At 37.8% G+C, this 115,552-nt stretch overlaps 7 protein-coding genes and 1 long non-coding RNA gene across 10 annotated transcripts; 5 read left to right on the forward strand and 3 right to left on the reverse strand.

The window, feature by feature from the left end:
- The first annotated feature begins 15,044 nt into the window (after positions 1 to 15,044).
- LOC143880575 (uncharacterized) lies at positions 15,045 to 17,604 on the forward strand. Its single transcript, XM_077383566.1, has 5 exons — positions 15,045 to 15,572; positions 15,652 to 15,877; positions 15,961 to 16,396; positions 16,629 to 16,950; positions 17,035 to 17,604. The coding sequence occupies exons 1-5, from the start codon at positions 15,045 to 15,047 to the stop codon at positions 17,602 to 17,604; spliced, it is 2,082 nt and encodes a 693-aa protein (XP_077239681.1).
- A 1,464-nt stretch (positions 17,605 to 19,068) lies between these two features.
- On the reverse strand, positions 19,069 to 25,508 carry LOC143880977 (cytochrome b-c1 complex subunit 6-1, mitochondrial-like). 2 transcript variants are annotated; one of them, XM_077383951.1, is made up of 5 exons: positions 25,410 to 25,508; positions 24,753 to 24,807; positions 20,677 to 20,761; positions 19,393 to 19,500; positions 19,069 to 19,311 (listed from the first exon to the last, which is right to left on the reverse strand). In XM_077383951.1, coding segments are annotated over exons 2-5 (228 nt in total). In that variant the 5' UTR covers positions 24,755 to 24,807; positions 25,410 to 25,508; the 3' UTR covers positions 19,069 to 19,278. The 2 variants fall into 2 exon arrangements, with proteins under 2 accessions (XP_077240066.1, XP_077240067.1); XM_077383952.1 differs by having other exon boundaries at positions 19,393 to 19,482; positions 25,410 to 25,507.
- Positions 25,509 to 27,006: 1,498 nt separating this feature from the next.
- LOC143881907 (uncharacterized protein At2g39795, mitochondrial-like) lies at positions 27,007 to 31,975 on the reverse strand. The gene is made up of 3 exons (XM_077385247.1): positions 31,633 to 31,975; positions 28,091 to 28,440; positions 27,007 to 27,454 (listed from the first exon to the last, which is right to left on the reverse strand). Exons 1-3 carry the CDS (start codon positions 31,882 to 31,884, stop codon positions 27,295 to 27,297), a joined length of 762 nt encoding a protein of 253 aa, XP_077241362.1. The 5' UTR covers positions 31,885 to 31,975; the 3' UTR covers positions 27,007 to 27,294.
- A 337-nt stretch (positions 31,976 to 32,312) lies between these two features.
- Positions 32,313 to 37,469, forward strand: APPR6 (Tetratricopeptide repeat (TPR)-like superfamily protein). 2 transcript variants are annotated; one of them, XM_077383953.1, is made up of 4 exons: positions 32,313 to 33,962; positions 35,197 to 35,316; positions 36,473 to 37,120; positions 37,206 to 37,469. In XM_077383953.1, the coding sequence occupies exon 1, from the start codon at positions 32,404 to 32,406 to the stop codon at positions 33,841 to 33,843; it is 1,440 nt and encodes a 479-aa protein (XP_077240068.1). In that variant the 5' UTR covers positions 32,313 to 32,403; the 3' UTR covers positions 33,844 to 33,962; positions 35,197 to 35,316; positions 36,473 to 37,120; positions 37,206 to 37,469. The 2 variants fall into 2 exon arrangements, with proteins under 2 accessions (XP_077240068.1, XP_077240069.1); XM_077383954.1 differs by lacking the exon at positions 35,197 to 35,316.
- A 1,514-nt stretch (positions 37,470 to 38,983) lies between these two features.
- Positions 38,984 to 45,143, forward strand: LOC143881908 (fructose-1,6-bisphosphatase, cytosolic). Its single transcript, XM_077385248.1, has 12 exons — positions 38,984 to 39,454; positions 40,583 to 40,630; positions 41,010 to 41,084; positions 41,192 to 41,253; positions 41,350 to 41,416; positions 41,697 to 41,810; positions 42,057 to 42,143; positions 42,550 to 42,620; positions 42,695 to 42,760; positions 44,451 to 44,537; positions 44,673 to 44,748; positions 44,858 to 45,143. The coding sequence occupies exons 1-12, from the start codon at positions 39,296 to 39,298 to the stop codon at positions 44,966 to 44,968; spliced, it is 1,023 nt and encodes a 340-aa protein (XP_077241363.1). The 5' UTR covers positions 38,984 to 39,295; the 3' UTR covers positions 44,969 to 45,143.
- Positions 45,144 to 51,664: 6,521 nt separating this feature from the next.
- LOC143880979 (uncharacterized) lies at positions 51,665 to 52,741 on the reverse strand. Its single transcript, XR_013251825.1, has 2 exons — positions 52,583 to 52,741; positions 51,665 to 51,927 (listed from the first exon to the last, which is right to left on the reverse strand). It is a non-coding gene; the product is annotated as an uncharacterized LOC143880979 (long non-coding RNA).
- A 625-nt stretch (positions 52,742 to 53,366) lies between these two features.
- Positions 53,367 to 97,844, forward strand: LOC143881909 (exocyst complex component SEC5A-like). Its single transcript, XM_077385249.1, has 21 exons — positions 53,367 to 53,898; positions 58,166 to 58,317; positions 66,642 to 66,745; positions 72,137 to 72,331; positions 72,897 to 73,024; positions 73,133 to 73,291; positions 74,426 to 74,530; positions 76,210 to 76,284; positions 76,682 to 76,819; positions 79,358 to 79,549; positions 82,374 to 82,538; positions 85,085 to 85,211; positions 85,291 to 85,501; positions 88,824 to 88,936; positions 89,049 to 89,280; positions 92,872 to 92,965; positions 95,748 to 95,825; positions 95,979 to 96,035; positions 96,532 to 96,681; positions 96,874 to 97,089; positions 97,328 to 97,844. The coding sequence occupies exons 1-21, from the start codon at positions 53,473 to 53,475 to the stop codon at positions 97,535 to 97,537; spliced, it is 3,327 nt and encodes a 1,108-aa protein (XP_077241364.1). The 5' UTR covers positions 53,367 to 53,472; the 3' UTR covers positions 97,538 to 97,844.
- A 7,401-nt stretch (positions 97,845 to 105,245) lies between these two features.
- LOC143881910 (uncharacterized) lies at positions 105,246 to 107,527 on the forward strand. The gene has a single exon (XM_077385250.1). It carries the CDS (start codon positions 106,032 to 106,034, stop codon positions 107,268 to 107,270), a length of 1,239 nt encoding a protein of 412 aa, XP_077241365.1. The 5' UTR covers positions 105,246 to 106,031; the 3' UTR covers positions 107,271 to 107,527.
- Positions 107,528 to 115,552: the final 8,025 nt, after the last annotated feature.

Genomic DNA, 115,552 nt, shown 5'->3' on the forward strand with positions numbered 1-115,552 from the left:
TAGGAAATTATCCTAACGGTGGATGTGGCATGTGCATGATCAACGGTCTAGATCATTTTGTTAGTTGGTTTTGTGAAAAGACATTAAGTGAAAAGCCATAAAAAATGGGTGTAAATGTAAGAGACTTTTGGGGAGGGAACCAGCGTGATGAGGAGTTGTGTTTCTTTCCATAAATGTCTACTTATTCTCTCATCCGGTCCCTACTTGCACACAACAATTTCTACATCCTTCTCTTTGCAATCCACGGCAAAAAAGAGAGAGGAAGTCGGTCCCCATCACCGTCTGTTGTGGAGTGAGGAGAAATACCGGAATGGAATCCTTCCAGTGATAGCAAAACGATATTCGGCTTTCGTTATGTTCCCTTTATTGTTTCAATTTCAATCCATATGGTTAATTGTGATTTTCTCAAAGTTGGACCGCCAAAGATCCGTTGCCCGTGTTCCTTTTATGATGAACACTTACATGTGGTATCAGAGCCACGGTTCCGGCGAGAAAATCGCATTAAAAGTGATTGAAATAGGGTTTGTGAAAACTTGTATTTTGAGTGCCGCCATCAATTCTGGAGTCGGATCGATGATTAAATAGCACTGAAACGTTGCTTGTGTTCCCATGAATCCAACGCAACAAACGGTTCGTCGATTCGATGTCTGGATTACGTTTGGCGGCGATTTAAAGATGAAAATTTTAACTTTTGGGGAAGTTTTGGACCTCGCCGGAAAACAGTGTGCCACCGGTAACCGGCTTGTCCGACTTGAGATTTTTCGGCGTGGCTGTGAAGTTCGTCGAGAGACGAGTCCAATGGCGTATTGTGAGCCTCAATCGGACTTCAAAAGAAGGCGCAATAATAAATCGAACTTTGAGTGTTTTTTCGGATTTTGCTAGAATTTTCACTATTTTAATGAAGAAGATGATGAATAGTGTCAGGCTTGGCGGGCCGAACCGGGCCACGCGGGCCCATCAAGGATCCGCGACGACTTTTCAATTAAAAAGGGCCCAGTAGACCCTCTAAGCCCACCAGACCGCTTGGCCCAACCTGACCTGAACCGGCCCATAGGCCCAAACGGCCCAAATCTATGTTTGACTCGGTTTGGCCCATTTTTGTGAGCTTTTTGGCCAGATTATACCGGTTCTGGAGGTTTTGCACCCTTCTGAATCCTTTTTTGGGTCAGTTTTAGCATTTGGTATCTGTATCATATAGGCATAGTGTAAATTCAAAAACTTTTGATTTTTCAAGTTGGTTTTTGAGTCAAATATTTTAGGATTTTAGCCCAAGTAAAACTGCATCCAAACATTTTGCAACCCTTTGAAACCATTTTTGCTATCCATTTTGCCATTTGAGCACTGTATAATACACTTATAGTGTATTTTTAACACTTTTGACTTTATAAATTTGCTTTTGAGTTAAAAGTTTTGGAGTTTTGGGCTCGGATTAGATTGGTTCATAAGGTTACAGACCGTTCTGGACCTATTTTCGAGGTCATTTTTGGTATTTAAGCACTGTATGATATAGTTACAGTGTAAAATCAAGACTTTTGGTTTTGTAAGTTTGATTTTAAGTCAAATATTTTGGGGTTTTGGACTTGGGTTAGACCATTCCTATGGTTTTAGACCATTCTAAACTTGTTTCCAAGGTCTGTTTTGGTGTTCGGAGTCTGGATTTTAAAATTCCAGTGTAATTTTATAACTTTTGGGTTTTTTAAAGTGGGCCTTGAGTTTAATTTTGATTTCAAACTCTTAAAGAATTAACTAAATGCCATAGAGACCCAGTTATGTAAAGTTTTGATGTTGTTTAATGATTAAAACTCAGTCAATGAACACCTTTGGTTTCTAATTCTTAACTTAAGAACCCCTATATGTTGTTTATATGCTTTATGTTTTGCATATAACTTAAGGGTTAAAATGATTAGTTGAAATCATATACGGGACTAAACTTTTAACTTGAATGCACAATAGTTCATGCCAGATATGCTTAAAACCCAAGCTTATGGTTATAATAAACTGATAGTGTGTATTTTCAAAACCTAAAACATTGAATTATGTTTGATCATGGAACTTGAAAGTTAGTTTTGTACACAAGTTTATTACGTTGTTCATTATTTTTAGTTGAAATTGAACTATATCTTGTTATGATTGGTCACTAAATGAATGAACAAAGAACTGCGATTCCGACTGGGAAACGAAATCGCTTAACGTTAAGTGGTTAATTTTGAGAACCGTGTCGCATACAATGACACATTTATGGACTATGAACCAATTTCAATTGCGACTATTTGTCCAAGAGCAACACTTAGCCCAACAGATGACTGTTGATTTGCACAAATAGGCGGTGTGAGAGGGCTAGGCCTGGGTAACCTGGTTTGGGGTTATGCTTCTGCCCAACGGTGATGTGCGCCTCAAGTATAGGATTATCTGGCCCTGGTTGGTCTCATGGGAGAGCCAATTGTGTGCTGTGGCACGGCCCAACGGACGGCCCACGGTGACACGCCTGGTGTCTCGCCAGAATCACAATATTGTATTTTCCTGAATTGAAAATCGTTTGTGTGTTGTGGCACGGCCCAACGGACGACCCACAATGACACGTCTGATGTTTCGTCGGGGTCATATTTTTGTGTTTTTTTGTGATTCTGGACAATCTAACTAATTTTCCCTTAAGATAGATTGACTGAGTATTGTATGTGAGAACCAATTGTGTGCCGTGGCACGGCCCAACGGACGACCCACGGTGATACACCGGTGTCTCTTCATAATCATGGTATTGTGTTTTCTAAAGTAAAAACCAATTCTGCATCATGGCACAGCCTAACGGACGGCCCACGATGGCACATATGGTATCTAATTAGAAACACACTTATGTATCATCATGATTTTATACATTTTAGTCATTCTTTTCAGTTGGATTGATTAAAATCGTGGATTGAGTTAATTAAACTCCATTTGTGGACTGAATAGGTGTTATAAGAAGTGAGCATGTTTGGAACTGCAAGTATGTATCTGTGACATTGAAGTTGTTGGTATCTTAGTGTCTTTTCTAGATACCGATTATGTTGAGTACTTTAGTGGGTCAGAAACGTTAGCAAGTGATGGAATAGATCTGCATAATTTAAGACTACAAAATGCTAGACTATGTATCATTGAATGACAGGCTCACTAAACCCACATCTAAAAGATGCTTATGAATAGTGGGAGTTCAATGTTAGTATCACTCTAGTAGTAATGGTAGACCTCCATTTTTTATGCAATTCGAGATGTTTTTAAGACTCGAAAATGCAAAGGAGTTCTTGAATGTAGTTAGTGAATATTTTAGAGGATCATTGGAAGTACTTGCAAATACCCTTATGATGTGTTTTGATAACCTTAAAGTATATTCACCAAAGTTGTAGTTTTGAGCACACTTTGAAAGACTTTATATTCAGAACCTTGGTTGTGCTCACTTTCGACACACCTCTTGGTTATTTTAAATGGCAATATTAGAGTCCTGAAGATATAGACTAGTCTTAGCATTATCAATTAAAAAGAGTGAACTTGGTATCAAGTGGCATTATCTTGAATAATAAATGACACATAAAGTATGGATCCCTTAAGTTCGATATGGCCTGGAATTAATATCATATCTTTGTATATTATGATTTCTATTTCCTAAGTACTCCGGAAAAAGATTTGTGAATAGATTAAGGCATTACTATTCACATTTAGAATTCTATGTGAGGTCTTGGTGCGAGTTAGGTGCCTAGTAGAGGAGAGTATACCATTATATCGGGAAATAGAATAAAGGTGGCTCTTGAATCCATTATTACTCGCCACTCTTTTCTGAAATTTTGGTTTCATATGAACTAGAAACCTTATTCTAGAAAAACTTGATTCCTTTGGCTATGAATCAAGTTCTGAAAGTATAATGGATTCTCTCTAGTTTTTCATTTCCTATTTAGTGATTTTGGTTCTCTTCAGGGCAATCCTTATTGACTTGAATTGCACTTCTCTCAAGGTCAGACTTGGCCCACCTTGCATTAGAATGAGATAATCAGTATTGTTAGAAATAAATGAAATCGCGTGAACAAGAATTTATCCAATCAGTGGCTTAAGTTTTTTAACCACATATCTGAGGATAGTTGGGTAAAAGAAGAATTCAAGATTCACTTGATTTTACCAATTTAAACAATGATACAGGGTACATTGAAGGAGAAATATACAAAGATTAATCGGTTTAAGGTGTCACCAAGAGTATTGATCTACTAAAGGTCATTCACAATGACATCTTGGATCTTTGGACTCTGACAGTTGGTGGCGGAAGGTGTTACCCTTTTGGTTAAATTTTCTAGCCATATTTAAATGTGTCTCTCTAATCAGAAGTAGGAGACTCTATCTTTGTTTGTGATCTATAAGGTAAGAGTCGAGAATTAACTTGACATAAACGATCAAAACAATAAGGGTCATTTATGCAACTCTCTGTTGCCTAAGATTGTGGGTTAAAACTCTTAAAACACTCATGTATTTTGTGATCTAAGTAAGGCTGTGCCTAAGACCCTTTAAGATTTATGGGTCATAAGGAAGCTGAAATTGGGAAACATACAACTTTGGGTTGTTTACATGAGGCAAAAGTTTATAACCCACGAATATAGTGATTAAGCTCTATGACCATAAGTTGCAATTTCATAGATTATCTTAAAGTATTTAAGGGTTTTAGGTTCTGTTGATTGACTCATAGTACGTATATTGTCGGGATTAAATGTGCCAAGACTTCTAAAGGATGGTGACCTTAGTGGGAGTGTAGTGTCTTTAGTAAAATCACCTTTAAGGAGAATCATATTATAGTACCGGTACTGGTGATCCAAGAGAAGGTGGTACCAATGCTCATTGGAACATTAAAAGACACATATAAGCTAACAACCCACATTATAGATGTTTTGGTGGTGACGACTACTGAACAATCCTTGAGGCTAAGGAAAGAGGCACATAGTCTGTAGACTTAGAGATTCTGCTTAAGGTTTAGAGCAGACTTCCCGACAATTGTACATAAAGTTTCATCAAGTACTCTCTATGTTAAGTTTTAAGGAATTGTCACAGGATAATGGATATATCTTAAGGTCAGAGGAGTAATATGATTTTTCTCGTGTTATGTGTTGATGGTATACTACTTGCTAGTAGTACTTAGCCATGTTCAATGATATTCGTACAAAAGGTGAAGCATCCTACATAATAGGTGTTTAGATTCACCTAGTTGGGACTCGATGATTGCTGAGATTGCAGAAAGCCTATCTTGGTAAAGTCCTAAGTATTGAACATGGTTAAATTGCTCCATTTGTAGTGTTCCTATAGTTAAGGATGATATATTCAGTCAGTTCCAAGGTCCCAGGATCGATTCATTTTAGGAGAAGATAAAGAGGTTCTCTAATAGTTCCGCAATTGGGGTCTGTTGAATGTTTAAATCTGCACCTATCTGTGTATAACCTATATGGTGGGCAAATTTAGAAAGTACCAATGTTATTTATGTATGAATCATTGGAAATTTGCCAAAAGGTTATATATTGTCTGTAAGAGACTAAATGTTTAATGCTCACATAAAGTAAATGAGATAACCCTCGTGTGATTGGTTAATCTAATTCCGATTGTTGTCGGAACACCTAAAGTTCTGCTCTAGTATATTTTGCAGAAAGTCCTAAATCGTGGAAGAATGTCAAATTGACACTCAGTTGCTTCCACCTTGGGTACGGAGTTTATTGTGTACTTCAAGGCCTTATACTATGCCTTGAAATCGCGGAATTTTGTCTCAAGGTTTTATCTTGTTGATAGTCGACAAGTTACTGAGAATGTATTGTGATAATTCCGCTGCGGTTTTACAATTCCAAGAACGACAAATCAAGTAATGGGGTCAATGTATTGACATATTGTCGTGAGGAAGTTCAGAATCAGTGTGTATCTGAAGATTACATAAGCACCGCACTTATGTTGGCGGATCCTTTGACTGAGGGCTTGTCACCAAAGCTCTTCAGAGAGCATGTAGCGCGCATAAGGTTGGTTGACACTTTTGATAGCCTATGACAGTGGGAGTCTGCATTAGGTATTGAGATACACTGTTATGATCACATTTTATTTTATGATTCTGATATATATTATTTTCTACCGTTCCATTTTGTGCACATTACGTAAATGGATTGTGACTAAGAGGTAGAATGTCTGTAGACTATTTTGGACCATATTTACATCTTATGCATGTATGCGTTTACATTCATGTTAGTAAGTATTACTAATGATATAATCGTGGGGTAGGCTATTGGGTAGAGTTGGTGACCCAATGGTTACATGGTTTATTGTTAGTAATTTTTGCTGAACGGAATGTTGTGTTTATTATCTAACTAACTTAAAGATATGATCCTTATGTTTGGATCAAAGATCTTGCTGGCCAAGTGGGAGAATGTTAGGAAATTATCCTAACGGTGGATGTGGCATGTGCAAGATCAACGGCCTAGATCATTTTGTTAGTTGGTTTTGTGAAAAGGCATTAAGTGAAAAGCCATAAAAGAAGGGGTGTAAATGTAAGAGACTTTTTGGGAGGGAACCAGCGTGATGAGGAGTTGTGTTTCTTCCCATAAATGTCTATTTATTCTCTCATCCGGTCCCTATTTGCACACAACAATTTCTACATCCTTCTCTTTGCAATCCACGGCAAAAAAGAGAGAGGAAGTCGGTCCCCATCATCGTCTGTTGTGGAGTGAGGAGAAATAGTGGAATAGAATCCTTTCAGTGATAGCAAAACGATATTCGGCTTTCAGTATGTTCCTTTTACTGTTTCAATTTCAATCCATATGATTAATTGTGATTTTCTCAAAGTTGGACCGCCAAAGATGTTGCCCGTTTTCCTTTTATGATGAACACTTACACGTCACATTTAAGAAAATACAGTGGGGCCCACTGCATAGGACAATCCAAACGATTCATCTGTTGAGTCCCATTGTAAACAGGCCGAATATCATCTCCATACGATGGTGGAACACTTTAGAAAATTTTCTCTGCATACTGGAGGGCTAAGTTCATCCTATGGAGATGAATTCGGGACACAACCTATTTTCACTGGGCCCAATAAATAAATGGTTTGGACAAATTTTCATTGGGGCCTAATCTATGAGTAATTCATTTTATCTTGTTATTGTATCCTCTGTTCTACGTGATGATAAGTCTTACTTCCTAACTACACTCGGGCTTTGGACTTCGGAAGGGGTCTCATTGTCTTTTAAAAAGGATTTGCTAGGGACCGATGCAGAAGGGATTTTGCTCCTGGGCTGTTGCATAAGAGAGCAGCCACCTCAGATGAATTAAATGCATAAGACAAAACGTGAGCTTATGTGGCTGCTCTCTCATGCAACATGCCCGTCCATGAAATTCCTTCTGCGATGGTTCCTAGCAAATCCCTTATAACCAATATATATGTGCATTGATTTATGTATTCCACATGAGTGGAGAGAATTCCCTTATAGGAATTCCATAAATTTTGGTGCATAAGAATGGGTCATGGTCTTAGCACGGCTCAAAAGAACATGGCATACTGGCATGTTTGGGTTGGCGAGTCGTGCCTGTGTTGGCTGACTCAGTGAGTCATGATGGAAACTTCCTCAGTAAGGGCGTTCTATGTAAACCAACAAAATTGACTCAGAAAGGAAAATGATAATGATTCAATGCACACGTCATGCAATTTATATACGCTTTTGATCATAATCTGATGGACCATCCTAGGGTGACTTAAAAGGAAAAATACTTCTACACACGGAAAAAGATGAACTTGAATCACCCGCTATTCAATTTTTCTTTAAAGGGTTCTTCAATTAATGATAATATCCCTCTAAATTAACCATAATCATATTATTTCTCTGTAAATCCTACAGAATTGTTTTTCTTGTAAACCAGCCAAGGCTACAAAGTCTAGTTCCGATGCTGAATATAAAAATCTCATTCCCAATATTGAGGTGTGCGAGAATTTAAAAAAAAAGGGAAAATCCCCTTTACTTCTCCGCCCTTCCCCTTCTTGTGTCCTACCGTCCCTAAACAAACCTCCCCATCCTAAGCCGGGGCTTTTTGTTTGCGGTTGGGATAGTGGGTACATGAGGATTATTGGTGGTGATTTTTGGGTTCTTAGTTTGCTATGGGGTGGTTAGGCTTTGGCTCTGTCTTGTTGTGTCTTTTGTTCTTCTTTGTAGACTCTTTAGCCTCTGGTTTATCCTTTTGTTGGTTTCCCCTTGTCTGTTAGCCGTTGTTATTTGTTCTTATTGATGTATATTTCTGTTTATTAATATATCTGGTAGGGGTCCGCCTAACCCTAGCTTACCCATAAAAAAAAAGAGAATCAAAAGCTTAAAGGCATCTTCCTTGATCAAAGATCTAAGTATCACTGCGGGATCTAGGGCAATAGGAGGAAAAAGATGGTAGTCATAAAAGATATTTCTTACGTGAAATCAAGTTGATCTTGTAAAACATCACGAACGGACCCACATGGTCTTGTCCCATCCTGAACGTACATTATGTGCAAATTAATTTTAGAGGTATCCAAAGAGAATCTAAACCATCTTCCCCATCAATTTGGTTTGATGCACATCAAGCTGGATGATCTCCTTGATGGCATGATTTGGGTCAATTGGTTAATTTTTCTCGACCATTTGATCAACGTGATTGTCTAGACACGTTAGTTTAAGGGTAGTCTCTAACGGTGATTTTCCTTTATAGATTGTATGCCGGCCGCTTATTCGAGGAAGACATGAGTCTTTCTCAGTAGTGGAAAAGCCTTCATTTCTCTGGTATTGGAAAGGAAAAATGCTTCGAAGATGAATATGTTCCCATGCAATAGTCAGAAATTCTTGACGGTGAGGGAAGGGAACAGATGTGGGGACTGTTGGGTATATGATACAACCCATGTATGTTCGAATATAAGCCCAATAAGATAATGGACCGGTGTAGTGGGCTTACATGGGCTAGAGTCTATTAACCAGTCAATAACTCTAGTGTATCTCTATATATAGGGGTTGGAGGCAACAAACTTGGTATTCCAAACTAGATACCTTGGGTGTAATGCTTCAAACAAGAGCTAGCAGAAGAAGGTGCCAAAGGGATAAACAAAAGTTTTGATCAAGGGAATGATCCCCAATTTAGAAGAAAGCTATGCTTAGGAAAGGATAGCTTCCGAAAGGGGTCGCCATGTGTATAAGGGATTTGTTAGGCAATTTCACAGCAAGCCATTTTGCAGCTCACATTTTCAGCAGCGAACGGCCATCTCAGATGTATTAAATGAATAAGACAAAATCTGCTACATCTGAGACGGTTTTTTTTTTTTTTTTTTTTTTTTTTTTTTTTTGAGGAAGGGTGTATTCATCTTTCAAGGGGGGAATTTATCATTGCCCTTATTATTTTATCAAAGGTATAAGATCAAACTAATAAAAAAAAGTATGAGATCATTGGTGTAAAAGAGTGAGTGGCATAACAGGCAGGGCATTTTAGGAAGCTCCTTGACACGCATCTTCCTAGTAGATATCTAAGAAATAAATTCATTTTAACTAAACTGAGTTCGTGGGTGGTGAGTCAAACTCGATTAAACTGACCCCAAAGTGAATATATTTTAGATCTGTCGACAGATTGTTTTTTTGCGTTTGGAGATACCGCAGCTGCTCATCTTTGAGACATAAGTGTGAATATAGAAAGTGGAAAGAATATAGAAATGCGGGTTTGAGTGGAGGTTCCAAATGATTGAAAATTAATTAAAATCTCTTATTGGTTATTGTTATTGGGAAACGATATAACGATCTTGGGGCCTCATGAGTCGTGGCTGGGTTGATACAACCCGGCCATTTTGATAACCCTCACTTTCGATAGGGTCCAAATGGACTTGGGCACATGGCGGAATGCTAATAAGGCCCAAGGTTTTCAATTTCGGCTGAAATCCGATATTTTAGACTGAAATTTTGGACCAAAAGTATGGATTTCGGTGAGGACCGAAACCGAAATTGTTGAAATTTCGGCGAAATTCTTGATAAAATATTAATTTTTTGTTCCTTTACAAATCTTCAGCCGAAATTTCAGTAATTTCGGCCCAAGAAAACGATATTTTTGAGCTGGTCTACCGAATTTCGGCTGAATTTTTGGGATTTCAACTAAAATTTCAGGTTCGGTGAAGACTGAAATTACCCCTGAAACCGAAATTTAAAACCTTGATAAGGCCATGTTCGTTTGAGATTGTGGCTTTAATTTTGAGTCCAATAACCGGATTGGGGGCTCTCAATCGGTTGTCATAAGCATGGTTTGAAATTTCTGTTTTGGCATAAATTTCAGATCTAGCTGAAACTTAATTTCCGCCGAAATTCAGTACAGACGCACGAAATTTTGATTTTTGGGACCGAAATTTCAGCTGAAATTTGGTATAGGAATAAAAAATTAGGGATAAAAATTAATATTTTTTTTCAAAATTTCTCCGAAATTGCATAAATTTCGAAATTTGGTAAGTTTCTGTCATTTTGGTTTTGGTACGTTTCGCTGTCGGTCTCGACCGAAATCATAAATTTTAGATTTCGGTCGAAATTTAAAACCATGGTCGTAAGCAAGGTTTTAAATTTCAGCTTCGGAGGTAATTTCAGTCTTATCCGAAACCGAAATTTTAGCTGAAATCCCAAAATTTTCAATTGAAATTCAGTAACAGGCGCTCGAAATGTTGTTTTTTGAGCCTAAATTTTGGTAATTTCGGCTGAAATTCAATAAAGGAATAAAAAATATTATTTTATCTGAAATTTCGACAATTTCGGTTTCGGTCCTCACCGAAACCCGAAGAAATTAAAACCTTGGTCATAAGCCCCTGTTTGTTTAAGATTATGTCAGCCGATTGTGAGTGCCAAACCAATTTTGGACTCAAATATCTCAAAACTACATTTAAATTTGAGACCAATAATCGGTCTAGCACACACAATCGGTTTTCATAATTTTAAACGAACATGGCCTACTTAGTGAATCAAAGGGGAAAGGTTCATGGGATGGAGGTGGGCCCTATTTAGAAGCCCATTCTCTCCAAACGGTTACTAAAGCTTGAGCCAAAGCCAGTATTTGTATAGAGTGGTGTTTGTAGTGGCAAAACCACATTTAAATCAAAAGGCTAAAAGGGCCCTTTTCTCCTTTTCCCTGTATATATATATATATATATAGCACCCCCCTTCACAACTCTCTCTATCGAATTCCATTCCCTTCTAACCATGTCTCCTTCTTCTTATAATTGTTCTCTTCCTTTCTTTATCCATAACATCTGCTCACGAAGAATGTTACTACTCTCTCCCATTCACAACTCACCTAGCAATGACACCTTGGGGTCTCACACTGGCTTTGATGCCAATGCTATCACGGTCCTCGCGGTCCTCATATGCACCCTAATTTGTGCTCTCGTGCTGAATTATATCATAAGGTGTGTACTAAGGTGCTCGAGCCGAAGGAAGGCTCGGATAGCCAAAACTGAAGCCAAAAGAAAAGCCTTAAAGAGCTTCCCCACTCTAAGCTACTCGGAGAGCTTGAAGCTACGGGGCTCGGGCTCGGATTGTGCCATCTGCCTATCTGAGTTTGTTATCGGGGAGGGGATTAAGGTCTTGCCTAAATGCAACCATGGGTTCCACATCAGATGTATTGACAAGTGGCTCGTGGCCCACTTGTCGTGCCCCACATGCAGGCAATATCAACTGGACCAGTGCAAGATAATCATTCGGTGCAGTGAAGCGGGCCCGGCCGAGCAGGCAATCATAACACCACTAGACCCCGAAGGTTTGTTAATTAATCATAGGGGCATTTGCTAATTGTATTGAGAGTGTATACACTCTTCAATCAATCTCTCTCTCTCTCTCTCCCTGGCAATTGCTAATTGTATTGATAATGTCACTTGAGTTCATTTTACATTTGGGTCTCTCTCTCTCAATATAATATGTACCAATGCACCATATTCAATGACACTTGAGTTCATTTTACATTTGGGAAATGATATATTCATTCCCCTTTTCTTCCCTGGGCCACCCCCTTTTAGTGTAAAGAGTATAGTCATAAATAGACTAAGGGGGGTGGCCAGGGAAGAAAAGGGGGTGAATATACCACTTCCCTCTACATTTTGTAGTTAGCTGGTAAAAAGGTCTACAGGAGAGACAGCCAATGTTATTGAGTGGTAAAAAGGTGACATAAAAGAGAATGAAAGACTGGAAGAATTCTCAAATGTAAAGATTGGGTCTAAACTGAGAGACAAATGAGATTGCTTATTCAATAGAATTTTGAACAAGAGGGAGCTGACAGTGAAAGCACCTAAAAAGAAGGATTTCAATGATGAGAGATACTAATAAGAGGAAGCTGACAGTGAAAGCACCTACAAAGAATGATTTCATTGGAGAGAGAGAGAGAGAGACTTTTGTTGGAGGGCCCTTTCCTAGTCAGATCCCCTTAGAAGACCCTTTTAGAACCTCTTAAAAGACTCTTGCAGGAATTTTTTTGGAAAAGTTTGGAAAGGGAAAATATTTCTTAAAAGTTCTTACTATCTTTTTTAAACAGGGGAAAAAAATTGAGCCAACCCTATTCACTTTTTGCTCAGATGGGCAGTCAATTTATTATCTCTTTATATTAACCATAAGCATACCAATTCCCTCTAAATAGTGGAAAGAAAGAAAGAAAATCCCAAGGAAATTTTTTCCTTCATAAATGATTTTTTTTGCAATCCAAACAAGGGCCATAGTGCTTGGTAGGATATTTCATATTTTGTAGTGGGAGTGGAACAAGGAAAAACAACTTTGATATGTAGCCCACTTCCATTGTTGCAAGAGATGGTACTCATGGTATAAGAATTCTTTATCATATCAATGTGTCCCATAGCTTATACAAATAAAGCAAACCCCATTTCCAACCACATCATCAACCTACTCTTAGTTAGGCCCACTTTCGATTGTGAGAAAAAATATTTTTCTTAGAATATTTTCCCCTTTCCATAGTTTGGAAGGAAACGGTATAGTTATGGCTTATTTAGAGGGATTTCATAAAAAACTTAAACTGTGTCCCTTCAAATTATTATTTTTTATGTGTAATCAAACAAAGGAAAAACAGGATATCCTGGAAGAAGCTATCATCAAAGAAAATTCTCACAATCCAAACCGGAACTTCGAAGAAGCTATCATCAAAGAACATAAAATAATTAAAAAAGAACTCCATCGAAAAGCAATTTTAACTAGATTGTACAAGGAATTTGAATTCTCAAAGGCCAATATGATAAATTCACTATGACCAGAGATTGAGCCTCTAGCCCAATGGTAAAGGCTTTAAGTACTTAACCAATATTTCAAAAGCCCAAAGCTGATGGAACACGTTAGGCTAAGCCCTTTATACTTGTCCCATACCAGCATAGGTCCCGACTAGCCGTCTCACACCAGGTTAAGTCCCACCGAGTCCCGTACCTAGGAAGTCCCCACTCAGGAAATCTCCCGAGTGAGATCTTTTGGGGAGAGAGGGATAACAACAATTCAATAATATCACCACCCTAGAATAACTAGATTGATGATCATGATCTCTTGATTCTGTCATTGAATCAAGAGATCAACTATAATGGCAACCAAAATCATTTCCTAATGGTGGGAGCATGGCTCAATAGAGAAAAATAAAAAATAAATGCCAACGTTCTTTGTCTAGAGCAAAACTTTCCTCAAACCCTAGTTACTATTTTAGAATGTATTTCCTTTGGCAAATAACGTCTACCCTCTGTTGTTTCAATATTGGCACCCCTTTCCTTTATTTTACATTTTTCTTGTTATTTGTTGAAGGCGTTACAATTCTCTAAAAGCCATTGACAGCCAATTAAAAGGAGTGCAGATATTAGTTTTGGAATTCATTTCCTTTTATTTTTCATTCCTTTGCTCGACTCCAAATACTTGAGGATCTCTACCACATAGAGAACTTTCAATTCAAATCCCCCAAAACAAAGGATCATAATGCTGTGTTCTGTTGTTTCCTTTCCCGTTGGGTTTCAGGGGAAACCCCTGTATTTTTCCGCGGAAACTGATATTTGTGGTGTTCTTCTAGTTTCCTCGGAAACTATTTTATCAAACGTGGAAAATGAAATAAATTACGTGGAAAAGACTTTTCCGCGACTTTTCTCCCATCCCATTTCCGATACAAACTATCGGAAAGCCCTACTTTCTCTCAAGTTTCCCCGATCGTAGCTGTGTGTGGAGAAAAAAAAAAGACAAACAACTTTGTGGTCTCCATCCTCCCACTGTGGCGAAAAAGCCTCATCTCCGACCTCGCTCAAGGTACATCCTCTCACTCTCTCTTCTCTGTATCTGAAATAGGGTTTCTATAAACCTGATTTAGTAAATCTGAAATAGGATTTCTATAAATAGCTCTGTAAAATTGATTTGAGAAATAGGCATAAAAGGGATGTGTTGGTTTTTTTTTTAGATTTAGGGATTTTTTTTATTGGGGGTTTTGGTTGCTTATTTTTACTCTTTATGCTAAAAATAGGCATAAAAGGGGTTTGTTGGTATGTCTTTGCTTGGGGGTTTCTGTACAATGCATTTTGCTGGTGTTTATTTTTGTGATTTTGTTGTACTGAGCTTTGTGAGTTTAACCCTATTTCATTTCCTTGAAATAGGGTTTTTCAAAATCGAAAGGTATTGAGATTTTTTTTTCGATCTTGGTGGGGTATGTTTGATTCCTTTATTTTGATGGTGTTTTTGTATTATATAGATTTTGTGATTGATACCTCTGTTTTTTCTCTGTTATTTTATTCTATTTTTTTCCCTAGTTATTCAAAATAAATTTCTTCACATGCAACAAAAGTGAACAAATTTCTTTCACCCCTTGCGGTAGCTTGATTTACTTGCCCATCTTTGAGATCTTTGTTATATTTGGGATTTTAATGTCTATTGGGAAGCTCGGCCTTATTTTGCTCTTTTTGTTTACACTTTTTTGTTTACTTGGATTTGTCATTCTATGGTTGCATTATCATCTTTCTTAGTCATGTTTTTGGGGCTTCTTCCTCTTGTTGTTGAGCACTATCCGCTTGTTGTTAGATGGACGATAGGAGACTTAGAACCGAGGATGGTCGCCCCACAAAGCGAGCAAAGTTGATTGTGAGTGCTGTAGCGACAATAATGAGTGCAACAGCCACTGCACTCGTATTCTTCCAACAGTATTACGACGAATACCTACGAAGAGCTCTATACGAAAGCAACTACTTCACAGATCGGGAATTTGTTAGGCATGCCGTGAGGCTAGACGTACATTGCAAGCACTTACTTATGATGAACGTCAGGTGCTTCGAACGATTTGTTCGACTGCTTAGAAGCACCGGGGAACTTCAAGATACAATACATTGCAATGTTGACGAGCAGGTTGCAATGTTCTTACATATCGTATCTCACAATCAACGGAACAAGTCAATTAGAGCCTTCACACAACGATCAGGTTCCACGGTTTTTCGTTATTTCAACAAGGTCTTGAAAACTATTCTTAGCTTGAAATCTGAGTTTATAAAACCTCCGACGAGTGAGATACCAGAAGTCATTCGCATTAATCCAAGATTCTGGCCTTATTTCAAGGTAAAATAGTTCAAGTTATGTCATAGGAAACAACTATGTTCAAGATACTGACTGATATATTTTAACCTGTCTATGCTAGGATTGCATTGGTGCAATAGACGGAACTCATATTCCTGCTAAAGTGAGAGCCGAATATAAACCTCGGTTTATTAATCAAAAAGGTTATCCTTCTCAAAATGTACTGGCAGTCTGTGACTTCGATTTAAAATTCAATTACATTTTGGCTGGGTGGGAAGGATCGGCATCTGACTCAAGGATATTAGGAAATGCAACATCACGACCTAGTGGGCTTCCTTGCCTTCCATGTATCATTTACCTTTCCTTCTACTTATTATGTCGGTTATGAATTGACAATGGCGATACTGAGACAATGCTTTCTTCGTTGTAGGGAAGTTTTATCTCGGCGATGGTGGCTATCCTTTACTTCGTAGTTTTATAACACCGCACCGAGGCATAGCGTATCATTTAAATGAAATCAGGGGTCGAAGACCACGAACGCCAGAGGAACTCTTTAATCACGGACATTCATCACTCCGGAATGTAGTGGAACGTGCATTCGGCGCCCTCAAGAAGCGCTTTAGAATTTTAAACGAGGAACCGATGTACCCATATGAAAAACAGATTGATATTGTTCTAGCTTGTTGTTGTGTCCACAATTTCATTCGGAGGGAGATCGCAGATGATGATCTTCTTGATGGCGTAGATCTAGAGTTACAAGCAGTGGTCCCGCCTGAGGAAGAAGAGCATGTCCCATATATTCCACTTAGTAGGGCCGATGATGCACGAGAGGGGACTAGGATTAGAAAAGAATTGACCACGAATATGTGGAATGACTTTCAACGTTGATTTATGTTTAAGATGTTTGGTTTCGTTGGTTGTTTATGGCTTGAATTGACCACGAATAGAGGGGACTACTTGTTTGTAGCTTGTTTTTAAAAGACAATAAACTCGTATTGTATGGTCTCATGAGTTTTATGTATGGTCTCATGAGTTTCTCATTATTGTATGGTCTCATATTTTTAAATAATTGTATCTCATGTGTTTCAATTCATATAGGATAGCTGCAAGTCGCGTGGGTAGGAACCATTACTGGAATACTGAGATGGATAAGGTGTTGGTGGATGCGTTATTGGAACAAGTATCGGAAGGGCACAAGATACCCAGTGGCTTTAAAGATGTCGCATACACGGCGGCAAGCAGAGCAATGAATAGTCGATATGGGAAAGATATGACAAAAGAGCATATCAAAAATCGAGTCAAGACCCTAAAAAAGAAATTCGTGGCCGTCAACACTATAATAAACACAAGCGGATTTGGCTGGGATGACGTCAATAAGAAGATCGAAGTGACGGAAGATGTCTACAATGCTTGTGTCGCTGTGAGTACAAAGTGACATCTTTGTTTCATTTGTTAATTACTCGGGCTCGTAATATTTATAACTATTTTTCCGAATTTGTTGTAGGTTCACCCTGAACATAAGAAATATTTTGCAGAGAAACATGTGTTGATAGATGATTTTCGTCACATTTTTGGCGAAGACTATGCCACGGGTGGGTGGAGTAGGGATGACGTTGCCCCTAGTCAGGAGATGCAGAGTTCAGCTCCGCATATAGATGACTTGGGGATTGACGATACCCCTGAGACTGAAACAATTCAAGAGTCTCCTATGGTGGGTGAGAGCAGTAGGGGACCTGGGCCTAGAACGTCATCTCCGGTTAGAGATTTTGCAAGAAATGATGAAGGTCAGAAGGGGACGAAGCGTAGTGCAGCAAAATACATGAATTTGATGGAAGAATTTACTTCAACTTTGGAGAAGGTTGCAGATGCAATCAATGATCTATCGAAGGAACCTTTTGACAATGACGAGCTTCATGACGCCGTGTTTGGGTTACAAGGATTCGGGGAGGAAATCTTGGACAGGGCTTATGAGTACCTCAACCGTAACCCTACGGAGGTTCGTGCTTTTATAAAGCACACCGTAGAAAGGAGGGAGCGCTACATGTGGAGGAAGATGGAAAACCTTGCATTCTGAGTGATTGTGGATGTGGATGTACATAAACATGTGGTTGTTGAATGATTCTGGATGTGGACTTCATTTGGACATGATCTTTTTTTTTTGTTGGCTTGTCTGTTCTTTTTAGTGAACATGTTTATGTACTATTTTTGTTAGTTGGCTTGGACTTATAGATGTAGGATCTATTGGCATACATATGTAGTTTTATGTCAAGTCTATGATGGTTGCCTGATTTATATCTTGGCAATTCTATCTAAGCAACTCTATATTTGTGACAATTTGATTGGCATTGTTATTGTTCAACTCTATATTGGCAACTCTATATTTGTGATAATTTTATGTCAAGTCTATGCTGGTTGTCTGATTTATATCTTGGCAACTCTATATTTGTGATAATTTGATTGGCATTGTTATTGTTCAACTTCTTTTTGTCATGGTTTTCTTATTTTGATTGACTTCAGAGGGTTTGACCCACTTATTTTAGACTAGATTCTATGTTGGCATCATTCTGCATATCAGTTTCTATTTAACAGGTTTCTATTGAGTTTCCCTGCAGCGAAACGCATATTTCTGTAGTTTCCGTGAGGTTTCTGTGCAACAAAACGCTCATCTGACAGGTTTCTGTCAGGTTTCTTTTCCTTCACTTTCCTTTCTGCCACATCAGTTTACTTCCCTTCACTTCCCTTTCCTTTCCTTTCCCGACGAGAGAACAGAATTTAAAGGATCGATGTAAACCAACAAGGATGCGTAACATCAGAGGGCACAGGAACTGCTTTTAAATAGAAACTACGTTTTAATCAAATGCTGAATATTTCGTTGTGAAATTTCCTTTCTAAGGACTAAATAAAAGACAAGTGAAGAATCCAAGAAAAAGCACAAAATTTTTAATAAGAACGTTTGTTTGGAGGCCTCATTTGTAGTGTATTGCAAAACAGTGGTGGTCTGGTCCCACCATTACAGGAAATGTCAGACTAGGGAAGAAGTGTTCTTTCCAGTCCAGTTAGACAAGCACTCAAACAAGTTGCTCTGAAAAATGAATATCAGGTGAAAGTAGTGAAAAATCAGGACTACGCAATTCTTCTCTAGCAAAACGGCCTCTATAAGTTCAACTTCGAACCCTAGGAGCTAAGCCACAAATAACAGTTCTTCTCTTGAAAAAAGAGAAGATGTCAAAGGCCCATATTGTTTTTAGCTTAGATGTGATAAAACACAAAACCATGCATTTGAGAATGAAAAGAACGATTTTAAATTTTTGGTTATAAAACCCTAATCAAAGCAAAAGGTTTTATCCAAAATGTAACTTAGTAGGATGCTAGGGTCAGCCAAGACAATTCCAACCAAACCAGATGGGACCCCAGTTCATTTGTTCGAACCCGTTTGACCAGAGATCTTTTAACATTTATGATATTTCGGTTCAACTGAACAAGCTTAGTGAACAGACAGGTCGAAAGAGAGTGCAAGAATACCAGTAGTGGATTGAGATGCTCAAAACCCACTTTTTATTGGTTTAACCTTGGGGGTGTCCTGGAACAGAAATGTCTTTTTTCTGGCAAAAATGTGCTGACGAGGAACAGGACAATACAACGATAGCTACTTTGGAGCATGAGGCCAAGTGAATGTCCAGAAAATGTCACTGGATATTGATGAATAACAGAGAAGGATAATATTACTAACCTACGAAAGTCCCTTTATTCATTTCAGTTTTGCAAAGAGCCGCAGTGCAACCTGTATATAAAGAAGGCAGTTTCAGAAGATGATTTGAAACTCTGAATTAACAATCATTTAGCGATGAAACTGGGTACTTACTTCTTTGTCAATGCACGACCAGTAATCAAAATACTGCCCAGTACAGTGTTTGTGGCCAGTTTCATCATCTTTGATCCTTTTCACACATGCCTGTAGAAATTGATACACCTTCAGAACCATAAAGTGCAGTTATCTAGACATACTCCAAGAAAGCATAAAAAAGCATGCACATTTTCCCCCATAGAACAACTTGAGAACACTCGCTCAAGCTACACCAAGCTACGCCAAAAGTTCAAAAAAGGAAAAGAAATAATGATAATGATAATAATTAAATAAAGCCTTAATTTACTTTTTAGTTCTTTACTTATGTTTTATCGATTATAAGATAAGTTTGAGAGTACAGAAAAAGATACGCAAGAGACCTCATATAAAGAAGCACGTATTTCAATAAATTACTTAAAGACACGATTAAAATATAAAAACATGCGAATTGTGCTGCACATTCAGTGGATTTTTTCTATCTCTTCACTGATTTAAATAATAGTCACAAATATTTGTTTCGAAAATTTCTAGGGAAGGGTGTATCTCATGATATTTTATTTTTTTGTTATTTTTGGGTTTATATAATAAAAAACTTGAAAAATAATTTTTTTTCAAAGAATGAAAAACAAATTATTTAAAATACAAATGAATATAAAATTTAAGAAGAAAATGAGAGAATTCCATTTCAAATGAAATCGTTCAAAATACAGGGGTTGTATCTATCAAAAAATGGGCAAAAATACCAAGTCCTAATAATCATACTCCAGCAAAGGTGACTAAAATAAACAATATCAATACCAAGGTTTTTCCCTAATTATCATACACAGATGAGATCCGAATAAGGCAACCTTAGTAATGTTTGTAAGCCATGCACAAATAAAGAAATAAAAACAGCTGAACCCCTGTTTAAACAACCCCTTATATTTCTATGGACTTTTTATATCCACATCTTAATAGTAAATTCCTGATCATGGTGGCATCCTTTTGGATTTTTTGTGTTTCTTCTTTTTAGAAATGATACTGCTTCTGTGTTTCTCCTTTTTTTTCACTTAATTTAAAGGATTTGTATTTGTAAAAGATTCTAATACCAACCACTTCATATAAATAATTAGTGCAACTAAATTGCATCACAGAGAGGCCAAAATGACTAAGTACAAAAAAGCTTTAACCCAGTCATCATTCATAGCAACCCCAGACAATTGAAGTGTCATAGCATGTTACGCTACATATTGTGAAAATAAGAAAAAAAATTCAAGGTAGCACTGCTAGGAACGTTTGAAGATCCAATATGCCAGACATTACCTCATATTCAAGCCAGGTTCTCACACACTTTGGCTTGCTAGCCTGTTCAAGATATTTCTTCTGGTCAACAAGCTCTTCGTCCGACCTGGATTGAACAGAAACAGATAACTTACAAGTTCATACCCGAGACAATGAGGCTATGTGACTAAAATGGGGGTGGGGTGGGGGGGATACCAGCATAGATATACTCTCTTCATCATTGAAAAATCTAATATTAATAAACAACTAAGAATGAACATGATATAATGCAATTATCTGATCAAAGAGCACTCCGTAATTTTAATACAAAACAAAATGCAACAAACGCTATGAATATTAAATATCAGATTCTTCCTTATAAGAAAACCACTTACGTTCACATCGGTAGCATATAAGCAACAAAGTTAAAATTATGATATGTTATTTATCCATAAACAAACTGGAGCTCATTCCACTTTTTCTAGCTTCTACTGCCATTCCACTTTTTTTTTTTTTGTTTCTACCATCATGTAAGGACTAAAGTAACAATTAAAGACTCATCAAATACTCAAAATTTCTTGTCCTTCCAACCTTTTTTGCTTCTTACAGTAACTCTTAAAAATATGACGATCAAATTCTCTTCCAGTCTACTATGAGGTAGTTAAGTCCATCTAAAATAATGTTTATTTAAGATGTAGTTGTATTTTATTTATTAATGAAAACTATAGTTCATTCCATAAATGGACGGTTTTTGTAGCTCTTCTAACTTCAGGTGATCAACAATTATCTGATGAAGATAGGAAAGCAAGAGGGGCATCAAACCCAAGGTTTTACATATAAGAGAGAGAGAGAGAGGGGGGCACTTCCTTGGCTATTGTTTCTTTCCTATTGAGACCTAAGGATTACCCTATTTCCCTTCCTCTTCAACTCGATCTTCTTCTTGTTACAACCATTTGTTGTATTTCTTCTTTAATACTACTTTGCATTAGTTGTTGTAGTCAGTAACGTTCGCGTATTATGGAGGGAGGAGGAAATAATCAACCAACCCAAAAAGACTGCGAGACACGAGGAGTTTCAAGATTTGCAACTTTGCAAAAGATTAGAGCAAGTGCAATCGATGGAACTAATGACTCCAATGGAAACCATAGAACCTCTAGACCACCCGTTAATCCTCACTTCCACATTACGAGCAGCTTGATGATGGGAAGTATCGAGGTTTTGTAAATGGAAGAGCACAATTCCAATAACATTGGCATCATGGGGTGATCAAGATTCTCAAGTTAAAGTGGACATACCTATTTTTTTATAGAGAGGAAAACCCAGAGCAAGTACTCAATTGGTTAGTTAAAGTAGAAAGGATTTTTGAATGTTGGGATATGTTCGAAACCAAAAAGGTGAAACTTGTGGCTATCGAAATCGGGCTACACATCTACGCGATCGCAACAAATCCACCCAGCTAGAGTTCAAATGGGTGAGGACAAAATCGACTCATGGGAGAAGATGGTGAATTTGATCCCAATTTTTTCCAAATAAACAATATCAATAATTTTGGCAAGGAAATAGAATAGTAAGAGAATAAATCAATGACTTCTATTGTCACAACAGTATCAATAACTTCGGCAAGGAAATAGGATTGTTAGATAATACACCAATTACTTCTATCGTCTCAAGTGCCATGTTCAACTGTACAATATGAAAATGTAGATATTTAAAATATCAGAAAAAGGTTTCTGAGCTCGAGCTCAGAATCCACTACTCCCATAGTTGGTTGAGTCATCCAACCCATTTAGTTTATAGGTTATGCTTAGGGTTATGGTTATGGTTATGGTTAGGGTTATGATTTGTGGAGGTTTAGAATGGATGGCTAGAAATTATGGTCCTATAGATCGGATGGTTAGGATTATGGAATGGAGATGGTTTGTTAGGAACACCCTATCTATGTGAGGTAGTGTAAAATGAATAGGTTCGATGAGTCAAACTACTATGGGAGATAGTGTATTCTAAGCTCTAGCTCAGCCTGAGCTAGAGAGCTCAGAAACCACGCCCTCTTAACTCATACATCATGGGTTTGCACATTCCTAATCAAAATGTACATCAATGCTGGACTATTTCTTTAGTATTGGTTCTTGCCAACAAGGTTGATGCACAACAAGAGATGAAATGGACCCATTTGACTTAATTCCTTTACTTAAACCCATCAATTCGGTAAAAGCTTTAAGGAGGGATTCATACAGGCTAATGGACCCAACACCTACTCGGGGTAAGGCCCACTGGGCCGAGTCCAGATTAAGACCAGAGAGCCCATCACGATCAGGCAGATTCCGATAGTGCTTATTTGGATTTTGGCTTGCTTGTAACCTCTCCCCGCCTTGCAGGAGACATCCATAGATATAACTCTACCGATCTTTCGTCCGATTCTCCAGAAATTTTCCTCACACCATGCCTCAAAAGGAATGCCAGATATACTCCATCAATCTACTGAATCCAGGCTTAGAAATCTATACGACCAGGGAACTAAATCCACAAACGGCAAGTTTGTTGCTGAACACTTTCTCATTAGCCTAAAACCTCAAAACCCTAATTTTTTGCTAGTTTTAACCATCCCATCTCAGCCTAAACCTTGCACCCCTCTGCTTTGTCCCAAAGCTGATTTTAGACCTTCCAAACATCCTTCAACAACTTCCCGGTATCCTTCGAAAGCTTCATGGGATATGTCTGAACCACCCCGAACCTATTATAAACCCCGAAGAATTATTTCCCCAACCTATTACCTAATCACCTATTTTTGGAGTCAAATTCCTATTTTTCACCCTGCATCAGACTTGGTATAAGAGCGAAATATTTAGTTCATAGTATCAATCCAATCTTCCTTCAATCGTCCTGCATCATCTACATTGTCACTAACCAAGAAAATGGGCCTGCCTATCTAATATATAGTATTATTAGATACTGTGTATACATATAAAAACAGAAATAATAATAGAAATATATGTTGGTCTAATATTCTCTATCATAATATCACATGACTTGTAAGCACCCCTGGAAGTGATGGAAATTCAGATAAATATACCAAAATTTAATAAATATAATAATATTTAGATAACTAGTTAGATTAGCTCCCTACCTCCCTTCTCTCAACACCAAAGTCCAGAGATTTGAATGCACAAATCATAGGTTGGAAGTTTTCAATCCGAACCCACCCCTTCTACTCTTCACCTCGCATGGCCTCACCTCTTCGCTCCCTTGGTCACCCTTCATCACTTTGCCTTGTGACCAACCTATGGAGGCTTAAGAGCCATAGCCCCGTTACTTTCTAAGGTTTTTTTTTTTTTTTTTTTTTTTTTGAATGATTCCCCCTAAGGTATTGCAAAAATAGATTTCCATTCTGGCTTATCTATGAGACATAGAACTGGTAATGGTGTTGGGAAAGCACCTTCATCTCCTTCTATTAATGATATGTTGTGTGTTGATGATTCCATAAAATAGAGTGAACCAAAGAGAGAATTAAGGAAGTTGGTGGTAATGTCCAACTCAAGTATAACCCATATACATGAAGGTTTGTAAACTGTGCTTGCGCGAGGCTACTTGTGTTTGGGGTGTGTTTTTGTTTAAAATTTTTGACATATGAGTTTAACCAGGCGTACCCGGAGTAAACCAGTCCGAGCCTTTTTTTTTTAACCGTCCCAACCTCCACCCCAATTTGTCTTGCAATATATAATATTGGCCTTGTGTGAGAAAAAAAAAAAAAAAAATTGGCCTCAAATCATTAGAGATATATTTCCTTTTAGAGAAAGTCATTGTTCAGCAGATTAAACCAGTTATTAGTTTGGTACCATCAATGAAAGCTCAGAAAACATTGAATCTGACAGCCGCATAACATTATATATAACGAATGTCATAATAACCACACAGATCTGCCCACACCCGCATTACAAATAAACTGAGAAGCAGAACAGTTGAACTATCATTTATGGCCTAGAGCTATTAGCCTATTATCAACAAATAGAGGCATTGATAGTGTATTAATGTGCAGGATGATCTTCAAAACACAAGTAATTATTTGGATAAGGCTATTGTAAGCAGGAAGAAAGAGAGGCCAAAAAAAAAAAATCACTCACATGGCAATGGAAGTTGTTTATCAACGACCGAACGCAAGAGGATTATTGGTTTACCCTGCACAAAGGAAATCATTGTTATATACTAAAACAAACTAACACAGTAACACCCGCGCATATTGAGTGTGGATACAATGGAGTTTAAATGAGAAAAGTTATAAAATAAAATGTATCACTGAAAGAAGAAGCATTATTACTTGACCAGAACTACCCAATCATGTTTCTTGTTAACAATATTGTTAGCCACTTAAAAAACTGACTAATTTGCCCCCATTAGTCTATCTATAACAGAGTAACAGACACTAATCATCACTAAAAGCAGTTGTTGTAGGATGATCAGCATATTGATGTAAAAAAAAATGATAACCTACATCTGATCATTCTCTTTAATTATTTAATTTCCACCTTATATAAATTTCTTTCCCTAGATCTAGGGTTAGTGTAAATGATTAGAAGGGGCAATATAAGAAGAGAAAAAAGAAGGTCTCATATACTTCTATCAGAAAAGAATCGAGCAAGAACAGAAAAATTAAGAAGGACAAATTGCAAATCAGATCGAAGCCAAAAGATGTAGAAATGGGATGAGAGAAACGAAGATTATAAGAAATTGCGGAATTATTGGATTATGAGAAATTGCGTGTGGCGAATAGAATCGCTTACCTTTCGAATGGGAGAGTCTAGGGTTAGGTTTGGCAAAAAAAGAGAAAGAAAGGCTCTTTAACAAAATACCGAGAGGGGAGAAAATTGAGGAAATGCTAAGAATATTCGCCCTATACTGATATCTCAGTTGCTAACCCAATGGACCCTAATTCACATTTCATTTCAATTCAAGGGTTAGGATCACCGAATTGGGATTGACAATCGCACAATTGTTTTTTGTGGCCCACCGTACCAATGCCTAGATCTCGTCCCGCTTCATGCCCATTAATTGGTATGAAATTAGGCGTGCCTATGTTAGGGAAACTTGAAAGGATACGATCTATACACAACTTTTTTGTCCCCATGCTATGTTTGGTTGCCCATTTTGGGGGGAATGTAGGAGTTTCAAATGCTTGAGATTTTCCAAAGATCTCCCCAGAGCATGTTTGGTTGCCATTTAGCCCTCTGACCACTAGACAACTTCTGGACATCATTATTACTTTTTATCATACGTGGCGGAGATGTCCCACCCTAATCTTCTTTCATGGTGAAATTTGAGGAGAAGATCTCAAGAAGTTCTTGTCTTATTCTCTTTTCTCTCTCTTTCACCCTCCATTTTGATAATGGCACCCCTACATCTTCCGCTAATCTTCTCGCGGATTGTCGCTCAACCAAACACAACAGGTCAATCTTCTACTATTCTTCTCCCAATCTAATCTTCTTCTCCCCTCAAACTTCTTCTTCTCCTAATTCCCCACCCAACTTCCAGCAACCAAACAGAGCATAGTATGGAAATCCTTATAGCTTGGAGGATTGGGATCATGGAAATGATTTTTGAGACACTACCTATTTAAGTTGTGGCTCAATCTCAAATAGACAGTTATGGATCATCCTGTGGTGTGGTAGGTTTTGAAAAATATTGTACAATACGGGCCATACGGCCACAAGCCATATATAAATTCCATACTTGGGAATTTGCTTGGGACCATAGCAGAAGACATTCTACGGCTGGCTGTTGCATGTGAAAACAGCCAACTCAGATGAATTAAATGAATGAGACAAAATCTGAGCCCATATGTCTGCTCTCACATCATCCCACCGTGAAATGACCTCTCCGATGGTCCCTGGCTAATACCCCCACTAGCAAAGTCTTTTTATCTCCACTGGCCATTGTCCAAAAGATGATTTAATGTGCTGTTATGAGAAATGTTAGCTACCGTGGTACCAAGTGAAGTTAATTCAGCAAGAGTACCATTTGGAAGCCATGGTCGTTTCCAGAAGTGAATTCATTTCCCATCAGTACCACCAATGGAGTAACAGATAATGATTTTTTACTTTTATCCTAACCTGGAGGATGGTGCAAATTACAAATTTTAAACGCATTTTTTTATAAACTCAACCAAGAAATTGCCACAACCATGATGTGAATTCAAAGTTGCAGCTTTTGGTTGTTGTGGCAAAGAATCCACCCAATATTGAAACCTTTTCTAAGGAATCAAAAGCATTATCGTAGTAAAGTGTCACCTTTCATGAGAAGTGCAATCTTACTAAATCAGTTCCTTTCTCACAAATAAAACAATCACAATGATTTGGAAACACATATTTCCAACTGATTGGATAGTAGAATAAACTGCCTAACATAAATATCAAAACAGAAACAACTAGAGATATCTGAGCTTTCTAACCATATGGTAGATCATAATCTCAATCATCACTGTCCAATACCAATGAAAGATGATTAAGGCATAACAATTCAAAACTGACTGTAATCAAAATTTGTTGAGAAAGAAAATCTTTCTTTCAAGATGGAATTCCAGAAAGGAAAAAAAAACTGAAAAACATGCCTCGGGAAGCGATTTACCAAAAGTCTCTCCCAGTGAACATAAATAGAAAGTAGCCAGAGAACTCAGGTTTCAATGAATTTCTTCATGTTTTTCAGCCACCCCAAGTACTCTCTGCCATCCTTGTTCATCATGTAATCTTGCAAGAAATCCGTCAAAGAGCTATTGATACCTCTTACATCCAGGTACTTGTAAAAAGCTTTCTGTAATTGCTCATCCAAATCCCTGCAGCCAAAAGAAACAAAGTTACAGCTTCAACTCATACCCAAAAAGACGATTCTTTACTACGGCTAAGACTCTTAGCCAGACATTACAGTCAGAGGTACAAACTTTCTGTCATTTTTGACAGAAACATAAAAAAACCACTACCATATTTTAGATAGAGAAGTCCCCATGCCTTTTTCTAAATTTTATTGCACACCCAATTCCACTCTTCCTTCTGTCGTGATAACCCTTTTGCAGGTTTTACTGATACCCAACCCAAAGACCTGTGCTTTCCCTCTGCTCAACTGATACCCTATAACCCATATTTTAAGTGTTTGATAGGCAGTCAATAATTATATTTTTTTTACACTTACATCTTAAAATCCTTCATTGCTTAACTGACACCTAAAACACCAATTCTATAGTTTTATCAATACATTAATAAATAAAAATTAAATCGTGTAGATTGAATTCTTAATTAAACCCTCCCTTTTTCAGTTGATTGATGCCCAATTTTCTTCTGTAAAATAAAACCGCCTGCTCAACACCCTTTTTTTCGTTTGCCTTCGATTTCCAAAAACTGAAGTCCCCACTTCCAGTTTTTGGATACAAGTCAAGCAAATCAAACAATTGAAATAGAAACGAGGAAAAACTTACGAAAAATCAGGCCCTTCATAAGCAATCTGATCGGGTGAAACCTCAGGGCGCTTCATTTGCATGCTATCCACAGTGATATGTGTAGAACAAGCAGTGCAACAGAATTCCAAAGAAGTCCCTTCTCCTTTAGCGATTTTTACAATCAGAGAAATATTCAGCTGACTCGAACTCTCCTCGTCATCATCACCACTTTCATTGTCATCATCCTCTTCTTCTTCCTCCTCGGCAAGATCGGGCTTGTGAACCTCAACTTGGATACTCTCACCCTCAAAATCTCGCTTCAAGGTGATTGTCTGTTCACCGGGATTATCAATGATCTCGAACGGGAACCCCTTCGGGGTATCACTTTTCTGCCAAGAAAAATAGGAGGAATCACAAGAGAAGCTCAAATTTGGACAACTTGACTCAATTGTCTCGGTGAGTTGGATCTCTGTTAACTCTAAACTACAAAGAAATGAAGAGTTTGACAACACAGACACAGTATATGTAGACAGTCCAGAGAGTTAAGAGAAGTGATATTTGCGCTCCTTGTTTTTTTAAATGTATTTGCGCTCCTTGTTTTATTAATCAATATTGGCTATTGACACCTTTTTGGCAATTGCAGAAGCCCTTAACAGCTAATTCGTAAGTCTAAATGCATAAAATAAAGAGATGCAGTTGAAAAGACATTAAAGAGAAGTATTGGTTTGTATGTTTTTTTTTTTTGAATGGTAGTAATAGTTTGTATATTAGAATTAGGGATAGCTTACCTTTTTTCTGATTGATTAATTTATTTCTTTCTTATATATATATTATTTAATTCACTAGGCTAGCTGTCACGGGGTCAATTCGCTCCTACACAATGCAACCCGTGATGGCAACTAACTCTTGCCAACTTAGTCAGCCAAACCACACTCAATATGTAATTGAGGCTCTCTCAAGAAAAAGGGACAGCACACAAAGAACAAGCATACAAGAAAACCAAAAAGCATACACAAGGCACACCAAATTTTTAACGTGGTTCAGCCTAATCAATGCCTACTCCACGAGCAACTCCATTACAGATCTCAAACACTAGGCCAAAGCCTTTACAAGGAAGCTTTTCTCTCAAAACACACACAACTCCTCATTGCCCATGTGAATGGGGCGTTTTTGCCACATATATGGCAGTTTTGGCAACCAACTCAAGGCCATTGGCCATTTTACATAGTGCCTAAAGGCCATTGGCCAATGTAGAACACATTCAACTATCCATGGGCATTTGCACTTACAAATCATAGGCCAACACTTGGCAAAACCAACCAAAACCGTCCAGCCATGTTGTGCATTCAAAAGCCACAGGATTTGCCTCCAAAATGTGCATGTGCTGCACCACTTGGCCCAATGCCTCGCTGCCAAGTGTGCAAAACCGTGCAAAACTGCCCAAGTGCCCCCATTGTGCTGCCTTCCATGCTTTCAAACATAGACACCACGTCCAAGCATGCCATTGGCCCATTTTGAACCATTTGCAACCGTTTTCAGCATGTGCAAACATGGGCGCCACGCCCATGCGTTGGCCAATTGTCCCACATGCATTGGCCCATTGTGTGCCGCACCTAGCCCATCAGCCTAGCCCATTATGTACCGCGTCTGGCCTATCTGCCTGGACCATTGTCTGCCCAAAAGCACCAATGTCATTGCACATTGTGCATTGTCGCTCCCGTCAATGCACCAGCCCATCATGTGTTAGGTTCGCGCCAATGGTTGCCCGATCAATGTGCTGTTTGTACACCAATGCCCACTAGTCCCTTGGCCCTTGCGTGCATGCCTTGTGCGCTAATCCTCTTACCCATGATGGCCTTTGCTTGTGCTCTCCGTGCAGCCAAGGTCTTCGCCATACCTCTTTGCCAAGCCCATCTACACTTGGTCTTCTCATGCCACTTGACCATATGCCATGGTCTTTCTCCCACCTTGTTTCCTCTTGGCCTAACTCCCAAGGCCCACTTGGCTATTGGCAAGGGTACACGGTGCCATCACAAGCCAATGACTATGCCATTGGTTTTAGGGGTCTAACACTAGCCTTAATGGTATAGCCAAAGGGCTTCACATGTGAAGTCTTGTGTTAGGGATAGCTAACCTATGAACCATAATTTGAAAAGTACATCCAAATCAGTCATCGAAAAATATGAAATGGCCAAACACTAACAGTTTTAACTTTTTGAGAAACCTATCCAGAAACTCCCTAAATACTAATTCCAAAGTTTTGTTGAGGAAAGGCCCTTTAAGCAATTCTAAAATCATAACTTCGCCTAAATTTGTTTAGTTTAGCGTTCGTCATATTAAAATATATTGAGTATTTTAATAATATATAAAAAGCTTTTGGGTGTAGAAACATTGTTCTACTTGAGCTGCCCAGTGGTCATTTTTGTTAAAAGTAACTTTAATGTCAAGCACATGTTTCCAATAAAAAAAAGTCCAATACATGCTAGAATAAGTAGTATTTAGTGAATTACTTGATTTTTTTTTCAATTGTACTTTTTAGCCAAATCTATGTATTGAATAAACTCACAAATGAAGAATTTACAGATAGAAATCCCTTAGTAAACATACAACAAATGCGCCATTCAAAAAAAAAAAAAAAAACACATGCATCCAACACAAGTATTTAATATAAATATTTTTCTTGTTATATAATATACAGGTCTAAACTTTTCAAAAATTTCAACAAAACACTATGCTAGCTATCTTTATTAAAAAAAAAAAAGGTTTAGATATCACACCGTTGGAGCTATTTAGAAAGAGAATGATCCAATGTAATCCCTAGCTCTGAATTTTAACTATAAGTCATCGTAATGTTCAATGTTCTATTAGAAAGTTGTCACATGTGGGTACTGCCACCCAAAACCAATCAAGAGTGGGGGCTGCCAACCAAGGCATGTGGTGGTCACACTTCATATTTAGTCTACATATCATCACTCTACATATATAAATAATATTTTTTGTACTTCATAACCATGGTTTTAAATTTCAACCGACACCGACACCGAAACCACCAAAAACCGAAATGGTCATTTATTTCGGCCGGAATTTCGGTTTTTCCGAAATTTGACCTAAAAAATCTGTTTTTTTTTTAATTAATTTAATATTTCACCGAAATTTTGGTAATTTTGGCCGAAATATTGAATAAAATATTGGTTTCGATTTTTGTACCATATTTCGACCGAAATTTCAGGGTCCGAAACCGGTACCGAAACCGAAATTTTAAACCTTGTTCATAACAACACCGATTCATGATCCATACCGTAGATCATCTAGACTAAATCTTTCAATCTTTTTTGTGCAGAAGGAAAAAGTAGAAACACTAATGTTTTTGCTTAGCATAAACATTAGTGTTTATGCTATCTAAATAAGTATAGAAAAGGGATATTGATAACAAAATCATACACATGGTTATGCTTAGCATCAACTAAATACTGTTACATAATTCATTAGCAATAGCACCTTAATTTTGTAGCTTAAAAAAGTTTTCATGCAACTATTCAAAAATTTAAAAAAATCATGCATCTTCTATGCAATCATCTGACCTCATCGAGAACGCCCGACTCTTCTTCGTGTATGATTTCAGCTTCAAGAATACGTTTGAGGCGGTCTTCGGCTTTGACACTTTTAGCAGAGGAGGCAAAGCGAAAAGAGAGAAATAAAGAGGGTTTTGAGGGGGTTTGGAGGGTTTTTGTTATAAGAGTAGAAGAATTGATTAAGGAACAAAAATGGCGTTGTCTGGGTGAGACCGAAGAGAGGAAAGAGGAACGAAGGGCTTTGCGAAGGAGAGCAGACATTTTTATCTCCTTTTTTTTTTCAACACTGAGACACACAGGTTTTTAGGGTTTAAGGAATGAGAGAGGCGGTAGGGTTTTAGGGCACGAGAGAGGAAATGAATCTATCATCTATTTTGGTTAATGATATTGGCACTATTTATTTAATAATTACACCAACTGACCTTGTCTTTTATTTATTAACCACGCCACAATAAGCTTACAGTCCACGTGGCATATTCTCATTGTTCGTGGCATATTCTATTGGCATATTCCCCATATCATTTTCGTTGGACCGTATAAGCTTTGACAGCTGCTTAAATCATAAAAGACAAAACGAATCACTGCAATTATCAAAACATCGCAGTGCAAATATCAGTAGCTTAAATTTTAGACTAAGGGTATTTAGGTAAATTGGTAAAAAAACGAAAATCTAGGGTTTATCAGGATTTTCCTCCTTTCTCTGTTCTTACCTGAATTTACCCTTCTCTCTAATTCCCTGCGTGAAGCCAAGGCTGAAGAAGAATTTTTTGATTGGCAAGTATGCTTAGAGTTCATATCCATGACATTAGATCTTTAGGATTGAAGATATTGAATAGAATGGATAATTCTTATTGTACCTTGCAAGATATTTCAAACCCTTCAAAAAGGATTTGCAAAATCATGATATCTTGCCCTAAATTAGGGCTTGAGAGCGCCCTTGATGAGAGTGGGATCAAGGTTTCACCCGAATTAGCAGAAGAAATCCTCAAAAGGTTTGAGAATGCGGGTATGCATGCCTATCGATTCTTCGAATGGGCCGAGAAGCAGCGGAATTACTCACACAGTGTAAAATCTTACCACATCATGATAGGTTCTCTAGCCAAGATAAGGCAATATCAGATCATGTGGGATCTTGTCAAAAGCATGGGTAGTAAAGGGATTCTAAATATTGAGACATTTGGTGTGATTATGAGGAAATATGCTAGGGCACAGAAGGTGGAGGAAGCTGTTTACACTTTCAATGTGATGGATAAATTTGGAGTGACCCCAAATTTAGATGCATTCAATAGCTTGCTTAGCGCGTTGTGTAAATCCAAAAATGTGAGGAAGGCACAAGAGATTTTTGATTGTATGAAGGATCGGTTTATACCCAATTCAAAAACATATAGTATCTTGCTCGAGGGGTGGGGAAAAGATCCGAATTTACCCAAAGCGAGGGAGGTGTTTCGTGTCATGGTTGATAGTGGTTGTGATCCTGACATTGTTACATATGGAATCATGGTTGATCTTCTTTGCAAAGCGGGTAGAGTAGAGGAGGCAATTGGTGTTGTTAGGGACATGGATTCCATGGGTTGTAGACCAACGTCTTTTATTTATAGCGTCTTGGTTCATACTTATGGGTCTGAGAAGAGGATTAGGGATGCGATTAATACATTTTTAGAGATGGAGAGGAATGGAATTAAGGCTGATGTGGCTGTGTATAATGCACTGGTTAGTGCATTTTGTAGAGTGAACAAGTTTGAGGATGTTTTTAAGGTTTTGAAGGAGATGGACCATAAGGGCATTGTGGCTAATTCAAGAACCTACAATATCATTTTGAACAGTCTTATAAGCTTTGGGGAGAATGACGAGGCATTTAGGGTTTTCCGTCTGATGATCAAACGTTGTGACCCTGATTCGGATACTTATACAATGATGATAAAGATGCTATGTGAGAGTGATAAATTGGAGCTGGCTTTGAAAGTGTGGAAGTATATGGGAATCAAGCGGTTTGTTCCGGGCATGCACACTTTCTCTGTGCTTATAAATGGGCTGTGTGAGAAGAGTGAAGTTAGCAAGGCATGTATGCTTCTTGAAGAGATGATAGAGAAGGGGATCCGGCCGCCAGGTCCCACATTTGGAAAGTTAAAGCAGTTGCTTTTAAAGGAGGACAGAAAAGATGTGCTTAAATTTCTTGAGGAGAAAATGAAACTTATGATTAAGGAACCTTTATGTGATTGAGAGCCTACAATTTCATTTGCCCAATAGTTGATGGCTATGTCAATCTAGGAAATTGGGGCTGTTAAGTTGAAACACTGGCACTGCATACAATGGAAAAGGTCTAGACCCACCTGTTTCGGGTTAGTTTCTGACAATTGTTTCCTATTTTCTTCCCTTAACTACCTGCTATAATATTATTATTTATGTCAGTTTCTTTCATCCATTGTAGAATATGCGCGGTGCAAGTCATTGCTTTTAATAGCTTGTCTTGTATTTATTTTTCTGTGTTTGGAGTTTTTAGTGCTTTAGGAACAACTCATTCACTTTGTAGATGTATGTAGGCTTTCATTGCTCATGTTGTCACCCTTGCAAGATAGGCCCTATATTTGCAAGAATGTAGTGTCCCATGTGAGTGGCACGTTGTATTATGGTACTGGCAATATAGGTACTATTATGTTGCCGCTAAAATGACACCGTGTATAGAATTATAAATATATGACCAATACAACAATAGAATTAAATATAAGCCATTCAAACAAAAAAAAAACAATAGATGAATAGAATATAAACATGGCAGATTGTAGGAGGGTGTATAGGTTGCGGAGCTGTTACTAGTTTGGTAGGCTACATATGATTTGAATACGATCTAATTGCCAAAGATGTGCTACCCATACACAGGTGCAATGATACCAACATGGGTGGGATGATGCCACATTATTTTATTTTGTTTTTTGTTTTTTTGAATGATATGCCACAATATTTTGTTTATTTATGAATTTCAAAATAGCACATTATTTGTTCTTCCCCACGTCATTATTACTGAAAAACAAGAACGAGCATCAACATCCCATTTGAAACCATCCCAGCCATTTTCTAGAATGCATTACTGGAAGAGTCCTGTGTTTGCTGCTTTTCTTATAAGCTTGTAGATTACATATCCACATTTCCTCCGAAGCTTTCTCCTGAAAAATCACCGGAGTCCTTTAAATGTGGACAAGGTAAAACAGTTATTTACTGTTGATCCTATTTGTGGCTGCTACTTACCCTTATTTTGTTTTGGTCTTTTTTCCTCATCAAGAGTGTTAGGAAGTTCTCCATTGTTTTTTCAGGCAAATTGTGCCTGTTGTTTTCTCATGCTGGTTTTTCCAATGTGTACACATACTTCCTCCATCTCCAGTCTCAGCTGATAGGAAAAATAGAGCATCAGCATCCCATTTGAAACCATATTTGCCATTTTTCAGAACACACTACTGGAAGCCTTCTGTGTTTGCTGCTTTTCTTGTAAGCTTGGGATTGCATGTCCATGTTCTTCAGAAGCTTCTCCGGCAAAATCACTGAATTGTGTTTTGGTATTTTTCTCATCTTCCTTTTCAGGTAAATCATGCTAGTGTTTTCAGATATTGGTACTTTCAAAGTGCTAGAAGTACTTTCTCCATTTCCAAGTGTTTCCATGGAATCCGGTTGTACCACCGAAGTGTGATTCATATCAACCAGGTACGAGCCATAGCGATATTCATCTAACTAATAACAGTCTTCTGAGGAGTATTAAATTAGAATTATTGAAATTCCCAGTTGGTGGTCAGACAGCTTTTTACTGATAAATTTTGGAGTTGGTTAACCTTCTAGAGAAAGAGAAATGGAACAGATTGAAGAATTTGGTGTATAGGTATGTTAAGAGACATGGTAAGACATGATAAACACAAACATTATACATTCATAGAAGAGGACTAATAAACTTATATGCCGAAATAACTCTGAATCTTTTGAAAATGCAGAGATGCACCAGTTTCAGGTTCTAATACTAATAATTGACATGCAAGTCATGTTTGGAAATCTTCATTAGTTGTTTTTAAAGAATGGTTGATCTACAATTGCTTTTTATGTTATCATGTTTGAACTGCAATTGATGTCAAAACTTGCATTCAACATTTTTTTAATACTCGGTTCTTAACCCATGCTATCCACTCCATGAGCATGCCTTTGAAATGAACTTCTTCAAGCGCTGAGGACAAATGTTTGCATTGTTTGTCCGACTCTGCTATTGTTTGTAAGGAATCAGAGGAGCGCATTCAGACAAATTCTGTTTCTCTTCAAGATATTGTTGCAGCACCATTGAATATGTTAGAAAATACCCTGAAGTTAAAACCGTAAATGCCCTAGACAAGAAAACTCAACGGAGTGATGAAGCATTCTTCTGTTTTTAAGCTTGGGTTCTTTTGTCACGATTTAATGTGTCACCTAAAAAGGGCGGCCCAGTGCAGGAGGGTCCCGCCATTGCGGGGGTCTGGAGAGGGCTAGATGTACACAGCCCTACCCCTGCTTTGCACAGAGGCTGTTTCCGTGACTCGAACCCGTGACCACCAGGTCACAATGGAGCGACCTTACCGTTGCGCCAAGGCTCGCCCTCTCAGAAAAGGAAAAAAGGTGGTCAGAAAAAATTGTAGAGCTTTTTTGTGTATTTTCTTTTATGACACTCGATAGTTATAGTTAAGGATATTACATTCACTTTTTTAGTCCATGTTTTCTCGTGTTCTGTTTCTTTGACTTTCTACTTCTAGTTGGTACCTATCCCATGCCGTAGTACTACACATGCATGATTGGAAAAGAAAAATGGTTAAGAAAAAGGGCTGAAATTTTTATTCCTAAACAGGAGATCTTTAGCAATCAGAGATGCATTACCAGATAATCAAGGCGATCCGATCTCGGAAGAACAGGCATGGCTGGCTGTTGCTGATTTTCTTCTCTTTGCATGGCCAATATATGTTCATTTGATCTGATGGAAATCTGACCTTTTGCCTTCCCCTCCGCCTCAATTAGCACGTGATTTTAATGTTTTCAATAGGACCAGCACTGGTCTGTCTACATGGCCGGTATTTGGTTTTCGGCTTTTCCCACTACCTGGTTTATCATTCTGGGTGTTTGCAAAGAAGTGTAGGAAGTTGAGGAAGCTCAGAGTCATGTTAAAGACGTGATATGAGGTTCTCTATGAGGGTCTTGTATGAAGCTTTTGGTCCCTGCTCTAATTCGCTTAAGAACTCCGTAACAACTCTCCAATCCATGGGAGAAGGGACCCCTCTCGTCCCGGAGGTGAGTTGAGGGTGGAAGTACCAAGGGCAGTCATTTGTGTGCCTTCTGCAAAGGAGAAGAAAGAATTGGATTGGAGAGAAGGGAACCCTCTCGTCCCGGAGGTGAGTTGAGGGTGGAAGCACCAAGGGCAGTCATTTGTGTGCCTTCTGCGAAGGAGGAGAAGAAGGAATGATGATCGACACAGCGGGTGACCCTTTTTCCATGGCAAAAGGTATGCTGGACTTATTTCTTAATTTCGTGCTTTTTATGCATTACCTACGGCCAAGATCACTTACCCATGTTGTTCTCTGATGTAGTTAGTTCCAGACCTACATTTTCTGCAATTGAACTGGAGGCTTTTGGGCCAAGATCTGTCTTTAGCAACAGCAAATTGCGGAGGTAAAAAAACGGGATTCCAATGTTTGATGTTTGAACTGCCTGTTTCTGCAATGCAAGCTTTTGAACACTGATATCTGAGGAGAAACACCTTGATTTGCCGAGGAGAAGAAAACAGTAAGTCAGGGATTTAATAGGAGATAACACTTTTGGGTAATAAATGATCCCTAATCTCCATTTTTCTATCTTGTTTCCTCTTAATTTTATCTGCAACCATCTGATCACCTTGTCTATATAAGTATATAGTATATGTGAAAGTAATAATGGTGCTTTTTTTTCCTTTGGAGATTTTAGATTTGCACAGTATTCCATTGGGCCTCTTCTCCATGGTATGGATAGAAACCTTGGATAAGCTGTTCCTGTGATTGGCTAATCTGTTTTGATAACTTTATTTCAAATCATTGGGCCTAAAAAGTTTTAGTGTTAAAGTGATAAATTGTCCTAAAATTCAAAGAAAAAAGTTCTAAAAATGTGTATGGAATTGCCACCCATGGATTTACTCACTTCCACGCATGTTAGTTTGTCTCATCCATGTAGCACCTCATTGATTTCAAGTAGGAAGTGCATAAATTTAGTGGTGGTAATTACAGAGCCCCCCTCCACAGAGGAGTAAATGTGGTCATGAGAGAAACTTCTATTAGAAGGGAATTAGTAAAGTGGATTATTTCTATCTTCTACACTAATTAAGACAATTTCTATTGGGGTTGTTAGGCATGGGCATGGGAATAGCTATCCAGAAATGACCTTAAGGCTCTGTTTGGATTGCAGGAATTATCTCCAAAATTTTGGAAAGGAAAAACTTTTCAAAATGTCCTTTTTCCCATTTCTGGATTACACATAAAAAATGATTTGAACCAGCATGGTTTAACTTTTATTTAGAGGAACTTCCAAGTTGATATCCCACTAAATAAGCCATAAAAATATCATTTCCTTCTAAGTTGTGGAAAGCCTGATAGGTCCAGCAGTATAAGGAGGCCAAATCCTAAGTCTGTGAACTAGTGGGGCTTGCAAAACAAATGGGTAAATTTCATGGGAACATGTCCAGTTGTGGAGAAAGTGGTTGTACAAGTGTCAAAGTCATGTGGTAGTTTATTAATTGTGTTGTTGGGTGGTTTAGTGAGGTGTGATGTTACCAAGTCTTATGCCGGCCTAAAACCAGAGGGGTGTGGATATTAAAAGGGGATGTATATGTCGGCCTAAAACCAGTCCAGCCATTTTTTTTGTGCTCTTTTTCTTGCAAGTCTGAATTGCAACGGTAGCTTGCAATGGCATCCAAGATAATTATCCACGAATAAAACAAATCCCCTTCCCAACGCCTTCATTGGGGATAAGCATAGCCAGTCGAGTGCCCTGTTTGGATTGCCGGGATTTTCCTGGAAAAATTTGGGACAGAAAAATATTTTAAAATTTTCCCACTTTAAATAAAATAAAAACTCGATCCAAGGGCGTTCCAACTTTCCTGATCTTCTTTCTGACAGTGCCCGCATTTCAAGGAAAAGACTTTCGACTATCTTCCCGTTCCCCTTTTGACGTGATTTGACGTCAAAAAGCGTTAAACTCCAACAATTCACGTTAAAGGGGGTGCATTATCCTGCAGAGGGGGCGAAAAAATCATCTCCCAACAAGAAAATAATATTTTAGGAATCTTGTTCTTCTGTTTACCTTATACCTTACGCCTACGTAGTCTCATTTCGCGAAATTGCATAGACGCGCCTTTCTGTTGTTTATTCATGAAGTTCGTTGGCTATATGCTAAATAAGACAAACCGGTAGAGAGAGAGAAGCGTTATCTTCAGGGCAACCACGAGACCTCGTTCATGGCCGAACACACACGTGTCTATGGAAACTTCCATTGACACGAGATAGCCCTATCCCCTTTCTCTTCTTCCTCTCCTTTAATTTCCTAAGATTTTTTATTTTTCAGTACTAGGTCTTCTAAACCCTAATATCGATACACCTAGGGTCAAAAGATCTGATTCGAAACCCTAGCTTCGATTTGAGAATTTTAAGCCATGGATCACGAAGCAGAAGCTCATAGAACGGATTTAATGACGATTACTCGTTATGTTCTTAACGAGCAATCAAAGTATCCGGAATCTCGTGGGGATTTCAGTATTCTCCTCAGTCATATCGTTCTAGGCTGCAAATTCGTTTGTAGTGCCGTTAATAAGGTCTGTTATTTTTCCATATCTTTTTTGCCTTTCTGGCATGGAATCGGTTTTGATTGCTGTTTGGATACATGGATTTTATAATCCAGGATTGCTAAAACCTGGATTTTATAATCCTAAAAATGTTCAATCCATGTTTTAGCTTATAAAATCCAATTTCAGCTTGAAAAATCCTGGATTATAAAATCCTTGTTTCCAAACGGCCTTAGTGTAGTGGTTTTGATTTAGTTCGTATTTCTTTTTTGTTTTAGGATTGAGATTTAGGCGAATTAATTGGAAATTCTGATTAGGAGCCATTTAGGTTTTGACAAGTTAAAATCCCTGAGTGTAGTGGTTTTTATTTAATTCGTATTTCTTTTTGTTTGAGGATTGAGATTTCGGTGAATCAATTGGAGATTCTGATGAGTAGCCATCTAGGTTTTGAAAATGTAAATTTTACAAATTTTAAATTGGTTGGTTTTAGAATAAGAAGAATGTTACCTATTGGAAGTGAATACAGATCTGTTAATTTTTGTTTTTAGTTTTTAGTTTTTAAATTTCTTTACTGAGCTCTTTCTTTATCCATTCTACACGGCACCATGGCATCAAAATCTAGTATTGTGTTCTGCACTAAGATCTCATTCCTTCTTAGCCATAAGAAGAAAAAAATAACTGAAATTTGTTTGTCATCCAGCATCTATTCACAAAAAACCTCGAGATAGTACACTATTATCTCAGGCCAGTTTACCATTTGGAGATTATTTTAGGAATGGAAGTTGGGTGATTGGTTGTACGCCAAATTTTTTTTAGTTTATGCACATAATGGTTCCTCTTATGAAATTCATGCAACACCACCACATAATGCTCGACTTATTTCAACGGCTTTGAAAGGTGCTTCCAAAGCAGCCAATTAAAATTCGCAATGGGTGGTAAGACTACTGTTAGTTTGAAAAAGAAATCAAAATAGCAAAGTTTTGGAGAAACTTTGATTCCTGGTTGGGTGTATGTGTTGTCTTCAAACCCATTTTATGAGGCTTTGTGTCAAAATCTGCATTCTTTTGTTTTGCATTTTTTTTCTTTGTGCATCTGTTTTTTAATCTATCTGTTTTTCTCTGTGCTTTGGCTTATATTTGAAGTGTTTACTTTGAACAGGCAGGTCTGGCAAATCTCATCGGACTTGCTGGAGAGACTAATGTTCAGGCAAGTCTTCTATGGATTTTTAACAGGGGATTGTCTTTTACACTCATTACATCTATAATACTCTTTTTTGTCATATAGCCCACCTACTCATTTCTTATATCTCTAAACACTTTATTTTTCATTGCAGTGCCGGCCCAATACACATTATGAACTGAAAATCCTGAGAAAATTGTAGATTCATATTGAATGGGTCTTTTTAGGATACCTACTATTTCCAAATTATGCTTCATTTTTGCAATAACAAATCCTTTGGACAGTTTATGCATACTTCAGATTAGATTTTCTTCTTTTGTAATGAACACATTGTTGTATGAGATGAGGATCGTAATGTGTTTGATGTTATGTACTCACTGGGTGATGTCTCCCATGCCAAACGCAGGGTGAAGATCAAAAGAAACTGGATGTGCTTTCAAATGAAGTCTTTGTCAAGGCTCTGATAAGTAGCGGCCGGACAGTAAGTTCCATGCAATCTGTGAATTACATAACTAAAAAGTATGTCTTTTTTATGTGCGTTTGGTGAAGTATTCATTAAATGTTTAAGGTTATGAACCATTTATGCAGTGCATTCTAGTTTCTGAAGAGGATGAGGAGGCAACATTTGTGGAGCCATCCAAGCGAGGAAGGTGTCTGCTCTTATTTTCTGATTTTCAACAAGCCCTGTTAACCTTAAATCTGACACATACTAACAAATTGAGTTTGAACTCTTGGTAATTGTGCAGGTATTGCGTTGTTTTTGATCCATTGGATGGATCTTCTAACATTGATTGTGGTGTTTCCATTGGAACGGTATGACCTCTATCCCATTGTATTGCTTTGTTATGGACCTTATGGTGCATGCTTGATATTTTCATCTACTTCTTTAGTAAAAATCATCCTCTTTCAAATAGTTCTTCCTGCATTCACCAGTTTATAAGTATGAAAATGAGAAATCACTAGAAAATGATACTTGTCTAATACTGTTGTGGTGAATGCTTCTAACTGTAAAACTATCATTACAATGTTTCTCTTAAAAACCTTAATTTCGTTGGTGATGATTGATGAACAAATCTTCTTCTTTTGCCTCTAGATCTTTGGGATATATATGATGAAACATAGTGATGAACCAACTCTGGATGATGTGTTGCAACCTGGGAAAAATATGCTAGCGGCTGGCTACTGCATGTATGGAAGCTCGTGCACGGTACGTATTAAACACTAACCTCTCTTTTTTCCTCGTCCATCTTCATTTAGTAGTGTGTTTTCATGAAGGCATGAACCACAGAATACATTAACCATAAACGTTAATTTCCTAAATTTTAAAGTTGGTTCCGTAAACTGGGAGTAGTCATGTCTTAGCATGGACAACCCCAGTGTCTCTATGAAATCATTGTCATGCCTTGTGCTTCATTTTTTATGCAATCATCACTTGGGAAGTTCTATGTTCCAGCTTGTGCTGAGCACTGGCAGCGGCGTCAGTGGTTTCACTCTTGATCCATCTCTTGGGGAGTTCATACTCACTCATCCAGACATAAAGGTGCGTATGGTGGTGGGTTGTTGAAAGTTTTCACTCAAAACTGGTATCCATGCAGTTTTTTCTTCACCATTTTTCTGAGATATGTTCTGAAGGTCTACTCTTTCTTGCTAGTTTTCAGATAAACCATACGCAGAACAAGTTGGTTCTGAGCTTCTGAAATGATATGAGCCGTCTTTTAAACTTAGTTTATGTGTCAAGTCATACATGCGCTCTCTTCCTAGCTAGTTTTCAGATTAATCATACATACAACTTACTATCAAGTAGGGTCTAAGCTTTCAAAATGACATGGATTGCGTTCGAAATTAATTTTAGTGATATTTGATGTTGTATTGCAACTTTTTATAAGTGGGCCCCCTAGTGATCAAGTGCGTGTCATTAGTTATATGTTTATTTTCATACTATGTAGATTCCAAAGACAGGAAAAATTTATTCAGTGAACGAAGGCAATGCAAAGAACTGGGATGAACCGACAACAAAGTACATATAAATCAAGTTTGTTTACACTTTTGTTAGCTATCAGGGGTTCTTGCTTAACATTCGCTTTCTTGCAGGTATGTGGAAAAATGCAAGTTCCCTAAGGATGGTTCATCTGCAAAGTCTTTGAGATACATTGGAAGGTATTTGGACACACTATCCACCATATGTGTGAACTGGAATTCTTTCTTTTCTGGGATGGAGGGCATAGTGACTCCATTGATATGAATAAATTGTCCGTGTATGTGTCCACTAGGAAAAGGTGACATTGTTCATATTGTTGTGATTTGTTGAAAGTGTAGGGTTCACCTATTTTGACAATTTTACATGAGATGGACACGGGGTGACAATTTGGCTCACCACATCTCATTTTTATCGGCATATAGGAGACTCAAAACAAGCATGGAAAAGTGGAGTACCTTCCAAAAGCCTAGAGTTATGTAGAAGTTTTTGGAGAAGCTTCTAGAATCTTATATACATCTCTAGAATCATGTAGAAGATTCTAGAATGTCCTAGAATGTTCTAGGTATCTCTAGAATTATGTAGAGAACTCTAAAATCTTCTAGACTCTCTAGAATTATGTAGGTTATTCTAGAACCTTCTAGAATTTGTTAGAAGAGTAGAAGGCTCTAGAAGTAGAGGCATGTGAAAATTCTAGAAGAGGTTTAGATATTTTGTAAAGAATGTACTTTGAATATCCTTAGAATACTCTAGAAGAAGAAATGTGTGGAAAGGGGTCTAGAAAGTTCTCTTATGCCTATAAAAGGGGGAGGACCCCTCATTTGTGAATCACCTCAGAAAGTTGTATGCATCCTTCAACTAATAGAAGCTCTCTTTCTGAACTCCAAGTGTGTTATTTTACTCTTAGTGCTGCACTAGTTGGGTAGAAGGTTGACTTGTGCTAAGCATTGGGGTGCTAAGTGCAAGTGCCGCACGGTTTTAGCTAACGAAATTGCTAGGCCCGTGACACCTTGTGACTTGGTTCTGTTCCCAAATCTTTTTTTTCTTATAGGTGTTTCATATATGCCGAGGGCATTATTATTCTTTCTTGAAAGTTTCTGTTTTATATTATAAATTATCACTGAAAAGAAGAGAAAGTACAAAGGGGTAGCCAAGCTTATGAAAATTACCTCCGTACAATAACACCGCAGCATTCCCTTCAGCAGAATATGACAACCCATCCAAAAATTGGGCATTCAGTTCAGAGCAGAGTTTGCCTCGTCATTGTTTTAAAAAAATGAAGCCAATGATGAAAAGAGAGACTTTTCACATCCTGATGAATTTGTTAAACCTTTTAAGTCCCCTACTAGCATTGGTAGCAGATCCTAATATTCGAGAAGATGGCATATATAGCCTTCAGGGGAGGGGGGCAGTGTTACTTGCTATGCAAAGTAACTGCCGTTTAAAGGATCAGAATCCCTTCAATCCACAAAATTAGAACCATATCATGCATATAAGGTATCAGAAAATATTAAGGTCATGCCTCAAAACTTGCACTTATGTATGTTATATGCCGTGCCCATTGCATGTATGTGATGAATGTGATTCTGAAATCCAGATGTTCTGAAGTTCTGCTTGTAGAGTTTCTGTGACATGAGTATTCACGAATTCATTTATTATTTGACAGAAATTTGATTCTTTAAACTTAATACTAACTTGTTGTAGCTTTGGGTTAAATCATAATGTTGCGAGGATAATGCAATCTTCTCTTTTTTATAACCTGTGAACAGTCACCACAAACAACAAAGGCAGGAACAGGAAAAACCGTCTTGAAACCTTTCATTTTCTATGAAAATAGATTTTTTAGACTAATAATACTATTATTATCTGCAGCATGGTAGCTGATGTCCACCGCACATTGCTTTATGGGGGTATATTTTTGTATCCTGCAGATAAGAAGAGTCCGAATGGGAAGTTACGGTATGCTGCAAGATTTGAATTTTTTTTTGACTCGCCAACATATATTTATAGATATGATAAAGATGGTGACATTTCTTTGTATATTAAAACTATTCAGAATAATTAACTGAGGTTGATATGAATTTTATGTTGCAGTGTCCTTTATGAAGTGTTTCCAATGTCTTTCTTGATGGAACAAGCTGGTGGTCAAGCTTTCACAGGCAAACAAAGGGTATGGGAAAACATGTTCTCCTAAAACCTGTTAATATTTCAAGTTTTTTTGTAGATCTTATTTGACAAAGAACAAATAACGAACTAATGTTATCTTCCATTTTTTGTAGGCACTTGACTTGGTTCCTACAAAGATCCATGAGCGATCTCCCATATTCCTCGGCAGCTATGATGACATTGAAGAAATAAAAGCACTCTATGCTGCTGCTGAAAAGAAATAAGCGTAATTTGTAAACTTCATACCTCTCTCCATGCTGTTTATTATCTTTTAATGCATTGTTCATTCATCATAAGTACTCTTCCATTAATTTTAAAGCTCAAACTTCCATTTAGTCTCTGTGTAATGAGAAACTCTAATTTATGAGCTAATTAGATTTCCAAGTCTTTGTCACCAAATTCGGTCCTTATTTACAAATAAAATTAGTTTAGGCTTTATTTGGATTGCAGGAATTTTTTGGAAACAAAAAAACTTTTCCAAAATTTCTTGCCTTTCTATTGCTTGATTACAAATGAAAAACAGTAACTTGAAAGACCACAGCTCAAGTTTTATTTAGATAGACCTTCATGCTTCAATTTATAATAATATCCTCCTAAATAGGTCATAATCATGTCATTTCCCTCTGAATCATGGAAACCGAACAATTTCTGAAAAAAATATTTTCCAAGAGAAATGTTTTTCCTGCAATCTGAACAGGGCCTTAATCTCCCTTGCAAATGGGACAGGAAGACCTCTTTCGCATGTATTAACTAGAACATTTCTAAGATTATTATAACCTCTATTTGCGAAGGATCATATTAATATTGATGCAACTCAAGATTGATATTAACACCCAGGCATAAGGGGTATTCTTTATCAAATTAGCCTTTGTTAATATCAATATTGAGCTGCATCACATGTGAGATAACATGGTAATAAATTTTAGAGGTATCCAAAGAGGCTCATTTTCACAACTCAAATGTAACCACTTTTTCACAACTCAAAACATGTGAAGCCCATACCATTATGCTACCCCTAGAAGCGGCAACCTCAATAAAAAAATGAGTATTTGGGTCTTAGGTTTTCGATCGTGGGCCAGTAAAACTCACTAACAGTCTCCACTTTGATAGCGAAACTCATTAATTTTGCGCCCATCAGAAGTTACCTTTCTTCTTCTTTCTTGAAGCCTAGAAAACTTGAACTCTGTTCCAGCTTATCTACTCGAATGTCTTCATCCAGCATTCTCTACAGTGTGATCATTGATTACCACGTTAATGTTCTGTTTGTTTTGGATTTTGAGAAGCGACTGTGAGTCCAAAATTGCTCATTGCAGTCAAAATTAAACGTAAGATTGAGTCCAAGAATCACTTTTGGACTTACGCCCTTTTTGTTTTGGATTTTGAGAACTGATTGTAAGTCTAAAACTGATTATTGCACTTAAAACTGATAAGTGCAATAATCAGTTTTAGACTTACAATCAGTTCTCAAAATCCAAAACAAAAAGGGCCTTTGGGTTTTGAGAACCGATCAAGAGTCCAAAGCTGATTATTGGGCTCAAAAGTAAGACCCTGTTTGTGTCAGATTGTGACAACCGATGCCAATAATCAGCTGGGGCCCTCACCATCGGTTGTCACAATCTCCAATAATCGATTGGGGCCCTCACCATCAGTTGTCACAATCTGAAATGAACAAGGACTTGGACTTCTTTCATTTGAGACTGACAACCAATTGAGAGCCCAAACTGATTGCTGGACTAAAAATTTAATGTAATCTTGAGTCCAATAATCGGTTTGGGGCTCTCAATACGTTGCCACAATCTAAAACAAAAGGGATCTTAGCGTAAATTTGAGTACAATAATCAGTTTTGGCCTTTTGGACTCACGATGGGTTCTCAAAATCCAAAACAAACAAGGTCTAATTAATCTAAACATTGCCGATCTACTTGTCCAATGTAATTGTATCGAATTGAAGTCTATGAAGCAAATAAAAGATGAGAAACCAAGTTTTCTTCGCATGTGTTGAACTATAAGGCCACGTTTGGATACCCACAAGATTAAGATTTGGATTTAGTTCATATTTTGAACTGGATCAGATCCTTTAGATTTCCTAATCAGCTACGGCAGTGCAAAAAATTCCGATTTTGAAGTCTGTTCTATGAGACATTATTTGGAAATCAATATTTGTGGCAACTTCCTTCACCGTCGCTGTTCCTTGACGTTGCTCCGGCAGCAACGAGACATCCCTCCCTCACCTCCCTCTTAAAACATGATCATGAAGATGATTGATGTAGTTTGTATCCAAAACTCAAATCCAAATCAAAATACAAATGCATGAGGTATCCAAACGGGCCCCCTTGACGTTGCTCCGACAGCAACGAGACATCCCTCCCTCACCTCCCTCTTAAAACATGATCATGAAGATGATTTATGTAGTTTGTATCCAAAGCTTTTGGTGTACCGTTGTTTCAAATGGTATCCAAGCTATTGCCTCACGACAGGTCCAAGCTATCATGACATGTCCTGCTTCAAAACCCAACAACTCCTTGATACATAAAATCTACGCATACAGCCAACCTAAAAGAGAGGCCAAACGTGATGGGGAGTGTTGAAGTATGATTGGTTGTTTTAGGGTTCTCTGATGTCTTCCCTATTTCCAAAAGACCGAAGAATTCTATACCAATTTAACACTTGGGAAAACATTTCTAATGTAATTTTTTTTTCTTGGGTGATTTTTGTTTCCACAACTTAGAGGGAAATGATATGATTATGGTTAGAATATAGGGATACTATTGTATGCTGAAGGTCCCTCCAGGTAAAGATCGAGTACGGTTTGTTCAAATGATCTTTTTGCATATGTAACAATGTAGTAACTTTTAGAAATATTTTGTCTTTCCAAACTTTTCTAGAAAAATTTTGCAATCAGAACAGGGTCTTATGGTGCTAAAGTGTTTGCTTTCTTCTGGAGATGGAGCAATTGTTTTTACCAAGGTTAAAATATTAGTGGACTTGCCAATCCAAGAAAAAAAAAACACACTACTAACTATAAAGGAGCTCTTTGTATCTGAAAATAACTACAAAGAATAATTTTTGTAGATTTTCTACCCTTGTGTGTATACAGGCCATGGTGGGTATCCGTGAGTGAGTATCCATCGCAGAAAGCCAGTATTTGCTAGATTTAATTGAACCACCAGGGGAAGAAGAAGATGAGAGGAAGAATAAGAGGAAACCAAGACTATTCAGTGATTCTATGACTTAATTCTAAAAATTCAAACAAAGTTGTCACTAAAAGACTGCATGATGCATAGAATTTTAAAACTACACAGATCCTATTCTATTTTTTTAAGCAGAAGTTGAAATTCCGATAAATCTCTATGTTGAAAGCTCAAATCAACTAGCTATTGATTGTGTGCCTTATTTCCCAGGCGAGTGGTGGGAATGTAAAATAGAAACTTACGCTTTCTAAGTTGTGGAAGCCTAGATAAAGAAAGCCCAAAAACTCCTGCGTGAAGGTGTTACGGCATGAGGGTTTTTGGGCGTGGATTTCTTCTTGTGTGTCGGTTGCACATGAAGGGAGGCTGGAAAAAAAAAGAGGGCGAGAAAAAAAAGAGAGACAAGAGCAAGAAAGAGAGAGAGGGATAGGGAGATCACGGGAAAGAGGGTTTCTTCTTGGATTCCTCTTGGGGTTTCCACTCTGGGTTTTCTCTTGGGTTTTTCTCGGCTTATCTCTTGTGTATGATTTTGGTTGAGAGAAGCAAGGAAACGGTTGTGGTTTTGTGGGTTTTGAGTTTAATCCATTGTGATCGGATTTGCCAGGCGGATTATGTCAACATATTGAAATTTGAACTAAACTTAGCAGAAAATCACCAAATACAAGGCCACGTTTGGATACCAACAAGATTTAGATTTGGATTTAGTTGATATTTTGAACTGGATCAGATCCTTAGATTTCCAAATCAGTTACAACGGTGCAAAAAATTCTGATTTTCAAATCTGTTGTGCGAGACATTATTTGGAAATCAATATTTGTGGCAACTTCCTTCGCCGTCACTGCTCCTCGACGTTGCTCCGGCAGCAGCGAAGCATCTCTCTCTCTCTCTCTCTCTCTCTCTCTCTCTCTCTCTCTCTTAAAACATGATCATGAAGATGATTGATGTGTTTTTATCCAAAAGTCATATCCAAATCAAAATACAAATGCATGAGGTATCCAAACGGGTCCTTAATACTATCCAATATGCAACGTCTAAATCGGAAATTATAAAATTTCGAAGCTAATCTGAACTACACTGATAAAAATTATAGAAATTAAAAATATTACCTCAAAAGGGAAGGTGATGTGGGAGTAATAGCTCGGGTGGAAAATCAACAAAAAATAAGTTTTTTCCTTGAGAAAGATTCAAATTCAATTTGAAAATTTGGGGGAGCACAGTCGAGCCATACAATATTTGAAATGAACCATGGGATTCTAAGAATTGTCCTATGGGGGTGGCAATCCGATTCAACTGATTGGCAGTTCTCTCCGGTGTTTTGGGCATCTTAAAAAATTGTTTTGACAAGATATTTTAAATAATATTATACAATGATCTTGACTGAGGTTTTGCAAGGATGTTTTAGAATTTTCCTCTTGAAAAGTCTGTAAATATGGGCAATTTTGAAAAACTCATTTGAGCTTTTTAGAAAAGATAGGCCCCTGCTAGGACAAAATGATGTTTCTACGATGAGATTATGGATTAGTCCCATAAGATTGATGAAAAGATGAAGAAATAAGACAATGCATTGTTACTTCTTAGATTTTCTGCTTCATACAGCAATCTGAGGACAATGGTGTTGTTTTGGAATTATTCAATGGAATTAGAAGAAGTCACAAATGTTACGCATATCAAATAAGACTAGAAAAGAAGCCCTGAACCATAAGGGTTGAAATTCTAGCAAAAAAGTATTCAAGATGGCACTGAGATAACCTTAGGTGAAGATTGCTGGGACGTATCTTGTTTCTTTATTAGGATTCTCTCTAGTTTCCTTATAGGATTAGGGGAACAAGATATTATGACATGAAAATTTATAAAACCATGTAGAGGTTTAGGTTTTGGGTAGAACCTAACATCTATAAGTTATTGTAGAATCTACATGGAAAAAAGAAGAAAAATCTGTGATAGTTGAAGCAAGTGTTTTTTTCCTTCTCATGGTTGTGACTGGAGATAAGAAGCAAGTGTTTCTCTTGGCCTGAGAGTGTGATTTCTAATGTAAGGGAAAGACATGGTTGCAGGATAAGTATGGATTTCGATGGATCCCCACTTCGGATCTAGTCTTAGTCATGATCCATTGAAATCCCTCGCGGGGTAGATCCGTTTTAGAGTATTATTTTGATCCTACTTTCCGTGTCTCTGTCACGATCCATTTCATATTGTGTCCTGGTCCTACTTGCTTTTGGCTTTTTTTTTACTAGATTATCCCTAAATAAAGTTAGGAAAGGTTGGAAGGCATTTTCATAAAATAATATAATAAGACCGTCCCACTGCCACGGGCATTGTTATTGGAAATTATATATTCAACCCTTCTTTTTAGTTTTTACTTATGACAGCCCCCTCTAGTGTAAAAGAGTTGTCATAACTCACAAGCAGGTTTAAAATTTCGGTTTCGGTAACCGTTTCGGACCCCACCAAAAACTGAAATTTCGGTCCGAAATTTGGTAATTTGGTTCCAAATTCCGAAATTTCGGACCGACATTATGAAATTTTGGACCCAAATTCCGAAATTTTGTAACACTTTTTTTTAAAAATAAATAATGTCATTAAACCGAAATTTGGTAAAGGGCGAAAAATGGAATTTCGGAAAATTCCAGTTTCGGTCCCCACCGGTATCCGAAATTTCGGATTTCGGTCGAAATTTTAAACCATGCTCACAAGTATCCTAGCGGGGCAGTCCCAAGTAAAAGGACGGGTGGATATATCACTTCCCTTTCGCTAGCCATTCTGGAGAAATTATATAATGAACGGCCTTATGAATGCTTAAAGGTGGTACAATAAAGGTAACACCCTTAATATTTGATCCAACGGCAGCCTCACTTTTTGACTAGCTGCTGTTGTATTAAATATCAAGGATGGGATGATGATTAGTACCATGGTTTTAAATTTCAACCGAAATTTCAGATTTCGGTGAAGACCGACACCGAAATCAACAAAAACTAAAATGGTCATTTATTTCAGCCGAAATTTCGATTTTGCTCGAAATTTAAACCAAAAAAACCTTTTTCTATTATTATTTTAATATTTTACCAAAATTTCGACCGAAATTTTATATCGAATAAAATACCATTTTGTTTGTGGTACCGGATTTCGACTGAAAGTTCGGTTGAAATTTCGAAATTTCAGGGTCCGAAACCGAAATTTTAAACCATGATTAGTACATGTTCATAAGGCCCTTCATCATATAATTTCCCAGTTGTTTTGATCTGATTGAAAATAATTTTGGATCCTATGATCGAGGTCCTAAATTTCTCCCCAATGAAAAATTATACAGTGGCTCGTCGTGAATGCACTAGCACACCCAAAAAATAGTGGGTCTTACACTGTTCGGTGATCCTAATCATTTCAATAGATGGGCCTTGACAAAAACGGGCTGGGACCAAAATCTTATCTATTGCTCAGTTCTCTCGTTGGGAAAGGAAAGGAAAGGGAAGTGAAGGGAAGGAAACTGATGTGGCATAAAGGAAAGTGAAGGAAAAGAAACCTGACGGAAAACCTATCACATGAGCGTTTGTTGCACATAAACCTCATAGAAAGTAACATAAACTATAGAAATATGCGTTTCATTGCAGGGAAACTCAACAGAAACTACAGAAATATTCGTTTAAACAGAAATTGTGACAAACTAACATGCAGAATAATGCCAACATAGAACCTAGTCTAAAATAAATGGGTTCAACCCTCTAAAGTCAATCAAAATAAGAAAACCATGACAAACAGAAGCTGAACAATAACAATGCCAATCAAATTGTCATAAATATAGAGTTGCAAAGATAGAATTGCTAAGATATAAATCAGTCAACCAACATAGACTTGACATAAAAACTACATATGTATGCCAATAGATCCTACTGAACGGGCCCACTGCCCAATTGCATAATCATCCCCAAAAACAACCAGGGATTCATCGAACAAATCATGTCGCCCTGTCAAAATACCCATCACTTCAATAGGGTGATTACCTACAGAAGAAGAAAAAAACATGAATAACAAGAAAAAATTATATTTGTGGAATTCTAAATCCACCCAAAATCAAATTGATCAAGTGTTCAAATTGTTAAAACCAATTGAGTATCAAATGAACTGAATCAAGTATCAAAAAATCATGGAGAGATCAGTTTCGAACTTTCATTTAAAAAATCAGCGAAAATTACTTTCAAAATGAAGGCCACAAAAGTAACCAAAAAATAAATGTGTAGAGCTTTTTTGGAACAACAATTGTATTCATGAAGAAAAGATGTATTCTTTTTTTGGAACAACAAATGTATTCCTGCAAAATCCGTTTGGAACAACAAATGTATTCTTGCAAAGATCTAAAGCTCATATAGAGCTTTTTTGAAACAAAGATCTGTGGATCTACATAGGAGGAAAAAAAAATCTGAAACCCTAACCCAATAAGGGGACTATTGAAACCCTCAAAATCTGAAACGCTAAACCCTCAGATTTCTGATTTTGAAGAAGAAGGGCAAAACAGAAGAGGAGAAAGAAGAAGAAAAATAAAAATGGAGGTCTAGTTAGGGCAAAAAAGTTTAAAAAATAAGAAGAAAAGAAATGGTTGAAGAAGAAGAAAAAAAAGACACAAGAAGAAGAAGAAGAAGAAGAGGGGAAGGGACTTACCGGACGAGTGTAGGTGGTCGTGCCGGTGAGTCGCGGGGAGACTTCTCGAAGATGAGGGAGAGTTTTGGCCTTTTGGGTGGAAGAGCTAGGGCAGAGAATAGTCGAGAGAGTGAAAAAAAGTCAGGGGAAACAACCCCCTTTCGATGCAAAAGGTTAGAAACTTTTATCGCAAAAGGTCGGAAACTTTTCTCGCAAAAGTCGCAGAACCTTTTTTTCCACATGATTTTTTTGGATTTTCCACATCACTTAAAAAAGTTTACTCGGAAAACAACAAAACACCCAAAATCCAGTTTCCAGTGGAAATAAAAGGGGTTTCCCCGCAGAAAAGTAAAGGGAAAGAAAACATGAGAACACAACATATAGGATAATCCTAACCCTTCGAATTGTAGATATTTAAAATGGACGGCACAATATAGAAACCTCTACAAATGGGAGGGGGTTAGGAACATCCTATGGAGAAGATGTTGGGGGCATCTAATGAATGGTATGCATCACCCAAACAATATGGGCCCGATTGTATTTTGGTGCTGCCCGTGCCGGCCCCAATATAATTTCTCCCTCGAAATGTATCTACATCATTCGGATTCGGTCCGGCCTTCTAGGTTCATTGACCCACGTACCCGTAAAGCATTTGACACGACACGATACAAAGACACGCTTCTGCCGTGGTTGTCCCAAGTCTCCCAAAATCTCATAACAACTCCAAGGAAACCATGGTAAGTCTCGTTTTCTTAAGGCTAGTTTCGGAATAAAGAAATAAAAAATTGCCACGGCTACATACAGGCGGCCATTCCTCTCTCCTCAAATTCCCCAAAAGACGAACATATGACACAAATCCATCTCTCTCTCTCTCTCTCTCTCTCTCTCTCTGAAAATCCAGATCTGAAAAAATGTCGAGCGATAGCGACATAGACGAAGACGAGCTCCTTCAGATCGCACTACGTGAACAAGCAGAGCGAGACCTCAATTACAAGAGACCCGCACCTTCTTCAAAACCCTCAAAGTCCGTAGTCAATCTCATCCAACCCCCTCCTGTTCCCTCTTTCATGAAGAATCAGAAAAATCCCCCTCCTAACCCTAACCCTAAACAGAACCAGCCTCAGAAGTCTCGCCGAGCCGCCGAAGAAGAAGACGAGTCTGATGTGGAAATGCTTAGTATCTCCTCAGGAGATGAGGATTCTTCTAATCAACGCGGTCTCGCAGCTAAAAATCGCGTGGCAGGTTCTTTGAGGAAAGGCGGGAGAGAAGATCCGGCCGGCGATCGGGGTTGGGATGGTGGGGAACCTGATTGTTGGAAGCGAGTCGATGAGGCCGAGGTTTGATAATCTCTAATTCTATGGTTTGTTTGTAATTTACTGATCTGATTGAGGGAAAGTATTGGTTTCGTTTTTGTAGTGATAATCCCCTTTTTTATTTATTTTGGCTTCTTAGGGTCAGGGACTATTATTGGTTATGTTTTTTGCTCTGATCTTCGACTGTGTAGAGTGATTTCTGAAGTATATTTGAATTAATTTTTTAGTACATCACTATTTCATCCTACGATAAATGTCATTTCCCCATTCATTGTGGTTTTATTCCACAAAGATGATTTTTTTTTTCTCATTTGTTTGGGCTTTCGATAAAAAATCGATCCTACATAGAGAATTCATCATACAATGGAGGCTATTTGCCCATTCGTTGCTGCTTTTTGATTGAAGACATGCCTCACAACCCCACTCTCTCACCTCTCAACCCCATGAAGTAGACATGTCTCTTAAAGTCATCTATTCCAATAGGTTTTGTTAGTGGGTCGGCAATCATCTTCTTAGTAGGCATATATTCCACTGAAATCTCATTTTTCGCATATACATCATATAAATATATATAATAAAATTGATGTTCAATATGCCTTTCTCTAGTGCAAATCTCACCATTCTTTATGGTTGATATTACTACTTGATTATCACAATAAATGTGAACAAGATCGCTGAATTTTTTCATAGCTTACGATCCTCCAAGAAGCATCTTATCCATATAGATTCTGAAAAATATTGGACTTCATGCGCACACATCGTATAGTCCCTAGCCTCTCTAAATACTCCTCAACAACAACAACACTCTTATTCGTAGCAACACTAAACAATGATCGAAAATAAGGCTTCAAGTGGTTATCAGTTATCACCACCCCACAGCTCCTCCAAAAACTTCAAGAGGTTATCACCTCTCCACGTTCCTCCAAAAACCTAATCTTATCGCCCAGAATCGTACAACTCGCCTATTCCAGTTATGGTCCTCCAAGCCCTAGAATCCAAATTCCTAAACGGACCTTAATGTCCACCCCTTACTTGTTTTTACACATGTTTCCACAATAAGCCTTGTCATTTTCAATTGCCAATTTGCAAGCAATGCTTCATTGATTTCCCATAGAGTCCTAATCCCCACACCTTCCTCCTCCGTTTTGCACACCTCCTCCTAACTTACTAGTTGACACTTCTTATTATCTTATCTGTTATACTAAAGAAACTCTTTTTGTAGGCTTTCAATCCAGTCCATCATGCCTTTTGTCTTGTTGGGAATGAAATAAGGACATGCAAGAGATTTCTAAACTTTACTCTATTGCTGTGATTTTGTTTGTGATGCTAACTAGAATCAGCCTCTTCAACAACTGGATGTTATGGACTTTAGGAGGAAGTGTACAGGGTTCTACCTTTTAATATTTTCATTGTAAGGAGTCGATGGAAGGGTGCATTCACTAGAATGAAATATATTGGTTGAAGCAATCTCCGGTCCATCATCAAGAAGTTTAGACATATGGTGCTAACGATTGGCTTCAAGACTTATGCCAATTCCTCTCTGTTCGTGAGGTGGCATGTTCAGTTATGTGTCCACAATGCCTTTTTGTTTGAATGGCAAGATGATTTTATTAAAGATAGAAGAAGGTAACAGCCTTGACCGAGATGGTCAGAGAAGAGAGAAGACAAAATGCAAGAAGTCAAAGAGAAGATAATATGCGACCACAATATTACTAGTGGATGCGGTCCACGTTGTGATTACTGGTGATTTTAAGAAGCACCTTCAAGATCTAGCCGCGTCATTGAGATGCACCTTTGATTTTATAATCATTGGCCCCTCAAATACTTCCTTGCAAAGAAAATGGCCAGTCCAATGATGGAATCTCCATCCCACAAAGAATAAATGCTTTCAACCTCCTTAGATAAATTGGTTGGCTTGGAACTAATTGATTCTCCAAGTGAGCAAAATAATTACCTCTGCCTTGATGATGTTTTATTTTAGAGGACCCAGTCTGGTACCAGTGAATGGTATGTACGCTAATTTAGCTTAGAGTTACATTGTTAGATCTTGCATATGAAGTTATTGTGGTGTCACTTCATGCATTCACCACTGAAATCATGCCTTGCAGTGGCTCATTGGATATTGAATTTTTCATTTGCTTCGGTCATACAAGTGTTATACCAAGTGAGATTCATACATTATCAGTAGTTGTTTTAATGAAGAATCTCCTGCTCCTTGGTGATTTATGTCTCAATTCGAAGAGATCGCCTTTTCTATTCTTCTTTAAAGGGTTGTTGCTTCTCTCATATTCATAGAGAAGGCAACCAGAAGGCTATCCGTCTTTCCAAGTTTGGTTATGGATATAAGGATACTATTTCTTGTGTCTATGGTTCATAGTTTGGGCTGTTGGCCATTTATCTTTCTATTTGCTCTGGACCTTTCTAGTGCTTCTGCATTTGGTTTGATAATTTTTTTTTTCCATTTGTTCTAGAAAATAAAATAAAAAACACATCTTAAGGTGTCTCTCAATAGTCGGATTTTTCTATTCATGTCTCATGCTCATCTTCATCTCTCTTCCTTTTAATAGCTTATACTTGTCATTTGACTTAAATATACATGAGTGAGGACATGCTTACTCTTGGACTGGGTGGTACACAACTGCTACTTCCCAAAGAGGTTGAAGTTGATTGTATTAATACTACTACATGATGTTTCCTTGTCACATGCTTTGATTGAAAGTTTTTTGCAGCATTTCCCTTTGAATAGGCAGCCTCCAAATGAAATCATTTTCTTATGCTTTAGATACAACATTAACCTAGTTGAGATGGTCGGTTTAATGGAGTTCAACAACCTGAATGGTACTCGTTACTCGTCAATCAAGCATTTTCTTTACAAACTTAAAATCATTGATGGATGGGCCAAAGGCATTTGCACTCCAGGTACATGCTCTTGTACAAGTTTTTGAAAGGAATTATTACGTGTAGAGGATGTCCCTATCGTCAGATGCTCTTGCCTAGGTGACTAGGAAGGGGTCTCTCTCTCCTAGGCAAGATTTATCTGTGTGAACAAAATTTAAGGGGTCACCTGCCTTCCTGGGATGCCAAGGGCTAAGTGATCATCTATGACTTGAGACAGAAGCTACTGCCTTAGAGGTCAAAATTATTATTTTCCTCTATAAATGGCGAAAAGGGGAAGGTATGCGGATTTATCAACTTGCTAAACCCTATAATGATGATCCAGTTCTATGGTTAGCTGGTTTCTATAATTTCACTGTTTTAGGTTTTTCTTGACTTTTGAATAAGTAAGGCCTTTAGTCTTTATTATCTTTTTACCAGTTATTGCTTTATGTTTTTTTTTTTTTTTTTTTTTAATGAAAAGTGCATAACGTCTTTCTTTGTATTATTCGTGTTTTGCATACACATTCTTTCTTTCCTTGTCATGTTAAGTAGTCTATGATAAGTATTCAAATCTGCCTAGTTTTCCCCTCAATAGGTGCTTTGCCTAGGCTTTTGCCGGCGAAATGACAACTATCGATGACATCTCTAAGTCTCTAACCATCAAATGCTAAACAAATAAGAATCAACTCAACACATTTGAACCTTTCAAAGAAATATGCCAAACCTGGGGGCAATAAACATGGAGAAGAATCCTTAAAACTCCTTGAAATATTTTCTAATCAATGTAGGATTTGAGTCAAAGATCCCCAAAATACTGCTGTAAAATCATAGGAAATCATAGAATGGATGCTTTACGGGTCAGAGTGCAAGAGGAACTAGTTGTGTACTGTTTTCTTGATTTTCATTCAGTAATTGCAAAAGCATATCTTTAATGCCATGTAGCATTTCCAAGAATATCCTAGAGGTCAGTATATTTAGTTCTTTCTGATGCTTTTTTTCCTCTCAAATGCCATATAACGTTTGCCTTCAGATTCAGAGGGATAGTTCGTTGTATTTTATATATCTCTTCTGTTGATCCTGCAGTCAAATTTTGCAGGAAACTAGATTTGAAAAGTTAAAATTCTTTATTCGCCTCAGATAATCAGAGTATTTGATTACAAGAATACCTTCATTGATGGAAAAACATGAACATTATCTGACTAGGATACGTAAATTACCCTTATTCTTGCATTATAATGAGTAACACCCATGTATTACCATTAAAAAAAAACAGGGTTAACACCCATGTATGTGGTCATTGTTAAAATATTTATCCTGAAATTGCTTATTCTTTTTTTTGGTTTTTGTTGGGATTTATAGTTTATATGTGTGAGAGATGAGTGAGTTACTGATTCAATTATGCTTTTGTTAACAGCTTGGTCGTAGGGTTCGTGAAATGCGAGAGACCAAATCAGCACCTGCAGCCCAAACCTTTGAGCAGAAGGGAGCAAACATAGGTCGAAAGGGGCTTACCAACATTCAATCTTTATCTCGAGGGATGGAATTTATGGATCCACTGGGAGTAGGGTAAATTTATCTGTGTCTTAATTGTTCATGTACATGAATGATTACTGGTCGTAGCTGGCATCTATTTTCTTTTGCGTTCTTTACAGAACTCTTAGGTGCATCTTCTAGTATTGTTTTTATGTTTTGCTTGCTTGTGGTGTTGATAATACATTAATTGGAGCATGCTATCTGTATTATTATTATTATTATGATTTTTTTGATCAAATGGCAAAAAATTGAAGAAAGAATTTACAAGATGTCTGCTTGTAGTTCCAAGTTGTTGAGTATTACACTTGACCTAGTAGTTTATAAGCTGAGACCTATTTCATTGCCTTCATGATGGATCTGTGTCGCTTGACCGATAAGGATCGTGGCTTCCACAATCGTGGGAGGCTAGACAAAGTTCCAAGCTTTATTAAATTCAAGTTGTAAATTATGGTAAATTAGAGACACATAATATGAAAACCTGGCCTTGATTTTTATCATTTCGTCCCATCAGGCATATGTTTGCTAATGTATAAATTGGTCTTGCTCGTTGAACGGACAATTCCGTTTTTCATCCCTATCAAGTATCGACTACCATCAGGACTTACCTCCCCACTTTAGCATTTTGATTAGCCGAGCTGTATTTGGAAAGTCTCTGGCCAATATAAATATCTGATATGTCTTGTGGTGTGTGATGGAATTTGAGTGGGTTCGCAGATTACACGAACCCCCAGCCCCACTTTCCTCAAACTTGCTGCCATAATAAGGGACTGAAATAGGGTCTTATTGGTGACATCACTACGATGTCATGCTGATGTCAACAAAGGAGCTCCACTGTGATTCATTTGCGATGAAATGCAATGGGATGATTGCTTTAAACTTCGACAAGTGTAGATATTATTTTTTCTTGCAATTTTAGAAGTGTTTAGTTTAGTTCTTAGAAAGTGCAAGTTTAGGCAATTTAGGTTGCTTTATTAGCAAGTACCATGTTCGGGTTATTACAACAACTTCTATATTTTAGAAAGTTATTCTGGGCTAGGAATTTGATCTAAAGCTACTAGGAAGCTATAATTAGGAGTTTTTGATTAATATTTAATTATTTAAATGCTTTTTATGGAAGGAGAAGCAGAAATTATTGTTTCATATTCATTGCATTTTTTGTTGGGTTTTCTGTTTCGCAGGTTATATAAACATTCCTAGAGTATTAATCAATCAAATATTTTCTATATTACAAGTGGTGTGTAGAGATTTCTACTCCATTCATCTTGTGCTACATTAAATTGGTACAGAGCCTCCATTGATCTTGTGTTTTTCATTGATTCCTGACATTGCTGGTGGCGGGCGAGGATCTAATCAAGCAGATGTTTTGAGGTGTTTGAAATGAGTAAATTAGTAATATAATGTGGGAAGAGAGGAGACCCTTCAACTTTTTCATGAATCGGAGAAGGGTTCAAGCTGTTAATCATAGCCAATCTTAGCCTCCATTTGAGTTACTTCTTTGGTCTATTTAATGTGTGCTCTAATGAGTCTCTCCTATCGTTGGTCACTTCTCTCTGGTCTTGGTGGGGTAAACTCGTGGCTGTGGGTAATGAGAGACGTGTTTTCAATGTGAATTCTTTTCCCATCAACATTGAGGTTAATTTGGAAAGATAGAGATGATCGGAATTTTAGAGATAAGACCAATTCTCTTGCTAAGATAATTAATTGTATGTGCATCTAAATCTAAATGGTTCTCAGGTGTTGTTGTAGCTCATGATGATGTTTGTGATTGGACTCATATTAGTGCTGAGTTCATCCCCTTCTTCTGGCCTTTTGAGGTTTTGGACATCTCCACCCCTACCTCCTAGCTGAAGGATGGATTAAGCTGAATTGTACTGTAGTAATAGAATCCGCCATGAGATAACTATACTATTTAGATGGTGGGTGTTGGGTGGTTTTTCTCTGACTCTAATTGCAAGACTATTCTTTCTTTTTCAGACTCTTCTTATGATTGTAGCACGGGTTTGTTGCATGGATTCTTGTGGTCCATGTGTCGAATCGCATGTCGACACGGATTCACTCTGGAAACGCATGGATTCATCCCCTAGCGTGTCCTGCAGGACTCCCCTTTTTTGCGATGAATTCGATACACTAAACTCACTGTTTTACTATGAATTTGATTTCATTAGAATCCTTAGATTAATAAATCCCTAAGATTAGAAACACTACCTTGCCATATCCTATTAAAGGCTCTAACCATTTCCCTCAGTCCTCGACCCAGCCCTCTTCTTACCTTTTATTGCACTACTATCCACGCTCTTCTCCCTACGTCTGACGTGTTCAACGCCCTTCTCCTGACGGTCAACACCCATCTCCTCTTGCTTCCAAACCGTCCATGTGATGATGGAACACAACATAAATAGGTTGTGCCCGTAAAATCATTTCCATAGGCTGATCCTAGCCCTCCAATCTATAGAGGTCTCTATAATTGTTGTTCCTCTTAAGATGCCCGGAATTCGTCAATATTTTTAAAGATGTCCTGAATCCGTAGTATTATGTAATATGTTCACAAAAATTCGTAGTATTATTTAATATATGCACCTAATCTGTAATTTTGAATAGAAAAAAACATATGCTGACTTTGTGGACAAAATCTATAATAAAAAAATCATAAAGAGGATTAAGATAGGTATTGTGATGGGGGTAGGATTGAAAATATGGACCTTTAATGGGTGCCTTTGTTAACAAAAGCAAAAAAAGGTGATGTGTAATTCTCTCCTTTTCTCTTCTGCTATATAGTATATTATAAAAAACCCTGTGCGATGCACGGGCCGACAAAGAACTGTACGAACCACATCATAAGGTTGATCCAAACTGTCCATGTGATGGAAAACAACATCAATAGGTTGTGCCCGTAAAATCATTTCCATAGGCTGATCCTAGCCCTCCAATCTATAGAGGTTTCCATAATTAGAAAAGCATAAAGGAGGGGGGTAGGATTGAAATTATGTGGCTTTAATGGGTGCCTTTGTTAAAAAAAGTCAAAAAAAGTGATGTGTAATTCTCATAGAATTTTGGGAGAAATTCAAATAGTTCTCTCATTTTCTCTTCTGCTATATATATATATATATATATATATACACACACACACACACACACACTAGTAAAAAACCCTGTGCGATGCACGGGCCGACAAAGAACTGTACGGACCACATCATAGGTTGATCCAAACCGTCCATGTGATGGAACACAACATAAATAGGTTGTGCCCCAAAAATCATTTCCATAGCTGATCCTAGCCCTCCAATCTATAGAGGTTTCCATAATATGTTGTTCCTCTTAAATCGGATGGTTAAGATCACCCTATAGATTTTTTATTAGAAAAGCATAAAAGAGGGGGGTAAGATTGAAATTATGTGGCTTTATAGGTTGATCCAAACCGTCCATGTGATGGAACACAACATCAATTGGTTGTGCCCGTAAAATCATTTCCATAGGTTGATCCTAGCCCTCCAATCGATATAGGCTGATCCTAGCTCTCCAATAGATTGAGGTTTCCATAATTGTTGTTCCTCTTCAGGTGCTCGGAATCCGTCAATATTTTGCAAGTGTACTGCATGAGTAATATAAAGTAGTTCTTTCGTCATTGTCATATGTCTTTACCTCTTCTCGGTAGTTTTTTTCCGTAATTGTCATAGACAGGTACCCTGTGCCGGTACTTTTCGTATGTAGATTACGATTTTACCCTCACATAGATAGTATGTATAGATATGTGGCGAGGGCAAAAAAACGGTAAAAATCATCCCCATTGACGTGTTAAATGGTCAATAATTCTCCCTTTTCCTGCTATATAGTATTAGATACTAGTAAAAAACCCCGTGCGATGCACGGGCCAACAAAGAATTGTACGGACAACATCATAGGTTGATCCAAGCTGTCCATGTGATGGAACACAACATCAATAGGTTGTGCCCGTAAAATTATTTCCATAGGCCGATCCTAGCACTCCAATCTATAGAGGTTTCCATAATTTAAAAAGCATAAAGGAGGGGAGTAGGATTGAAATTATGTGGCTTTAATGGGTGCCTTTGTTAAAAAGCATAAAGGAGGGGGTAGGATTGAAAATATGTGGGTTGAATGGGTGCCTTTGCTAAAAAAAGTAAAAAAAAAGTGATGTGTAATTCTCATAGAATTTTGGGAGAAATTTAAATAATTCTCTCATTTTCTCTTCTGCTATATAGTAGGGCCAACAAAGAACTGTACGGACCACATCATAGGTTGATCCAAACCGTTCATGTGATGGAACACAACATCAATAGGTTGTGCCCGTAAAATCATTTCCAAAGGCTGATCCTAGCCCTCCATTCTATAGAGGTTCCATAATTGTTGTTCCTCTTAAAATGCACGAGTTCGTCAATATTTTGAAAGGCGTCCTGAATCCGTAGTATTATGTAATATGTTTACAAAAAACCGTAGTATTATGTAACATATGTACCTAATCCGTAATTTTGCAAAGGAAAAACGTCACTATGTTGACTTTGTCCACTTTTTTTATTAACCAAGCGTAAAGGAGGGGAGTAGGATTGAAATTATGTGGCTTTAATGGGTGCCTTTGTTAAAAAGGCACACAACATAGGTTGATCCAAACTGTCCATGTGATGGAACACAACATAAATAGGTTGTGCCCCAAAAAACATTTGCATAGGCTGATCCTAGCCCTCCAATCTATAGAGGTTTCCATAATATGTTGTTCCTTTTAAATTGGATGGTTAAGATCACCCTATAGATTTTTTATTAAAAAAGCATAAAGGAGGGGGTAAGATTGAAATTATTTGGCTTTAATGGGTGCCTTTGTTTAAAAGTATAAAGGAGGGGGTAGGATTGAAAATATGTGGGTTGAATGGGTGCCTTTGTTAAAAAAAGTCAAAAAAATGATGTGTAATTCTCATAGAATTTTCAAATAATTCAAAAAATCCTTTCATTTCTCTTCTCCTATATATATATATATATATATATATATATATATATATATATATATATATATATATATATAAGGAAACTGTTAAGCTCACCAAACTTATGGTGAGCTAGCTTGCCCAATCACATGGGGGCCCACTTTGTTAGGATGATCCAAAGCATTCATTTGAAAGTCCCTTACATAGATGGGGGGTGTACCAAAAATCAGCTCCATAGGATCATCCTAACCCCTCCATTTGTGGAGGACAAAAATGGACAGACACAAATCTGCCCCATTTTTGTCCTCCACAAATGGAGGGGTTAGGATGATCCTATGGAGCTGATTTTTGGTACACCCCCTATCTATGATAAGGCCTTGCAAATGAATGGTTTGGATCACTCCCCAAAATGTGGGGACCCATGTGATTGGGCAAGCTAGCTCACCATAAGTTTGGTGAGCTTAAGCTCACCAACAGTTTCCTCATTTCCTCTATATATATATATATATATGAGGAAACTGTTGGTGAGCTAGCTTGCCCAATCACATGGGTCCCACATTTTGGGGAGTGATCCAAACCATTCATTTGCAAGGCCTTATCATAGATAGGGTGTGTACCAAAAATCAGCTCCATAGGATCATTCTAACCCCTCCATTTGTGGAGGACAAAAATGGACAGACTTGTGTTTGTCCATTTTTGTCCTCCACAAATGGAGGGGTTAGGATGATCCTATGGAGCTGATTTTTGGTACACCCCCCATCTATGTAAGGGACTTTCAAATGAATGGTTTGGATCATCCTAACAAAGTGGGCCCCCATGTGATTGGGCAAGCTAGCTCACCATAAGTTTGGTGAGCTTAAGCTCACCAACAGTTTCCTCATATATATATATATATATATATTATTTTTTTTTCCTTCTTCTTTTGAACGGCTTTTAGGGATATACGACCCGGGAGACATTAATTTAGGCCCAATTTGTTTTGTAGCGAATTTCTCTTTCATCACACTACTTTTTTACTTCTCTTCCTTTTTTTTAATTTCCCCTTTTAGATTTTGTGTGGGGGGTAAAGCTTCTTATATTATGGATGATGGTCCCAAAAAATATTAGTTGGTTAAGGTTACTGCTTGCCTTTGTGCCTAGTGACCTGAAAAAAATTAGTCGGTTAAGGTTCTTCTCTTGTTTTTCTTCGTTCATTTGCCTATCGATGGACTGGGATGAAATTTACCTAGTGCAGGGCTGGCTTTGTGGGGCATGGTGCTGGCCCGCAGTTCGATGGACATCCAATAGTAAGAAAATCGATGAAAACTTGCTGTTGAGTAGTGGGGTTGGTTCTTGTGAGTACCGAAAAAGGATTTCAATGGTTCTCTTTGCATGAGTCCAAAGAAAGTGGTTGGTTGATAACGGTCAGCATGAAGCTGCATTCTAGCCATTAAAAGTGGCGGTCAAGCTCCACTCTCCTTCCTTATTTTAATATCGGGAAGATCCAGGTAGGGGTGCAACTTGGTTCGAATTGCGGGAACTTAGGTTGAGCTTTTATCATAATATCGGGTCGGGTTTGGTTTGATTCCATTTCATTTTTCGCCAAAAGCTCAACCCGATCTGATCAAAATTACACACTAGAGATCTCGGCATCTCTTTTTGCATGAAAATGAGGATGTCGTCTAAACAACATAATTGGATTTCAGCATAAAATGATGCTTTCCAAATAACATAAAGGCGAAATCTACTAATGCTGGAAGTAATGTTTTTAAATTTATTCGTAAAAATGTTTTTTATATATTTGTTTAATGAAAATTGCCTAATCCACAAATCCTACTTTTTTGGGTTTGCCGAATCCGATACCTCAAATCCGTGTTGGATTCTGACATGTGGATCCAAATCCATGCAACACAGCACGGCTGAGGCGGAAGTCCGGGCAGTATGGAGTGGCGTGAAGCTGTTTTCTTTAACCGGACTGATAAGTTATGGGCTGAGATTTATAGCCGACACTTTGAATTTATTCCTAACACGCATGTCCTGCCGTGTCCGACACGACACGCGTGTCCACATGTGTTAACACTCCTTTGGATACTTTTAAATGTATTGCTAGGAGTGTTAGAATTAATGTGGGTGTGCAAACACGTATTTGTGTAATAATCAATAATTTTGTGTATGCATGTGTCCTTATTTCTACATTTTTAGATGTTTTTATGTCAGACAACTTATATCTGTGTCGAAACTCGACACACAAATCCATATAGACAAACTATGATTATATATGCTTTCTATTTTAGCTGTGTCCCCGTTTCTAAATTTTGGGGGTTTGCCGTGTCTGGCACTCCGTGTCAGTGCCGCGAGTGTCCGTGTCCACAAGTCATAGGGACATATGGGTGAGAGGCAACTCCCTCAACACGGCTGGCTCAGGGAGGAGTCCTCTCCTTGGAGGTTCACACCCTCAGATAGGGAGATTAGAGAATATTACGGGAGGAGTGCAAATTTATGATTTTACCCTTATCCACAGGAAAGGAAATACCTCAACTGACGTATTTGCTAGTGGAGATTGGTACAATTATTTAGGGAGATTAGAGAAATATTGCGGGGCATTGAGTGCACCTTAATCCTCATTCATATGGAAGGAATTTTCTCAACTGACTTATTGGGTAATTTTGGTGTATATTGTTCGAGTTTGAGAGTTTGGCATGAGATGCCTAGATTGTTGTGGTTGTTTTTAGTGTTCTGTATTTTTTCTTGCGCTTGCTTTGGCTAGCTGGGCATCTTTTATTATAAATTCCACTTGTTCAAAAAAAATAAAAATGGCCGACTTATTTTGTACTAAACTGTGATTGTTAGTTGTTACTAAGAGGCCATTTGGTTGCTGGATAAGATTTACCTCAGAAAGGAACTTTAACATTTTAAAATGAGGATAAGTGGAATTCCACCTTTTGGTTGGAATCATAGTTATGCTCATTTTTTGAAGATAGTGTTTTTCAGAGATAGAAATCATATGGGGTAGAAAATATCCAAAACAACATATCTTGGAATACAAGCCAACCACAATTAGGCTCTTATGGATGAAATTGAAAACGTATCCTGCAATCAAGTTGTCCCTTAATTCATCAATGAATGGACCTTCCAATGTCCAAAGAATTTATTTAGCTAGTCATATCATTCACGTCTAGATACTTTGACTTACATTGGTGTATCCAGATACTTTGACTTACATTGGTGTATCTTTCTTCCATATATTTTGTGAACTGGTAAATTTTCATTCATGGAAATTGACTTGGATTCTGATGATGATTATATAGGTTCAACCCATGATATGATAAGTTTTGCCTGACAAAGGTTGAACATATTGTTTCTAGATTGGTTGAACACATTGTTTCTAGATTGTTAATCTTTTGTCATTCTTTTCCATAGCTCACAATTTATGTTGTGTACTGACAGGATAATAGATAACAAGTCATTAACATTGATCAGTGATACTTCAGAAAGCTCTCCAGCTGTTAGAGACAAACTTGATAAAGATTTTCTTGATCCAAACACTCGGGGTATTCCACTTTTAGTGCTATTTGGTTCTTTGTTAAGTAAAATGGAAATTCAATTTTGTATTTTATTTTGTCCACGGGCTGTGTTTTGTTGCATTTTATCATTTTAGTTTGCCCTATATAGCACATACCTTCATAATTGAAACTTATGTATTGGTTGCTATTCAACTCAATATTTCTAATGCTTACTCTTGGGTTTTCTTTGGGTTTTGGGAAGTTTTCCTGTAGGTTGCTAGGTAATTGCATTCAATGGCATTCAAAAATTGGCTTGACTTGGAGCCTCGGATTTGTTAATTTTGAATGCTTTGACTCATTCTTGAGTAATATGTTAGACAGGATTCCAAAACCGGTTTGACTTGGAGCCTTCGAAAAATAGCCCTTTAATGTATTTCTTCTATCAGTTGCCGAAGTAATATATTATAAAGTAGACTAAGACACTCTCTGTCATCACTGGATGTATCCAATTCTTTTCATCTTTTTTGCGTGGAAGATTCTCTACACTTCTTCAATCTGCTTGGATGTTGTTTGTTTCAAAGGTAACAAAAATCCTTAGGAAACATCAAAAGGTCATTTGGAAGACTGATATTCTGCTCTGACATGTAGCAGTTGGAATTGAGGGAGTTACTGCTCCATTCAAGTAATTTAGTTTGAGAGAATATACAATGATTAATGTAGGTATCCTTAGCCAGAATTATGAAATACACAGGCTTGATCTTCCTATTACAAAAGAACTAGGGACAGAAGTCCAGATACAAAGACACTTATTATTATTATTATTTTTTGAAAATGTTATACAAATACACTTATATCAAATGTTCCCTTCACATTGATATCACTGCTTGATGGATTAAAACTTTGGTGGTCATGCATGCATATTTTGTCGCTGATAAAAATTGTTTTTTTCCTTTTATGGTCATTTGTCTGTTCTGTCAGGATTAGACTTAGTCAATTTCAGCAAGGTAGATTCTTACACCTTCTTCATGAAAATTTTCTAAAGGATTCATTAGCAGACCCCAACTAGTTTGGAACAAAGGCTTAGTTGAGTTGAGTTGATTATGGTCATTTGTTTGTCTATGCTGATTGCCTTTAGGCCTTTTCCATAGTTACTCATTTGTAGCCGGTAACTGCTTGTTACAACTTACAAGTGTCTGACGCCATAAGTTACCCATCTGTCTATGGAACAGCTAGTGTAAATATATCTACTCAACTCAAAAGGGAAAAAGCCACGAATCTTTCATTTCTCACTGATGAAATGGAAGGAATATATGATTCGCACACACACACACACACACACCAAGGATTCTATTGCGATGGAAACCTCCAACTTGAAAATTTATTCAGTACTATGAACTTTGTTGGAAGCCCAAAATCTCTTCACATCTAGTGGGCTTATTTGGTGTACGATCTTATAGGACGTGACATGTCAGACAATAGAAAATGATATGAAGAACTAGTTAGAGTTTTGAATGGAAGGGATTTATGGAGGGTGTGAAATTGAGATTGGATGGGCCTCCACTTGGAAATATGGGTTTGGCTGCAGTTGGGGGTGTCACTACAGACTATATTTTTTTTTGAAAGATAACTACTACTACAGACTATATTGAAGTGTCTTGACCGACTTTCTTTGGGCACCTAAGTATTAAGGTCTGTAATGAAGCTGAGAAGTGGGTGTTGAGGTTAATTTGGATTTTGGAAGTTGATAAACCACTGTTTGAAAATTCCTCGAGTCAATTGTTGACTTGCAAAAGTCAACTTAGTTTTACCTTTGGCTGAGTTCTAATCCAAGTCCGAGTTCTTAAACATCGCTTTAACCAGGGGTGTCTCAACCTGTGATTTATTATGATTTCTTTATAGTGTTGTAAACTTGTACTATGTGTATCTGAGACCATTTGTTTCTTCCTCTTTAAATTCATTTTCATTTTTTTGAATGTGATTTTATTTGCACTTAAACAACCCAGGATACGCTCATGACCAAGATGGCCAGCACTAGTCCAAAGGCTTACAATAATCACTCAGTCCTCATCCTTCAGGGGATAGGCATCCCTAACAATCAAGGAATCTCTAGAGCACGAGAATCCGCCTCAAAGTTGTTAGATCAGATAGTATGCTGAAAAAGGACCTGGTGAGAACTGAAGCAATACGAAATTTCTTCAATAGCATTAATTATACTCCAAGGATAATCCTTCCTAGTTTTCATCCACTGGATGAGATTAAGAGAGTCACTGTTAACAATTAACGACTCAAAAAGGGAACCTTCCATCAATCAAATACCCCATTACAATGCCATTGTTTTTCTTCATTTGAACCCTTAAAATCCATTTTCATTAATAAAGTTTGTTGGTGATTGAAAAGAAAAAGAATCTCTCCCCATCTCAACTTGTAGAAGCCAATATCTTATTGCCGAGACCAAGAACCATAATTGTTCCTATGCGAATAATTTATACCTTTTTTAGTTCTAATACCTAATACAAAAATACAGTGATAAAAGATACAAGAGAGTACATTCTTAGGAAACGCTGCTCAAACTATATACATGTGAACATTAATTTTGTTCCAAGTACATATTATATGTCAGTTCTTCATGTATATATGTACACATTTGTAACATTCTTAAGTCTGTTGTCGTTGTCGCTGCAACCATGGACTCTGGTGTTGCAGTGGAAGAGGCAGACAGATGCATGCAGGGAGACGAATGCCTGACAGTGGCAGTAGGAGTTTGCTGGGTTATTTAGCCCCAGTTTGTGCATGACACGTTACTCCTTTGTGACGCATCGGCGTAACAAGCTTTCTATTTCAAAGCTGTTATTAGATGTCATGTAGTACCTTTAATGTAGAAGATGAATTTGGAAGAGATGACGGTGATGGGGATTAATGTCAAGGTGGATATCTGGAAGTATATATTTTCAGCCTTGAATTACAATCTGTGTAATCTTCATCATGCTTGGGCCTCCCTTTATGGATTGGAATTCCTTGGAAAGCTCTTTGGACCCAACTTTGGAGAGAGTGGAAAAGAAGCTTTCATCCTGGAAGAAGTACTATCTATTTTTGGGGCTGTGGATCACCTTGATTAAATTGTCTCTATTTGATATCCCCCTTTATTGCATGTATGCCCAAATATTGTGATGGATTGGACTGATAAAATTCCAATGTAATTCTTATGGAATAATAAATAGGATTGTATGAATAATTATCTAGTAAAGTGGAAGGTGGTGTGCCAATTGAGGGATGGTGGATTGGGGATAGAAGGTTTAAGGAGATGAACCTAGCATTCGTGTGCAAATGGCTTTGGAGGTGTTGTTACGATGAGGAGGATTCATGGAAACATATAATGGAAAAGAAATATGGGGTGGGTTTTGGGGGGAGCTTTGAGACTGCCTGCTTACCGACAGTGGTGTGTTTTAAGATATTCAGGCAAGTGAGTGGCACTTGTTCATAACTGAGGGCATCAGTGATTCCAAGAGCAGACATTCTGGTAATCGAGCAGCAAGCAAGAAATGAGTGGCTTGGCATTATGTTTGGAAGCAATTGCCTTTCCTTTTGCTTTTCTTGCTGGGTTTCATTGAGCAGCCGTGATCCCATGGTGGATTGGGGATTAGAAGGTTTGAGGAGATGAACCAAGCATTCGTGTGCAAATGGCTTTGGAGGTGTTGTTACGATGAGGAGGATTTGTGAAAACATATAATGGAAAGGAAATATGGGGTGGGTTTTGGGGGATGTATTCCAAAGGTGTATCGCAGAGTCTAGTTTCCTGGGCTTGGTGGGCTCTTTGTGGGGTCAGTCACTCTTTTAAGTCGGGCATAAGATATATGGTAGTTGTTGGCAAAAAATTTAGATTCTGGAAGGAGGACCTATGGGGTGACATTATTCCCCTAAACTTGTATTTTAGGCAATTGTGTATGATTTCAGAAGATAATACTCCTTTTTTGCAAGTATTTATAGAGGGATTGGTGGTCTTTTTAGCGATCATGAGAGCATTGTGAGTATGAATGTCTCTGGGTGTTGGAATTTAAAGACTTACAAGGCCATTGTATTGGATTTTCATCAAAGTTTGAAGATGGTAATTCCTTAGCTTAACTTACCAATCATAGGAAGTTGACATTAGCAACATTATTAGAGTCGTTTTGAGTAGGAGATCTGTCCCTCAGAGGTTGGAAGATCCAATTGAGGAGATCCTAGATCTATCTAGATCCATTGATATGAATTCAATGCATATTACTGGAGAGGCCAATAAGGAGGCACATGGTTTGGCCAATGTAGAGTTGGGCGAGTCTTATTAGTGTCTAGAGAAAACCTCCCATTTTTTTTTTTGAATGGTGAGAGAAAACCTCCCATTTGAGTCTTGAAGTGTATTTTTTCTGTAGTTTTTTTATTTTTATTTGTTGTCTATCTTATCCCTTGACTATCCTGGTCAACTCCGCCCCCTCAAAAAGATGGGGTGTTGATGGCGGGTGCAATTTGTCATTCCAGATTCCTGTCCACATTCTACTTATTATAATCAGTTATAAGTGGGTTCTTTAGAATTCATGTTGGTTTGAAGATGAGTTGTGGTGAGGAGTTTTCCTCTCTGGAATTCATTTTTTTTCCAGTTGATATAAATGGGTTCTTCCCATCTGTTGAATGACGATGCTTTAGTTGTTTCAGCTAAAACAATTGAAACATTTGAAACAAAGTGATGAAAACTGAAGCAACTGTGCATCAATCCATATTATTTTTACACAAGATTGTTTTAGTTTGCAGTGTGTTGAAATCAAGTTGTTCACAGTCATCCAAAATTTTAATTTATGTTTACAACAGGTGATGATTATTCTGTTTAGTATGCTATTCTATTGAGGTCGTAGGGGTACAACTTCAAAGTTCAATGCCTTGCTTGTAAATAAGAATGCCTATCTCGAGAGGTATCTTGACCTCCATTACCTGGTGTAAGCTAGACTTGTTTTTTGGTTCGATGTCATGAGCTTTTTTGAGAGAGGAAAAGAAAAAAAAAAGGAATTTCTTTTGGGGGAAAAGAAAATTAGTGCATCACTTGTACCTGAAGCATGCTTTGTTATATCAACTAATGACATAAGAGGAAATAAAGTGTCTACCCTTTATATCAACTAGACGTTTACAACTTGCCCAACTATTTTGCTTCCGAAACTTCCCTAGTTCCCTATGTTACAACTTACAACATCACTTGTCATGGTTAATGCTGTTGACTTCTTATACTTGTTGTTTCCTTCCTATTGAAGGAATCTAATTCGTTGGTTTATTGATGAATTTTTAGAGTAGCATTGTGTTGTCAATGGTGAACTCTTAAAGACTTCATATTGGATCTTGCTTGGTATTTCAATATATGGATGCCTTTTTCCATTGTTCTGATAGTTTGACATAGGTCCATATTTGAACTTTTTGCAGAAAAGTTTAGGTACTTTTCTGAAAACTTTGATGCGAAGCTGTTCCTTTCACGGATACACCAGGACACAAGTGCAGCGGATTTAGAGTCTGGTGCCCTTGCTTTAAAACAAGATCACAAAAGAAGGACTCAACAGAAAAAACAGTTAGTGAAAGAGAACTTTGATTGTTTTGTGTCTTGCAAAAGTACAATCGATGGTATGGTGCAGTTGCTTAACTTCAATTATTTGATATTTAGTTTTTTGCAGCATTGTGGTTGAGTTGGTTTTGTTTGTCTCACAGATTTTGGTGCACATCTTGTGCACATGCATTGATTTAAGTTTCGGGAAATTCGACTGAAATTCGGGAAAAATTTGAATTAATTTTTGTAATTTCAGCCAAAATTGCGGATTAAAAGTAAATTAAAAAAAAAAGAATCAATTTTCTGAAATTTCGGAAAAATTTGAATTAATTTTTGTAATTTCAGCCAAAATTTCGGATTAAAAGTAAATTTTAAAAAAAAGAATCAATTTTCTGAAATTTCGGCCGAAATTTGGACAAAACCCGAAATTTCAGGTTTTTTTTTCACTTTGGTTCTGGTCCCAAAATTTCGGTATTTTGGTCGAAATTTAAAACCATGTGCACATGTATGTCTATGTCTGCATCTACTTAACCTTTTACTCGGATCATTTGTTGTGGATTCTTAATCTTTTTCCGTTCTGGTCAATCATTTTGCGATTTTTGTTCCTGCAATTGTGAGAAGAGATTTTTATATTCTTGGCAGATATCGAGTCAAAACTGAGGCGGATAGAGGAAGATCCTGAAGGTGCAGGAACTGCTCACTTGTACGATGCTATACAGAATGTCAGTTTAGTGGCAAATCGTGCTTTTGAACCTTTATTTGAGAGACAGGTACAAATTGCTTCTGAATTTGATTTTCTTTTAAGATTTCTCTGGTTTTGTGTTCTTCCAATCGGCTAGATAGGTCGACTTTTCTATTCACACATGGCAGTAGTGCAGGCCCAGACTGAAAAGATCAGGTCTGTTCAAGGAATGTTGCAGAGGTTCCGGACACTATTCAATTTGCCGAGTTCAATTCGTGGGAGCATCAGTAAGGGCGAATATGATCTGGCTGTTAGGGAGTACAGCAAAGCAAAGTCTATTGCTCTTCCTTCTCATGTATGCAACAATGCCTCTCTTTTTTAAACACCCATGCTTAGTATCTAATATTGTTTTGGTCACTGGGAAGATCATTGCTATTCTCTTGCATAGATACTACAAATGGTTTTGGATGGTCGATCTTTTCCTTGACATGCATCCTTAGCTGCGGGTGATCGATTGCTGGTCTGATAGAATTCACAATTCATTTTTTTGGATTTGCTTTTGCAAATTTCATAAAGAATAGGGAATATAAATGACCACTTGTATGCAACCTCTGCGATCTTTGCCTATGATCTGTTAAGTGGGATAATGCTTATTATTAATGGTATCTCAATCTTGTATCCCTTAACTGCATATGAATGCACATTTGTTAAGATAATCTACATAGATTAGGTGTCGATAGGGACATTAAGGATTACAAGTCATACAACCTTATACAGATGTACATTTTCTATCTTTTTTATACATTTGTGAATGCCTGTCCCTTTATCAATGAAGAAAAACTGAAATTTCTCTATTTCAAAATATTTTTAGTTGTATCCCCCTTTCTTGTTATCCTTTGGTTACATGGCATCAGAGTCCTGGACTAGGCCTTCAAAAGTCGGAAACCTGTTTCTCTTGCTGTAAATGAAGATCAATATATAGAAAGCACTCCTTTGTGCCAGATCTATGACCATGAGGTACTTACTAGGCTTTTCAGTTTTTCTTTGTTTTTAGCACCATGAACTTTTGCATCAAAAGATTTGTTGAGAGTGTAAGGGGCTTTTGTAGTTCTATAAAGAAATTCTCCAATTTCCTTTTGTTGGGAGCAAACATTTCTTGGCTCTGTTGTGGTTCCACTCCTGTCCTTATTTCCAATCGTTCTTTTGTTGAGGCACCTCCATTTATTCCAGTTGCTAACTTTATGCCTCTTATGATATTTATTTGAAGGTCAAAGCCTGGATAATTTTGTTGTACATGCCTGGCAATTATTTCATAATTTGCTTTGATGATCTTGTGAATGGGTACTTTATTCTGGAAATCTACTGAAGAGTCTTGCATTGTTTTAATTTTACTCGTGTCTTGGAACAGAAAATTTGGATTTATGCATGATCTCTTTCTTTAGTTACTTCACATCATCATGGTTATGGTAATTTTGACACATACTTTCAGGTAGGAATATTAAAACGTGTTCTGGAAGAGGTGGAAAAAGTGATGCAGGAGTTCAAGGGGATGCTCTACAAGTCAATGGAAGATCCACAGATAAACCTCGCAGAAGTGAGCTCATTCTTTTCCTTCTTTAATATATCTGTACCATGCGACCATTCTTAATCAAAATATAAAGTAACACAAATATATTACGTGAGGCATGGATGTTATCTTTAGTTTCACTTCATAAAATGTGTCACTCTCTTTGACATGCTTTGTAACTAGTCTCTACAAATGTGTTTTGAACACATGGTTCATTGAAAAGTCAAGAACCTGAAAGCAGAAACAACAAAATAAAAGAGGAAGAAAAAAAAAAGGGCAAAACTAGCGCTCCATCAATCATCATGACAAGAAGGCACCAAAGTGCCCTAGAAAATTAATAATTGTTTAAAACTTCCAATGACATGTCAATTTCGGCCTACATGTGTCTACTTTGACTGACATGTGTTGACTTCCATGGGGACTGAAGTCTGGACCGAAGGCTGAAGTTTGATTGTCTAGGCCTATTATGGGCAAAACTAGCGCTCCATCAATCATCATGACAAGAAGGCACCAAAGTGCCCTAGAAAATTAATAATTATTTAAAACTTCCAATGACATGTCAATTTCGGCCTACATGTGTCTACTTTGACTGACATGTGTTGACTTCCATGGGGACTGAAGTCTGGACCGAAGGCTGAAGTTTGATTGTCTAGGCCTATTATGCAATTTTCTTATTTATTTTTGTGTATGCCCTATCATTTTCTCTTGTATTCTCTTCTATCTTTGGTTTTCTTTCAATGTATCTAATTATCCGTTAAAAAAGAAGTTTCTTCCATTAAAATTTTTGAAGTAGGCCAAACATTAATGCTTTGCTTTCGAGATCAAAATGCTTTTAATGATTGCCACATATTCCAGGACCATCCCTATGGTATTCCAGAGTCACAAATATTTGTCTCAGGAATTTCTCGGGACGGGTATATCTCTGGGTATTTAATTTTTAATTTTTAATTTTGGGATTATTTCAGGAAAAAGCTGGAATAATAAAATACTTAAAATGCATAAAATAAAAAATTTGGATAACAAATAATATCGTGAATTTACCGTGATATTTTTGTTATATTTTCGCGGTGCAAAATGAAGTATGAAGATATCCTGATTTTTTTTCAAAATCCCGGGAAAACTTTGTGATTATGTCGTTTCATCAAAATGTTGGAGATATTTGCGACTGTGGTATTTCTTCTTCTTTTTTTTTTTTTTGACTCCGTCGAGTAGCCTTGTGTTCTCATCATTGTCATAAGAAATTCATATCCTCTATATGCCATTCATGTTTGGATAATATTCTGTCATCACAATGCGAAGTATTGACAAATCTGTGCATATAGTATTTTATCGCAAATCATAACCCATGTTCATTTGTGACATGTAATCAATAATTTTTGTATATCGTTGTTTTTCACTCAATTCTACAATCATAACCCATTTTCATCTGTGACATGTAATCAATAAATTTTGCATATTGTTGTTTTTCACTCAATTCTACCTATCCCTGTCAATTTTCTGTTTGCCAGTTTAATTTTTAAACTGAAGTATGGGCTGTACATTAGTACACCTGTACTCATTTCTTTTTATAATAAATAAACTGGTTTACCTTGATCTCTAGTGGTTGTGCCTTTTCTTTCGATGTTCTATATCCATTTACTAGTATCCTAGTTTTCCTCTACTGATGTTCCTACCCTCATTACTTTTATGTTGTATGCTTCTTTTAGCTTGAAAACACTGTCAGGCTGTTGTTGGAGTTGGAGCCTGATTCAGACCCTGTGTGGCATTATCTAAATCTACAGGTAAGTGAAATTGTTTGTGAGGTGTTGCAGTTGAAATTGTTAGCAGAAACCAAAATTGTTGGCATGGATTTAAATTTCGGTTTCTGTAGGTTTCTGTCCCTTTCCGAAACCGATTTTTTTTTTCAAATTTCAGTCATTTCGGCTGAAATTTTTACAATTTCAGTCAAATGATCAAATTTCTGCCAAAATTCAAACCGAAATCCGAAATTTCAGATTTCGGCCGAAATTTAAAACAATGATTGTTAGTGAGGTGTTGCAGTTGAAATTGTTGGCAGAAACTCATCCAAACACCTGCTTCACCATTGCATCTTCATCCCGTCACGGTTTTTTTTTTTCTCTGGTTGAGTTATCTATTCTTTGTTCTAGTCCTGTTATTTAGGTTCATCTCTTTGGGCAGAATCGCAGGGTTCGAGGTTTACTTGAAAGATGCACTTTAGATCATGAAGTGCGAATGGAGGCTTTGCATAATGAAATCCGGGAGCGAGCGTTGTCTGATGCAAGATGGAGGCAAATCCAACAAGATTCAAACAAATCTGTAAGTGCTTCATTCAGGCTAACTAGATGGGCTTCCTTCGCTGTTTCCTTGCTTGCTTTTGTGCCCCACATTCATGTGCTTGATTAATTAAACACCTTAAATCTATTGGAAAAGCCAACAATGCACTCCTTGAATTCAATTGCTCAGAGTGTGTGGCTGCTGTTGAAGTTCTAGGCTACTTGTGCTTGTTATCTGTTCAGACTACTGTCATGCGCACATACACACACGCACTCTGATGCACTTATGGTTTCATGTGCACATATATATATATATATATATATATATATATATATATATATATATGAGGAAAGTGAAGCTACACCACCGGTGTAGCTAACTTAGCTACACCGCCGGCTTAAAATACAATGGGCCCACATTGTTTTGGTGATCCAAAGAATTCATTTGATTGGCCCTCACATAGATAGGGTGTCCACCAAAAATCAGCTCCATAGGATCATCCCAACCCTTCAAACTGTGGAGGCAAAAATGGACAAATTTGTGAAGGTTTTTACACGTCCATTTTTGCCTCCACAAATCGTAGGGTTGGGATGATCCTATGGAGCTGATTTTTGGTGGACACCCTATCTATGTGAGGGCCAATCAAATGAATTCTTTGGATCACCAAAACAATGTGGGCCCATTGTATTTTAAGCCGGCGGTGTAGCTAAGTTAGCTACACCGGTGGTGTAGCTTCACTTTCCTCTCTCTCTCTCTCTCTCTCTCTCTCTCTCTATATATATATATATATATATATATATATATATATATGTGCACATGAAAATCAGTGCGGGCCCACAGTTTTTGTGTGATCCGAAGCATTCATTTAATAGGCCCTGACATGGATAGGGTGTGCCCAAAAAATCAGCTCCATAGGATCATCCCAACCCTACGATTTGTGGAGGTTAAAATGGATGGGTATAAAACTTCACTAATTTGCCCAATTTTTAGCTCCACAAATCGAAGGGTTAAGATGGTCCTATGGAACTGATTTTTTGGGCACACCCTATCTATGTCAGGGCCTATCAAATGAATGCTTTGGATCATCCAAACATTGTGGGCCCACTGTGTTTTGGGTCGGCGGACTAGAGAAGGTTCTCTAGTCGGCCGACTAGAGACACTTTTCTCTCTCTCTCTCTCTCTCATATATATATATATATATATATATATATATATATATATATATATGAGAGAGAGAGAGAGAGAGAGAGAGAGAGAGAGAGAGAGATGATTGTGCGGTCGACCGCACCAAGCTTAGGTGCGGTTGAGGACCCCAAACTCATGCGGGCCCACTTTGTTAGGATGACCCAAAGCATTCATTTGAAAGGCCCTTACATAGATGGGGCATGTACAAAAAATCAGCTCCTTAGGATTATCCTAACCCATCCATTTGTGGAGGTCAAAATGGACAGACACCGTTTGCCACAAATCTGCCCATTTTTGCCCTCCATTTTTGGAGGGGTTAGGATGATCCAATGGACCTGATTTTTTGTACACACCCTATCTATGATGGGGCCTTGCAAGTGAATGGTTTTGATCAGCACAAAAAATGTGGGACCCATGTGTTTGGGCCCTCGACCGCACAATCTTATTCCTCATACCTATATATATATATATATATATATATATATATATATATATATGAGAAAACGGTTCCTACACATATGTGTAGAGAGTTCTCTACACACTAGCTTAAAATACAGTGGGGGCCCACATTGTTTGGGTGATCCAAGCCATCCATTTTAAAGGCCCTCACATAGATAGGGTGTCTACAAAAAATCAGATCCATAGGATCATCCCAACCCTACAATTTGTGGAGGTAAAATGGATGTCTTTAAACCTTCACAAATTAGTCCATTTTTTGCCTCCACAGTTCGAGTGGTTAGGATGATCCTATGGATCTGATTTTTTATGGACACCCTATCTATGTGAGGGCCTTAAGAATGAATGGTTTGGATCACCCAAATAATGTGGCCCCCACTGTATTTTAACCTAGTGTGTAGATAACTTATCTACACATATCTGTAGGAACCGTTTTCTCTCTCTCTCTCTCTCTCTCTCTCTCTCTCTATATATATATATATATATATATATATATATATATATATATATATATATATATATTTGTCGTTGTACTTTCATGTGCAAAGAATGCATGCTTTCCGTCATGGTTTTAAATTTTGGCCAACACCGAAATTTCAGCTGACGGTCCGGTCTGGACGACACCGAAAGTACCAATTTCGGAAATTTCGGCTGAAATATCAAGGAAATGTAATTTTTAATTTTTTTTTTCCAAAATTTTCATCCCCCCCCCACCCCCTCCCCCAAAAAAATAAATTTCTGCACAATAATGAAATTTATTTTTTTACCGAATTTCGGCCGAAATTTCGGTTCCGGAACTGAAATTTCAAACCTTGCTTCCCGTCATGCACCGGGATCTTACTGCGTTCATTGATCATAGTTATTGTAGCTATGCAAGTCGGTGGAAAAGTCTTTATCTGCTAAGCTCGTTTAACACTTGTTTTCTTGTATTACTATCAGTCAGATGTCAACTATTCACTTCTTCTTGGAGAGTCTCACGTGCCAATAGATTCACAGTCAGTGGATATGATGGGTGAAGAAGTGGATGCCCTTAGAGGAAGGTATATCCGCAGGTTAACTGCTGTACTCATCCATCATATACCGGCATTCTGGAGATTGACGTTATCTGTGTTCAATGGGAAGTTCGCAAAGGTACTCCAATGCTTCTATTTTTATCTACCATCATTCAATATGGTAAATGGGAATGCAATAATTTTGCATTTCAATTTGGTCCTTCCAGCTTCAATGCAATAAGAATGTTTGAGACTGCATATAGGATTAGTACATACTTAAAGCTTAGGAGTAGTTTGCATTGAATCTTGAAAGTTTGCTATGTATCTTATAAATGGTCTTCTATTATAAAGCCGGAGAAGGCGTAAGCTACTTTTTCCACTTTCTACATGTACAGCTTCTTTAAACATGAGCTTCAATATTTCAAGTGTGTATTATGATTTATGATACTTCAATGCATTCTGATGTATTTTAACGTTGACTACGAAATGCACACGATGTAAGAGTCGAGACTTATAGTGTACAAGTTTACAAGCCCAGGGATTTAAGAATTATTATTTTTTGAACAAGTGAGAATTATAGACAAAAAATAAATCCCAACTATTCGAAGGCTAGCCGGGGTAAACAAAGAAACCACAAGAAAAGAGAAAAACATATACTCTACAAGATAGGCATCTCGTGCCGAATAATCAATCCTGAACAGAACACACCAAAATTTTCTGGACGGTCAGTGGAAGTGTTGCATTCTCTATGAATATTGAAAAAGGGAACACCCCATCTCCCTCAAAACATCGTGTGTCTCCCTAAATAAGTGTCTAAATCTCCAAGGGGTTCATACTCCTTAAGTCACCGAATTGTGTTGTGGAAATTGCCCTCAATCCACAACTTTGTAGCTCTAACCTGAGAGAGTAATCTGACACCATTCCATATAGCTCAAATTTCGATTTTGCTTTTTCGAGCCAGAGGAGAGAAGAAAGAAAGTACTCGATTTTGCTTTCCCGCTCTTTCTAGGATGGGTGACGTCCTGTGAAGTCCTCGTGTTGCACCCCTGTCACTTTTAAAACTTGAAATAAAAATAAAATATAGCTCAAATTTCGGCATCAGCTGCATCGTTGTTACCGTTGGGTTCTGCAAAGGAAGGAATGTCCTGAGAGTTGCTTCGATGCATTCTGATATATTGTAAGATTGATTACGAAGTGCACACAATGTAAGAGTCAAAGACAGTGTACAAGTTTACAGGCCCGAGGAATTAATTTTTTTTTTCCTGTGAACGAGTGAGAATTTATAAACAAAATAAAAGCCCAACTACCCGACGGCTAGCTGGGCGAACAACGAAACCAAATGAAAAAAAAAAAACGCGCTAAGAAAGATAGGCATCTCGTGCTAAATAATTAATCTTGAGCAGAACACACCAAAATTTGCTAGACAGTCAGTGGGAGTGTTGCCTTCTCTATGAATATTGGAAAATGGAACACACCATCTCCCTCAAAACATCCTTTATCTCCTTAAATAAGTGTCTAAATCTCCAAGGTGGTTCATACTCCCTAATAGGTGTCTGAAGGAATTGCGCTCAATAAGTGTATGGGGGAATTGTTCTAAATCAACAACTTTGTAGCTCTAGCCCGAGAGAGTAATCTGACACCATTCTACATAGCGCAATCTTTGTCCTTCGGTGCATTGCTATTACCGTAGAGGCCTGCAAAGGAAGGAATAACCTGAAAGTTAAAGTCGGAGACCCGACCCTGAAATCCAAATGAGAGGGTAGTATAAGTATTCCGATTATCGAGTTTGCTACTACCATCAAAGTTCATCCTTATCCACCCATCGGTCGAGGGAGCCCAAACCTCGTGGGCTTGTGGGTGAGTGCGGGCGCCCGGGCGGGATTGCTCACTAGTATGATTCGTATGAATCCAATCATCAATAATGTCTTGCGCTGCAACTCCAACAAATTATTTCATTTTAGAAGCACACTCATAACTTCAACTATAATCCAACTATAATCCAATTTATAATTTTACCTTTTGAGTTAGAATTATTGTTAACTATCCAATCATTCTTATGCTTCCAAGTACACCTTATTGATGACAGAAACAAAATTTTCCATAAACAATCAAGTATCTTATATTATGTTGCTTTACACCACCAATTCCACAGGGAATTAATCGATTAACGGTAATCACAGCCAAACACCTCCTAAATGGGCCAAATAAATAACCTCAAATCTGGTGCGCTCTGGGGCATTGAATGAACAAATGAGTGGGGGATTCCGACTTTATGTTTGCAATAGCTTCATCAGCAGTTAGGTACTTGCTACATTACAGTGGAGAGGCATGATGATTCTTGAACTTAAGATGTAAGCTCATAATTCAAGTCGTCAATCGTTGGGGACCATGAACTCCAGAATCCAGATGCATACCGATTGCTTTCTTATGAAAAGTCATGTTCCATCAAAGTAAACTCACTCCAAATAAGAAACAAGGAATCATAGAACTCTTGAATGGGTTTGTCGCTCTATCTCATTTGTATAAACTCTTTGTCAAGTAAGCTTGTATACAATCTTGAGCTACTACACTATTTCCAAATGTTCAGAGTTATTGACCAACGAAATTTTGTAGTATTAGAAGGTCAGGGCTGACGCTAACTATAATTGCGTGACATCTTTAATGTACTACTCATCCTTTAATATATTGTGGAGGGGAATATGCTACTAGTTGAGAAATAAACTATTATTAGAATATGTTGTCAAATAACATGATTTTTCAAGGGCATCTATAATGTTGCCTTGAAATCTTTCAACCCTGTCCAAACCTGATTTTTTTGTTTCGATAAAGGAATCTTTTTTTTCTTTTATAATTGCTTTCATTTATCCCTTTATTTTTGTCACTGCAATTCCAGGGCTTAGTTCAGTCCTTGATTTAGAAAAAAAGTTGAAAGTTTGGAGTTACAATTTATCCTTTTTTGTCAGTCTTCCCAAGTTGCTGCTGGAAATATGCTTCTTGATCCAGAAACAAATGTTAAAGCTGCCACGAATAAGACTGAGGATAAAGTCAATGATGTGAAGTACTCAAGCCATTCTCTTGATGAAGTTTCTGAAATGGTGCACGGTACCATATCTGCATATGAGCTTAAGGTGAATATATTTTCTCTTGTTTCTGTATTATCTCTTAAAGGATGAAATTTGGGATTATTCTTGGGTTTGGATTTCAATCCTGCTGTCCACTATGGGGTGTAAAAACTATAAATTGTTGTTGGACCTCCTTGAAGCTTGGATAGTTTCAAAAGATTAGAGATCTGAAGATTTCACAACTGTAAGCACATGTTTTAATGAGAAGTCAAGTTCGAGGCATTAAAAACACTTCTTATGACAGCCATGCTCCCTCCTCTCCCTAATCTTTCAATCCTTTTCTGAGTGATTTGCTCTTTGATTTCCTGATTATTTTGTTCCAGATTTTGTTTCTGTTATCTCTTACTTGAAAAAAAAAAAGTATTTAAGCCATCAGTTTTTTTATAAATTCTTTGAAAATTTAAATTGTGCAAGCTTCATACTCCATTGATCAGATCTTCTATCCGTGGATGAAGCACTCAGCTTCCTACTGAGGTTATGTGATCTCTTAGTCTTCTTCTCAATGGTTCTTGGAAACCTAATCCTTTCAGGAAGGACCTGGCAGAAGTTCATTGCCATCTTGTAAGGTGTATGTCATCTGATTGTGACCTGCCACATATGGTCACAACTAGGGCTAGCAAGATTTACAAAGTCATCAGGCTTCTGTACCGAACGGAGCACATCCTGACAGTACTTCAGAAAAAGGAACAGAGTAACATTGCCTCCCCCTTTACTGATCATACTTCCACCTCGTTGGGGAGTTGACGCAATCTCGGGAAGGATTTTCAAAACCTTAACAGCCCAAAATAGTTTCGAGATGTCCCAAAAATTACTGATTTTATGTAATCTGGAATAAGGGTTTTCTAGAGTATAAAGCATGAAGCAATCCTGTAACAGCATGTAGCAAAGATTAAAGAGAGATTTATGCTTGTCCAATCCAAAAAAGCCGAAACCAAACACCCAATTAATAGAGGGAAAAGTCAAGGTCTTAGTAGAAGGAAATATGTCAAAATCCAGTGCCAGTAGCCAGTAGGTTTTCATCCAAGTCGAAGCCCGTCGAAATTGAAACCCTAAGCAGCATCTAGTTTTCTTCAAAAAAGATAAAACCCAATATTGTAAAATTTGTGACCCCTCTTTTCTCCTTTCATATTGTTAACTTACCAACTTCTCCAAAAGCTTAAGCTGTTGGAGAAAGGCGTTATTTATCTTTTATACTTTAACACTACCCCGCACGTGTGGCCCACTTGGCAGATACGTGGCACATGTGGTCCCACTTTGGGCCGACCATGGCATGTGGGTTTTTGCTACCCGTGAGGTTTGAACTCGAGACCTTTGGCTCTGATACCATGTTAACTTACCAACTTCTCCGAAAGCTTAAGCTGTTGGAGAAGGCGTTATTTATCTTTTATACTTTAACACATATAATTTGAAAACCCACCTAAATGGAATAAGAGAAGACTAAATTTCCCGTAAAGAATAATCAAAATATATTATTAACGTAAAGATCAGATCTGGCCCTAGACCTGTGTCATTTGGGCTTTAAGAGAAGACAATGATCTGGTTAGGCTCTCTTCTTTATGCGTGCATACCCGTATACATGAATATGCATACATCTGCATATGCCCGTGTGCATGCTCGTGGGCACTTTGAACATCTATAGTTTCTGCTGTTCAGTTTGTTTGTTGCTTTTTTTTAATGACATGAAAATGTCATTATATTGAAAATTGAACTCACATCCTAATCTAGCAAAGACATGCACCTAACCTTCCATTGTTTTTGTTGTATTCACAATTTATCTGCCAAATTCTTATATTGCTGCTGCTTCACAAATTATTCATAAATCTTTTCTGCTCGTGTCCTCTAGTGAAGTGATTTGTTTCCCTATATTCCTTCTTGGCAAAGTGATGAAAAATGTTCTTGGGAGTTATTGGCTCAGAATTTATGAGGATAATTTCAAATTTTTATGTTTACCCTTCAGATTTTATCGGAAATTCTTTTTGAAAAAAGAGTTAACATTTTTCATAAAGTTAATGAAAGATGTCATTTTCGTTCCGTGGTCCAGTAAGTCAAGTTATAACTTAAACTTAAACGTAAGTTATTACATTTTTCCCAGTTCATTTCCATGTCTAAATTTTACAAGTAATAACAATGAATTTTAAAAGTCATAGCAAGTATTACAACACTCTTAGGATGTTTCTTAATAATTAGGCACTAGTAATAATAAGGATGACGAATATTACAACACTGTTAGGATGTTATCACAATAATTTCACAGTAACAGTAAAATTTACATATTTCTCATGACAAATAAGTATTTGTAGTGATATTATTACAACATTAATAGGTTGAATACAAATTGTGATATTACCATGATAAGTTCAAATTTTTAGAGACAATTTTCACACAGATTCTCCATCTTATATTAACTACAAATCCTTGTGCCCTAGCTGCTAAATAATATGTACCCAAATGATTTGCAATCTGAACTTACTTTATCTGTGGAATATACGCTCTTTTCAAGCAATTGATGCAGACACACACTTATCCATTTGAACTAATTGTTCCCGGTACAGGTTCATAACACTTTTCGAGATCTTGAAGAATCGAACATTCTTCACCCATATATGAGTGATGCTATAAAGGAAATATCTAAAGCGTGTCAGGCTATTGAAGGGAAAGAGTCCGCTCCTCCTTCTGCTGGTAGTTATTTTAATTTTGAGGCTTTTATTTTCTGACTTCTAATATTAATTATATTCTTATGTCATTTTGTTGACACCAGTCAAAACTTTGCGTGCACTCCATTCGGAAATCACGAAGATCTATATCTTAAGGCTCTGCTCATGGATGCGGACAACAACAGAGGAAATATCTAAGGAGGACTTCTGGATTCCTGTATCTGTTCTTGAAAGAAATAAATCTCCGTACAAAATATCATTCTTTCCCCTGGCATTTCGTTCAATGATGGTTTCAGCCATGGATCAGATTAATTCGTAAGTCTTTGAAACTGATTTCTTTATGAAATTATTTATCATTTGTTTGGATTTTGTGGGTTGGTTGTGTTGAGTTGTGTGTCTTGAATTCAAACTGGTTGGGGTCCGAAATATTGTGTGCTACCCTGATGCGGCCCTTTTTTTAAGTGATTTTGGCCCAATACGGGTAAGTTTGGCCCGCTTTATATATAAAGGGATTTTAGGGCTTGTTTTGGTACTCTTGTCTTAGAAGAGGGTTGAGAGCTCAGAAAGGGGGAAAAAGGGTGTGCTAGGGTTTCTTGGGGGTTTAGTGAGAGATACCGATCTTCTCTTGTAATCTCTCGTTCTTATATTGGATTTTCTCGTTGCCTCTGCCGTGGATGTAGGCTTTGCCGAACCACGCAATTCTTTGTGTCTTTGTGCGTATGCTTGCGTTTGGTTCTTTTGTTTTGCTTTGCCATTGAAATCGCAGATTGCTATTGAGGGGTTATTCACAACAGATTGTTTTTCTATCTTCTAATTAATCCCTAGCATTTGCACAGTGTGTTGGGTGTATTGGAGTTATTCCGTGGTGTGGTAATTTATTACTGCTCTCTTGACATGTTTCTAGGGCTAACTATTGTTGGGTGTAATAGAGGGTTATACCTGGTGTCGTAATTCATTCTTGAAATCTTCATTCACATTTGCAATTGCACAAATTGTTGTTGCCATACTTATATTAATGCATATTGAAATATATGTGACATGGTCATATGGTATAACTCTTGTGATTATGATTTCTATAGACAGCTCGAACTGCGGGCTTTATGCTATTTCACTAAATGACAATTGAATAGAAATAGCTTATGCTTATCTCTCTCTTTCTCTCTACCCTTTCCCAATTACATATTCCATGCGACACTGGCCGTCATGTGCCTGATGCTTTTGTGTTGCAATAGAGTGGATCTAGCTTCTGCTCCCCCTCCCCCCCCCCCCCCCCCCCCCCCCCCCCCCCCCCCCCTCTCATGGTTCCTATCTCCTTCTCTCAGTTACAAACACATAGCAAATTTGGCTTTTTTTAAGAGTAATGGAGGTGTAGGTATCTCTTACTCATTTGATCAGCATAGAAATAAAATAAGGGAACCAAATGGATGCAAAATTTTCATAGGACCCAAGTATGGTCCAAAGTTACCGGGATCGCCCTCCAATCTGCGATCTAGGGTCGCTGACCTGAAACGTGGGTTGTTTGCTATCCGGATCACAAAAAATGGCAACCTGGGCGACCTACGCGAAAGGGAGAGATACATAGAGAGAGGGAACACTTCGGTGGACTAGGAAAAGAGTTGTACAAGATTGAGAATGCAATATATGTTGGTACTTAATTTAGTGATATTTGGAGATCTTCAAATAATTGCTAGTGTCCATTGCAAAAGGCATTTCACGGCTGGTTCGTTGCACGTCAGACCAGCCACCTCTTGAATGGGGACAAAAGCTGCTGTCTTCATTAACGAGGTGGCTGGTCTGACGTGCGACAGATCAGCCGCGAAATGCCTTTTGCGATGGACCCTAGCAAATCCCTTTTATATATTATTATGGATTGGATTGGAACTGGAAATTTCATTTTGAATATATATGTTGGCATACATGAGGCTTTTGGTCTTGTTTATTAAATATATGTAGTATGGACTATAGAATGATATTCTTGTAAAAATATATGAAATTATATATATAGAGTACCAGAGCGACCTAGATTTGCGCTCCAAATCGACCCTCAAGCTGAAATAGCCAACGGGCTTAGCCTACCCTCATCGTACCGTGTACCGGGCTACCATCGTACCCTGTACCCATTCCCGTACCGCGTACCAGGACGAACCGCCTTCCAGGTAACCTTGGTATGGTCCAGGAAGACACCTAAGAAACCTTAATCTTGGCCTCAATTTGTATTTGGGGGTTGGGTGCACCAATCAAAATTTCTCTAATTTTCATAATTTGTTCGTGCCCTGCTTGCTTGGCCTGTTTAGAACTTTCAGATGCGCACATAAATGTTTCAAATCTTGTTTAAGTTTGTGATTGACCATGACATTGTCTAAGATGTGTTTCCAATCTTGTTTAAATTTGTGATTGACCATGACATTGTTTAAAAACTCCTCCGAGCCAATCATCTATTTCCCTAAGTTGGCTCGGTGTTGTCTCAGATTGAGTCAATTGCCTTAGACTCTCCTAAGTAAAAAATATCGCTGTATTAATCACAATCTTTCCTGGCCAATTGGTTTTTCTTTGGGTGAGTTCTTGTCTGAAGAAGAGTTTTTAAACACTCGAACATAGCAGGATCTATTCAACTCAACTAAGCCTTTGTCCCAAACTAGTTGGGGTCGGCCTCGAACATAGCCGCGTAGTTGCAGAGATTTAGGACCTACCAAAGCAAACATAAAAATACAAATAGGTGAAATGATTTTCTGGCAGAAGCTATTTGGAATATGAAACATAGGTACTTTGTCCTAGAAGTTGAATTTTCATCAAGGGATAATGAACAACTGCTCAAATCGTCAACCTCTAACAGACTCGAGGGAATATCTTGAAAAATAGAGGGAAGTAATTCTTAAAAATTCGAGTTTACAGTAAGTGCAAAAGAAAAAAAATGGAATGGAGCTATGCATCTCCATTACCTCATATATTTAGAGTCCGACTTCTTATCTAAATAGCGGACCCATAAATACCCTTGTAACTCCTATTTTAAGCTCCCATTCTCGCGATTTGATTTGGATTTCTTCTTTAGAACTCTGTTCCCACCTAAAATATCTTTATTTTATTGAATTTCTTTTCCAAATTAGAATCAAACTCTAGATCTTGATGTGAATCCATGACAGCCAAGAGAAAGAGTAGATAATCAATATTAAGATCAAGAAAGATCATGATTAAGAAAGATCAAGGTCAAGAAAGAGAGTTGATTTGAGTAGAAGAGAGGAGCAGTTTATGACCGAACCGAGGAGCAGTTTTTGAACCTAACCGGGAAGGAAAAAGAAGCGAAAAGATATAGACATACTAGGAGAAAGAGCTGTATTTTGCCAACTTAATCACATATTTTAACTCATAATCAACCAGCCTGTCAATAACCTAATTCCATCAACCGAATTTTTTTTATGCTAGTTACGAAAAAGAAGGTTCTTCAAAGTTCAAACCTACTTATTAATAATCCTTGACACTGACTCAGACAAACTGGGCTGATTATTCATATACTTCTGAGTCTTGCTATGACTTTTGAACTTACTCATCATAGTATACCTGACCAATGCTGCTACCGTATAGCTATCTATTTTTAGATGGACATCCAGATTTTCATTCTTTGGTGTACTTTTTTCTCTAGGATGATTCAGAATCTGTGTGAGGCAACAAAGTCAGATGACATGTTTGTGCAAGCTCAAGAAATACAAGTATCTGTGAGACTTGCATTTTTAAACTGTTTTCTAGATTTTGCAGGTACACCGGCCTTTCTTCAGCTCTTCAATACGTTCTTTTTGCAGTTTCTTTTGCCATCTGGTCTGTCCAGTACAAAAATAATGGAACTTTCATTTTTGTGCACATCAATCAGGTTATATGGAGCGGCTTGGAAGTGAACTCTCTCAAAGTCTATCAAACAAAGAAACTTCACAATTACAAAATGGATATACACAGGAACCTGAAGGGGGAAGCCTTCTCTCTTCCGGTGTTGTTACCGATTCACATCAAAAGCTGCTAACAATCTTGAGTAACATTGGATACTGCAAAGATCAACTTTCATATGAGTTGTACAACAAGTACAAACATATATGGCTTCAATCTAGGTATGTTATAGCTCTTTTGTCCTTCATGGTATGATATACACACAGACACACACACAGATATATATATATATATATATATATATATATATATATATATATATATATATATATATTTATTATTGTCATGAATGGAGGAGCATAAGGTTAGCATGGTTAATCATTGAATTCCATCTGAATGGGTGGGAGACTGCCAGATTTCTAGGTTTCTTTTAAGGACTTATTTCTATATTTCTGTTACCTAGCGTCTTGTCTTTTTCTCTTTGATATTAGAAGCTTGGAACAATGACTGCATGAAAAAAATAAGATTCTTTTAGAGTCCGTTCTCTGATGTTGATGTATGATGAACTAAACTACTCGCCAGAGTATCCTATTTTGTTAAAAACGCTTATATTCCTCAAAATTAGCCTACTAAGTGATCTTTAGATGATGCTGTTGGGGTTCCATGCAAAGGCAATAGTCCCACATCGGACATATGAAATGGATGTGGATGGGTTATAAGGGAATGGGCACCCTCCCTCTAAAGGCTAGCTTGTAGGGGTGAGTTCTACCCGGTTAAATTCCCTACAAATGGTATTAGAACTGGGGCGTGGTAACTCCCGGGAAGATCTCGGTAACCCCGGTGTGCCTCCGAGGACGGTGGAATTCCCTCAGAGAAGATCTCGTGGTTCCCACGTTGCCGCTGCGTGGAGGGGCGAGATGGTCCGCGTTGCTTCTGCGTGGAGGGGGAGATTGTTGGGGTTCCACGCAAAAGCAATAGTCCCATACCGGACATGTGAAATGGATGTGGATGGGTTATAAGGGAATGGGCACCCTCCCTCTAACGGCTAGCTTTAAGGGGTGAATTTTACTCGGTAAAATCCCCTACAGATGCATATGTTTTTTTGGGTTGATAAATGACCTTTAACATGCTAGTAGTGTGGTCTTACATCTGGAATGTTGGGAACTGGGTAGAACTCGCCCTCAAAAGCTAGCCGTTAAGGGGAAGGTGCCCAAATCCTTATAAGCCCATCCACATCTCTTCACTTTACCGATGTGGGATCTTTTGCTTTTGCATGGAACCCCCAACAATCTCCCCCTCCACGTGGAAGCAACGTGGACAATCTCGCCCCTTCACGCTGCGGCAACATGGGAACTACAAGATCTTCTCCGAGGGAATTTCAAAATTTCACTGTCCTCGGAGGCACACTTGGGTTACTGAGATCTTCACCGAGGGAATTTCACCATCCTCGATGGCATACCGGGGTTACCACGCCCGGGCTTTGATACCACTTGTTGGGGCCTGGGTAGAACTCACCATTAAAAGCTAGCCGTTAAGGGGAGGCACACTTGGGTTACTGAGATCTTCACCGAGGGAATTTCACCATCCTCGATGGCATACCGGGGTTACCACGCCCGGGCTTTGATACCACTTGTTGGGGCCTGGGTAGAACTCACCATTAAAAGCTAGCCGTTAAGGGGAGGGTGCCCAAATCATTATAAGCCCATGCACATCCCTTCACTTTACCTATGTGGGATCTTTTGCTTTTGCGTGGAACCCCCAACATGGAAAATGTCGATGTTTTGATGTTCTTGTTGTTCTATGAGACAATTTCTTGCTTTCCACATGATTTATATTGATGTTGTTTCTTTTCTGTTTTTTGGGGAATTAAAAATTTCATCAAAAGAAAACTACAGAAAATTTATTTGCATACACTGAAGAGCAAAAGATAGAAGTGCAACTGAAACAAGCAACAGGATTTGGGGTTGTGAGATCTTATGGTTCTTGCTTTCCGGCATGCATGTCTCTACTTTTATCTTCTTTAATGGCATGCGACTGAAAATGAAATGGCTGTCTTTGTAGATTAGAAAATTGAGTTCTTTCTCTTTTCCAGCTCAAGCGTTTGCAATTTGTTTCATTAAAGATTTGTATGGTTGGCCATGAGAAATTAGTTAGAACCGATGATATGTGGACACGGATTCTCGTGTCTCGTGCCGACACGGATTTGAGATGTCCAACACGGGATACGCTCATACAAACACATCCATATAATTACTGATTCTCAACCATAATTTGCAACAAGATAAATTTATATTCATTAAAAAAAAACTAATAATCCATAGGATCGAGCAATTTTAAGTGTAAAATAACCATCATATACTCAAATTACAATGCAATCATATGTCTCATCTAGTTCTATTAGGTCTCCATTATGCAACGAGAAAGAGACACCGATAGGATACAATGAACACAATACTGGAAGGAGCCTGCTTAGGTTTTAGGTTTGAGAACTGAGGGGAGAGGAGGGGTAAATATTAATTTGAGAAGAGTTAATAATAAAATAGGTTTTAATTAAAAAAATAAGTAAACACAATATTTAATAATAAAATAGGTTTTAATAAAAAAATAATTAAACACAATATTTAATAATAAACTAATATTTCAGACTTGACATGATACAAAGATGTGTCGACACGCAAATTTTGTTTGCAATCTTAGGTGTAATCTTATCTCTTCTTCTTCCTTCATTATTCTCTATGAACGTGTTTGACAGCTCACTGGTTTATCAAACTCGGTGTTATAGCAAGAATGCTACAAAAAATTGAAAATTATGGATGCCTTACCCAGTCGAATGGATGTTGTTATCATGATGTGTGTATTAATTGCTTATTTACTTCTGTTGCATTCTTTTTGAAATATATATATATATATATATATATATATATATATATATATGAGGAAAGTGTTGGTGAGCTTAAGCGCCCAATCACATTGGGGCCTACTTTGTTAGGATGATCCAAAGCATTCATTTGAAAGGCCCTTACATAGATGGGGTGTGTACCAAAAATCAGCTCCATAGAATCATCCTAACCCATCCATTTGTGGAGGTCAAAATGGACAGACATTATTTGTCCACAAATCTGCCCATTTTTGTCCTCCACAAATGGAGGGGTTAGGATGATCCTATGGAGCTGATTTTTGGTACACACCCTATCTATGATAGGGCCTTGCAAATGAATGGTTTGGATCACCACAGAAAATGTGGGACCCATGTGATTGGGGCGCTTAAGCTCACCAACACTTTCCTCTATATATATATATATATATATATAAATTTTTTTTTTACTTGAGTGCTATAGTTTAATACTTCCTGTTAACATAACAATTTAGTCTAATGCCTTTCAGTGCTTCCTTCTAATAGGCAATTTAATCCTGCTGGGCATGTGCCTAGGATTTACAAAATATTAAATGATGAAATCCATCAACTTTTGCATTAATCTCCTTCAGAACATGGCCAGTTGTTCAACTTGTTTGTTCCTGGTCTAACTAGCCTTCTTTCTCCTTTTTCTTTTTTGGCTACTTTTTCAGTAACAACAATAGCCTGTCAATATGTCAATTCCGACATCAAATTTCCATCCCTTGCTCACATGAAATAACTTGTTGGAAATTTGTCTAGGAAAGTAATAATCTGAAAGACGCTAACTCCCAAGAAACAGTCCTCTTAATAAATTTTTTGAGGATGGTAAACAACTTGGCAAATATGGAGCCTATCAAGCAAGCTAAGAACATTTATAATGGTTCTTGTATTTATTTTCTGATGTACTAAACTGCAGGGAAAAGGATGAAGAGGACTCCGATAAACAAGATTTAGTAATGTCTTTTGCGGCACTTGAGGAGAAGGTCCTTGATCAGTACACTTATGCAAAGGTATAAGCAATGACGTCTTTCCAATCTCTGCTTGCAAAGTTTGTTGATTAGATTTCCAAATAGGATTTTTTTGTTGAATGGTAAAGTCCACCCGAAGAATACAAAGACCAACATAAAAACAGAAATATAAAAGATATAAAAAATAGGGGCCTATCAAGGAGGCAAAAAATAAAAAAACTCATGATCCTGCAAATGAACTCCCTCCCTAACGAGTTCGTCGGTTATCCCGTTAGCAGATATTCTTACATGCACATAGGAGATAGAGGAGCCTTCCACTCATACTATGAGGGCACTATTTGAGAGCCCTCGAGGGAGATGGGAACCCCTCGATCTCCACACTTCCGACCTGTCTTTTATCTCATCGAAGAAGCGAGCGAATCTCCAAGGTGGAACAAGAGAACCCTTGAGCCATCTTATAACATTCAGCAAGTCTCCCTCTATTATCGTTCGGGCCAAATCATCTCTAACCAAAATGCATTAAGCCTTGATGAACTGCCCTTACCTTTGCTTCACTAGCATTTGCTAAACCATTTGGCCCTGAGAAAGCCCAAATTACCTCCCCCCAGATTTCCATATAGAGTTGTTGTATCTCTTGTTTGTGTGATTTAAAAATCAACTCTCATACCGTGTGTAACATGAACCGTAACATAGAGACATCTTTTGGTGAAGTGGCTCCGATGCTCCATGATGCACTTAATTTTATAATAGTAAAATACGTCACACTGAAAATAAAGGTCAGATGGTTGAAGCTAAAACAAAATTCTGAGGGAAAATGCCCCCGGACCATTTGGTAAAATACTAAAATGTCCTCCATTTTGTTGAGGGATGTCATCTGGTAATTTTCATTTTTCAAAAATGACATCTATTAAGTTGGTTCTCAATGATTGTGCCAGTGATAGGCACTTGAGAATGGACCGGCATCTTCTGATACACCATTTAGATGTTATCATTTGCTATAAAATATCCCTAAATTCAGTGGCAGGGCACCACACCAGTGTTTAAAAACTCCTTGACACGACAAGGAACTCGCACGAGTTGACAAGGATTTTTCTTGGCCGCGTTCCGCGTCGCACACATCCGCGTTCCGCATTTTGCCCTTTAGAGTCAATAAAAACTCCTTTGACTCTCCCGAGTTATGACCGCATTGACCGCGTCAACTGCGTTCTTGGCCGTGTCCGCGCCGAGTTGACAAGGATTTTTCTTGTCCGCATTCCGCGTCACATCCGCATTTTTAAACACTGCACCACACAGACACCATTTGGACATTTTACCATTTTGAAAATGCCCCCATCATTTGCTTTTCAATGGCTGCCAATAGAAGGCACTTGAGACTTGAGAGCGGACGAACAAGCAAAAAATTCTCACATTTGAGACACCATTTGGTTGTTTTTGATTGTTTTATTTGCTAAAATGTCCTATATTATATTGGGAGGCACCATTTCATTTTTCAAAATCTCCTCGAAACTAGCTCTTGCTCATATGTCACTGTAAGGAAAATAATGCAACATCATTTTTTTTCCAAGTGATTTCTGAGAAGGTTCAGAATCGTTCATCTTTGCCTTCTTCTTCCTTAGTCAGCCCACCACCCACTTATGGTGTTATACTAGCATCTATGGAATAATTAAGTTCGTTCATCTTTGCCTTCTTCTTCCCTAGTCAGCCCACGACCCACTTATGGTGTTATACTAGCATCAACTCAACACAACTCAACTCAACAAAGCCTTTGTCCCAAACTAGTTAGGGTCGGCTAAAATGAATCCTTTAGAAAATTTTCATGAAGAAGGTGAAAGGAATCTACCCGGCTCTAATCTCAGCTCTAGTTGGGTTCTTCTACGTGGATCATTTTCTTCCATTCTATGCTATCCAAGGTCATGTTCCCTGTTATGGTCCTAGATATGAAGTCTTTCCTCACTGTTTCTACCCAAGTTGTTTTCGGTTTGCTCCTACCTCTTTTTACCCTCTCAATTTGGCACGAGTTGCCTCTTCTCACCGGAGCATCCAAAGGCCTATGTTGGATATGTCCAAAACATCTTAAGCGGTGCTCTCTCGTCTTCTTCTCAATTGTCTGTGCATGTCATATTTCAATACTTAAAACCTAATTTCTCTAAAGATAAGGTCTGGCAAAGAACATATTTCAAAAAGCATCTCATGTTGAAAATTGGGTGCTCATGCAGAATGTTTTTGTGCTGGAGATTTTTTTTTTTTGTTGGCATGTTATAATCCACTGTTTAAAAACTCCGAGGCCATCATTAACTACCCTGAGCCGACATCCTTTTACCGTGACCGAGTTCTCATCTGAGTTTTGAAACATTGTTTTAACAACCATAGTAGCCTTACTAAATATTATATAAATATTATCAAGATTAATCAGCTGAAAACAGGAATACTGCTTACGGTTATGTAGATGTGTGGTCAAGGCTGTTTGCACCGTGTTGCATTAATCTTCTTTGGGTCCTCTGCAAATATATTTCACTGGATTATCTCTAGAGTTTATTTAGCCCGGGATATTTATCTCCAGCCATGGCAGCTTTAGCAAGCATAACATCCTCTAACACTTAAACCCGACAAATTCTGACACTTGATTGGGTGTGAGATCTTTGACAGCACAATCCACCATCCAAGTGGATCTTCGTATTATATTTCATTTTCTTCCTCTTAAAGTGGCTACATGGAAACACTATTTAGTAGTAAGGAATTCAAAATATATACTTTTTTTACTGTACCTTCTGCAGTTTACATTATTCCATATGGTTTTAATTTTAGTTCTCTGTCTTTCCATCAGGCAAACATGATTAGAACTGCTGCTATAAACTATTTCTTGGATGCTGGGGTTCAATGGGGTGGAGCGCCTCCAGTTAAAGTAAGAAATAATGAAGCCACAATAGTTGGTTAATTTATTTCACTGTGGAATGAACATTTGTTATGCAACAATCACAGCTTATGATTCCAAAAGAAAATAAAATAAAATCATAGCTTACTTTTAGGAAATCTCATGAAACTCTATATCTTGCAGGGTGTGCGAGATGCAGCTGTGGAGTTGCTCCACACTCTTGTGGCTGTGCACGCAGAGGTATTATAGTCTCTTTCCACTCTCCATGCATCTGTTTAATTGGTTCTTCTATGTATGATGTCATTGTTTATGGATTTTTCGATCAGATATTAGATGATGAAGCTGTAATTTCGAGGCATTTCTGTCTATGTTGGCTTTTTTATGGAGAACTTTTCTTTCCCTGAAAAAATTTCAGTGAAAATCTTTCTCAGGAAATATAAAGTTATAAACACAGCTATAGAATGGGTTGTGTTTTGCCAGGATTGTTTTTTATGAAAACAAATTTATCTGAAAAACTTTTTCGTAAACAGATGGGTCACCAAGCCTCAGAAAATTTCCTTTCAAGTGCATATTTGGAGTCACTGCGAAAATTCCCTGCTGATGACAGATCTATCCATGTTCCTTATCTCTGTAGAATCTTACTTTCCAGAAAAGAGATCTAGGGATTAATGTAGATTAAACTGAAGTAATCAGCTATTAAACAAGATTTTCTCATGGCACCAATTCCTTGTTGCAGGTTTTTGCTGGCGCAATGCCTCTGCTGGATAAGACACTGGGTATTCTCGTGGAGGGCTTGATCGATACTTTTCTCAGCCTTTTCCATGAAAATAAGTCTAAAGATCTCAAGTCATTGGATGCAAATGGTTTCAGTCAACTCATGCTTGAGGTGGATTCACAGACCCAACATGGTTTTGTCCTTTTCTCTATTCATTGACTGAGGAACTGTAGACTGCAATCAATTATGCTTCTAAAACTCCTCGAGAATTTCCTTCCATTTCCAACACCTGTAAATCATTATGTTTTATGTGTCAGGAAAGCTGCTTAAATGGTTGAAATACCTTCTTTTTCTTTTCTGCAGCTTGAATACTTTGAAACCGTACTGAACACGTACTTCACAACTGATGCACGCGAAGCTTTGAAGTCTTTACAAGGACTATTGTTAGAGAAAGCATGTGAAAGTGTGACAGAGTCTACTGAGAATCCAGGGCATCACCGTCGATTGACTCGTGGGAGCGAAGAGGCTCTGGCAGATGACAGGCAACAAGGAATGAACTTGTCACCCGATGACTTAATTGTAAGTATTTTTACCAAAATCTTGAGGGAGAAAATTCATTTATGTACCTAATCCACCTAAAATATTAGAAAACATGAATGAGCATTTATTTTAGAAATTATATGAACCATTGGCTTCACACTTCAACCAGTTGTAAAATCCATATCTGTTTTACATGTCAATATTGTCTCATTACTTTCAAACCGTGACTTTTTTTCTTCTTTTATACCATTGCGTAAATAATTCCATGTTTTCTCAGGCACTTGCACAGCAGTACAGCGCAGAATTGCTCCAAACAGAACTCGAGAGGAGTCGGATAAACATAGCATGCTTCATGGAACCCTCGGTCTTGGTTCCGGAGACTGCAAAATCTCCTTACGCTTCCTTCCGAGGATCATCGTTGGATTCACCAAGCAGAAATCACAGAGGAAGTGGATCTCCGGGCTTCTCCCGCCAAAGACGGAGATGATATAGTTATCTCTATTTTTCCATTATCCCCTTTCTGTTATCGTAATGTGTGTTGTAATTCTCTGTTATATTTCTATTCATTCTTTTGACATTATTGTTTTAGTTGTTTGAGGTTGGTGTTGCTTGTGTGATCATATTTTTGAGGATCTGTTGTCCATTATAGAATCTCTTATTCATTTGAATTTTTGGTTCTCAGGCATTATGTAATGATCACTGTAAATAGTATAGAAGGAGAGGGGAAGACGTGTTCAGGACAATATGGGTTTTAATGGCCACACGTTCTTTGGGGTGGATTGATATTGCTTCTCTATGGGTATACATAGACAACCGTTTCTTTAAGAAACTAGGTACTTATTTTGGGTCTGTTTCAGTGTCTTCTATTGATTATACAAATCTTTTTGTTTTACACACGTAACAATACAACTGCACGTGTGAAATATGTGGAGAGATCTCAATTCTATTAAAAAAATAGCCAACAATAATACAAGACAAGAAACACAAACATGGGATTATCTAGCGTCCATCGCTGAAGGTATTTCACGGATGGGCTGTTGCATGTGAGACCGACCACCTTGTGAATTAAGACAAAATATGCGTGAAATGCCATCTGCGATGGATGCTAGCAAATCCCCACAAACATAGCAAGCAGTACAGAAGTTATGTTGTTAGGCAGTGTGGTTATGTCTATGGAGGAGTGTTTTTTTATTTAACACTCTCTCACTGTCTTTACTTTTGCTCAAAGAAACTATCATGTTACTTCATAAGAATTTTTGAAATACACAGAGAAGTGACAAATTTAAGTGTCTCATAATCTCATATGTTAGTCTGCTCAGGTGATAAATGATAAATGACTGATAGATTGCAAGATGCCCGGACAACAGCACAAGTGGTAGTTTGGAAGTGGCTAATTTTATGGGTGGCAATACTACCATGATATTTTCTAGAGTGATGATAAATGTGCCCCCTTTTTAACCATGCAACCCCCTTGTAGTGGATTTATGATTAATGAACTCATTGCATTTTAGAAATAAAATCAATAAAAGGGCGTAGTCCTAGTAACAGAGAAGGCCCATTTCTAATTCCGGCCCATTTCTCATTCCGAACACAGTTATGTATAGCTATTCTGGCGCTGCAAAGAAATTGCTAGGCATTAGAGAGCCTTCTCCCTTCTTTATCGTCAACATCATCTTCTTCTATAGAAATCCCTCGAATAAAAATCTCTTGGAAGAGCAGATGGATGATAAGGGCATAAGGCCATGCTTAATGCTTGGTGTTCAAATGGTAGTTGGTGTCGAGGTTGTACATGTCTTGCATGTTTTGACATGGATTATACGCTAAATCCGAAGGGAAGCTTTTCAATTGTCATCTTTATTTGTTGGTCATTTATTTCTTATATAGTGTAGTCTAATTTTAATCCCACTAATGCATATTGAAAGAGGGTACTTTAATAGTTTCTGTCATTTGGAGCACAAGTCTGACACATGTTAGCTTGGTTTTTGGCATGCTTTGTAGTTTTCTTACTAGTCTTTTGATGTTGTTAGTAGCCTTGATCCAAGTCTTTGATGCTGTTAGTTGCCTTGATACTAGTTCTATACATGATTTTGAAAGAAAAACTCACATTGCATGTTGGAATGCCTTTTCTGTATTACTTTTTGATAAACCTTTTGCAAGTCTGTTATCTATATGTTTAGTTCCTTATTCAATTGGTTGTTAGTATATCTAATCTTTGTTTGGTTGTTTGGCGTCCAAAAGTGAAGAATCTCTGAGGAGTATGCAGTGGAATTTCAGAAGAAACCATACTTGACCAAAAGTAGGTTTATATGATTTCCCCACTTAATGTATTGGGCAACCTCAGCTTCTCTGGCAATTTGCATTTGTTTACTCTGAAAAAGTTGTTTTCATTGAGAAAATACAATACAAACTGTTTCAGCATATATGTCCTATGCACACATGGACAGAGTGTCTTTATAAGATGCTTACTGCTGGCCACCTTCAGAGAGGATATTATAATTAATCATTGTGCATTGTGCTCTGTGTTTAGCTGATGCAGAGTCTATTGATCACCTCTTGCTTCACTGCAATTTATGAGTGATATTTGATATTTTGTCCTTGATCTTATTGAGTGAAATTAGTAGATCTAGCAATGACAAAATGGGTAGAAATTAGTAGCAAGAGAGAAATATTTGCTAGGTCCGTCGCAAAAGGCTTTTTGCAGCAGGTCTGTCGCATGTTAGACCAGCCACCTCGTGTATGAAGACAATGGCTTTTGTCTCTATTCACGAGCTGAGTGAGACAGGCCCCGAAATGCCTTTTGCGATGGACGCTAGCAATTCCCATATTAAAAAAAACATTCTTACTTTCGGTCAGTTTGAAAGTGGTTGTCAATTCCTTGTGGCCAAAGATGGTTACGGAGCGAGAACTTGCTAGAGTGAGAAAGATAAAGTACAAGAGACATGTTGAGAGTTGCAGAATTTTTTGGAAAAGTTTGGAGAGTAAAAGTATTTTTAAAAGAGGGATTTGCTAGGGTCCATTGCAGAAGGCATTTCGCAGCTGGTCTGTTGCATGTCAGACCAGCCACCTCATGAATGAAGACAGCAGCTTTTGTCTCCATTCAGGAGGTGGCTGGTCTGAGATGCGACAGACCAGCCGCGAAATGCCTTTTGCGATGGACGCTAGCAATTCCCTTTAAAAGATCCCACATTTTTTACACACAAAAAGATAACTTGAGACAACCCCATTGAAATTTTACTTAAAAGGTACTTCAATTTATGATAATATCTCTTTAAATTCCCATAATCATATCCTTTCCCTCTAAATTATGGAAATAAAAAAAGGGAAGTGATTTCAACATAAACATGTTTTGATACATGACGCTCATGTTTCTTGTCTTTTATATTTAAAGAGCTGTAAAAAGGTTTTTTCGGTCCCCAAAAAGCATTTACGTGACAATTAAATGCTAAAAGACAAGATATATAAGCGCATGTATCAAAACATAGTTGTGCTGAAATCATTTCCCTAAAAAAATCCCAACAAATGTCCTATGATGAGTCCTGAAGAAAGAAGACTTTTCAAAAATAAAAATAAAAAATCCCAACAAATGTTCTCCTAAGGGATCGTACGAAACTGACATTTCAATATTTTTACACTCAAAATTTGGTGTAAGTTGGAAGTTTTGCCAAAGTTAGCTAGTGACTTGGTAGTTTTTGCTTCAAATAAAGGGATCTGCTAGGGACAATCACAAAAGGCATTTCACGGATGGGCTTTTGCATGAGAGAGCGGCCACATAGGCTCACTTTTCAACAGTTTTGCCCAGCTAGCCAAGCTGCGCGCCTAGCAACTTGGTAGTTTTTGCTTCAAATAAGGGGATTTGCTAGGAACCATCGCAGAAGGTATTTCACAGACTGGCTGTTGCATGAGAGCAGACACATCAGATGAATTAAATGAATAAGACAAAATCAGTTGAAGAGTTAGCCTATGTGTCTGCTCTCTCATGCAACATCCAGTCCGCAAAATGCCTTACGAGAAGGTCCCTAGCAAATCCCTCAAATAAAACTTAAACGAGTTCTGGTCTAAAAGATATCTCCCCTAGCAAAAACTAGTCATTGTTGCCTTTGTTGGTTGTTAAACTTGAGTGAGAAAAGTAGCCTTATTAAGCCTATGATGCGTTTGTATGTACACCTAAATTGCAATTTGAGTGTGAGTTGGGTGCCAGATCATCAAAAACTTCTGTTTGGTTGCTATTAGATGAATGAAATCCCTGGAGACTACAAGGTCAAGGTGGCAAACGGGCCGTGCCGGGCCTGCACGGAAAAATCAGGCCTGGAAGGGCCCACGGGCTGGGCACGTCACGGCATGGAAAGGTTCACGGGCTGTGCCGTGCCGTGCCGTGCCTGGCTGGGCCGGCCCGTTCAATCACATTTTTCCACCAAAGGACTTAAATATCCAAAAAAATAAAATAATCTTGGATCCTAGCCCTACAATCTATAGTGGAACTGCATACTATGGAAACCTCTATAGATCTGAGGGTTCGGATCATCCAATGAAAATGATTTTTGGGGTAAATATGCGGCCCATCAAATGGATGGCTTGGATCATCCTATGGGGGTAAGCCTTATACTTTTTGAAAAATACTTTACTATATGGGCTTACACCATATTACATGTATATCGTGTAAACTTATGAGTTTTATATGGGGAAGTGATATATATATATATATGAGGAAAGTGTTGGTGAGCTTAAGCTCACCAAACTTATGGTGAGCTTAAGCGCCCAATCACATTGGGGCCTACTTTGTTAGGATGATCCAAAGCATTCATTTGAAAGGCCCTTACATAGATGGGGTGTGTACCAAAAATCAGCTCCATAGGATCATTCTAACCCATCCATTTGTGGAGGTCAAAATGGACAGACATTATTTGTCCACAAATCTGCCCATTTTTGTCCTCCACAATGGAGAGGTTAGGATGATCCTATGGAGCTGATTTTTGGTACACACCCTATCTATGATAGGGCCTTGCAAATGAATGGTTTGGATCACCACAGAAAATGTGAGACCCATGTGATTGGGGTGCTTAAGCTCACCAAACTGCTCACCATAAGTTTGGTGAGCTTAAGCTCACCAACACTTTCCTCTCTCTCTCTCTCTCTCTCTCTCTCTCTCTCTCTCTCTATATATATATATATATATATATATATATATATATATATATATATATATATGAGAAAACCGTTCCTACACATATGTGTAGAGAGTTCTCTACACACTAGCTTAAAATACAGTGGGGGCCCACATTGTTTGGGTGATTGAAGCCATCCATTTTAAAGGCTCTCACATAGATAGGGTGTCTACAAAAAATCAGATCCATAAGATCATCCCAACCCTACGATTTGTGGAGGTAAAATGGATGTCTTTAAACCTTCACAAATTAGTCCATTTTTTGCCTCTACAGTTCGAATGGTTAGGATGATCCTATGGATCTGATTTTTTGTGGACACCCTATCTATGTGAGGGCCTTAAAAATGAATGGTTTGGATCACCCAAATAATGTGGCCCCCACTGTATTTTAAGCTAGTGTGTAGATAACTTATCTACACGTGTGTAGGAACCGTTTTCTCATATATATATATATATATATATATATATATATATATATATATATGTCCCTTTTTTAGTAATTATCTAATGGGAAAGTGATTATCTAATAATTATTTTAATCTAATGTGACAGGTTTACACTAACCCATCCATATCTTAACTAAGGTTGGTGTAGACACCAATGAACCAATATTATAATCACGACGGGTTCACATGGTAATTTCACATTACCATTCTCTTCAATTCAATCTATTCATAGGCCCACAATTTGAACGTGGCAAACGTGCCGTGGGGCAACCGACTCAGAATAAATACCTTAATTTTGAATAAGTTCTTCTTTGAGACCTCCCATCTTTATAATTTTTTTTTAATAGGGTTGCTATAGGAAAATACTAATCACTTTCGGATAAAAAAAACTATGCAATAAACTTGTGCCATGTGTCAAAGGGATGAGAAACATAAGTACTAAAATAACCTTGCAATAAATTTGTTGGAGGGGGTATTTTTGAGATTTTATGAAATATATAAGTTTTGGATGAGAATACCCCCAAACTAGCCGTTTGAAACACTTTTTGGGGGGTATTCTTGGGTTTTTTTTTATTTAAAAAAACACATTTTTTAAAAGGGGCATCCGGGCTTGCGGGCCGTGCTGGGCCGCCCAACTAAGCCCGGCACGCATCACTGTTGCTATCCGTGCCGTGCCTCTCCGGGCCGCGGGCCGACACGCCCGTTTGCCACCTTGACTACAAGGGATGTCTTGGTTTCATCTTTGTCTCTTCCTAACAAAATCCAAGCAAGATTTCTTGAAAATGATATTTTTAGCTCTCTGTCATCTCTCTATATGTTGCTCTTAACTATTCCCAATCTTAATCAAGAGAAACGCAATCTTTATTTGCCATGAAACCTAGTTGTAGTAGCCCTATGCTGTACTAGAAACAGCCCATTAGCTTGGTTTTTTTTTTAGTGAAGTGGCCGTTTCTAACGCCGCATATACCCTCACACTTAATGTTGGGCGAGTGGAAATAGCATTCTTTGGATAAAAGATCGTGGTTTTTGTCACATGCATTGAATCTGATATAAGGTAAGAATTCAAAGGAGAAAGAGATAAAATTGATTGGCATTTTTTCCTTCAACATGATGTTGATGTTATCAATCCATTCAATGTACAAACATAAGGAATCATCAAGTGGGGATCTCTAATTCCTTCACTTCTATAACAAAAGCCAAACCTCACTCGTTTGTAATTTAATAAAAAGATGAGAGCACTTTTGTTATGAAAATAATTATTAATTATTGTTAAACACGTGTCACAAATAGGAACAACTGTTAAGAACATTGGTTTGGTTGTCGCAAGTGTTCCTAGCGCATTTCTCTAAAACATGTGTTCAATGAAGTAACATTCACTCAAGTTCCTTTTATATTTGAAGACCAAAGGAATCCCATTTGTGATCTAATGCCATGTCTTTCACTTTGCAATCTCCAGTCATACAATTTTTTATATAGTTTTTTTGTTTTGTTTTTGAATAATATATAGTTAGTTATATTTGGTTGCAAACGCCAAACCTAAACTCTATTTAAATCTGCTTGACAATAAAAAAAGAAAGAGCAATTAGCATGTATTTCCAAAAACATTAGGGTCCAACTTGGGCTGTGGTCAAACGGGCTCAACCCGATTTCAGCTCGGGTTGGGTTGGGTTGGGTTGGCAGTTCCTCAAATTAGGTTGGGTTATGGTTCGAAAAAGCCAACCTGATTTAATTTTGGGTTGGGTTAGGATTGAGGCCTTAGGCAACCAAGCCCGACCCATCCTCGTAATTTTGTCCTGATTTCAAAATCTGGGTTATGGTTATTTTGTATTTTTTTGTTTTTGCCCCGGGCCATGCCGCCAATTCATTCCACTGGCCCAATTTGGAAATTTTGGTTGGGTTAGAGTTGAGAGATTTAAAGGCAGATTGGAATGGGTTGACCCTCCTTGATTTCAGGCTCGGAGTTGCACCCCTAATATCCATTGTATCTTAGGTGTCCTATATTATGCCTCATTTAATATCCATTGTATCTTTGGTGTGCTATATTATGCCGCAAATGAGGTGTACTGAGCATGAGACAAATAGAATATTAATCTGGGCCATTAACCTTGTGGACTTCACCATGGATGAGCCAACATCCAAAAAATCACAGGGAAATGAGTAATTCTAGTCTTGAAATCAGTAAAGTTACTTATTTGTAGCCCAACCAACATCATCTGATCATACTAATTTTGGGCTGTTATCAATCTAAGGTGGGACCTCAGCAAAATAGATGACCAAATTGATGTTGTGAGTATTAAAAAATACACCTCTTTACTACCCTAACTTGGTGGTGCATATGAGATCCTACAAACCTTTTCTCATGTAAGGGAACTATGGTTTCAAGTGCAATTAAGCAGACCCTAGATTTTATTTCCTTGAAGAAGGTCTCTCAATCTCTCATTGTAGCTGATGTCCTTTTCTTTCCAATTTCCGTTCCCTTTTATTATTGTAGCAAGTGTGACAGCAATTATGGCAAATGGGCCCACATATGTACCCAATACATTGGACCCAGACAGGCCTAGTTTTCCGGTATAAAAATCTGTGTTTTTCTTCAAAGGTTGTTGTTCTACATGACTCTAGAGCTGAATCTCGGCCCAAATTTATGAGAAATCATCTGTTCGAAAATGGGTATCAGTCCAAATGCAGATATCTGATGTCAGAATTTTTGTCCAGTTAAGTTGCTTCCTATTCTTTTGTTTTTAGGTTTTAAAACTGGGAATACATTTGAAAATGGGGAATGGGTTTTTGGGTTGGATTCATATAGAGGAAAATGAGGTGTTTAAGGGGTTCTTAATTAGCATGCATTGAGAAATTTAGAACTCGATTTGAAATGGGTAGTTTCTTTTTTTTGTTGGTTGAATATGGAGAAAACTCTGTTTCTTTAATTGGTTCTCGTTCGATCATGCATAGATCTAGCTTTCTTTCCCAGAGCTTATTTTTCTAGAGAAGAAGCAAACTGTTTTTGCAATCTAAGATTTGGTTAGATTTTTCTTTTCAATTAGTGGGCAATAGTAGTTCAATAATCGGTTGCGAGGAAAAAAAAGGGTTTTGATTTAAGGAGTTAAGATAACTCTAGAAACAACAACAGCAACAAAAAAAAAGCATTTGGAAATTTGACATCGTTTTGCTGAGTATTTTCTGTTGAGAATATTGGTAGTGGTATTGATTTCATAGCATTTTCCAGTCTAGAAAAAAAATGAGTTTTTGATAAGCTTTAAAAAGGGAAAAAATTGTGGGTATGATCTGAATTAGTCAAAAATGCATTTTTGATAAGATTTAAAAAAGACCAAAAAACATTTGTGGGTATGATCTGAATTAGTCTCTTGTAATGCGTGATGGAAGGGAATTTGTCCACGCGAAATATGATTCCTGGTTCTTCTTATGGTGTGTTAGACTTAGAAGGATCCATGCATCCTCATCACCAACAAAACCCACAAATCCTTCAACAAAGGCATTCCCACCAGAGTATGGTTCATGTTCCAATCCGTGATGTTTTCCCTTTTTCAATTGGAAATATCCATGAATGTGATCAACCACTTTCCATTGTTGATCACAATAAAGGAGATATGAATTCCACGAGTGACGAGGATGAGAGGAGTTTTAATGAAGATAGTGTTGCTGGTCACAATGAAGTAGGTAAAGCTAAGAAGGCTTCACCTTGGCACCGGATGAAATGGAGTGATGGGATGATTCGGCTTTTAATTACCATCGTTTCTTATTTAGGCGAAGACTATTCATCCGAGTGCGGTAGCAGCGTGAAAAGAAAGTCTGCAATCTTACAAAAGAAGGGGAAGTGGAAAGTGGTTTCGAAAGTCATGGCGGAAAGAGGGTGTTATGTATCGCCTCAACAGTGCGAAGACAAGTTCAATGATCTCAACAAGAGATACAAGAGGCTCACGGATGTGCTTGGAAAGGGTACTTCTTGCAAGGTTGTGGAAAACCCTGGCCTCTTGGACATGATGAGTCACCTTTCAGACAAAGTGAAGGAAAATGTTAGGAAGATTTTGAGCTCGAAACATCTTTTCTACGAAGAGATGTGCTCGTATCACCATGGAAACCGATTACATTTGCCTGCCGATCCTGCTTTGCAGCGATCCTTACAATTGGCTCTCAAATGTAGAGATGAGAATGAGGCAAAAAGGCTCACACAAGATGACGTGGACGACGATGAGCTGACGGCGGAAACTGAGTATAGGGATGAGGATGTGGAGGAGAATAATACTAATTGTGGAATGATTGGAAATTTTGGGAATCCCCATCCCTCAGTTGATCAAGATACTAACAAAAGATCCCATGCTCAAAGCATTCAAACTGATATGAACCATGGGTTTCCTGAAGGGACTAAAGTGTCTTTGTTAAGATCTCGTTCACTCCAGCTGGAAGAACAAAAGTTACGCATTGATGTACAAGTGTTGGAGTTGGAAAAGCAGCGTTTCAAGTGGCAGAGATTCAATAGGAAGAAAGACAGAGAACTCGATAAGCTAAAGATGGAAAATGAGAGGATAAAGCTTGAAAACGAACAGATGGCATTAGAATTGAAGCGCAGGGAATATGATGCTGCTGACTATATATGAATGATGAGTCGAATGTATTTAGAGAACATGCTATCCCTCTATAATCCTCCTAACCTAGTTATTTTCGGCTAGAATAAATGTTAGTCCAAGTCTACGTGTTATGTAAGATCCCTTACCTGCATCCATTGTGTAAGCTTAGGAGAGGTAACTTGTTCATAGTACTTCTGAATGGTTCAGCTTTGTTAATAATGTTTCAGGGTGTGCATGGTGCTGCCAAAAGCCCTTTTTTCTTGAAATTTAGTGCGTTTCTATTTAAATAGGGGACAGATAACTGCACAAGGATGTTGAATATGGGACGGATCACCTTGTTTTACACTTCTCTAATTGGCTGTTGAGAGCTATTACTTCTCTAATTGGCTGTTGAGAGCTATTACAATTCCCAAAAAGCTCTCAACAGCCAATCAGAGAAGTGTAAAACAAGGTGATTCATCCCATTATCAAAACATGGTCTTCCAGATATCAGTCCCATTTATATATCAGTTTTATATGACAGGTTAACACTGCAACTTTACAAGGTATTGCAACCTGTTTATCGATCTGAATTGTCTCAATGATATTTCTCTTGCTAATTTTTGTCTCAAAACCCATCGAAAAAAACTTTGTCTTACACCGTCTTTCTGCATGATCTTCTTGGTGTAACCAGTCTCAATATTGATTAATACTATGTCTTTTCTTTTTGTTATTGCTCTTCAATAATTTAATCCTGGATGAATTTATTGAACAAGACTTTGAAAGCTTGTACTACTTGATTGTTTGTAAGCATTGTTTGCATTGAACATGATTACCCAATGGCATCAAGATTATGAAAATGTGCCTGTCTGTTTCAGCTTATTCTGCTCTCTCTGCCATTTCCGAATTGGCGCTTAATGGTTACGATTTTTGTCTATTCTCTAAACTCGTGGCTGATTTAGTGACCTCTTTTGTCGCTGCATAATGACAGGCGTATACAACTTGTCTAATCAGGATGTTATTGCTGTGTCTGTTGCTTCTTGGCTGATGATTTCCTTCTATTCCTCACTCATATTTGTCGAACTCTTGCGACCCGTACGAGTCAACTCCCGAGTTGAGTCAAGTCATTGGGATTTCGAGGCGAGTCGCATGGGTGACTCGCTTTTGTTGTAGACTCATCTGAGTCGTCTGGTGACAAACTGACAATAACGAGTTGCTAGGAATCGACTCGAAAAAGTAAGACTCTTATGAGTCGAGTCGTTGGGCCTGGGCTTTCTTGTTTTGGTGGTTGAAAACTTGAAAGTTGGAACTTAGAACTTAATTATTTTTGTGCATGCAATTTACAAGCATATAGTTATTTATATTTTTGGCTTAATGTTTTATCTATGTGCTATTGGGTTATATTTTCCACATGATGCTTCAATTTTTTGATATATAATCATATTTTTTTCAACTAAATTTCTATTTTTGTCAAAAACTCTTACGAGACATAACATTAAGAAATCAAGTCACGAGTCGAGTCATGGGTTGACAACTATGTCCTCACCTATGTTGGTGTTGGTTTCCGTAGGTAGTGTCTGTTTTTGCCTTACAGAATTTATTAGGTTGAGGTTTGCAGCACGAATCATCATCCAACGGAAGTGGCAATATCAGGAACCGAGTCCCCAACTTGTGTCTCATATTCAACTTTGATGTGAACAGTGGTTATCCCCCGTTGGTGAGTTTAGACTTTAGACATCTATATCATGACGACTAGATCTGATTAGTATGCTGAACTTCTTGCGGCAACTGATGGCAATTGGATATGTGAGTGAATTGAGTAGTAGTTCTATCGTATTGGCTTCATTTTTTTGTAACCCAGTTCCCATCCTCTAATGTGATTCTCTTATTGTCACCTGGTGGATCAATACGGAGCTAAAACTTTCTGCAAAGTGTGTAGTCCATGAATTATGCCCACCTATTCCCGAATTGTTCTCTATGATGTTTTTCATGTACATAGGAATATAAATGATATTGCAGTTGCCTTGCTTCTATGGATGGGTGAAGTTTTTCCTTTCATGAGACATGGGTTTGCCCTTTTCTTCTGAACTATGAAACACAGACACAGTCATGCACTGGAGGATGCATGAACAGAAATATGCTCTAAGTGAAAATACAAGAATATTGAAACATTGGCCGAAAGGTAAATCTGTTTTTTCTATGATTTGTCATGAACAGAAATGTGCTCTAAGTGAAAATACAAGAATATTGAAACATTGGCAAAATGGTAAATCTGATTTTTCTACGATTGTGCATGCAAGTCAGACACAGTCAGACATGTACATCCAGTTTACAACTGTCATGTAAAATGAAGTGTACTAATTTTGCATCTTCCAACTTCAATGTCTTATATCTAATGTCTTATGTCTGCTTTTTTGAAATGGATCCATTTCTTTTTATGGTTTAATGCTACAGAAAATGTCAAGTGGCTGGAAGTCATGATACAGAACACAGCATATTGTTAGCATTATTGGTAAGCTATTGTATTGAGGTTGTTTGATGAAGTTTATGCATCTACATTGTATTGGTAAGCTATTGTGTGTGTGAGTGCACATCCAGTGTTTATGTGCATCCAACTGTTGCTGTTTGTTCCTGCATTTTTCCATCCATTGTTCTTGATGGTTCTCTGCTCTTTCAATTGACATTGAAGATAACTTACTGTCAGTACTCAGTCTGGCAAATAAATTTGTTGTTGGCAACAATGAAAAGGTACTCTCCTCAACCCATTGCTGTGATTTTTTCTTCTTCTCATATATGTAGTTTTTTTATGGGTGTGATTTGTCATATTCATATATTTTCAATTTAAAATTCTAGGGGTAGTTTGGTTACTCTGTTGGGGTAGAAATGTTTGAATATTTCACAGTAAATAAACATAACGAGTTATATGGTGTGGTAATCCATTCACTAGGCTCATGTAGTAGCCCCTAAAAAAAACACCCATCAAATGTATCGAAATTTTAAATAGAAGAGTTTTGCCCAATATATGTGAATCAGTTGTCATTTTTATCTTTAACTTACTATTTGCAGACCATTGATCTAATGGTTAATGGTTAATGGTTAAGAAAAATTCAGTTTATCTTAAAATTGAATAAGTATATTAATCACATTTTCTTTCTATCTTTCCTTCCTTTTTTTTGAATGGCAAAGCAATTCATTGATAAAAGACCGAGATGGTCAGAGAAATTGCAGGAAAAAAGATACAAAAAAAAAAGCTTCGTCAACATCAGAGGAAGGATCCAATTCAAGGCGGGAGGGTGTGGCTCTTTGGCTTAAAGTCATGGGTATGCTCCCAGTGACGAGAGTTAGAGTCCCCTTGTAGTAAACCCGATGTGTGTGGTTTACGAGTGATTGCGCCCATCCATAGGGATTGGTTCCGCTCTAATATGGGTGGGGATATCCTATGTCATAAGAAATACCCTCTTTAGATATAGATGGGGATATCCTATGTCATAAAAAAAACCCTCTTTAGAGATGCCTTCTCGAGCAAGCTTGTCGGCTTCACTTTTTGCGGACCTTAAGACGCCGATAAGAGATCTTGCACCCTCTTAGCTAAGTCTTGGATCTTGCAAAGAAATGGGCAAATCTCCAAGGGACTTTTGATGATCCACTAAGCCAACGGATAAAATTAAACGACAACTTTATCCAAAGATTCTCGCATCAGAAGCTTGATTCATTGATGGACGGCTTGCACTTCAACTTCACGGGTGTCAGCTAATTCCTATGGGGCCTGAGAAAGCCCAACTTACTGACCCCAAATTGTCTCTTAGAAGACCTCCGATAACTGAAGGGCAGGATTCCCCAAACTCGAGCCGTCAAAATTGAGTTTAAAGAATCCAAAAGCCGACGGCTCCCAATCCTGCACTATCTTAGGATCATGTTATGAACTAAAGCACAACCCCCTCAGCCCATGCCAAATGTCAAAAGCGGATACAAATATGTAGCAAGGCACAATCTTCACCCATGAAATCTTGAAGGCCAGCACTTTTGTAAAATGATACACAACTCATCTAGGTAAAAACAAGTTTCGTAAAGGTTAAAATTTTCAAGGAAGTCTAGCGTCAAGCGGTTACAAGCCATCGGCAAAATAATCGCCCATTTCCTCCTGACGCTAAAACTGACAGGTTGGAATTGATTTAGAAAGAAAATCCTTCTATTAGAATATCATCAACAGAATCCCGAGAAAAGCGCATTAAAGAAGGAAATGCCAGCATGGTCGACTATTTCCACCGATTATTTTGCCCATGTATTAAACGTAGTTAGAGAAGGAAATTCCAACTAGGCGTTTTATGGCCAATAGAGTCCTGACTACATTCAAGTGGGTGTTTACCCGCTTGGCGCTAGACTTCCTCTTCAGTATAATACTTTTTATAACTATATTATGAAGAATTACAGAATGAAGGGCACCCTTGCAAAAATCAGCTTCAAGGGAGCCGTAGAAGGCAAGCCCTTCCACTTTTTTTCGGCACCATCATAAATTGACTTCGCTGAAATTAACCAATGGGGACACCCTTCAATCTGGTTTTTGCAAGGCGCCCTTTATTCTATCATTCCTCCTATATTATTAAGTAAAAAATATAAAATTTGATAATCGATTAAAATATTTTAGCCAATCTACAAATCAGTCTTTTTGAAGTTTCCCAAATCCGATACCATGTCAGACTCACACACTCATACCCATAATGATGCAACTTACGTTGGTGACCTAAAAAAAAGAAGTCTTGGGGTCTCACTTGTGCAGTTGTGCCACATCTGTGTGATGGGATCAGTTTGTCCGAGTCCGACCAATGACTGCAAGTCTAGCTAAATCCGTTGAGAACACCTTAATTGAATGATCCTATGCCCTTTACCCACCAAGCCTCATTTAGGGTTCCGCTAACAAAATCTAAATCGTTGATTTTTAAAACTCTGTTTATCTTACACATGCGATGTCCTTTCGGCATAGGAGCAAGACCATGTAAGTAGCCTCATGATTTTCTTCAAGATCAATGGCCTTGATTAGAGATATCATTACCATTGATCTCGAGGAAAATGAGTTTGATCTCCCTCCTGATTAGGGTTTGAGGTCAAGTATTGGGTTTTGTATTTGGGAAATAAGATTAGGTGTAGTTAGTAAAAAATAATAATAGATTAAAAAATGGGACGGTCAATTTTTTCTCTCTTTTTCTTGCATGATTGGGTTGCCCGAGACGTCAATCTGAATCCGAACCCAAGCCGAAAGCTGCTCAGGTTCAGTTTCCCAACCCAAACCAACCTGAATTTGCTCAGCGGAAACCGAATCCTGTTGAATTTCGGATTGAACCCAACAAGTTTGGGCTGATCCCTAGCAGCTCTCATTTACTTCTATCTAAAAAAGGGAACCAATGAATCGTGAGATTTTATAAGGTGTAAGCCCTTATAGTCACGTATTTTTCCAAAAGTACTGTACGTTCCACATCATAGGATGATCCAAACCGCTCATGCGATGGAATACAACGTAAATAGGTTGTTCCCCAAAAATCCTAGCCTTCCGATCTATAGAGATTTCCATAATATGCTGTTACTCTATAGATCGGAGGCACGGGATCATCCTATAGAAATGATTTTTTGGGCACAACCTATTTACGTTGTGGACCACCACATGGATGGTTTGGATCATCCTACTTTGTGTTCCGTACAGTACTTTTTGAAAAATACGGGACTATATAAGGGCTTACACCATATAAAAACTCGTGAATAGTGCTATCACGAGGGAAAGCAAAAGTCACTAATAAATTACTTCAATTAAATTACGAAGCTGTCTTTTTAAAAGGGTTTTATGCCACCGCAAAGCCCAACAGTCCACTCATTTGCTGTTTTTGGGGGGATTTGTGGGATACAAAACTAAGTGGCTGCCTTAAGTTTATCAAACAACAAACATGGGTGTATAACCACAATTTAATTATGACAGCTTATGGATGATTAAGATTGACAATATGGTCGACCGTATTGTGTATTAAGCCCCACTAAATGATGATTATATAGGGAAGTGAAACATTCGCCCCCTTTTCTTCCCTCGGCCAGCCCCCTCTATTGTATTTATGACTACCCTTTTACACAATATGTGGGTGACTCGAGGAAGAAAATTGGTTGAATATATCATTTCCCATAATATATTATCAATGGAGTTTTTATATGGGCTCTCCTATTGTCGGTGTAGTTGGAGTCGACGACAGCCTACAAGTCGGGGTTTTGAGTTCATAAAGCATCAAGTCCAGTTGTTTACTAATTCACTGTTCATTTTCATATAAGCTCTCAGAGGTTAGAGAAAGCAAGGAAAGCAGAAGAGAGTCCTCCTAGGCTACTGACACTTCTTGTAAACCATTTATATGCAAACTTACTGAAAATGCAGAGTGTCAACAGATTTGGTGCTACCTCTCCCTTTTCTATCCTCAAAAACAGTATACTTGGGACTCCCCCTATCAGGTTTTAGATTAAGCAGGTAGGCTAGAATAGATATTGGGATTATCTTCTTAAATGTCATCATTTATCTTTTGTCATGTTTATCTCTTAAGTATTTTATAAAAGTGCTCGTTGTGTTTTAATCGTCATCAACCAAGATCAGTCAAATTCTTAATTTTATCATGTTGTGTTGCGGCCTTCTTGCATTCACCAAACTACAGCGCTTTAGGGGTCTTGGATAGGTGACTACATTGATTAATTGTGTTACCGGTGCAAGGCTATAAAGAGACTTTCACTCTCCCTCTTGGCATGTATCTTCTCAATGTTTGAGACAATCCTAATAATCCTTGAAGCCCTACTTCGATGAATCTTACCTCTTATCATATAAGTTGTTTCACCCTTCTTTCACGTAAAAATTCCTATACATGAATTCCTTGGTATCATAAAACATGCTTAAATTATGACTGGCAAAGTCTATGTCATCAACATATAACACAAGTACTCATATTGATCTTGAGATATATGTATAGATCTACATTTTCTTAAAATCTAAAATATTTCAGTGCTTGATTAATGTTAAATTTAGGATTTCACTAATTCTTGGATTTAATTACAAAGACAATTGATGGTGCTTATGAAGAGCACTTACATGATAAACATAGAAATAAATCAAGACAACTATGGAAAGAGATAAATATAAAATTCCTACCTACTAAGATTGGCCTAATTGCTAATTTAATTAAGCTACCTAATCTAGCTAGCTTTCTCATTCAACCCACTTGCCTAATCCACACCAAGATAATCCAATGGTCTAGATTTGACAAATCTTAACACGCCCCCTCAAACGTCTATTGATTGAAAATCTATATACGTTTGCTTACAATAAAAATTCCCAGATTGATTACAATAAAATGTCCCCAGCACATTTAGTGGGCATAATGCCAAATCTTCTTGTGTACTGCACACCAAGCAGATGAAGAAGGTCTTGATTGATGCTTCTTGCCAAATGTACGCCAAAGCCGGTTGCCGAAAGGAAGCCACAATGGACTAGATGAGACTCAAGGCCTCCATGGGCGAGTCTACATAAAACGGGTCACTATGGACCATACCAATGCCAAAATTGACGAGACTGAGTCTCCATGCGCCTCTCAGGCACGCACTCCAAGGGTCCGAGAATACACCTCAATGGACTGAAGCACCTCAACTGAGTAGAGTAGCTACTATTTCAAGCACGCACCCCAAGGGTCCGAGGTATACACCTCAATGGACTTAAGCACATCAACTGAAATAGTTTGGAGAAAGAAGATTTGAGTTAAAAAGAAAGACATAAAAAGAGCGACAACTAGCAGCTCAGTGACAATGATTATTGGCAAACATCAAAGATCACACGAAAGCTTTTAAAAAGGAATTGGAAGGTGTGTACACAAAGAGGGTGCAAATATCAAACATATGGGATAAGAATTTCACATAAGACAATGGAGGGTGACAATATCAATTTTAGCAGCTGATGTTGACTCGCCCATCGAGGCCTTTTTTTTTTTTGGAATCGGATCTGCCCTCGTTACTCAATCGTCTCCAGAGATAAGATAACTATGCTCTAACCCTCAAGGTTTGAATACATTGTGCTTGGATCTAGTGTCTGGTTTTCCTCCTGGTGCTTTTCATTGCCATCACTTCGGTCCACAAAGATGAGGTTCCGATTAAAGGCATGGCTGATTTTATGAAATCAGCCATTGGCAAAACCGCTCCTTAAGAAAACCGCATAACACAACAGATTATAGAACACACAGATCTCATATAGAACTCAAATCAGAGAAGAGTAGCAGGACAGCTCGATTCAGAAAACAAGATGGAGGAAATAAATAAAAATGGATGGA

Source organism: Tasmannia lanceolata, unplaced genomic scaffold, assembly GCF_043159265.1.
Source record: "Tasmannia lanceolata isolate RefF3 unplaced genomic scaffold, GAP_Taslan_0.1 ptg000007l, whole genome shotgun sequence".
Taxonomy (NCBI): domain Eukaryota; kingdom Viridiplantae; phylum Streptophyta; class Magnoliopsida; order Canellales; family Winteraceae; genus Tasmannia; species Tasmannia lanceolata.

Coding starts and splice junctions, on each gene's coding strand:
- LOC143880575 (XM_077383566.1), top strand. CDS start 15,045: ATGGACGATAGGAGACTTAGAACCGAGGATGGTCGCCCCACAAAGCGA. Junction 15,878..15,960: donor TGGGCTTCCTTGCCTTCCAT/GTATCATTTACC, acceptor TCTTCGTTGTAG/GGAAGTTTTATCTCGGCGAT. Junction 16,951..17,034: donor TCTACAATGCTTGTGTCGCT/GTGAGTACAAAG, acceptor AATTTGTTGTAG/GTTCACCCTGAACATAAGAA.
- LOC143880977 (XM_077383951.1), bottom strand. Junction 19,501..20,676: donor GAACCTGGCTTGAATATGAG/GTAATGTCTGGC, acceptor ATGGTTCTGAAG/GTGTATCAATTTCTACAGGC. Junction 19,312..19,392: donor GGTCGTGCATTGACAAAGAA/GTAAGTACCCAG, acceptor CTTTATATACAG/GTTGCACTGCGGCTCTTTGC.
- LOC143881907 (XM_077385247.1), bottom strand. CDS start 31,884: ATGTCTGCTCTCCTTCGCAAAGCCCTTCGTTCCTCTTTCCTCTCTTCG. Junction 28,441..31,632: donor AGTCGGGCGTTCTCGATGAG/GTCAGATGATTG, acceptor TTTTCTTGGCAG/AAAAGTGATACCCCGAAGGG. Junction 27,455..28,090: donor TATGAAGGGCCTGATTTTTC/GTAAGTTTTTCC, acceptor TTTTGGCTGCAG/GGATTTGGATGAGCAATTAC.
- APPR6 (XM_077383953.1), top strand. CDS start 32,404: ATGCTTAGAGTTCATATCCATGACATTAGATCTTTAGGATTGAAGATA.
- LOC143881908 (XM_077385248.1), top strand. CDS start 39,296: ATGGATCACGAAGCAGAAGCTCATAGAACGGATTTAATGACGATTACT. Junction 40,631..41,009: donor CTGGAGAGACTAATGTTCAG/GCAAGTCTTCTA, acceptor TGCCAAACGCAG/GGTGAAGATCAAAAGAAACT. Junction 42,621..42,694: donor TGGGATGAACCGACAACAAA/GTACATATAAAT, acceptor GCTTTCTTGCAG/GTATGTGGAAAAATGCAAGT.
- LOC143881909 (XM_077385249.1), top strand. CDS start 53,473: ATGTCGAGCGATAGCGACATAGACGAAGACGAGCTCCTTCAGATCGCA. Junction 76,820..79,357: donor AACAAGATTCAAACAAATCT/GTAAGTGCTTCA, acceptor TATTACTATCAG/TCAGATGTCAACTATTCACT. Junction 88,937..89,048: donor CTGTTTTCTAGATTTTGCAG/GTACACCGGCCT, acceptor CACATCAATCAG/GTTATATGGAGCGGCTTGGA.
- LOC143881910 (XM_077385250.1), top strand. CDS start 106,032: ATGGAAGGGAATTTGTCCACGCGAAATATGATTCCTGGTTCTTCTTAT.